Here is a 141,246-nt window from a genome sequence, read left to right as displayed (position 1 = left end):
GAAGATGCCCCAGTGGGAGCCTGGCCTCGCCTGGTGCTGAAGGCACAGCACGGATGCTGCAAGCAGGAATCTCCCCATGGGCTTTTCCTTCCCCACTCTGCAGAGGGGATGGAGATTTGGGAAGAAAAACCTCACGCTCTGTGGGGTGGGCAATGCCTCGTGGGAGGATGTGGAGAGACACAAGTTTTGGGCTGGGGAGCCGGGGAGAATTCCAGCCCCAAATTCCAGCCCGCGCTCCTCATTTGGAAGCAATTGCCCCGTGCAATCCATCAGGAGGGGCCACAGCAGACAGCTTTGTGAAGTGGAAAAAAACGAGTTCTTAATTTATATATGACAATTAAACCAAATTGCATTGATTTCTTCTTCTTTTTTTTTTTTTTTCTTTTCTTTTTTTTTGGGGGGGGAGACTTTAAAATGAACCGTAAGTCAGAAGATCTGCCAAGGCTCCCTTCCCTAATTAAACACATAACTGGGATTAAAAACCTTTTTAATCCAGCTGCTGAGAGCCTGTGAAATTTGTGGAGATGTATAGTTTGTGGGAAACATTGTGTTCCTTCTCGGATTCTTCAGCTTTCAGAAAAGACAGCATGTGAAAACTTTCCATAAATACAAACTGGGGTTTCCAATTAAACTACTGTCACTTCTATAAAATAAGCGAGAAGCCGAATGAAAGCTTAGGCAAATATTTTTAAAGTTAAAGTAACCAGCTTCAAATGAAATACACGACTTCTCACGGCAGCCATACCTTTAGTAACCCAAGCAACACTTTTTTTAAAATAAGTAATAAAATATTCCCGGTTTAGACACGGCATTGCCACCAAGAGATTGCAAAACACCAAGGGTGTTGGTAATAAAAGTGATAAAGCTGAACTACAGAAGGAAATTCCTTCTCTAACTCAGAGTTCAGAGCAAGGAATGGACGTTTCCGACCAAAAAACTCCTTTTTGCCCTCCAATTTAGGGGTTTATTTATCAGCGTTGATTATTAGAGAAGTGACAGGGCGAGAGTTTGATCTTGAACTCCCTCCATCCTACTGGGAGTGCGCGGTATGAAATATTCCATCCTTGCAGAAGGAACCGGAGCGTTCCCTGGGCAGCGTTTCCCGGTTTATTGCTCTCACATCGGCTCTGCCAGAGCGCAGCTCCGCAGGTATTACAGCTCAAAGCTCTCCAGCTTGGAAAAACAGAACCACCGAGAAATATCAAAGGCCTAATCCTGTGGAAACAGCTCTGTCTTTGAAAAACCCAAGCGTTTCCAGGCCTGAAGTGGCCAATTTAGGGTACATTTGTCAGGCCCCGCTGGGGTCAGGCTGACTCGCACTTACATCACCTCATTCCCAGGCAGGCTCCGTCAAACTTCTCCTTTGGAATCGGGCCCGACCCACCGAATGCCTGGCGCAGAAAATCCTTCCTACCTGCTCGGGATCATTTTAAATTCATGGATCGGGAAGCCAAGGGCTCCTGCGGTCCCCCAGCGAACCCATTTCTCCCTTTCACCCCAACTCTACATCAAATGCTAAAACGCATAATTGAATTGTTGCAGCTCCAGGAGCTCGGTTGGAAGCCGGGAGGATCCTGTGTCCCGATGTGGGGTGTCCTGGCCGTCCATCACCCGGGCAGCGACACTCCGGGGGTTTCCTTGTTCCACATCCCCCCAACTCACAGGGAATGACGGGTCTTTAGCAGGGGATTCTGGCATTCCCTGATGTGGATCCGGGTGTCTGCCGTTGACCCGGGGTTATCCAAAGGGTTCTCAGCGCTTTTCCATCCCCCGTGGTGCTGCGCTGCTCACACCTGTGCAAAGGAGCGAGGCGCTAAGGGGAAATGGGCTCTTCGTTCCCGTTAACACCTCCTGCCTTTGTCATGGAATCCCGCAGCACCCGGGAATTCCCAAAGCCACGGAACGAGGGGCTGTGAGTAGCTCCAGGGAACACTGGCCTCCGGAGCCCTGACCCGCTCCCGGGATCACAGCTAAGGAATTTATATGACATTTCTGATTTCAGCACGAAATTCCCCCAAACCGCCTCCCAGCTCCTCTTCCCTGCCCAGGAGCTGGGGAGATCCTTCCCGTTTTTCCACACTTGACACGACGCGAAGCCTTCACCGGAGCAGATTCCCTATGGAACCCTCACAGTCCCAAAGGGATGCGGCAAAGGCTACTGGAAATCCCTGGAACCACTCTGCAAACCTCAATATTTGTTTGAAAGGCGTCTCCCGAGCTGACAAATGGCTGCACTTCATTGTTAAAAGACAACGTCGCAGGCAGTTAATCTCCAGCATTTATTTTAGATCATCCAAACCAAAATATTGATACATCTGGACAAACTCAGTGCGAGGAAAGAGCACATTCCCAAAGCATCCGTGAACACAAGCAGCAGATCATAAATTGTAACTATCCAGAGCTGACCCCAATTACGGGATCTGCCCGGGGAGGGGGCTGGCAGCCACTCGGGCTGGGTTCATTCAGCACGTCCAGAGAAATTCAAAAGGTTAAATTAAAAATATCATCAGCTTGTTGGATTGGCCTCTCCTGAGTCCCAGAGTTAAGACAGTCTAAGCTACAATAAACCTACCATCCCCCCCAAGGGTAGGTCAAATATTTATTCAATTGTTGTGCCCAAGAGATTCCCACAAACTGGGGAAAAGCCACTGAAATGTTTCACTCAGGCTGAGCTCAGGATTGCACATTCCTCAGAGGCTCCTGCTGGGATTCAGTGGCAGGGAAATTCAGGATGAGTCCATCCAGGAGCTCAGCTTGAGTTCCTCCAACACTTTGCTGCTCGTGGTGAAAAGGTGAGTTCTGCCAATCCTTCCTGAAGGAAATCTGTGCTACGAGGCCCAGAACTGCCAGCTGTGCACTGGGAGTCATGTAAAATTATTAACTCTTGTTTTAAACCCAGAAATATTTGAAAGATAGTGAAAAAAAAAATCCCAACAACAAAACGCAGAAATATTTTTTAAAAAATCCTCCAACACCTCCGAATTTTTCTCTCCTGTACATTAAAAAAAAAAAAATCAAGTTGATGGCTGTGAGATTCCTGACTCTGAAAGTGGGATCACCCAGTTCAAGACAATGAACATCAGCAGTATTTCAAAACATCAGAGAGAAAGAAAAAGAAATTTCTAGACAGAAACTTCCAGCTGAGCTGAAATGTCTCCTGCGTGGCAAAGACAAGCACACAAGTAACACGGCATTTGAGTTTATCCTCTCTGCACCTCTCAATTACATTAATGGAAACCATGACCTTGACATTTCCATTGCAGTGCTCTTTTAAGAGCCAACACAAAAGCAGGGATTCATCTGGTTTATTTTTAGGAAAATGCTTCTTTGCCATCAGTAATAAGATCTCGCCACTGTCTGACCTCAAAGGGAACCTAAACAATGATTTCTGCACCATTGTGCAAATCATAAAAAAAAAAATCTAGTAGCATTCCTTCCCATCGTGTCTTATTTTCCACTAAAGAGGTACTTTCCTGGCATCAAAACAAAAACCCCTCCTCAATATTTAACATTCCCTTTAAAATATCTCCAGCAAGTCACTCAACCTGAACATAAAAGTTGGGCATTAAGTGACTTCAGCCATCTTCATTTCTCTGAATATAAATGTAAAGAAACAACCTCTGAGTGAGGAAAAGCCCATGCAGCTGAACATGGCAAATTCAGATTTTGTGACTGCTGGCTCACACAAAGCTGTGAGTGTTACACACAGCCCTTATCTGTAATTAATATCTGGATTCTAATTAATAGCTCTGGATTGGGTTCAGCTTATTGACACCAACAGCCTCCAAGCAAACCAGAGGTAATGGTTAATAATTAAATACAAGCATCTGCAACAACGAATTGATAGGACAAAATCACATCATTATGCATTGAAAACCCAATTTGAATAATGTAAGGAAAAATTCTCTATCTGAAAGCATCAAATGAGTTTATGCTGAGAGGCATGTCCAAGTCATTCCGTGGATTTCATCATTCTTAAATTTACTTCATTGAAAAAAAAAAACTAGGAAAAGCCCAGGTAGTAACCCTACTACCCACTTTAGTACTATTTGTAGTAGTATTAGGGTGAAATGTTCAAAACAATGTCGTTCCTTTCATTGGAAGCACCATTTTAAAAAGGTGCCTTTAAGAACTTTCAGATTATTTTTTCCCATTGACACAACATCAGCAAAAGCCACAGTGCGTGACATTTAATATCATTCAATTTAATATCATTTAACTTAATATCATTTATCTACATCTTCATATAGACAAGCTGGGAACTACAGCTTTTCTATCCCTTAGAAATTCCCAGTTCAAATCCTTTGGAAAAAGTACTGGGAGCATCCCTGAAGAGGCACTTGGTTTGATTTTTTTTGGAAAGCCATTTGAATTCCACGTGCTTTGCACAGCCCTGTGCTGCTGACAGAACAGATCAGCTCAATGAGCTCCTGGGGAATGAATCGAGTTGTGGATCAAGTGACAAACAACGAGTGTCCCCCCGGTGCTTCACAGATTTTATCACAGGAAAATAATGTCTGGAATGTGCCTCATCCCAGAGCCGGGCAGTGCAGCCCCTCCTGGCTCCCTCCGAGTCACCCTGTGGATTTCATCATCCTTAAATTTACTTAATTGAAAAAAAACAACTAGGAAAAGCACAGGTAGTAACCCTACTACCCACTTTAGTACTATTTGTAGTAATATTACGGTAAAAGGTTCAAAACAATGCCATTCCTTTCACTGGAATTAATTAACGGACTAATCGTTAATTAATTCATTATTTTGTCCTATCAATTTCTTGTTCCAGATGCTTGTATTTAATGATTCACCATTACCTCTGGTTTGCTTGGAGGCTGTGCCAATAAGCAGAACCCAATCCAGAGCTGATATTAATTAATAAAGCCCAGGCAGAGCTGCACAGGCAAACTGGGCTTTGGGTTGGGCACTCACTTGGATAAAATCAGATTTATTTCTCAGCAATTAGCGGAGCCACTCGCAGCTTTCAGGCAGCAAATAAAGGAAAGCAAAGCCATAGGCTGCTGGAGTGAGACTAATGACGATCTGTGCCCGACACTGGCAGTGCCAAAACCGGGTTTGTTGTGAAATCCTGCCCCGGGCCGGAGTCTGGGCACTGCCCCTGCAGCCAGGAGCCTCCGCTCGCTGCAGCTGCTGCTCACAAGGATTTCTTTTGTCGCCCGGATTTTGTTGTTTGGCCAAGTCCTTGCTCAGCTTCTGCTGTGGAGAGAAGAGGCCAATACTCAGCCACCATTCAGAGGTCGAGTGGCTTCAATTTCTGTTTGCAAGAGGCTTTAAAAACTGCAACCTCACCAGGCAAGCCCTTGGATTTATTGCTCTGACACCAGCACTGCAGTCAGGCAATGGCAGAAGAAAAAAAAAAAACACATTCCAGGGCTATGACATTTTGCCCAACTTCCCTGACAAAAGCACAGCAAAGAAAAAAAAAAGAAAAAAAACCAAAACAAAACAAAATCTTTAAAAATCAGTGCTGATGTTGTTCATGTTCTTGTTGGGTCATCCAGAATATCCACTGCTTTCTTCTGGAAAATAAACAGCAGAGGAAAAAGCCTGTGGTGGGAAGATGTTGTGACAAATTCTGCTGCACAGTTTGGAGGATCACTTCAGTGAGCAGGCAGAGAAATGAGTCTGCAGCTGAGTGATTTCCCACTCCAAGCAGAGAAAAACCACAGTTATCCCTCAGATACAGACTCCAACAGGAGATCCAACAAAAAATGAGCAGGACAACCATGGAGAAGAGAATCCTTATATTTTTGCTACCTACCTGAATTACAAATTATATATGTTTTTCTTGATCAAATTGCAATTATTTAAAAATATTTAACTTAAACTAAAAGCAGCTCACCCCAGAAGCTCAGCAGTGAGCAGTTCATCCAGCAGATCTTGGGAGAGGAAGCGTGGAATCTCAGAGCTGCTGGATACCTGGGATACACATTCAGTGGCATCCAGATCTCCCCTCTCATGGATTTACAGCTGTGCAGTGTGTGGATACCAGGCCAGATTCCACATGTTTCAAACACATTTAGAAGGTAAAATGCCATGTAAGCCAGCAAAAACAACCCACAAGAAAACAGCTTCTTATTTGCTCCTTTTAACACCAACTCGAAGGAATTGCAGTTTTTACAGGAAGCAGCTGGAGGGAAACAGAACAAAGTGCAGATTTTCTCACAAAAAACCCCAAAGGTTTCCACCATGGGTGGAGGTGAGGTGTGTTATCAGAGAACAGGCTGAGCTGGAAGGGACCCATCAGCATCAGAGTCCAGCTCCTGGCCCCAGGAATCCCACCCTGAGCAGAGAACACGCCAAATTACAGCACAGAGGAATCACGGCTAGAAACCCCAGGTCTGCATTAAGGCATTGCCCAAATTAAACATGTAATAATTTTTTTTTTTAAAAAAGGGGGAAAGGGAATCACAACCGAGGGCTGAGCCAATCCACTCTGCAGAGGCCGCTGGAATTTGTGTCCAGTCCCTGAGGTGAAAGGGGGGACAGTACAGTGAGCACTCGGTCACACAACACTCCAAGAGTTTGATTTTTATTGCTCCTTTCCAATCCCAACGCAGAGAGCTGGGTACAAAAGCCGCCACCTCCAACCCCTTCCCTGGCAAACACTTTTCCTCTTCCCGCATTCTCTCCTCTCCATTCCTCCCCCAGCAGGTGAAGGGACAGTGACCCCAACACCATCCCGCGGCCAGCAGCGATCGGGGGCAAAACTGCAGCTCCAACTGGTGAAATTACAAGACAAAAAAAAAAAAAAAAAAAAAAAGAAAAAAAGCCCACCAGCGACAGAAGCACCGCGTTAAAGCCACGCTCTGCTCCCTCCCCGAGCAGCCCCAACAATGGTGCCATTGTTCCGCGGCCTCATCTCTGCCCAGGGCCACCCACATCTTCCCCACTCCGGGGAGAAGTCAGGATCTTCCAGCTCAATAGACAGCCGGGGAGAGGAGAAAAGCATCTTTTACAAGGCTTGTTCATTTTTCTTGGATGAGAGGAGAGCTCAGCCTGTTGCCTCCAAGCCAAAGCCTCGGAAAGGAAGAGAACGGGTTGGAAGTTTTGAGGATGGACAAGCCTCCCGACACGCAGAAAATTCTGCATCGCACAAAGATTGATTTCCTCCAAGTACAAGAGGCCTCGGGTGAAAACGATCCTTCACAGCCCCGTGGCCGGGAGCCAGCAGGAGGCTCAAACACAAAGGAGGCGTCGTGCTTGCCTCCAGACGTCAGGAGCTTTTTGATAAATTCAAATCCATTCTGGTAAATGAAAAAAAAAAAAAAAAAAATCCTGGGATCTTTCCTTCATGTTAACATGCGCAGTAATATTTCAAATTTATATAAATTATACACACGCACAAAAAAAAAACCCAAACAGTTAAAAAAAACGAGTCAGTCCTTTCCTCTTTTTTTTTTTTTTTTAAAGTTTAAAATGGTCTATTTCCTTTTACCAGGCCTGCTATAAGAAAGGAAAACCAAATGCAACCAGCCCGAAAAGTGCTGGAGAGGAAAACAACAGAAATAATGTGTCGTGGCAGATGAAGTCCAAAACCTGGGTACACAGCACCAAATATCTGCTGTGAGCAGGGGAATGGAGAAGATCCTGGGAAGGTTTCAAAGCCTTTTCAGGATTCACCTACAGACCAAAAGAGGCTGTGGAAATAAGATTTGCCAGATGTGCCAATATAAATCAGGATTTTTAATATTCCTCCTGACGTCCCGTTAACCTCACCGAGATTTCCACACATGCCATGTGGCAAACTTGTCATAAAACTCAGGCACACGTGGGCAGAGGAGGACAAGGGAGAAACTCAATTCAGCTCCTTCGGTTTTCCATGCCTGGATGAGAGGCAGGAGAACAAGGAGACAAAGAAAACCAGGTTGGATGTAAAATAAAGGCAGGAAGAGTGAATGCAGCCCAGATGGGCAAGGTAGCACAGATCCTGCAGGTTTTTGTTCCAGGAGAAAAGCTCAGGACTCAGAGCTTGTCTAGAGAGGAAAGGGGGGCGGGGGGGGGGGGAAAGGATATTCTTTTATCATGCTCACTTCAAGATAAACTTTCTGCAGCCTAAAATAAGCCCTCCTGCTGAAGTGCACTCAAACACACACAAATCAATGTTGTGATGGTGTCATGTGGAAGGGACACAGGCTTGTCCTGGATGTAAGGTCACTGCTAGCCAACAAATTAGCTTCTCCTTACACCAAAAACCATAACCCGCTAATCTGTGAGCACTCGGCCCTCACAAGAAAGCTTTTTCTTTTCTTTCTTCTTTTCCTTTCTAAATGGGAATATTTACAACAGGTAATAGGGAAACTTAATCGGCCCTTGGAAAGTATTTAGGTATAAAAGGTGCACAGTCAGCGCTCTCTCCAGTCCCCAGCAGAAATGGGATATTTCTGCAGAGCTGAAAGGGATAGAGTTTATCATGTCCACTGAACACCTGCCTCCACTTAACCCTTTGGGGACTTTCTGCCTCAGCTGCTTTTTTCAATGGCCTGAGTAGATCAACAGGGCTCTAAATTCTTCAGGAACTGTCTTCCCCCTGCCTCTTTTCAACAATATCTTACCAGACAGTCTTTCAACACGGGGTCTCCATCCTTATGGTTTTCCAAAAGCCTCCAACTGAGGGATCATGGAAAGTCAGGACAAGGCAGTTTTGTTCCTGCCAAGTGTTTGAGCTCAGATCCCCCCGCCCTGTTCATTGTGTCAATCACTTCTCTGGGCTGGCTCAGGAGTTATTCCCAGATCCAGATGCAATCCAGGTTTTTGCAGTGACTGTCTCCCTGTCCTGCTCCTGAGCCTCCATGCTCCACACACTGCTCTGTGTCCAGGCACAGATGGGCGAAATTCTTCCAATACATAAAGCTGTGCAAGCGTATTACCAATATCCATTCAATTCATCCTCATCTCTGTGTGTATGTAAAATTTACAGCAGATTTCTTTGGGGTATTTTTGTTTAAAAAAAAAAATGTTCAAAAGCAAAGGGTTTACTGAGAAGAAAAAAAATAGGGGAAACAGCACGAAGGAAAATGAGCGTGGGGCTTCATTAATACGAAAGCCAAATATTTTGTGTTTTATTGGGAGATTCCTGTAAAATACTTGAAGTATTTTTTAAAAAATCAGGTCCTCTGCCTTTGCTGTTTGCACAGAGCACCACAACGCCAGAAGTGCTTTAAAGAGAGATAAAAATGACACTCACCCCAATCAAAAGTTCCCTTCTGAAGAAGAGAAGATTACCTCAGCACACAAGTGTAAGCGTGCCCTATTTATTTACACACTCGATTCTGAAACTTATTGAATGTTCTTAGTTGCAAGCAGCCAAGCTCCTTTCCCCCCAGCCTTGTTTAAATAAAACCAGTATTGTTACAGATTATTTTGATTTTTTTTTAAGCTTAAATGCAGGATGGTTGGAATTGGGAGGATATTTGTCTTTTGGAGCCCAGCGCTACAGAGATCTGGCATCAAAAGTACAATAGGAAACAGAGTTTGGTGGGAAGTTCAGCTGCTTCACTACTCTGCTCTGAATAGAGCAGAAAACTTCTATTAATTCCCTGCTGTTCCAGCCAGGGCAGGTCAATTCCCTCACCACCAGCCTGGAGACTCTTCCAGCAGGGTTGGAATTAACCCTGTTCGTGCTGCTCACAAAGTCCCCAGGCAGCACTGCCAGGGAGCAACGTGGCTTTCCAAAGCTAAACTCCAAACTCTGCAATATGGACAGGCCAATGATTCCAAAATCTGGGCTAATCTGCAGCTTTCTCAGGCTCTGAAATCTGGCCGTTATCAGTGCAGTTACAGGGGCAAAGTTGGGGGAGTTTCGTCATAAAAACACAACCTGGATTTCCACTCTGTGCTGGCAGAGCAGCTGAAAACTCCTTGGAAAAATTCATTGCAGAACAAGGCATGTAGAGTGCTCAAATTGCTCAAAAGTGCTCAAAACGGGGACATTTAACCCAAAACACATGAAAAAACTGCTGCAAGCACACCCCACAGAAAATTGTTTGATAGACACCAACTCAGGTGTTTATAACATTTTTTGCCATGTCAGATTTAACAGCTGAATCACAAACCTGGCACTTTAATTAAACAGGGCTGAAAATACTGCAGAAAATCTGTTGCTGGGAATTCAAGGTTTGCAACTAAAATTAGATTTATTAATGGTAAAAAGAAGGCAATAACTAAGCAAGTGAATGAGGATTTCCTAACAAGAGTTTGGAGCCAACCCAGAAGGGAATGGGGCCGAGCTCCTTGTATCTTGCAGGGTTTGGAGTAAGGGGAGAGCAGGAGGAAGAAGTTTGACCTAGAGGCAAAATTTCTTTCATCCACCACTGCCCAAGCTGGAAAACCTCTGCTCATTGCTGAGTTGAAGGTGTGAGCACACACAGAGTTCTTTCACCTGCCTGCCTAAGGAAAATTATGTCAAGGATCATGAGGTTTTGGGGTGATGAGAACTGTGAGGAGCAGAAAATAGGAGAAGATGGTGCTTTAGCCAAAAATCAGTCTGGAAGCCACTCCACAGTGCTTTGAAGTAAAGCTCAGCAGCAATATTTAATAAATAAAATGGGTACTAAACCAACTTCATCCCTCCTTGTGGTGCCAGCAATCAAATACCTGCACAAAGAGAGAGACCTGCCCCTAAACAAAGCTCCCTTTCTGGGCTGAAACTCTGAACAAGCCCTCGTTTGGCTCAATTTGAGTAAAATTGTGGCAGCCCAGTGCTCAGAGATGCAGAGCTTTGGGCTTCCCCAGGTGCCAGCCAGGGGGATGCACACAGAACCTCAGGAAAATGTGCAGCGAGTCTGCTGTGTGCCCAGCTAAAAATCCTTTCTCCCTCTCCTTTCTCCTCAGTGAAGATGACACTCCAAGCACATGTTTAATATCCAAATGCGTCTTTCCAATGGAAAAAAACTCAAAAAAACAAAAAAAACTCACATTTAGAAATGCTTAACTGGCTGTGGGAAAGAATTCATGTTCAGGAGAGGATCCAAAAGGGTGGCCACAAATGTGCCCTGTGGATTTTGGGCAAGGCAGAAAGAAGAAGGGTCCAGGCTGTCTCCTTCTCTGTGCAGCTGCCCCGTGCTGTGCAAGGACTGAAAAAAAAATCTCTTCCCACTCTACCACAGAAAAGTAGGGAAAAGTCAACGTTGCCAAAGCTCAGAGGATACAAAAAAACCAACAAAACCAAAAGAAGAACAAAAAAGAAAAAATCAGTTGCTATTTTCCCCAAACAATCCTAGGAACACAAATCTGGTTTTATAGATTTAAGTAACTTTTTCTTAATGAAAAAAAACAAAACCAAAAGAGAGCTGTAATACCGAAAAGTTATATCAGCTCCAACAAAAGCTGGTTATTTAACTACCTAAGGACAGGAATTTTATGCCAAGGAGTGGCAGAAGGAATTCATGGATCCAGGAGGAACTTGCTCCATCAGTTTAAGCAACTGATTTGCTAAGATACGGGCACTGGAAAAGCCAAAGGGCCTGAAACTTCCCTCCAGTGTGGTGGCTGCATCCCGGCACAGGCATCCCACCCACTCTTACTCTATTGACTACAGATGGCAGGGAAACGAGGGAGGAAAAACACAATATGCCACAGCTCTTTTCCCACAGAGACTGAGCACTGTCAGGGGATCACAGTGTGTTATTTAAATCTGAGAGACTAAAAATACAGCTCTTTCTTGCTCTGGAACGCGAAGCCTAAGAGCGGTTCCACCATGTGAGGTAACAAACGTAAAGAAGTCCCCCAGCTCCTCCCCGGGCCCTGGGTTTGGTGTGCATTATGTCACTGCAGACCTTTTCCCCTTAGTAAAACAAACAAACAAACAGGCGAGCACATGCTACTAATTTTATTTACATTGCACATTATCGACCAAATCTAGATTTGGGGTTCTTTCCAGACCACCAAGGCTCTCGTTACGGGGACTTTGCACTAAGCAGAGAAACAAAAAAAACCTCAGAAAAAAATCTTGTCATTTCAGTATTAATGAAATAAATGCAGGTTAAGAATTTGTTTATGAAAATCCAGGGTGGAGGGAAGACACGCTCCCATCCCAAAAGGGGAATGTCTATTATCCATACATTAAAAAATACTAATGCAGCAGACTCAGATCATTTGGTCCTACCACTCATCCCCTCCTCCAGCTGAGGAAACCTGGAAATCTGCACATTTAAACCCAGAAACAGCAGAGACATCTTCAGCCAGCAAAGGCTGATCCAGGGCGAGCTCAAAGCCTCCCATTGACTTCCCAAGGGCTGGACCAACCTGTGCATCCAACCCAGTGCCAAGCAGGAGCTGCTGCCAGGAATATAATCCCCCCTAGCTCTGCCCTGTCCAATTTAAACATCTCCAGCTTCAATAACCTCCCTTGCACGATTATTCACTCCCCGAGATTTCACTCGTAGGAAACTCTGGAATTTAGCTGAGGTTTCCTTGTCTGCATTGGCTCCCTCCTTTTTACAGCCATGCCTTGCTCTAAATAACACCCCTGTCCCTGCTGGTGGCACAAAGCATCAGCCCCTTCTCTGTAACAGGTCTTCATTTCCCCAAAATAAAAACCCAGGATTGATTTTGAACTTTTTCCTCCAGGGCTTCAGCCCAATTTGTTGAAAGCTTTTGTAGGATATTAAAGGTGTGCTCCCAGGGCAGGGCAGGGACAGCCCCTGACCTTGCTGCTCCTGTGTCCCTTCATCTTCATGTTCCTTTCAGCCAAACAGCAGAAATCAGGTTTGGGGGATGTTTTTACGAACAAACATCTATTTATTGCTGCCTAAATCCCTTTTCCTTCCTTTGTGACAGAACCACAGAGAAGGGAAAACAGGCAGAGGTTGGAACAAGTGACCCCCAAGTTCCCTGGAGCAGCATTACAAAGATTCCACGATTTCTAAAATTCAGGCGTTCTGCATCCTGGAAAACAGCGGGATTCTGGCACCATTACACAGGACACAAAACCTCCGTACCTAAAGTCTGATTAATAAATATTAAAAGGCTGAGTTTGATCTCTCCAGAACAGCAGCAGACTTCATAAACAGGGTGATGTCAGATGGAGATTACTGGGGGGGGGGGGGGGGGGGGGGGGGGAAACCCAACCCAAAAAACCCCAAAAAAACCTGCTGGGGTTTGTAATGGAAGGAGGAAAAGCTAAACAGAGCATCAGACTCCTGAGATTACAGGTCAGCCCATTTGAATAAAAAATTGAGTATTAAAAGAAGGGGTGGGCTGTATTTGTCTCCTTGTATTTTGGGGGGGAAGGAGGAAGGAGAAAGGGGAAAGTAATACTCGTTATTTGAGCAGGGCATGCTTTTTTTTTCTTGGCAATCTCTGCCTTCTCTTTTCAACAGACACATCCTTTGGGGCCTGAATTGTGAGTTAGACACATGTCCAGAGAGAAACGGGCCTCTGTTTTCTGTAGAACAACAGGCTACTTATTTTTCAGTACAGACAACCCCTCCTATCTGGTATTTAACTTAGATGTAAACTAGTCCCAGCAGAGCTACCCCTCTTAATGGCTCACACAACCCTGGAAAATAGATTTTTTTTTTTTTTTCTGCTCTTGGACTGGACTCATCGCTGATGCATTAACTCAAATCGACAGTGAGCCCAAGTCTATTCAGTTTTGTGGGCTGGTGTCGAGTGATGAGGCTTCTTGGCAGACTGGGACTACTTGGGAAGGCAGAAGTGAATCAAAGGCCATTACCCAGATACAGCAAAAACATCAGAGAGATCCTGACATGCTCAATCCTTGCACAGTGTTTGATGTTCTGCTGTACTCCAGTGACTCGTGTGATTAATAAAGTAGATATATTTGTCATCTCCTTGGACAGAACTAGAAATGTGCTTTGCTAGGAGCAAAAACAAGTAGGCTTGGAGAGAAACACCGCAGGTGAATGAATCCCACCCACAGCAGCAGCTGGAACTCCCTTTTTTATGGGAAATCCCAGGAGCAAGGACACCAGGAGGTTTTTAGGATCACGGAATAGAGTTCAGCTCTGAATCATGTTTGTTTTCTCTGAGTGTTCATATCAAAAAGCATTTTATACTCCATCAGGTCTGACAGGAGAAAAAAACTTAGGTATGATACCATTCTTGCTTTAATTAATTTGTAAAGGTCTGAATAAAGAGGTGAGGGAAATATTTACTAAATGGAAGCTTTGGTTTCTCTATGATCCCTTTGGAGTCACCAAGATAACCAGGGTAAAAGAGATGGGGCAGAGTCCTCTGGCCGTGCCCAAACTGTCTCCTAACAGATGTAAATCTAATTTCTTGTTAAAACACAGCCCTCACAGCCTCCCAAGACTATGAAAGGCTTTATTCTCCTCACCCCGGCAAGTTTCCTCTTTCATATCTAAATTAAGCCTATTCTGCTTTAAATTAAATCCGATACTTTTCGTCTTAGCAATCACTGCCATTGGGAATAAGCTGTTCTCTTCTTCCTCGTAACAGCTGATGTAGTATCAACTCACAATATAATATATACTTTTTCTCCTCCTTTTTGGTGGTGCAATCAAAGCTCCTCCACCCTTATCAGCGAGGTTTTCCATTGTCACAGTTCTCCAGCCGGTTCCTGCCTCTCCCCAGCTCCCCTTCCCGAAGCCAGTTCTCCTGCTGCTGAGGTCTGTCCCACGCCGAGCGGAGGGACAGAGATTTCTCGTGCCCCGCTGCTCGCGCTGCTGCCTGCACGGCCAAACACAACGTTTGCCTTCCCCTGCCACGACAGCTCCCAAATCCTGCCCCGAGAGCTGCAGCCCAGCCAGCTCCTGCTCTGCCATTTCCACACGTGCCTTCTCCTTCAGGAGTTTCATAGGTTGCACTTATTCCATCATCATGTTTCTTCCATTTCTCCAGTTTAGCGAGGTTGCTTCAAGCTTGCCTCCCGTTCCTCCCACCCAGCGTCCTCCAGCGGTTTCCCACAAACTGGGAAAGCTGCTCCCAATTCCCAGTTTGCTCCCAGAAGAACCAAACCAGCAGGCTTTCCAGATATGTAGAGGTTCTCTGTTTTCCCTGCATGGAAATGACTCCAGGCCTGCCTTTACAGAGTTTCACTCAGCCCCAGTGTCTGTCCCTGCCATCAGGAGTTTGCACCAACTCCAGACACGTCACCGTGTCCCCCACAGGGCTTGGGAAGCTGCTCTGAGGGGAAAGGAGGCTGGTGTGACAGGATCTGGCCCTGACAAAACCATTTTAGCTCGCTATCTATCTCCTTGTTATCTCCCAGCTGCTTGCAAATGCTTTATCTGCTGTGAAGCACATTGATGTCGAAATCCTCACACTCGTTTTTTCGCTTCCTTCCCAATTTTTTAGGTTTCCCCCCATCGGCACACAGGGTCTCTCACTCCTCAGCCTGACCCGGGCTGAGCAACTTCCTCAAGAGGTTGAAGAAGTGACAGGAGAAACCCTAAAGCATCTAATTTATCCAGATATTCCCAAAGAGTTTTTTTTCTCATTCCAGACTGAGATTGCAGTGCTGATGTCTTTGCATTCCTGGTGTCTGCTGGGTTTTTCAGGGCAGGGTCAAAAACAGTGCAAAAAAAAAAAAAAAAAAAGGGAGCATTGAGGATTTCAGCCTTTGGTTTTGCTCTCCAGAACATTTCCTGTGCACAGAGTCACAAGTCAGCATTTTCTCCTGGCTTTTTCTTTTCCTGCTCCTCTCATTATCACTTGGAGCTTCAATCCCCTTCAGTGCCTCAGCTTTTCTGACTTTGTTGTTGTGTTTATCACAAACTTTTGTACTGATCTCTGGCAATTTCGTTCACAGATTTTAAACACCTCCTCTCTCTCTCTTTAATTCCCACCCAGCATTCCCAAATCAAAAGTAATGTTCTCCATCAGTAACTACAGAATCCCTTAAATACTTTGTCTCTTCTGATTTGCTTCCCGTAAGATATGACCTTTAGTCTAACAAATCACAGTATTTTTATATCATCCCTATTTCCTAAGGAATTTGAACTCCATCGTCCAAAATTGTTCATTAAAATGCTTCCCAAAGTCACAACAGCAGATTTACGAGCACTTTGTCATTCTATAACTGAGAAAAGAGCATTTCAACCCCACAAAATTTCAAGAAATTTCACAGAAATGCCACAAAACGCATTCTTTTTATGAAGGTACCAAGCTTTGAAATAACAAAACTTGAAATAAAGCAAACTGATAATGGTTTCTCCCTGTCAACATCCCACTCCCCTCTCCAAATCCACCAGAACCTGGGCAGCTGGGAATGGCAGGAGGCTTTTGCAAGGTTGGGAAGGACATGGAGAGGAGGCAGTGGTTGAGAAGTTTGGGCACAGAAATAAGGATTAATGTGTGTGAGGTGGCTCCACATGGCACACCTAGATAGGTCCCACACTCCTTTCAAATAAAGAAATAAATTAAAATGCTTTGATCTTGGAATTTCGGTGAAAGAGGCATGTGGAAGAGCAGATTCCCAGCTTTTATTCCCAGACCTGCTATGGGGTTTTTTTGGGGGGGAGCTCATACAAGATTTAACCTGTACTCCTCTACAAGCATCTAAAAGGAAAAAAAAAAATACATAACCCACGGCAAGCCACAGTGAAAAATTCAAATTTGTTTGTAAACAGTTCTGAGCATCCTTGACCAAAATTTAAAAAAAACACTAACTTCTGGATACTCTCACCAGAGAAATAAAAACTGAGTGCACAAGATTTCTTTTCGATGGAACATTGAGAAGATTTGCTTTTTTTTTCTGAGGCCTGCCAAGCTGCAATAAGAACCATATTTGCTGCATGAAATTTAACACCCAGAAGAAACTGTAAAGGACCAGAGGGTCTCCTGTCCCTCTACACTTTATTGCTGCTGTGAGCACATGGAAAGAACACTCTCTGGGTTGCCTGGAGATGATGTAAATACAGATAAGTGCATTCATCTGGTTGAAAATGAATAAAAAGAAAACCTCCAGATCTTATTAAAGAAGTTATCACAAAAATATGAAAGTACATCTTTGCGGTGCATCAGTCCAGGCACATCATTTTTTCACATGTTTTATGTGTTTTGGGTTTGTGTGCCTTTTCCTTTAGCTGCACTTTATGTTTCTCAGGACTCAGGGAAAAAAAAACAAAAAAACAAAAAAACAAAAACCAAACAAACAAACAAAAAAACAACCTAATATTCTGACACACAAAAATTTTAGGGGTACTTCCCATCCAGACTCAACACATATCAATGGCCTATTACCAACCCCAAGGACACCATTCAAAAAACAACACCAAAGGATGACAGGTGGTCAAAACCTCCTTTTTATCCTTTTTTTCCTGCTTTCCATCATCCAGCTCTTCCTACTCCAGCTCCCCCTAAGCCAGGCAAAGTGAGTGCAAATATTAACTCCAATACAGAAATTGTGCACGTTTCTCCACTGCTCCTCTTCCATCCTCGCATCCCTGAGAAAAAGCAGCTGCCCCAGCCCAGAGCAGGGGAAATCCAAAGAGATTACACTCAAGTGCTGCTTTCTGGGAGATTTAGGAGAGACCACAATAATCCTAAATCTGATCCCCTGCAGGACACATGCCACAGTTCCCTAGATCCAGTGGTACTGCACACATCCCACTGCGGCTGGGAGCACATTGTTCCCCAAGTCAGCCCTGATTTAAAGGCTCCCCATTGATGAAGAGCCTCCCACATCATCTGACCGTTTGTTTTCCACAAATAGCTCCTCTCCAAGTGAAAAAACTCGTGGAAGAAAATATGAAGTTGGCTCCCTGGAGTTCGAGCTGGAGATTTAGGAGTTTGTCCCCGCTGCAAACCGCAGTGAAATGGAGAATTCCAGGAGCAAAGCTGGGAAGCAGAAATGGGGCACCAGAAGGTCCACGTGGGGAAAGGGCCTCGCCTGAAGCATCACCAAGTACAGAGAGCCTGTGCCAGACACCCAAAATAAATGATGTGTCTCCACAGCAAAGCAGTCTGATTCATTTCTGCTGCCTCAAGTCGGGGTATTTAAAACAAACTCCGAACAAAAATGCTTTTTTTGTTTACAGGACTTTGCTCTCCAAATGGTTGTGTCTAAAGATGGCATTTTCCAGGCAGCTCAGGCCTCTGCATGCTGAGGGATCTTTGGGAAGGCACCTGGGTGGCTTCAGGACTTGGAGTGGTGTCACTGTCACCATCAGAGACCCAACCCTCGGCATCCAGCCTTGCCCAGCGGCTGTGCCAGGGGTCCCAAGGAAGATAACTGCACAGGGAATGGGTTTGTACTCAGAGCCAGCTCCAGGATTAGCCCTCAGCCTTCACTCTGAGGTGCTTTAGTGGAAAAACTACACAGCAAGATGAAATCTGCAGCAAAACGAGGATTAGTCCAGGCCAAGGGTAGGTAAGGAAGGACAAAAGCCGTCCTCACATCACAGAGAACATCCTGTCAGCCTCTTCTCCCTGATCTCCCTGCCTGCCTTTACGATGTTCCATCAAAAATTCTATTTTGTTATAGCCCAGTCTTAAAAGTTTGGATGAAACCAAAAGAAATCTCCACTGGGCTGCAGCCTGTTAATGATACCGTGCTCTCCTCTGGCTCCCTGCCAGAGAGTGAACAGTGCCAACATTTGCAGACTTCCAACAGGAAATTAAATAACTGCCCTGTTGGAAATATAAACCCATTTACAGTGGTCAGGCTTGCATTTTCCAAAACAACGATACAGTTTGTGCACGTAAAGCTCGAGGAAAATTTGTCAGAAGATTCAGCCAAGCCAATATGAAACAAAGCCTTGTGGAAAGGTGTTTCACACAGCTCTCCAAATTAGAGCTTTGTCAGGTGTATTTCCTGCCCTGAGGCTTCTGGAGGAACAATTCTGGGCCCTTTAGTGAGGGCTGCACGCACACAGCCCCCGTGGCTGAAGATCAACAGAGATCCTGCTTATTTCATAATTTTCTATATTCTTTAATTTACTTCTCAAGAATTGTTTTGGGGAGTGTATATGAAGTGCTGCTGCGGGCTTGGGAGAGTCTGAGCTTTATTTTTAACCTGTTTTGTGACTTTTGGTCAGATCTCTGCTCCAGGCTACCCTTCCTCCTCGCACACTTCATCACACAGAATCACGGAATGCTGGGATGGTTTGGGTTGGGAGGGACCTTAAAGCCCATCCTGTTTCAACCCTTACACCTTCCACTGTCCCAGGCTGCTCCAACCTGCCCTTGGACACGTCCAGGGATCCAGGGGCAGCCACAGCTTCTCTGGGCACCTGTGCCAGGGCCTGCCCACCCTCACAGCCAAGAATTTATTCCGACTATCCAACCCAAACCTCCCGGCTTTCGGTTTGAAGCCGTTCCCCCTTGTCCAGTCACTAAATGTCCTTGTAAGGAGTTTCCCTCCATCTTTCCTGAATATCCATTGACAGGAGAGGCCAACTCCTGTCTTAGTCTCCGGAGTTTCGGCGCTGCCATCACCAGCACCGAGAGCTGCAGTGTGGAAGCTCCAGGGAAAGAAGCCTGTTCCTTGCCAGGGGTTTGTGCAGCCCGGACTGTGCCATCAACCTTTTCCAGGCCCCACAGGGACAACACACAAGAAATATTAGGTTCTGGGAGCATTCTTGATTAGCAAATTTGACTCTCATCTTCACTCCTCTTCATCATCCAACTGCTGAAACCTTTTTTCCTCTGCCACCTCCCCTTCACCTCCCTGCTGCTGACATTTAGTCAGAAATCACACGGACACACAGTCCAGGAGAGGAAGTGGCAAGCAGAATATTTAATATCTATATTCAATAACAGGAATATTCAGCAGGAACAGCAGCAGTAGAATTTCCACACTTAAAGGCTTAGAAAACCATCCTTCACAATTTCCCAGCACTAAGATAGCGACGACTGTAGCGTTGTTCTCTGATATAATTTCTTCATTGTTCTTTAATATTATTTCTTTGCACCCTGCATGAGTGCAAATCTCACCTTTTCATTAATGAAACCTTCCCTGCGTTCACTGTAAATAGTCTGAAGTTGCAGGTACAGAATGGCCCCCTCCCCCCAATAGTGCTACCTTGTATTTTTGCACACTGGGGCCTTTCATTCAAGGATCTGAACTTGTATTACGCAGGTGGGTAAACATTATTATCCAGCTTCAGTTGGATTGTTGCAAGTCCGCGGCAAACCTGCAGCAGAGTCATTCCCTGGAAGGCAGATTTCCCCGGAGCCAGCACTCAGCCCTCTGGAGTGAAGACAACTTGCAAAAGAAAGAGTTTGTGGGATCAACTCACTAAGAAAGTTCCTCCCCATTTATCAAAGTCATAGGGAAAGAATTGCTTGAAGAAAAATCCCATTTCCTTAAGGAACTCCTATAAAATGGATTGAAGAGTCACAAAGAGAGTTTATCTGCATTTGTATTTTCAAGCCTCACCTCGAGTTTGATGTGTATGTACATAAGACTGAGAACTGTGCATGTATTTCATGCCAGTAAAGCAGAAAGACACCTCTACATCACTGCTTTTATTGCTCCTTCCCTTCCTGCTCTTCCACCACACCAGCCCTTGGAAAAGGTGACCAGTGACAGCACTCCCCTGGCACACAATGAATGATTTGCACCTTCCAGATTCCCATTCTGCTGAAGCCATGGGGCTCGGGAGCAGGAAAACAAGCGAGGGAAAAGCAGCAGCAGCAGGGGTAGAGGCCTCAAAAGCCTCAGCGAGCTCTTGGATGCCCCAGGACACCACTAAGCAGCAGTCAGGGCTCACTTTCAAGCCTCACTCGTGGCAATGAAAAACAACTCCGAGTCTCACTCACTTAGGCTTAGCTCCAGGAAGGCACTCAGGCGGGACCTAACGCTAAACACAAAACCGGGCCCGGTTAAATCAACTGCACTGTTTACACTTCCAATCTAGGGGTAAGTGCTCTGCTGGACCGGGGCCTTGAGCTGTGATTGTTATTTAACGCTTTCTTTTAGGTTATCCTGCCAGTTCCTGGTGCCTCAGCAAACTTCATCTCTTCCCCATCCGCTGCATCCCCTGTTGCTCCTTGAACAAACACAGATGGCCCCGGGTTGAGCGCTGAGGTTCTGCCACCGCAGCCGTCGAGGAACCAGCGGATCCCAAACGCAAAGGGGAGTTGTTACTGTTTCCAAGGATTTCCTCAAGACGAGAATAAATTAGCACCATTCACTGGCAACAGAAGAAAAAAAAAAAAAAAAAAAGGCAAATGGAAGCAGTGGGGCAAAGGGAGCTGAGAGAGGAAAGGGGAAATCAACGCAGCCCCGAGGAGGAGGCAACAGCCAGAGGTGTTTTCCCTCCCCACAGCCACTGCCTGGGGAAGAGGAGCAGCGGGAGGAGTTCTCACTGCTTGCTGTGGCTGATAAAAGACCCTGCCGCAGGGTTTGCCTGCTGGGAAGCACCAGAGCCAGCAGCAGCAGCGCCCTTTTCCAGCTTTTCCAGCACCGGTTTGCCCAGAACAGCCTCCCACCAGTGTCTCCTTGCTAAGACTCTGTCACAGCCTGGGGACAGCCCCGGGATCCCAAGGACATCCCAGCTGGATGAGGCATCACCAGAGTAGATGGACAAAGAAGCAGCAGCAGCTCTTTGGCCTCTTCCCCATCTCCGCCACCACAAAGACACCAAGAGACAGCGGAGGAATGATTCCAGTAATCAAAGGGAACAACTTCTTTTAAATCAGAGCTGCAGAAAGTGCTTAAACAGACCTCGGAACAGTCAGCAGGGGATCCATTTGAAAAAACAAGACTCCCAAGGACCGTGAAGAAGAAAAACCACACTGGAGAGCAGAGATTAGAAAAGAGGAAAGAAACAGCATGAGGAGGAAGGAGTATCATGTGCTCTGCTAACTGCACCTCTTAATTAAAAGAACACAAGCGTGGCTCAGTGAAACAATGTCCCTGCACATCCCTGCTACAACACACATTTATAAAAGGGATATATTCCTGTTCTTCCAAAGGCTGAAGGGTTTCCATTCATCTGGCTGCAGCGTGTTCCAGAACTGCATTACAGCAAGATAATCTCTAGAAAGCCTGGGCTGTTATTCATATATTGAAACATCAGTACAATATTATTGCTTTGGAAGCTGTCAGGACACTTCTCTGTGTGCTGCCACAGAAGTCAGAACCAGACATTCTTCAGCCCCTACCCAAGGCTTCCATTGGACACTGGAAAAATCAAAAGACCAGAAATCCTTTGGGGTGTTTATGTTATTTTCTAAACGAAATGATCACCAGCATAGTTCCCGTTCACATAAAACTAATTTTATTTGAGATATAAAGCTTCTAATATAAACAAAGTTTCTGAAAGAAATAACAGGTCAGTCATTGGAGCTGCCATGGTAAATAATATTGCAGATTTTTCATTTGTTAATACTCCAACAGGGTCTGGGCAAGTGAACATCTGTAATCCTGCTCCCCAGTACCTTCTCCCCTGAAAATTAAAGTGGTACAGACAGATTTTTTTTTTTTTTAATAACCCCAGTCAGTAAAAAAATGGAAAATAAGAAGAAATCATTAAAAACTGCACTGTTATTGGTGTGCCTGTGTTGTATTAGCCCAGACATGTCTGTGCTCGGAAACAAATTGATTGCATCTCTTGGTAAATCAGCCCCTCTGTGGAGAATGCACCGACCTCTCCCCAGATTAAAGCAGCAGCATCTGTTTATAAACACAAACCAACTGAGGAGCTGGCACCGCTGCAGGACTTACTGCATGGCTTGTGTTTCTCCGCTGTTCAGCATGTGCATGTAAGGGCTGAACTGCGGCACATCTCTAACACCACATCAGGGGCTTCAGGTAAACCTCTAACTGCTCCGTGTGTACAAAAGAAAAAGCATTTAAACTGAATTTTTTAAAAATAAAATGCACGCAAAGTATGTGATGGAGCATTTATCAGGGACTCTTTAACAATTCATTACCGGCATCGGGTACAGGATGCATTTAAATCTGAATTTAGTGGAGTGTAAGGAAGAACAGGTTTGGTCAAATATATCCTCCTGAGGCTTTAAAGATCCAATTAAGCAAAGCACGTTCCCCAAAATGAAAGGGATGTTAATAGAAAACATCGAAGCAGTTGTTGGCTGACACAGGAATCCACTGAAACCCAAACAACCCGCCAGGACCGTGAATTGCCAATGGAAACGATCCATCAGAGCAGCTCAAAGGCACAGTCCCGAGTGTGCTCTGCTCCTCCCAAGGAATGTGAGTGAAAAAGCAGCTGCGCTGTGGGATGGTGCCTTCAAACCTCCCAGCAGCTCTGAACAAGGCACAGCAAATCCCAAAGTTCGGTGCACGACGTTTTGCCTCCAGAGGTCCAACAGCTCGGTTCCACAGAGGACAGGTTTGTCATTAAAACACACAAAAAAAACCCCCCAAAAAATAACCAAATAATCCACCCTGGCAAGCAGGCACTGAAAGTGAATTTCCAAATATTTAGTGCTTGTGCTCTGCAGAGCTGACCCTCCTGCACCTTCAGACTTCCCAGTGTCCAGAAATGAGATGGAAAGCCCAGAAATAACTTGGATTAAAACTGGCCCAGGGCAGAAGGTGTCGGTGCAGGCCAGAAAAGGGCTGCCAGAACCTCCCCTGCCAGGTGCACCCCTTTCCCAGCACATTTTCACCTGGGCTGATGTCCAAAATAAACCACCGGAGCCCCAAATCCCAAACATCAAAGATGAATGAGCACAAAGTATCTAAAATGTTTCCTAGTTTGGCTGGAACTGGGAAATTCTGCAGAACTCCAGAAAGGATCAAGCTCCGTGCAACAGGAAAGAGACACTTGAAGCTGCCTCCCCTTTCACTTCATCTGAGCAAATGTTTGATAGATTCAGGCAAAACGGAAAAGTCCCGAAGATTATAAAATCCTTTCTCTACATACACAAAAATCACTCACTTCAGAACTCTGTGCAGTGATGAGAAAAGTAATAAAAGCCAAAAAAGCCACATAAGAGACTGGAACACGGGTTGCTTCCCAGTCCAAATTCAAACACACAGCATCACAGAGTTCCTTTTTTATCTTTCTACTCTTCCAAAATGTGAAAAGCTCTTGCACTGAGAACTATTGCTCTGCTTGAACCACACAAGAAGTTATTAAATATAGGTTCCAAGAACAAATACTGTCTCAGGTTGCAACAGCTTTCACCAAGCACTGCAAATGCTTTTCTGACGCACAAATGGAGTTAAAATTTGGAAATTATTTCAAGTCCCACGTTCAGTCTGAGAAATATTCCTCACAGAAACGGTGTCCTTTCATTAGGATTTAACTGAACTCTGTATTATTTATTAGTAGGCAAATGAGAAGCCTTTTGTGCACGTTTTTGGAGGGAAAATTGGGATATTATGGTGAAGAGAGAGCATGAGAACACATATGGAACAAAGTGCAACCATTTGCATTTGGCTGCTCATTTGAACCCCATGAATATTTTTGGACAATATTTTATTTGGAGAAATCCAAACCCCCCTCCTTGAGCAGCTTTTTCTCCTGGCTTTGTCCTTCCCTGGGCCAGCCATGGCAGAGCAGCCCCTGTCAGGGGTGGAAGTGACACTCGTCTTTCATCCCTGCAGGCTGAGCCAGCCCCACATCACACAGAGATCAAAACCAGCCCCTCTCCCCTGGCATTTGGGGCAGGAAGCAAAGGGAACACTGGATCCCAAGTGTTCAAGTTTCACACGTTCCGCACCGGGTATTTCCCAGCTCTGGGAAAGGGGCACAGGCAGAACCCCAGGGCAAAAAAAAAAACCCCACAGGGGGGGAAAAAAAAAAAAAAAAAAAAAAAAAAAAAAAAAAAAAAAAAAAAAAAAAAAAAAAAAAAAAAACACAGGGCAAAAAAACCCACAGGGCAAAAACCATCCCGGTGGTACCAGGGTCCATTGGGACAGCAGAGAGGTTGGGGAACACTCAGGAGTTTAATGGAGCAAAACCAAAATGTTTCTCCCATTTCTTTAAGCAGCACGTGAACTTTTGAGTCCATCAAAGACCGTGAGGGGAACGGCACTTCCCTGGTTTTCAGGATAAAGTATTCCAGGACACTCTACATTTGTTCACTGCTGGATGGAGCTTGTCTAGAAACAAGCCAGCAAAAGCATTTTCTAGGGGGGAAAAAAGAAAAAGGATTTGACTCTAAAAATAAGGAAAATATATCAAAATAAATTTTCAGTGAACTTCCTTTGTGTACTGGTAACAAGCACCGTCATTAGCAGGACCCAGTTCATTCTTTGGAGTCCTTTTGAGACAATAACATCCCACACCAGGGGTGGGCACATCGTGACATTCACGTGGAAAGCCTCTCTTCCTTTACACAGGAAATATTTCAGCTGGCTGAAAGCAACTGCCCACTAAAGTTACTAAAAGATTCATTACAGGCATCCTCTTAAAGGCTTCTGGCAGAAAACCTTGTCAGGCTCTGCTGCTCGGATTGACTGTCTTAATCAGCACTGCTGAATGACATAACCAGGAGCTTTAGGATCTCGTAGGATGTTTCAGGCAGCAAAGCAAGCAGAGATCAGAAATTATTTCCTTGCTGCACCTCTGTCATCTTCAGTGTAATCCCCAACATCTCTGGTGTCAGTAATTCCCTGTAAGAACAGAGCAACAAACAGCAGGATAATATCAAGCCTTGATACCTGCTGAAATGAAAGCTGAATTAACACAATAATCCTTCAAGAGCATAACTGCCTTCTCAAGGAGCCTGACACCAGCTTAAAAAAAAAAAAAAAAAAAAAAAGCCCATAAAATTCACTTCAGCGGGATAATGCAACAAAAGCTGAAGAAAGCTGAGCCTCCTATCACCACACATCTATCCCTTGCAACATTTCAAATGATTTTACAGTTCTCCTGACAGATCTGCACATAGACACCTCTCAGCAAATTACACGGAATATACACACACCTAATCCCTCCTTGCACTGCCTGAGACAGAATTCTTCCCCTCGGGCCTTGTCAGTTATTACAATTAGTCCAGGTGAAGTTACCCTTGATAATCTCAGCAGATAATAACTGGCAGGAGGACTGGGATAACAGAACATCCGACAATTACAGGGTTGGGGTAGGGGATTTCTGCAGAGCTGACAACAAAATAAACAGCACCTCGCTCACAGAGCTGTGCAGAACTCTGATTTTCCCAAAGCAAAGGCAGGGCCAGCCCTGCTGTCCCTGCTGTGACCCTGCTGGATGGGCTGTGAAGCCTGAGGCCACAGCTTCACTCCTTTACTGACAGAGAGAACAAGCCCAGTTAAGATTTTGCTGCTGCATTCTGTCAAAACTTTCTGAAAAAGGGCATTGCTCTTAGAGCTACCCCTTGGATTTTTGGAGTCGGATGTACCAAAGGCTCTCCACAATAAATACAAGAGACAAAAAAATTCACCCAGTGCTTCAGAGCTCTGAGACTTCAGAATGGCCTTGAGTGAGAGAATAGAACAGGACTGAGTCTTCTCTCTCGGATGAGAGAGCTGAACACGCCCCATGAATGACAACGGAGCAACCTTAAACGTTCAGATCCCCAAAAATCCTTGTAAAGGTGTCGTGCCCACAGGAGTCCCTTCATCCAAGAGATATTGTTACCCTACAAAGGCCTCATGGCCAGGAAAAGCTGCCAGTTTGCAGGTGGCCTCTCCTTCTTTATTGCACAAATTCCCTGGAAATTCACTGTACCTCCCATCGAGCACCTTTTCCTCTTTCCCCCAGTACCACCTCTCAACTTTTGAAGTTTTCAAGACAGATCAAAGAACTCCCCCAGAACCATCAGGACCTACAGAAACGTTGAAAGCAGAGCCACGAGTGTGATCAATGTCAAATGTGGCTCCCCAGTGAAACCAGTTCAGGAAGGAAGGAATGGCCCGGTTCACTTAATGCCCAGCCTAATCTGTCTCACCCTGAGCAGCTCAACCAACAAAATATTGATATTGACATTCCCCGGAGCTTTTCAGCCTGAAATGAGAGGGGCTGGTCACACAGCTCCTCAGATCAGGACCATTTTTGCTGCTGGGAAAAGCAGGAGATCACGGATTTTAAGAGAAAACTGTCTAAGTTCTGCACATAAAATATTCTCGAGTTTGTGAACATTTTACTGCTGCTCCGGGGTTGCTACACAGAAATATTCATTAGGATTTTCAAAAAGATCATTCACAAACAGAGGATGCAAGAACATAAATCACATCCTACAAACAGGCTCTCAGAAGGAAAAGGGCAAATCAGGTATCATCTCTCCCCTATATAACACAAGAAAAGCAGGTCAGTATTTTCTGTTAATCCCTGCTGAAACAGAATTTTGCTAATAAGATTCCCCTACAGTGAGAGGATGCCTTTACAGCCTCTTCCCTCGCCTGGGCCTCTTTTTGGAGAATTTATGTAGCAGAGGGGACTGAAAGGAGCAAAAAAACCCTTTAAGGGTTTTTACCAAGGTGTCCCAAGGCCTTCCTAAAGTTCTTTGCTGTATTAAGAATTCAGTTTATACACAGATAAAATGCTTCTGTTCCTAATACACTGAAGAACATTTTTTTTTTTTTTTCAACACAGAGCAACAAATCCTGAGCAGAAAAGATAATGACAACATTCAGCTCATGGGAATGACCCAAAACTCAGGAGAAAAGGGGTCTGGAGCTCCAGTGGTGCTCCACTGCTGCATCCACTAGAATTCATTCTGTTATCCCACAGCAGGTTTCAATTATTTATCTCTTAATCAACTTCAGATTGACTTATTTAAAAGGATGCAATGTTAACAATAAATCTCATGGACAGCGTTAATTAAAAGCTAAATCCTGCCCTGAGCTGGGTGCCCAAGGTCTATGAGAACGTTCACAGCCCATTTATTTACTGCAGCATTGTGTCAGTTCTTGAATTACACTAAATTAAAAACACAGCGACAGAGCAATAGCAGAAATAAGCGAGGCTTGTTGCATCTCACTTCCAAAGGTTGCCAGACTTGGGCTCTGTCAGGCTGCCAAGAAAAGTGAATGCAAAAGTCAGGGGCCCTCAGTTGAGAAACATCCTCTGGCGAGCATGAAGTGTTTCAGCCTCCTCAGAGATGCCAGCAGGCAGAAGCAAAGGTCCACCACGAGCTCTTCCCTTGGCCTCCTGAAAGCATTTCATGATATAAATCCATCTTCCTGACAATCAGCTGGGAATTCAACGACCTCTTGTCACTGTAGGTGAAACTCACTGAAAGCAGAGCTCAACGTGCTGCTCTCTCCACTCAGCACGTTCTGGAGAAAAAAAAGAGATGTCTCCATCCTGCTACGGCTTTTCATTAAATTCACAGAGAGATAACGTGTTTTATAAAGGAAAATCCAAACATATGGAAGGAATAATTAACGTGCACAAAAAAGAATTCAAAATGAAAACGCGCAGAACGCTTGTTACTTATACAGCACATCAAGTACTTCAGAGTAAACAAAACAATTATAAAGACACTTCCTTTCATTTGAAGCCAAGTTAATTTTGGAGAGGAGATGCTCACCCGTGATAACTGACCCCTTACAGGAAAAACTGGGAGAGGCAAGGGCTGTTGTAAATCCAGTGCAGACTGCACGGGGCTCAGATAGACATTAACTCCATAAAGGTGTCACAGGTGAGATATTCCCTGCACAACGAGGATGGTTCCTCTCCATGAGGAGAAAGGTTGACAGAGGTTTTGCAAAGAGGACCTCACTTGAGGAAAACCAGATCTAATCTCAGTTCTAACACTGGTTTTATTGTTTTTTATCATCCGACCAAGCTTCCGTCTTCTAGAGACCTCTGTGTGTTCACAGTCACACTTATCTTTGAGGACAGAACGACTGAAACTGAATTCAGAGAGAGAACAAACCCCCTCTGCACGTTAAACGTCCCACAGGAGCGGATGTCAACGTGGGAAGAGCTAAAGGCCCTCAAGAATTTTGAAATTAAGGCCACTCAGATTCCAATCCCTCCTTCTCCAGCACACGTTCTCACTCTGCAGGAGTAGCCATGGTGTTCTGTATGGAGCAGCCGCACCACGGACAGCCTCAGGCAGCTTTACACCCTCCATCCTTTAAAGCTCAGCATCTTCAGGGGGGGACTGGGCCACCAGGGCAGCTTTGCAGAGGAGTGTTCACACTGTGACTGTGGAAGTGCTCATCTTTCCAGAGCCAGTCTGCAGTTCCCAGGGCAGGAAAAGCATCCCCAGCTCCATTCCCAGTCTCTGGAGGGAACATGCACATCCTTCCAGAGCCAGTCTCCAGTTCCCAGGGCAGGAAAAGCACCCCCAGCTCCATTCCCAGTCTCTGGAGGGAACATGCACATCCTTCCAGAGCCAGTCTCCAGTTCCCAGGGTAGGAAAAGCATCCCCTGCTCAATTCCCAGTCTCTGGAGGGAACATGCACATCCTTCCAGAGCCAGTCTCCAGTTCCCAGGGTAGGAAAAGCATCCCCAGCTCCATTCCCAGTCTCTGGAGGGAATGTGTGAGGAGGTTACAAAGCTGCTGAGCGTTTTTTTCCCTTGCTTATCTCTGATCTCTCCATTTCCCATGGCCTGCTGCTGTGCTCTGGCTCCCGGCTCCACCATTGCAGCTCCTTCCAGGATCTGCCTGGAGCAGATGATGTTCAGAGCTGTGCAGACAGACAGACAGAGCATCTGGGAACGGGACAGGGAGACACACCAGGGACAGCCCTGGGAGGGAAGGAGCAGAAGGTCACAGGAAGCCCTTGTGCTGTATCAGTTTCAGCATATGACCTGAGCAGCTTGAAAAAAAAGCTTTTAATGAAATCCAGGCTTCCCCCAGAGCCTGCAAGAACTTTTCTCAAGAACTCACCCAGTGATGAAACTTTTCCCAGTGCATATTGGGATGGCAAAGGCCTGACTTAAAGCTAGCCCCAAATATCTGTGAGTGAGAGTGGAAGCACATCTCTGCAGAGCCCAGAGCATCAGCAGGGCTTGCAGACACCACGGAACATCTGCACAAAGTTCCCAGCACTTCAGGACAGTGGCTGCCTGTGCACACAGGCACTTGCCTTATTTGCTATTTTTTTTAGCTTTCCCTGACTCCAAAAGCAGACAGATTTTCTTTGCCTTCAACATTCCCAAGGCACAATAAATAAGGCCAGGATTCCTGTCTCCAATGTGACATCATAGGATCAGAGAAGCCTGAGCTGGAAGGGACCCCCAAGGATCATCCAGCCCAAGTGCTGGCCCTGCACAGACACCCCAACAATCCCCCCTGCCCCTGAGGGCGTTGTCCAAATGCTCCCGGAGCTCTGGCAGCCTTGGGGCCGTGACCATTCCCTGGAGAGGCTGTGTAGTGCCCAAATACCCTCTGGGGGAAGAACCTTTTTCCTGATATCCAGCCTAAACCTCCCCTGACCCAGCCTCAGCCATTTCCCAGAGTCACTGGTAACAAGAGCAGAGAGATCAGAAAACCTCAGCAGGGCCCAGGTGGGTTAAGCCTGCACCAGCACCTCCAAATTGGCACATTCCAGCCCCCAGCAACACCGGTGATCCACGACATGTCCTGCAAGACACTTTTTGCTGTTCTTCACCCTCTGGGATCAACCAGACTCCACACAGCTCTCCAAAGGGGTTTGTTAGAACAGGACATCAAACACAAAAACCCCACGGAACTCGGTGAAGCAACAGAGCAGCCTTGACCTGAGCTTTCTCCTGCTGCTGCCTTGGTGTGAACTCATTTGAGAAACACCAGGGAAAGGACAGCTCTGTCCCCACAGCCCACCCATCCCTGTCAGTCCCTCCTCCATGGCAGAGCCGGGCCTCCTGCTCCTCTTGGTGACCACTCTGCTGCACTTTGTCAGGGATCCTGCCTGACAGCCATCCTCCAAACCTGTGTCCATCCCAGCCACACCAACCACGGCATTCCTCCCACGAGCCAGCAGGAACTCCCTTTCCTCTGCTGCCCTGCAGACTGACTTGGAAGCAGTGGCACTGCAGAGCCTCCAGTGCAGGAGGAGATCCTGGAAAGCAATCTTCCTCACACTAGGGTGCTGGCACGGAGGACAGCTGAGGAGCCTGGCTTTTTGCTTTCCTCACTCAAGGGTTCCTTTCTCCAGCTACTTCTTTTCCCCAAGCTGCCTGACTTTGGCAGAGCACCGTTTGCAATATCACATTGCATTAGAGTCCAAATATAGGCAAGTTCTTTTATTTTACATTATTATATTCCCTGGGGGGCTCCAAAGAACTTTACTGTTGAATAATGGTAATATTTAGAGCTTTATCATTACATCACACACTAGTGATACGTATATTTAAGCTGAAATTATTCACTTTTTCCACCTTGGCAAAGTTCACAGCCCCCCCGACTATCCTGTCGTTCCAGCCCAATTAAATGACATTAAACATATCCAAGCCTCTGACATGCCACACTCCTGGCAAGGACAGCAGTCACCCTGCTTGTAAACAGACAAAAAAAAATTATAAAAATTGGAACTTCCTCTGCAGCACCTGACCAAATGAAACTTTACACCAAAAGTAGAATTTCAGGAATTTCACTTCATCATAAAGGATGCAAAAGTGCAACCACCATCCCCGCAGAAGCATCCTCCAGCTAACACCAGCATTTTGTTGTTATTTACAAGAAATCACTGACAACAGCTCTCATTTATTCATTTCACTGCTGCTCCATTCATAAATGTGCAGATTCATTGACTTTCAATATCTCCTTGATTACAATGAAAAAGAAACAAGAAAAGCCCAACAAAGTCACTTCATCATTCAGCTGTTTGGTGCTGCCCCAGCCCCAAACCACCCAGAATTTCTTTGAGCTCAGCTCTAGGGAGTTGATTTCAAGACACAGCACGGGGTTTGCTAATTTTTAAAGGCAGGAACCTGGATGAAAGACGGCGTCTTAACAGTAAAATAACTGGATTTGCTACTTGTTTTGACAGGGAGGAGTCTGCCTGGGTGATCACCGTCACACCTCCACCTCTGGCCGGCCGGGTGTGAGACTCTCCAGCTGTGCCAGGGAAGGATTTCCCCCGGGAAGCAGCAGCACCATCACCGGGATACCCACCGGGATGGCCAGGGCGAGGGGACATCACACCACAAAACACCTCCGGCAGGCAGATTCCTAACAACTCCTTCTGGACACACAACACTTCACACGACAACCCTGCACACAACAACATCCAATTTGCAGCTGAGGATGACTGAGGGGTTTTTTGAGGGGGGTTTTTTTCGGGGAAGGAAAGGTTTACACTTTTTCTTTTGTCTGAGTTAACTTTCTACACGTTTCCGGCTTGCAAGACAATCGCTGTGTGCAAAGCAGCTGCACTTAGTTAGAGATTTTTTTAAAAGTTTTCGACTCCGAGGTGCTCTTTGGAGTCCCAGCAGACCGCTGGATTTCTACATCTGTTTCCAAAGAGCGGGATCCAGTGTCGCACCTCAGGGAAACTCTTTTTTTCCTCTCTCTTTGCCTGCTTAAATCCATACACACGAGCTTTAAAATACTCCCCTGCCTAACTCTCATTTGCAACCCTTTAAATCCCCGCGAGGACGTAATTAACACAGCAGTTTCAGCAGAAGTTAATTATGGAAACAAAGAAACGATGTCCCGAAGATAATTTGCTGCTACTTCAAGCCACTTTTGTCGAGAAATACAAGGCTACAACCTCAAACAGTGACATCTACCCTCATCCTCTTAGAGGCTTAAGGCAACAAAAGCATCTTGTTTGTTTTAAAACTCATTCCCGGATTGTGGCTGAAGCAGCAGCCCGTGACCCAGGGATGAAACAATTAACCACAGGGATTAATCAAGAGCTGGGGAACTTTATCTCACGACTTTCAAGGAAATCAGCAGCACCCCTACAATCTAAAAACACAATCTAGAGATCTGTGGGTTTGCCCCACGCTTTTAAAATGTTTTTCTGTCATTCACACTTCTTGCACTGTGACTCCTCACAAAGTTCCATGGTCTGGAAGAACAATAATCGAGCTGAGTTGGGAATATCCAGAGCCACACACTGAAAAAAAAAAAAAATCCAAGCTGGAGAGTTGCTGTTCCTTAAATTGACATTAACTTTGTGCTTTTATTTGGAACGCTCGGGCCAGCCCGTGAGCAGCCTTGGGAAGAGCACAAGTTAATGTACAAAGCTTTTTGGGGTTGTTCTGTTCCCTGCAAGGAAAGGTCACGGACAAAAAGGCAGCAGCAGGAGACAGTGGTCCACATTCTCTCCCTGAAAATGGCAGGGTTAAAGGGTAGGGACCGAAGGTTCTGTCTGGGCTGGGTTTCTGGTAGAGCAAATTCTATTTACCCAACCACTACAGCCACCTTAAAGAAATCCGTAAAACTTTTTTAGAACAGGATTTTCCTTTGTTTGGTTTTTTTTTTTTTTTTTTAATTGGTGTTGGGTGTTCAGGTTCCCATATTCTTCCACAAAACCTGGTATGTGGTTGGACATGTGGCAGATGTCTATCCATAAAAAAATAAATAAATCACTCGACCTGGCCATGAATCCACGCTGTAAGCATTTGCCAAAGATATTATTTAAAATACAGGAAATGTTTCATTGTGAAAAGTAACTGTGCATAATCACAGACCACAGTCCAGGCTGGAACATCACCTGGTCCAGCCTTTTGTGGGAAAGGGAGCGTGCCTGAGATTATCCAGCCTCATCTTGGAAACCTCCAGTCTTGGGGATTCCACCATATCCCTGGGGTGGTAATTCCGGTGAATTATTGTTCTCACTATTAAAAAAACCCTGCTTTCTTCTACTGAGCTGAAACCCCTCTTGGTGTAACTTGTACTAATGGCCTGTAATGACTACATTAATACTTAATGACTAATAATGACTATATTAATACATTCATGTACAGATGAATCCATGCTCTGACAGTTACTTCCCGGCAGAAATGGTCAGTTTCAGACCCGATGTGATCAGTTGTTTTATGTTAATGAAGTTTTGTTTTTCCCTTCCAGGCTCTTTGAAACATGCAAAAAAACCCAAAAAAACCTGGTATTGCCCTAAAGCTTTGAAATTATCTGAAAAAACAGGGGATAAATCGCCTTTTTGCCCCTTAAAAAAAAAATACAGCTATTTGTTAAGCATACACAGCATTCCCTTGAGACATTAGAAAACAACTTCTGAAATTTTTCCCATTGAGATGTCATGAAGAATTCCGACCTCAAGCTAGAACTCATCCAGCCATTGAATCTGCACCACGAGACTCCTGGGACACGGGGAATTCATTCCAACAGATCCGCTCCCCCACACACAGCCCCGGGAACAGCATCCTCAGGTGGAACACCGGCAGAAATCCAGGCACAGGGATATGACAAGAGAGTTACATCTGTCAGCCACAAGCAAATTTTTAAAGGCAGTTATCCCGCGGTATTTAAAAGTTGGGTTAAAATTTGGCTTTTTCGCCAACTCTCTCTCTTTAGCGTTCGCTTCCCCCCCCCCCCCCCCGCTTTTTATGTGAATATTATAAATTGCAATATCATTGAATAAATTATAAAATGTTAAAGGCAGGCACACGATCAACCAGCACTTCTCAGGGGTGGGTTGTGATTGAAGTACCCACCACAGAACGCTGTGGAGGAGCCGGAGCTCGCGTACATCCAACTCTCAGCGAAACTCTCGAGCAGGGCGCCCAAAAACACTGCTCACTTTTTACTGACTTGGCCTGAAGGAATCAGTCCTTGCCCGATTCCAGCCTCCCCAACTCCAAGGTCCCTTTATGCCTGGGCTGCGCGGTGTTTCACGCATAAACCCCTCGCGAAAAGGCTGGGATCAGAACCCTTGATGAAGCAGAAGGATCGCGGGATAAATACCGCTCAATAAAAGCAAAACGGCGACGCTTTCTTTCGGTTGAAAAGAAATAAATAGATAGATGAATAAACAAACATTTTTGAGGGATACGGGGGGGGGGGGGGGGGGGGAGATGGCAAAGCACGCCCCGAGAGCCAGATCCAAGGGACAAGTCCCGTGTGCGATAACACACCTCGGGCACCATCAATCACGGACCGCAAAGCGGGACCGCCTGGCAGTGCTTACGCTGGGAACGCTCACTGGCCGGCCCCAACACTTGGAAAGAGCTTTATTTATTTTTTTTTTAAACGAAGCAATTAAACACAGACCGAGCATCAAACCCAGAGCTGGTTAACGGGGGGCTCCCCTCGGTGCCGGCCCGGCTGCTCTCACCCCAGCCGGGACCGTCCGCCCTTACCTTGCGTGGCGTCCCCGGGCTCGGCGCGGCTGCCCGCCCGCAGCAGCAGCAGCAGCGGGAGCAGCAGCGGGAGGCTCCCGTCCGCGCCGCCCGGCTGCTGCATTCCTGAGCCGGCGCTGCTCCCGCATCCACCGCGGGGCCGCCGCTGCTCCGTCCCGCGCTGTGCCGGCGGGCGGGCGGGCGGGGAAGGCGGCGCGGGCGGGCGGGCGGGGAGGGAGCGGGGCCGGCACCGCCGCCCTCAGCCCTCGGCCCTCAGCCCTCAGCCCTCAGCCCTGCCCGCGCTGCCCGGCCCCGCAGCGCCCCCGCGCGGCCGCGGAAACCGCCCGCCGCCGCCATTTTGTCCCCGCGCCGCGGAGCCGCCCTCAGAGCCGGCCCGGGCCGGGACGGGACGGGAGCCGCTCTCAGGGCAGCGCTGGGGGCCGATCGCTGCCCTTCCCCGGGGTCGGTCCCTGTGGGGGATCGCTTCTCTTCCCCAGGGTCGGTCCCTGTGGGGGATCGCTTCTCTTCCCCAGGGTCGGTCCCTGTGGGGGATCGCGTCCCGTCCCCAGGGTTGGTCTCTGTGGGGGATCGCGTCCCGTCCCCAGGGTCGGTCCCTGTGGGGGATCGCGTCCCGTCCCCAGGGTTGGTCTCTGTGGGGGATCGCGTCCCGTCCCCAGGGTTGGTCTCTGTGGGGGATCGCGTCCCGTCCCCCGGATCAGTCCTTGCGAGGGATCCCCTTCCCTTCCCGAGGGTCTATCCCTGCGGGGGGATCCCCTTCCCTTCCCGAGGGTCTATCCCTGCGGGGGGATCCCCTTCCCGAGGGTCTATCCCTGCGGGGGGATCCCCTTCCCGAGGGTCGGTCCCTGCGGGGGGATCCCCTTCCCTTCCCGAGGGTCTATCCCTGCGGGGGATCCCCTTCCCTTCCCGAGGGTCGGTCCCTGCGGGACTGTCGCACTTTCCACAGAATCGCCCTGCGGGATTATCGAGTGCAGCCCGTGAGCGGACTCAGAGTCACAGAATGGAGTTGGAAGGGAGCACTGCGGGTGATCTGGTCCAGCCTTCCCTTCTCCAACAGCCCGGAGCACATGGCATGGGATTGTGTCCAGAGGGTTCTGGAATATCTCTAGTGAGGGAGACTCCACACTCTTCTCTGGACAATCCGTTCCTGTGCATGGTCATCCACACTGGAAGGGTTTCCATCCCTTCCCGAGGCTCTGCCCCACATCCAGTGCCCGCAGTCTGGGATTGCTGCACTTGGAGGGGCACACTTTTCACAGAACCACAGAAATGTTGAGCTTGGAAAAGACCTCCAAGACCATCAAGTCCAACCTCTGATCGATCCCCACCTTGTCGAGCAGCCCAGACCCCAAATATGCTTTTCCCTCTCTCTGGTGCTTGGAAAACGAGATTTTGGGCAGGAGGGTTGGAGTTCCCTTTTTGCTGGATTTGGAGGACACTGCCAAAGCTGGTTGAAGCTCCTAGGAGTGATAACTATTTTCCATCCAGGAGAATGATCACATTCCTGGGATTCTTAGATTAGGTTTAGGATTTCAAAAGTCAGCAACTGTTTAATAAAAAGCTCATAAGCAGAGTGGAAACAAGGACAAGATTAAAGGAGTTTCCTCCTCACTTCCTGCTAGATCAGATCCCTTAGGCTTTTCTTCTGCCATATGAATCTTGTATTTCTTGTCAGACACTAATAGAGTTTCAAGAGGAGGAAGAAACCCAGATAAACATCTGGCAGCGTGTTAGGGAAGGAGTTTGAGATCTGGAACCACCTTCTCCTGACACATACAAACATGCACATGTACCTCCTCTCACCAGCCAGGAAAAGGATGAGAGGTTATCCGCTTCCAGGGAAAACTGACCGATAAACAAACATGGATGGAATGGACAAGGCGAGCCAAGCTTGACGTGGTTTGGGAGCTGGTGTGACACATGAAGGGGCTGTCAGCTGCTGGGACCTGAGCGCTCGTGTTTCTGCCACTTTAGGTCCTTGAAGTGATGTAAATAACGAACAGAAGCACCACCCCTAATCCAGGTGAACGGGCACAGCTCCAGCCAGGATCATCAGGCGAGTTCATGGTGGTGAGGCAGGTCTGAGACCAGGCTGAGAACCAGCAACAGCTCAGGGGCCCTTCCTCAGGAGCCGCTCCAGCAACTCGGGACGTTCTGGCCCTGGGACATGGGGCAGTGGCTGCCAGCAGGTCCGTAGGGATAAGACAGGTCTGAGGTGAGGCAGGGAACGGACAGGGATGAGGTGAAGCCGGGAATGGGGCAGGTCTCAGGTGAAGCCGGGAATGGGGCAGGTCTGAGGGCCAGCAGGGAAGTCGGGCCGTGCACCAGCAGGCTCCATAGCCCTGCGCAGGATGCTGCGGGGACAGGCTCCAGGGACCAGGGCTGAGCTTACAGAGAGCCCCAGGCAGGTTGGGTGGGACTCATTGAGAGCGCTGAATGCCCCCAGGGGCCTGACGCTTCTCCCGGAGACAGGGAATACCGGGAATACCGGAGCTGTGCCAGCGGGAAGGTCAGGCCATGCAGCTGGGATTGCGGTGCTGCCACACCAGCCCAGGCTTGCCTGCCCTGACCCTCTGAAGTGACATTCCAGGTTACTTCTGACTGACCTAATACCTCTTGCGCTTCCTTGTGTTCCCCCAGGCAATTCCATTCGATGAACCCTCTGGTGAGAGGGAATGGGAGCGATGTTCCCCCGGATCAGCAGCTGGGAGCGGTTCCCCACAGCTGCCAGAGTGCTGGGTGCAGCAAAGGTGAGGGGAGCCCTTCTGCAGGGTCTCCACTGAACCACTGCTCTTGGCAGCAACTGCTGCTACACCTCTTCAGCTGCAACACAAAAGGGTTTCCTTCATCTCTCTGAAGCAACATGTCCATGAGATCCAGATTCCCCTGAGCTGGGCACAGGGATAACGCACTAAAGATACAAAAAAAATCCGTGGCAGATGCAGAAACTAAATGCAGATTCTCCAAGTTCCCGTTTAGCTTCGAAGTTTCAGCTCCATGCAGCGTGAGAGGATAAATCATTTATAATTAAAAAACAAACCGCTTATTTTTAGCTGCAAATCTACCAAAGTGCATGCAATTAGCAGATATAAATCACTTCCTGGCTCGCAGGCTGCTCAGCACAGCACAGCACATAAATGAAAGTTAAAACATACGTTTGGGGAATACGTGGTACATCTGCTCTCAATCTGCAGCATTTGGAAATCAATACAAATATTCTCCCTGCTTTAACATGCTGCAGTCTGTCATCCCACAGTGGAAGGGCTAAAAATACATTAAACAAAGGAACTGGAGTGGACACGGCCCTAAAGAGCCCAAAATGGATGGCACAGGGTATCCACAGTGAGCTGGTGGCGAAAAGAATTCCAGGTAGGGACAAGCACTGCCTTGGGAGGACAAATGGGAGTTTCTCCTCCGTGGTCTCAGGATATTTGGGAGATGAAGTGCACACATAAAGCTTCAGAAGGCGACTCTGGGGAGCAGAACCAACCATTTGATCCATGGCCACATATTTTAAAACAACGACAGGCTTGTAGTCAATATCTTTGTGGAATTAGGTCCCGCAGGGAAAATGTATTATCCACAAAACTTTTTATTCGTCTTTTCTATTTCTTTTTTTCCTTTTTTTTTTTTTTTTTAATGAAAAGATAGCAAAGAAGCTGTCTGGGAATGATTTGTAAGTACAATAAACCTCACAAGAGGATGATAAGCAAAGCATTGTAAGAGAATCGTGTCAGAAGTACAGCAAAATAAAAGAGAAACATTACACATTTGTAGTTACTGACAATGTGTGTTCTTAAGTATCATGTCACATTAGAAAAGAATCCTTGTTTTCCTTTCCAGCTCTCACTAATATTCCTATTAATCTGTACCAGATTTTTTGATTCCACCATTTGAGGCCACATCAATCATCCTTTGCCCCCTTGAAATTCAACTGGAATTACACCAGCGTGTTCAGACTTCCAGAGTGGAAGTGAGGGTGCAACTCTCCTGGAAAGACCCAGTGTAAATCTGATTTCACCATGGGTTTTCAAATCATAAGGTAGAAAACAGCAATTGCTGTTACATTTAAAGGTGGAAGATTTAGACAAAACTTACACCGAGTTCTTTAGGAAAAGAATTCTGTCCAACTCAGGTGAGAACATTGTGCCAGCTTTATTTCCCAGTGGAGTTTCAGGAGCAAGTACAGCATAAATAACGTGTTTCTTTAAAAGGGGCAGGAGAGACGAGAATAAATCGTTTCATCCTGAAGGCAGCGGGTCAGGAGGTGCATTTGTGCCAGTCTTTGCAACAGCTCCGTCTCCTCAGGTGGGATTTTTCCTTTCTTTTGAGAGGAAAGCAAAGGCTCAGCAGCCATAGGGAGCGTGGCAGGGAACCGTGTGGGGTCAGGGAGCACTGTGGGGACAGGGGTGGCCCAGGGGAATGGCCCAGGGAGCATCAGGAGCTGCAGGCCAGCCTGGCTCAGATAATTTCCTTCAGTCTGTGCTCTGGGAGCACTTTGAAAATTGGCGGAAAGCTACGGAAAAGATGAAAGGGAAAGCCTTGAAATAGACCACAATTCTTTCATGTGTGGATTACACTGGAATTTTATATATATAAAAATAAATATACATATATTTATGTCTCAGGAAGACTCTGTTCTTTACATCCCTGAATTCCATAGGGATCTCTCACACATAATGTCACCCTTGTGGTAAAGGGAGGGTGACAATGGGACACAAACACCAGCAACTATTTAATAACATATGCAAATATCGGCACGCTTATTACACGTTAGTTTTGTTGTTGTTATGACTTTGTTCTTTGAACTGGCAGCCCAGCCTTTCATGACAGTTGACATCCATTGTGCTGGGCACTTTGGAATCGTTCGTTGAAGGCGCAGTCAGTGGGAGAAGTTTGTGACAGCAGCAATTCCAAACCCTCACCCAAGCTGGGCATTCACACTTCAGGTGCTGAGCTTTGTAGTTATCCTTAAAGGAAATTACAATTATTGTATGTCTTTCTCATTAGCTCCTGGGAAAGAAGGACGTGGATTTACAGCTCAGTTTGGACAGGACCAAGTTGTCCTTTTGCAAAACGTCTCGGGTAATTTCAGGTGAAATTGCCCCTTAACTTCCAAGTTCCTCACGCAGAGTTTGTTTGCTTCTTCCAAAAGGAATCAACCAACCCAATCCTCAAAAAATGATTCAAAGAGAAGGTTTTTAGGGCAATACTTTGGAGAACTGAACCAATATTACACCCAAATGTCACAATCCATCACTTCCCACCACTTCCCAGCCCTTCCTGCCAGGAAGGACCCCACAGCATCTTTAGAGGGAACAAGGAGAGTTCATCACCTTCCTAAACATTCTCATCTTTGTGGCCAGGCACATGAGGCAGTAAAACAATCACAAGAGGAAGGAGAACATCACCATTTTTTCAGGAGAAAAAGAGATTCCGGGGCTGGTGGTTTGACAGGTTAATAAGAAGGCCCCTAGTCAGCCTTTACAATTTATTTACTTACAAGTCTACACAGGGATTTGGCATCTTAAACAGGTTTTTATTCCGTCAGCATTTCATTTCACCTCTAAGGCCTCCAGTGAGGACAGACATGGGGATCCACAGGTGGAATTTGCATGGAAGTTAGCTGGGGGTTGGCAAAGCCCTGATAGCAGGGTTTAGCTATCAGCTTTATAGGCTTGTACTGTCCTATCTAACATCTCGTATTTTCCACTCATTTTGCATGTAAAACTTTTATTGCTCTCAGCAGGAGTTTAGCCCAGCACTAACCCAGAGATGTGCCCCAACACGAGCTGAGGTGCCCCGTTCACTTGGAACGATTTGGCTGCTCTAAATCTTCCTTGGCCAATGTTTGGTTTAGTTCCCCCATAAACCTCGTCTGCTGCTGGATTTATATATTTTGGCTCCTTTTATTTTGTCTCTGGTGGCTGAATTTGCCGTGGGCTGAAGTGACTGCGGTCCCACTCCCAGCAGCAGAGCTGCAGCACAGTGGGGATTTCTCCTTGTGTAAATACAGGAGTTTGTCTGGCTGAGGGCACCGACCTGGTGGGGTTTCAGTGAGATCCCCGAGGGTTCAGCACCTCCAGGGAGAAATTCCAGCCCCAAGAGTGGCTGTGGTCCCCTCTCTATGGCCCTTTGTCCCAGTCTCAGCACACAGTGCAGCTGCTTATCTCCTTGGGAATCACAAACGCTAAAATGCTTGTTTTCCTGTGTTATGAAAGCTCACTTCTATCTGCAACAATGAATTATGTCAATTGTGAGGATGATGAAGATGTTTTCTGCCTCTAAAGCTCTGTGAAATTTATCTTTCTCTCACATGGGTGTGGGGGTTTTAAATAAAGTAGTATTTCAATAATGGCTTCAGTGGGGGTTTTTAAAATTATTTTTCCTCTATTTAGAGTTGATTTTTTTTTTTTTAATCCATTTCAATTCCAGTGAAAATGGCTCTGATCTGATAAAGGAGATGAAGTCACTGCACAGGCTTACTATTTTATTTCCATAAGGTTTGAAAGTTTTGTTCCCTGCAGTGTTTTGGAGCCCAGGAGTATTCATCTGTTTTGTAAAAGGAAAGTTCTACGGAACAACATTTGGTCACTGTTGTCTGAATTTCATTATTCCGCTCTCCAGACTAGCAGAGGGGAAAAGTGCAAGTTAGCTGGGTCACAGTCTGAAATGTGAGAGCAGTCAACTTTTTCTGAAGTTTATGGGAATGAAAGGAAATCTAATACTGTTCAAAAGAAAGATTTAAAGTTGCATCATGTGCAAACAATCGGAGAAGTTTAATCCCGAGGTCTCGGGTTATTTGGTAACTTACACGACCATTTGTCAGCCTGCAAAAAGATGAAGTTGGCTTTGCCTCTGTTAACAGTTGGCCTCTGTTTTGGCGCGGGTTTTTGCAGTGCCAAAGGAACAAACAGGAGCTGTAGTGGGTTTATAGAGCTCTGCTCGTTCTATTCTTCTGCAGCCTTTCAGCTGCTGCCGCTCTGCTCGGCTCCTCGGGCTCTCCCCCTGCTCGGGGAACACGTGCTGACAAGCCTTTCATGGCACAGGGGCTGCAGGGCCTGACAGCTTCTCAGACTCCTCAAAAGTCTGAATACATATCCATAATTTAACCTTTACCTCTCAGCCCGCTCCAGGCCTCATCCATCTCTTTGTGTGTGGAATAAAAGCCCTGGGACCCCGGGATGTGACTGAATACATGGTGTTTTGTGATGTTTCCAGTGTATCATTTATGCTAAAAAGATGTTGATTGAAACGTTCTTTACGTTTAGATCAGTTTCTGTGGAGCAAATTGAAGTGAAAAATCTACAGAGCTTTGAATGCATAAAAATTAGGGGAACTTTTTCCGGAGCGTCCCAGCACAAATTCCATCAAATAACTCTTAGCAAAGCCTCTTGCTGTTAGGAAAATTCTCAGGAAATGCAGCCTGAGCCTCCCTGTATCATCTCCATCTCCCTGGATTTGGCAACTGCGCCTTCTGTGTTTGGCCACCACTCTACAGACACTTAAAATAACGGGAATCTTTATTAAAGGGGAGGGAAAATGGTGTCAAAACAAAGACAGCTTGGTTTTGAAGGACATTTGAAATATTGTTTTGAGGGAGTAACTTTTAAGAAGATCTTTGGGGTGTGTCCATGCCATGGAACTGGACAAGCTGAGGTTTAATCATTTACCTCAGGATAGAGCCTCTTTCCCTGCATTTCTCAATACATTTCAGTTATAAGTTGCCTTTACCAGCTCTGAAAAGAGGGGTTGATGTGGTTTCTTTTTCGCCTGACCATTCAGTAACTCCTCAGACATCCATGCTGGAGCTTGTGAAGCCTTGTGTTCCCACACAGAACTGCAGGAAAGAAACGAAATCTAGAGAGGAGAAATGCTGTGCATGGAGAAGGTGGCAATGTGGAAAATGGTGAAGGAGGCCAAAAAGGAGGAGAGGCCGGAAGCAAAGAAGGGGAAAAGGAGAGGAGAAGAAACTGTGAATAGAAGATGAAAATCCAGTGTGCAAGCACGGAGTTAAAACTGTTGTGCACAACTGGGAGGAATTAGTGCGCAGTGACAGGAATCTGCTGCACTTCCCTGGATGTAAAAAGCAATTCCTGTGAAACCCCAGTGGTGTTTGCTGTTTCCATCAGCCCAGTTGTCAGTCAGCAGGAGCTGAGGTGCGCTCTGAGCCTCCTTCCACACACAATGAACTTCACAGACATCCCTGAGCACATTCAGTTACTTGGTGGCTCTTCAATCCCTCTATCTAAAACTGAGCAATGCAGCTCAGCTGCTTTTTATAAGACATTTATAACAGTCACTTCAAACATACAGCAACATACAAGAGCTGCTTAAAAACTGCCTTTGATTCCCTTGATAGAGAGTTCACCAGGGCAGCCAGGGAGCTGAAACCACAAATGGCTAGTTTCACTTTTGCTGCTGTTTCATTTAATTTGATCTATCCCATCTTCCTCTCTTTTTTTAAAAAATTTTTTTTTTGAGAAAGCAGCAAAATGCCTTACCTTGCTCATTCTGCCATAAATATTCTCAGTGATAAATGCCTGAAATGCTGCCAGGAGCTGCCCTGTCCCACCTGCTGCTGGGAGGGAGACACTAATTAACAGTCCTGTACGTGTTGCACATTTTTGCTTGGCAATAAATTAAAAAAAAAAAATAAATTGCTTCATTTTACATTCGATTTTTTTTTCTATTCTCCATACAACCTGAATATTCAACTTATGCAATAGCAACAATTTAATCAGGAGGACACTGAAAGCTGAAAACCAGCGACCTCTTGAAACTGGAGGGAGCTCAGGTACTCCTGAAAAGGGCCCTGAACTGCCTTTTAGCATTCCAATAAAGTCCCATTTAGCAATTTAAATAACACCTACATCCTAATTAACTTCTTCAGCCTTAGCTGCACATTACTGAGGCTGTCATTTTGCTTTGGAAAAGGCTGTGCTTCACCCTGAACGTCGTAGGTAACTGAAACTAGGCAGGACCATCATTTAAATTCATATTTATGTATTTTTTTCCTCTGTCATCCGAGTGGTCAAAGTCTCAAACAGAGACAGAGGAACTTCTTACGAAGGGAGAGACACCTCTAAACTGCCGCTGAGTCAAATTAACCCCCAGCACTGTTCAAAAATCGCATTATTCCCTTTTGGAGGAGCTGAGCAGCCCATTAATGCCCTCATAAAGCGTCTCCTTTGAGGCTGAGTGTAATTACAGAGTGTTGTAGCACTTTTATCTCTGGGCTGCACTGGCACAGGGCGGATTTGTAGTGTCTGTGTCAGGTTTTTTTACCCAGACAGGTGACCCTGGAGGAGAAGGCAAAGTGCTGAGCCTCGGTGCTGCCAGGACCAACCATCCCAGTGCTCCCTGTTCCCATTCCCGAGGCTCTCCCAGCACGGAGAGGTTCGTGGTGTGGTGGAGGCACACACATGACCGGGGATTTCGGGATTTCAGGCCAGAAACAACAGCAGCACTCTGCTTGTGAACTTCCTCCGCTCCTCCACTTCCCCGCAGCTGCCCCCGGAGTCTCCCAGGAGCGCTGGATAAACACGGAGTCAATGACTCAAAGCTCTGCACACTCACTCGCTCTGACACGGGGCTTGCTTGGCCTTTTATTCCTTCCAAAACTCACCTTTTTTTCCCCCTTCCTTTGTGCTCTGGATGCGAGGAGGGATGAGAAATAGCAGAGGAGGGACTGTGGGGAACTGTGGGGACACCCGAGAGTCACCGTGGGGCACCTGGAGGGAGCAGGGCATGGAATGTCCTTCCAGGTGGCTGTCACAGAGGAGGGGAGGGAGCTGGATGGACCTGAATTGATGCAAAGTCTTTCTAAGCCATGAAGTGCAGCCAGACTCCTCCAGTGCTCAGCTCGTCCTGGCTGCTTCCAGGAAGGTCAAAATTATGGCAAACAGAATGTGCCACAGGCAGGACTTTTCACCAGCCTTTGCCTTGCTGTGGTAAAAGGGCCTTGAAGCTCATCCATTTCCACGGGCAGGGACCCTTTCCACTATTCCAGGGTGCTCCACACCCCATCCAGCCTGGCTCTGGATATTTCCAGGGATCCAGGGGCAGCCACAGTTTCTCTGAGCACCCTGTGCCGGGGCCTGCCCACCCTGCCAGGGAACAATTCCTGCCCAAGATCCCGTCTAAATCTCCCCATTTCTATCTTAAAGCCATTCCCTGTGTCCTGTCCCTCCATCCCTTGTCCCCAGTCCCTGTGCAGCTCTCCTGGAGTCCCTTCAGGCCCTGCCAGGGGCTCGGAGCTCTCCCTGGAGCCTTCCCTTCTCCAGGTGAGCATTCCCAGCTCTGTCAGGGCTGAGGGCAGCAGCCCTGGGAGCATCTGATCCCCATCATCATTCACATCCATCCCAGCAGCTGCGGCCTTGGCCGCTCTCACACGGCATCACACGAGGAGCCTGGATGCATTTCAGACCTGGGCTGTTGCTCCTCACCAGGATTCCTCATCCTAATTAAAAGTTAATTAGTTCCCTGCAATCAAGCTGTACGTGTGGAGCTGAGCGTTGAGCCCAGAGGAGAGTTCACAGGTGCGGGTGGGGTGCTGGGAGCAGCAGGGTCAGCACTGACCTGTTTCCACTTCCCAGAATGGGGAATAGGGCTCTTATCCCTGTGGATCCTGGCTCATAGTCACAGCCTGTGAAAACAAAGGCAGTGAAACCAAATCCTTCAAATCCTTCTCTGGTCTGGAGCTTTTATCCTTTCCACTCTCCATGTATTCCACCCCTCTGCTCCACATCCTGATCCTGTCCCATTCTTACCACTCCTCCCTGACCTGGTCCTTCACCTTCAGCCTTTGGCCCCAGCCCGGCCCTGATTTTTTCTGGTCCCAGAATTTCTGGGATCTTCCCGGAGACTCTCGCATCTGGGGAATGTGAGGGAACACCAAGGGAAGGGATGACACAAACTCTTCTGGTGGTGGTGAAGAAGCAGAGACACTGGAATGTGCTGATGGCCCCACATCCCTGCTCAGTGTCTGAGAACTGGGGGAACAAATGGGATTTGATTTCATTCAATAATTGCTTTAGTTCATCTGCTGCCACTTTCTCCACCTGAGCCTGGGCACAGCTGTCAGTGCTGTGATGGGAACATGCCAAAGAACTCTGCTTTTTCAGTGGTACCTGGAAGTTTGGCCCAAAACTCTACGTGCTGGAGATCTGGGGATTAGATTTTGGATTTTATCACGTGGAATTACCCCATCAATAACAGCACTGGGCAGAGTTTTCCTGAACTGTTTCAGGTAGTCTCAAACCTGTGGTTTGTGCCAATATTTCTGCGTGGGAGCCCATCCTCAGGGAGCAGCTGGGCAGGCTGTGCACTCACCAAGGCTTCAGGAACACAGGAATTGTGACTGAATCCCAGGATTATTGATGAGGTGTGGCAAGACCCTGCCTTGGCTGGAGGTGACCCAGAGACTCTTTACCAATGCTGCCATCTAGAGAGAAACACTCCATCTCCAGAGTGGGAAATCCTCCAGAAAACCAGGATTTCAGGGCTTTAGTGCCTCGAGCACAGGGGTTCAACCATCCCCCTTGTGCTGGCAGTCACCCTGGACTCAGCCAGCTCAACTCCTGGCCATGGCACCTCTGCACAGCCAGCCAGGCTGGGACAAGGGATTCCGGAGCACAGTTTGGGGCTGGGCTGAGCTCTGCTCTGGGCTGGGCTGTGGCTGCTCTTCCCTGGAAGCTCCTGGGATGTGTTTCCATCTCTGTGCAAACTGCGCCCAGAAATGAGATCCTGCCTTACGTAAAGGTTACAACTGAGACATCTGGATCTCATCGGGCTCCTCCGGGACAGGAGTCCTGAGCTTTGGCCTGGAGAGAGGCAGAGAAAGAGCAGGAGTCATTTTTCATGCAAATCTCCATCTGCAGAGGGGCTGGGTCTCTGCAAACCCCTCCTTTGGCAAAGGCAGCTCATCCAGTGCTGCATGGACTGACCGTGCTCCCCTGTTCTTGCACTGTCCCTGCCCTGGAAGGGATCCACTAGGATCCAGCCCAGGGGTGAAAGTGGATTTCCTGAGAAAATCAGGACTGTCTGAACCTCGGGAGTCTCCTGTACCTGGAGCTGCAGCAGCTGTCCTGAACTCTCCCTGCGTGTGCCGTGCAGTCAGGGCTGCTGCCAAGAGCTGCATCCTGCTCAGTGACCCAGGCAAATCCACCCACAGGGATCTCTGGCCAGCAGCCACAGCATCACACAATCATTGAGGCTGGAAAAGCCCTCCCAGACCACGGAGTCTGGCTGTTCCCCAGCACTGCAAATCCCACCACTAAACCATGTCCCCAAGTGCCACATCCAGGTGGCTTTTAAACCTTTCCAGGGATGGGGACTCAGCACTGCCCTGGGCAGCTGTGCCAGGGCTGGACAGCCCTTTTGGGGAAGAAATTTTCAGAAATCTTCCCAAATATCCAACCTAAACCTCCCATGGTGCAACTTCCTCATGTTGAGCTGCTGGGGTTGGAGAGGAGCCCAATCCCCGGCTGGTTCCAGGGTCCTGTCAGGGAGCTGTGAGAACATTTCCCCATGGCACAAATGGCACAAAGCTCCAAATGCCGTGAGCCAGAGAGGCAAGGGCTGCACAGGCACAAATCGTCACAGGGGGAACAGTTTGGGCTCTGCTTTGCAGCTCCTGTAGCTGTGGTGGGAAGGAGCAGCTGGAGGAACTGAGCTCAGATAAAGCCATGAGAGCACAGGAAATTTGGCCTCTCATTCTGAAGGTGCCGAAAGAAGTTGGGAGCCCCAGGAGGGGAAAGCTGTGTGTCAGCAGCGAGCTGTTAGCACCAGTCAGCACCAGGATGGGCAGAGAGCAGCTTTTAGCACAGCTTGACTGAAAAACACTCCCAGTTCCATTAGGAGGAACCCAGCGCTGACCTGCTTTAACAAGAGGCCAACCATAAACTCCGGGGTCACTTGTTCACACAATGCAGCCGGATTGGTTTTCCCCCACTAATCCCAGCTTCCTGGTGTAGTGCTCTGCAGCCAGCAGTGAGGGAAACCTCTGGAACAATCCTGCCAAGGGAAGCACTGGGCAGGCACAGGACCACAGGAGAACACAGCTCTGCCAGCCTCCCTCTGCTTTTATTTGCATCTGCATTTTGAGGGGTTTTATCCGCCCCACAGCAGAGCAACTCCCCCAGCAGAACTGTCAGTGCAGATGGAGCAGCAGAGACCCCTCACCTGTGCACAGGTGAGATTAAAAAACCCCTTTTGTGAGCACATCCAGTCTCCCTTGGAAGTGGTGCTGGCAGGTCTGGAGGAGGATGGGATGTTCCACATTCCTGGATAATGGAGCTGCTCCCTCAGGCCTGCCCAGGGGCACAGCCCAAGTTTCTGCCCTGGGAAGAAGGTGAGATGGGGCACGGGGATTGCAGGATTTAGGTGACAAAGACAAGCAAACCAAGAGGGGACAGGATCTAAACTCATGCAACTAATGTGAATGTTTCCAGGAAAAGGGCAGGAAGGTGCAGCTGTACAGCTCTAACATCAAACCAAGCTACAGCTGTCTCCAAAGTGACCCTCTCTGTGCCCTTGGATAAGATATTGCACATTAATGCCTGCAAATCTGATTATTCCAAGGCTCTTAGTGTCCACATCCAACCAAACAAGCTCATCCAAACTGAGATAAAGTATTTGTGCTTCTTTCCCAGGAAAGTTTCCAAGACAGTAAAAAAAAGCCTGTGAATTATTGAAGAATTTAGTGTCTCTGTTATTCCTAGAGCCTTTTTTTTTAGTTTAAGGAAAAGCCAGGAGTGCACATGCTGCCCCAAAGGTTGTGTAAAGGAACACCACACCCCCAACCCCAGGGCAGGTCTAGGGACAAAGAGAGGCAGCGAAGAGGACAAGGGATGCTGAGGACTGGGGTTTATTGGCTATCCTTAGCAGCAAAACAGTGTTCTTAAATACAGGGAGTAAAATCAGTATTCCTCTTTCAGTGACAATTTGGCAGGGGCAGGGGCTGGGCTGGCCCAGTGCACGCTCCAGCTCTATGTGATGACGGTGGGCCCCGAGCGACCGGTCCTTTCGTGGAGCTGGGAAAGTTTCAGTGCAATGGAAATGAGAGGTGCCAACATCACCTGCAGGGAGGAAAGAGAGGGCTCAGAACTGCTCAGAGAAAAGCCCAAGCTCCAGTGGTGCTGCTGCCATCTCCCTGTGCTGCATCCCAAACTCCACATCAGCACGGGATTTAGGAAAATCCTAAGTTTTCCCCCTCTCTGTCAGAATTGGGGATTTTCAGTCTTTTTGCCAATTATGGCACAGTAAGTTAGGCACAAAGAGCCCACAGAGGGTTTGCTGGGGAATGCAGAATCAGAGAATATCCTGAGCTGGAATGATCCCCAAAGGATCATGGAGTCCAACCTCTGGCCCTGCAGAGACGCCCCAAGTGTCCCACCCTGTCCCTGGGAGTGTCCAAACACTCCTGGAGCTCTGGCTTGGGGCTGTGCCCATTCCCTGGGGAGCCTGGGCAGCGTCCAGCCATCCTCTGGGTGAAAAACTCTTTGCTGATATCCAGGCTAAAACTAAATCTGAGGGGAGGATTCTTTTCCTCCTCCAGTGCCTACAAGAGCTCAGCAGCATTTGTCAATGACGTTGCAGAACATTTACTGCACTCAGTACAGAACAGAGCAGTCTCACCTTAGGTGCAGCTGCATCCTGTGATCCCACGGATATTTTTTAAAGCAGGCACAGGGGTAACACAGACAGCAAAACTGTGCTGTGGCAGAGGCAGCTGCGAGGGGATTCCCATTAATACTTGCTCCACACTGACCATTTTCTTTTTAAATAATCCTATTTATACTGGCGTGAAAGACGCCAAACCTCCAGCTCCCGAAATTGCTGGCACACGCACTGGGCTGCGGGCAAAGCAGGGCTAGGAGAGGGCTGAGCTGTGCCAGGGCAGTGTCGGCACCCACCTGCGGGTCTTGGTTTATCTTCTGGGCGTCCTTCTCGTAGCTGTCGATGTAGAGACGCACGGTGGCGCCCGCGCTGCCCGTGCCGCTCAGCCGGAAGATGATGCGGGAGCCGTCCGAGAAGATGAGCCGCAAGCCCTGTGGTGGGGGATAGCACGGGGTCAAAACGCTTCTAAAAATCGTGGGAATTGCATGCAAGACGTTCAGGGGTGGTGGAAAGAAAGGTTGGGCCTGGATAGGCCTGGGAAAGGGAACCAGGGCTATGTAGGCTCTGCGAACAAAAGGTTGGGCTTTGTCTTTACTAGAGCGTGTGAAACTGCACCTGCATAATCGTCATGTGATCAGTGATATGATTGTTAAATGTAATGATTGTTTGGTGATTGGATGCGGTGGTTGTTTAAGAATCATGAGAAACGATGTTTGGGGGGCCTGGTGAAAACTACAAGAATTCATACAATAGAACAAGAATTCATACCATAGAACAAGAATTCATACAATAGAACAATACGGGTTTAATAATTAGTATGTAGTCATATAACAAAGGGGTATAAAAACATGTCCATCCCGAATCCATGTGGGAGTCAGATTTGGGTTTGTCCCCTGTACCCCTGATTCCCAGAGCTCTTCAATAACAGCACCTGCATATCATCATTCTGTGACTATGTGTTTTGACGCTAACATGGGGACACGGGAGGGAAAGGCCTCTCAGCTCTGTGCTCGTGGCTAGCCAAGGTGTTTTCCACGATTCCCAGCCTGATCTGCACCATCCCTCCTCTTCAGGGAGCCACAGAAGGCTGCTGTGTTACCCTCTCCTCGCTCCCAGAGGGATTGATGTCCACGATAACCCACACTGGAGGAGTTGGAACAAGACCCAGCATTCCCAACTGTAGCAATGTGTCTGCATAACAGGCCATTCTGATGCACCAGCTAGATTGGTTGTGAGTAATATTATCAAAGCACTTGGCAGTTCTGTTGTTAGAGCTCTCAGGAATTCATCGAGGTCACTGAGAAAACAACTGGATCAAAAATTAGAAGAGAGCTTGAGAAAATGTCTGCAAAAAATGTAAACCCTGGATAGGGAAAGCACAACGTGTCAATTGGATGTCCTGAAGGATGTGTGCCTGCCCCATGGAGAAGCAGCTCGGCCAACCCAGAGATGCCCACGTGGACAGCAGACCTAGAATCTCTATCTGCCATGAAACGTAAAGAATGAACCCCCGATTCTGTTGGAATCATATTGATTGGGTTATTCGTGGCCCATTTCCCCCCTGCTCTCCATGGAGACGGGACATGGAGGGAACCCTGTGCCCACCTGGTTCCTGGAGACGCTGCCGTCCACGGGGTCGTTGTACTCGAAGTTGTCGGCTTTCTCCACCGTGTAGACTTTGTCCCCGGCCGACAGCTGCTTCCCCACGAAGGAGCGGTCGAACATCAGCGCCTCCAAATCCTTCATCATCTTGTTGGCAGCGTCTGCGTCCACCTCCTCGTAGTCGTACCTGCAGCCAGCACCACGCACAGGGGTTAGGGGTGGGGGACGCAGCGGGTTGTGATGGGTTTGGGATGCACTTCTCGAGATCTGTGGGTGTTTTCTGCTCGCATCGTGGAGGGGAGGACAGGTGGAAAAGGCTCATAAACCACCAGAATACGTTGTCCAGAGAAGCTGTGCCTGGATCTCTGGAAGTGTCCGAGGCCAGGTTGGGCAGGGCTCGGAGCAGCCTGGGACAGTGGAAGGTGTCTCTGCCCACGGCAGGGGCGGCATTGGATGGGCTTTAAGGTCCCTCCCAGCCCAACCCAGTGTGAGATTCTATGAAAAGAGAGGAGGATCCATGTGCAGCACTACAGGCACATCCACACAGATCCTTGGGATACAGCTTTTCGCAGGCATTTGGTGCCAGGAGATGAAAGCACAAAGCGCTGTCTCACATGGAGTATCACAGACAGAGGGCCAGGGCCAAGATCCAACTGACTGCCAAGAATTTCCTGCAGTTCTGCCCACAGCACCCCACCAGCTCCCTCCTGGTTACTGTGAACACCCCCAGTGCATCCCCACAGCAAACTGCAGCTGTGACTGCCCCAGGAAAACATCCAGTGCCAGCTTTGATGTCCCTGCCCGGGTGGGAGAGGCAGCAGAGGGTGGCTGGAGCCCTCTCCAGGATCCCAGACTCCGTGTTCCTGCTGCCAGTGGGATTTGTGCCGCTCTGTTTGCCGCCTGCCCTGTGCTCTGCACACATACCTCCAGTGCTAAGAGGCTGCTTTTTTATCCTAGACTTTGGCATTTTTCCCCAGGTTTCCATGCCTCAGATGTGTGCTGGCTTTGTGGTCAGTGGGGGGGGGGGGGGGAAAGAAAAAAAAAAAACAAAGGAAAGGCAAGTTCTTTCACTTGGCAATTTGAGATGGAATTTTCACGTAAATCTTCCAAGCCGAAAGATTTCTGCCTAATGCTTTCACAGTGTTCCCACTTCTGCTTGTGTGCAGGCTGGTTCTCATTCCTTCCCTTGCCATCTGCCATGTCTGCTGCAGATTAAATTTGAGTATTTGGGGACTGGACAGGAACTCAGCCAGGTAAAGAACAGCCATGGGGCTGGGCATCCATTCTATGAGATGCTGCTGTCACTGAAGATAACATCACAAATTAACTTGTGAGGTGGGGTCTCAAGAATATTGATGCCATGGCAAAAAAATTACTTTTGAAGGAAAAAAATCTCAATTAAAAGGAAAAAAAAAGGGTGCTTTGCACATATAAAATGCTCAGACTTTGGTACCAGATTTATGTCTGGAGTAACAGCCCAAAGCTGGACACTATGAAGGCTTATGGTGAATCCCCATTTAGTGGCAGGAATGCCTGGGGAGTTTTAAATTCCCGCAGGACAAGCAGCAATGGAGTGACACAGGAACAGCCCCACGGTGCTGCCATCAGGGCTCTGCTCTGACACAGCACAGGGAATGAGAGGGGTCAGGAGCGCTCTCCCCACCTGGTGAAGAAGTTCCTGCCATACTTCTGCCAGTGGTCCTTCATGATGTCCTCCACGCTCTGCTTGCGGGCGGCCAGGATGGAGAGCCAGGCCAGCACTGCCCACAGCCCGTCCTTCTCTCGGATGTGGTCGGAGCCTGTGGGGAGCCACAGCACTGACACAGCTCCCACTCCTCCCACACCGCAGTCCCCACCTCGCCTCCTCTCCCCCATCCCCCTGGCAGCTGCTCACAAGTGGGAAGCATTTCCAGAGCTCCATCCCTGCAGCGTCGTTAAAATGGGTCAGGATCTCATCAGCTCCAGCTCCAGCCCAAAATAAAACACTGGGTGTCTTTTAACACAGACACACTCATTGTTCACACATCCTTAACTCAGTTCCCAAGGAAATAATGGGGAATGCACAGTGGAAAAGGCATCAAATGAAAAACCAAAAGCAAATGCAAAGGGAGCAGCTTGGGAAGGAGAGCATCAACAAGGAGAACATCAACGAGAACATCAACATGAACATCAACAAGGGGACCATAACAAGGAGAACATCAAGGAGAACATCAACTCCTCAGCAGCTGTCATGTCCTGTCTGCCAAGGAGCACCCTGGGATCTTCTCCTGGCCCAGCACCAAGGGGAATGTCAGCCCTCCTGAGGAACAGAACCCCAACAACCCCAAAGTGACCCCAGAACGGGGAGAGGAGCAGCAGGGCAGGGAGCACCAGCCATGGGGCTGGCAACAGCAGGGCGAGGAGAGGCCCCATCCACCTGCAGAGAGCAGGAGAACCTCCAGCCTGCTCTCCCTGGGGGCTGGAAAAGCTCCTCTCATGGCTAAAGGAGCGTTCACAGAATGCCAGAATGGGTCAAGTTGGAAGGGACCACAGTGGGGCATCTGGTCCAGCCTCCCTGCTCCAGCAGGGCCAGCCCTGGGCCTGGGATTGCATCCAGATTTTTGACTGTCTCCAGTGAGGGAGACTCCACACCTCTCTGGGACATCTGTAAGGGAGTTTTTTCTCACGTTCAGCTGGAATTTCCTGGGCCTTGGTTTGTGCCCGTTGCCTCTCGCTGTGGATTCCCCCAAAGCTGGCACTGCAAGGAGAGCAGCAAGCAGCCAGAGGCAGCCCAGCCTTGCCCTGGAAGCACAGTGGGATCACACAGCACCGGCCCCTTGGGAAACCTGAGAGGTGCTGGACCGTACACAGCCCCCAAACGAAATGGGGTCGGGTGGCCCAGAACACACCCAGCCCACACTCGGTGCCTCTGGCACGTCAGTTTGACCCTCTGCCCCACAGCTGCAAAGTTTTCTTCTTCCCACTCTGGAAAACCTCCAAACAGGTATTAAAGAAATCCCAGGAGCACTGCAGAGCTGCCATGCCACCCTCTGAAGGAGTGCCAGAGTGGGAATCCTCTGGGAAAGGGCTGGGGGCGGGGCAGGGGTTACTTTGCAGAAATCCCACTGTTGTGGATGTGGCCGTAAATTATCCCCACAGCCCCTCACGGCAGAGAGAGCTGGGCAGAGGTGATGGAGAGGAATGCTAAATAAACACCAGTCCCATGTGATGTATCAGCTTTTTGCTGGAATGAAATACCCAAGGAAGCACGCAGGAATTCTGTCATGTCCCATTACTCTAATTGCCGCTGGACTCCAATCCCGCTGTCTCACAGTTTGTTTCAATTTTTACTGGGTCTTTTGGCTGCTCCTTCACCTCTCTCCCCTTCAACACTCCCACTCTGTCCAGCTCCAAACAACTCCTCATTAATTTCCTATCAACCAACTCTCCTCACCCCTTGTCATTCCTGAAATCATTCAGGGCAAAACTCCAGAATCTTTTTTACTCGTTGTTTACTTCAAGATTTCCTTACAGAGATACCAAGTTCTCTGAAATTCACCTTTCCTTCCAACCCACAGCCAAATCCCAGTCCCACGAATCAGAGTAAAATCTGGCTGCAAAAATATTGCCCCTGGAGGCTCTCAGCCCCACGGCAGCCTGCTCTCCCCCGGAGCTGTGATCCCATTTCCTCAGCCTCAGCAAAGCTGGGTAATCCTTTCCTGTCAAGCTGTGCATCCCAGCTCCACAAAGCACTTCACTCCAGGTTTTGGGGGCTTTAAGGCACCCACACACAAGTGAAAAGGCTTTTCTGGGGTGGTGGAATGAAAACACACAAGGTTTGAGTGAGAAATTCCCTCAGGATCTTGTGCTTTGCATATCCCACCAGAGATCCTTAGAGAACAGGAAAAAAACATCATCTCAGGGAGAATTCAGACCAGATAAAACTCAGCCTTTGTGCAGGAACCAGGTGCTGATTCGGGGCCCAGGAAAGGTCCCATTTCCACAGGCAGGACACAAAACCACAGGGGAGACGCCAGAGAGAGCTCAGGGAGTGCAGAGACCTCCTGGGAATCCTGCCTGTCCTGAGCACCCTGCTCTGACCCGCAGCAAATCCTGCTCCCGTCAACTTCCCTGCACACCCCCAGTAAATTCCTTGTGATGTTCACTTTGTTTCTCTGTTACTCAGTAACTCACTTAGGCTGTTCAAAGGCAAGTGTTAATTTAAACTTTATAAATCATGCCTTGTTTTCAGAACAGGAAAATGAGGGCCCTACTAAGCTCAGAGATTTAATAGTGACCTGAAACCTTCCCTAATAAAACTCCGTGCTCCAAACCGTATTTCTTTCCAGAAATGAAAACACTGAGAAGGTTTTCCTGGCCACCAAGAGTTGAAAAATACATTTAGCGTTGCATTTAATCCCCACAGACTCAGTGACCAGGCTCCTAAAGAGGCCCCCAAACTTCCTGCCTATCTCCACGTGCCTTCCTGGAGAACTGGAGGAGAAGGAGCTCCTTCCTCAAAACCTTTGTCTTCATTTCCACTCTAATTCCTCCAAGCCATTTTGATATTTCAATATTTTACAAGTATTAACAACTGCAGATGAATGATAAATCCCAAGCCCTAAAGAATAAACAACTAAGAGGAGGAGCAACACCATCATGGGTGATATTGGGGGTGCTGACTTACCAGTCCCAAAACTTTCCTCTCCACACAGAGACAGTTTGTTTGCATCCATCAAGTTTCCAAAGAACTTCCAGCCCGTTGGAGTCTCGTACAAAGCAATCTTTGTAGCTTGGGCCACCCTGCCGAGGTAAGAAGGCCAAGTCACATCCCTGGATTCTCGGTGCTCCCAGGGGAAATGGGATCAGCTGCTCCCCTGGGGTGTCACTGAAGGCAGGGAATGGCACTGCTTTGGTACAACCCCTCCATTTCACCCCGGTGAGATATCTGGGAGATGGGCGGGATGTGCATTTACAGGACAGCTACAAACACGCAGCTCTTCAAAGCAACTTTAAGTTGCGGATCTCAAAGCATTTCACCAAGAAAGCTATCAAATTTGTCACTGATATTTGATATTTGTCACTATCAAATTTAAGGAAAAGAAGGGCAGGGAGAGTCATTTGTTTGGGCTTATCTGTAGGGAAGAGAAAGAACCGAAGTCTGCCATGTCCCCAGGCAGGTTTTAATCCATTAAACCTCACTGCTGCCCTGGCACTGCTGCACTCCTCACCAGACCAAACACATGGGACGGATCCCATGAAAGGGTGAAATCCCAGAAAGGGATTTGCCCCTCAGTTTAGGAAGGACATTGAGTGCTGTGTGCAGCTCTGGGTGTCTCAGTTTAGGAAGGACATTGAGACCCTTGAGCACGTCCAGAGGAGGCAACGAGGCTGGTGAGCGGCTTGGAACACAAACCCTGTGAGGAAGGGCTGAGGGAGCTGGGGCTGTTTATTCTGGAGAAAAGGAGACTCAGAGGTGACCTGATCACTCTCTACAACTCCCTGAAAAGGGGTTGTAGCCAGGTTGGGGTCGGTCTCTTTCTCCAGGCAGCCACTGACAGAAGGAGAAGACACAGTCTCAAGCTGCGCCAAGGGAATTATAGGTTGGATATCAGGGCAAAGCTTTTTATGGAAAGAGTGATGAAGTACTGGAATGGTCTGCCCGGGGAGGTGGTGGAGTCCCCATCCCTGGGTGTGTTCAAACAAAGCCTGGATGCGGCACTCGGTGCCGTGGTTTAGTCGAGGTGTCGGGGCTGGGTTGGACTCCGTGATCTTGGAGATCTCTCTCAAGCTGGTGACTCTGTTCCAGGGGCTTGGCCTGCCCTGGGGGGGTTATTACCTGTCCAGGGCCCCGCTGGTGGGCATGCTGCGGGCCAGCCCGCGCACCCCGGTCTGCTGGAAGTACGGGATGCTGAAGATGTTGGCGGCGATGACGGCCACCGAGTCCGAGGGGTTGACGAAGAAGCCGTGCTTGCCCAAAATCATGTTACGGTCCTGGGGGAGACAGCACAGGCACAGCTCAGCTCCCTCAGCCCAGCCCATCAACCCAGCAATTCCTCCCAGGGGTTTTCTGAGATAAACACGGAGCTTTGAGGAAGTTACTCAGCAGCAGCTCCAGAGTGTTTCACCTTCCTGCTGATTTTTCACGGCTTTAAAGATATTTAAATCCAGTTTGGGCTTATTGAACACAGTACGCAGCTATTTCTGTGAGTGGTTCACTTCACTCACGATTCCAGAGGAGAGAAAAGGGAAAGGTGCACCTCAGTGCCCAGAGCTGGTTAGAGGGAAAGAAGGGGAATTCTGAGCAGCTCCTTTACCCCATCTCCATCAAAGGCAGCTCCAAAGTCGTACTCTCCTGTCTTCATGGTCTGCACCAGGTCGGCAGCGTAGGTCAGGTTGGGGTCAGGGTGGTGGCCCCCAAAGTCCTCCAGGGGGGTGCAGTTCACAGCTGAATTTGCTGGGGCTCCCAGCTCCTCACACAGGATCTTCTTCACGTAAGGGCCCACAACTGTGTCAGCAAAACAGAGAGGGGGGAGTTGGCCCAGCCACGGCACCACCCACCTCAGGCTGCTCAGTTTGGGTCACTTTGTGGTTTAGGAGCTCACATCAAAATCCACCCCATCCCTGCAAGTGTCCCTGGCCAAGCCGGACAGGGCTTGGAGCAACCTGGGCTAGTGGAAGGTTGGGTGGCTAGTTCCACCCATGGCAGGGGTGGGACTGGATGAGTTTTAAGGTCCCTCCCAACCAAAACCATTCCAGGATTGCATGAAACATTTCACTGAATCCTAGAATGGTTTGGCTTGGAAGGGACCCTAAAGATCAGCCCATTCCAACCCCCAAAACGCAACACTCGATAAAAGAAAGTAACACAAGACATAAAAAGTTTGCTCCCGAAAAGAAAAATCCAGTTTGCTACAAACCAACCCCCAAACTTGCAATATAAATTCCAGAGAAAATCTTCCTGTGACAAATCCCCAAGGACACTTTGGGGTGACCCTGGCCCAGCCCCTTTTACCCCCGTGCATGGCATCGATGCGGATCTTGAGCTGGTTCTTCCCTGACAGCAGCTCCTTCAGGGCATTGAAGTCAAAGATGTTCCTCAGCATGCTGGCATAGGCTTCCACAGAGTCCACAATTTCCACTGGGAAGGAGAGAAGGAGAGAAGGAGACAGGGATCAACCCTCACAGCCTGGAGCTGTGATGACCAAGTCCTGTTGCTGTGCTGAGGGTCCCCAGAGCCAAGGGCCAGGGGTGAGCACAAAGCCCTTGAACGTGGCAGAGAATCAGAATAGGGACAGGAATGATGGGGCTAAATCAGGGATTTAATTACAGGCTCTCACTGCTAATCAGGTCACGAGTGGACAAAAAAAATCCTTAAGGCAAACTCTGTTCCCAGTTAAGGCTCCCTGGACTTCCTTCGAGAGGGTTGAATCCCACCCTCCTTAAATTTAAAAATGTGTATATAAAATCTGATCTTTAATTTCCACCGAAGCCAATGGGAAGTGTGAACTTAATAGTTCAAAAAGTTTCACCTTTGCAGCCAACATAAAAACAAAATACAACATAAAATTCCCACTACGAAGAAATGGGGACTGAGAGAAATACCAGCTTTTATTATCTTTTCACTTATTTCTTTGTTAAATACAAGCACCAGGAGATGGTAAAAAAAAGTATTTTTTAAAAGTCTTTTTAAAATGTATTTTCATATTTCACTGCTGACTGAAAAAAGTCACGTGTGAAATGTAACAACTTTCCCACTCACAGGGATAACTTTTATGTGTGAAACCATGGAAAAAAATCAGTTGAAATGTTAAACTCTGGAATTTTTAATTAGGAAAATGCACTTTAACTGCATTCTTCTGTTCTCAAGTACAAATTTGCCTTGCAGAAAAAACAGCCTTTGATTTTTAGGGAAGTTTGACAGATCAAGGTTTTGCTACCAAAGCAGAAACTTCTGTAGGACAGAAAATTATATAAATCAAAATCAACAAATTAATAAACACCGGGAGCAATGTCCTCACTGGGATTATGCAACAGACGAGAAGAGAGCTCAGAATGGCCACAGAAACACCACAACTCCTCACCCTTGCCAAGAGGGAGAACATTTCTTTACCTGTAAATGGCTTAAATTTGTTCTCCAGGTCAAACTGCTGCTTCCCAATGGTGCCCAAATCCACCTGGAGATCTGGGCAGATTGCATATTCCTCGATTTTCTTGCTGATTTGGAAGATTTTATCCGTGATGGCTTCAGGAGCAGGACCTGCAAAATGAAACGGGCAAAGGGGAAGATGTTAAAGGATCCAACTGCATGAGGAGTGAACTTCAGGAAAACAGCAAAGACCTGGGCTGGGAATACCCTGCTGGGAGAGGAACACCAGGAATGAGGGGAGCACAGCATCACCTGCTCTGACGCCTTGGGAAGGCTGACCTGGAGCAGAGATTGCTCAGAGCTAAGAGAATAAAATAGAGATTTATTGAAAGGCCTTTAGGATACACTTTGGGCAGGAAAAGAGCCTGGGCAGGGCTACACCCAGGGTGGACCCAAAATGGGCACAAAATGATCACAAAATGGTCACAAAAAGGACCCAAAAATTGTTACAAAATGGACACAAAATTGACCAAAATGATCACAAAATGGACACAAAATGGACAACTGGTCACGAGGTCTCACATTTTTCTAAGTTTTGTTCCATTTGCACGTTGGGGTTGAATTGTCCAGTCCCAGCTCCAGGCTGTGAGGTCCCATCCTTCGTGTCCCTCCCTCCAGCCCACCCTTGTTTGTGCTGTTGGGGCTGAGAGTTGTCCTCGGTGTGCAGCAGGAGAAGGATTTGTTTTGTGTCCCTGCTGTGTGCAGAGCTGAGTGACACTGACTGTGAGCTCAGAGCTGCACCCCTGGGCACCACAGAACCCCAAACACACGACAGCTCAAACTTAAGGCATCAGCCCCCTTAGGGAAACTATTGCTCAGGGCACTGATTCCTGGACTATGAACAGAAATTTGGATTCTCGGGTGGACACAATAAATAAATAATAATAATAACACTTAGAAGTTAAGGTTTTAGTATATAGTAATATATATGAGGCAATATGGAGTATTTAAGGTGTTGTCTAAGTCCTTCTTCTTCACCTTCTTCTTCACAAATGTAAGTAGTTTCCTCTAGTTAAATAAAAGAGGTCTGCATTGCGATCCTCGCGCAGTCATTATTAAGTCAAAAAAGTAAATAACATGAGTGTCACTTTAGAATTGAGTAATTATCTCTTTAATAGCCTCAGTAAAAGTTAAAAGCACTCTGTTTTGTGTCCTCTCTCTAACTGGCAAATGCTTTGTGAGACACAACAAACAACCAAAACTCAACTCGGCTTTCCCCCTCCGGTGCCTTTCACCCTGACCTGAGCCAAAACGAAGCACACAGAACTGTAAGAAGGGAGTTAGGAGCCCTGACCTCCGTTGGCAATGTTGAATTTGATGCCGAAGTCGCCGTTGGGGCCGCCGGGGTTGTGGCTGGCCGTCAGGATGATGCCGCCGATGGCTTTGATCTTGCGGATGATGCAGGACACGGCGGGCGTGGACAGGATCCCGTTCTGCCCGATCACCAGGCGCCCGATCTGGGAGGGCAGGAGCACAGCAAAGCTCCGTCAGGGCAAATCCCAACCCCAGCCTAAATCCCCGAACTCTGCCAACAGGTAAAGCACAGCCCTGTTCCTGCCAGAGCTCCCTGCACTGCATCCGACCCTTCTCTGCTGTAGCATTTTCCTCCATGAGTGCTTCTAGTGGTTTCACGTTCTCCAATTCCTGATTCCCAAGATTAGTGTAGTGGTTTGAATGTCTCCTAGAATTATTTACTCTTTTTCTGCTGTGAGGTAGGACTAAGAGAGAAGCAAAGCAGGCTCCAAACTTAAAAGGTATAAAGAGAGGTTTATGAACAAAAGTACAAGAAAGAAAAAATAATCAGAATAAAACCTCCAAAAAACTTCCCTCTCCCCCAAGAGCTTCTTTTCCCTGCCCACAGCAACATATAGAGACAAAGCTTGGAATTCTTGGTCAGGTTACCACCTATAAAATAGTCTTTCATCAGTTCATTTTGAGAGGGAAGTCTCTTTTAGTTTGCCATGGAATTCCCCACAAGAAAAAAGCCAGACCCATGACAATGCTGCACATGGATGCACTGAAGGGCTGAGCTCTCCACAGGCATTAAACACCACAAAAAATCAGCATTCCCTCTGGCTCTGGTCTCGAAATTTGCCTTCAAAACACACAAAGGGGCAGAGAGAAGCCAAAAGAACACAGAACTTGAACATCCTGGGAGCAGCTGCAGATTGTTGCTCGCAGCGGGCAGCACACCTCCTTCCCATAAATTCAGGGATATCACTGAGATTGGAACCAGAGCAATGTGCTGAGCAATACACCAGCATCAGAATCCAGGCAATAAAGCAGGAGGTGCAGAATTCCCTGGAAGAACAGACTCCTTGGCACAGCCCCCAGATGAGGTGACAGGATTTAAACCACACCAGACTCCTCTGCACCGACCGAGGGGGTCAGACCCAGAACAGACTGGGGGAAGGAGGAGGGATTTCATTCAACCGCAAGCTGAGGCAGGAATCAAGAGCTTGATTCCCAGGCTGTGGTGGGTGCTGAGCCAAGGGCATGGGATGGCTGTGATTCCTGTCCCCTGGCACTGCCAGGTGCTAAGCCCCAGCCTCGCTGCCCATCACTTATTGCCTGCTCCAGCTGTCACAGCCCAGCTCTGGCAGAGCTGCACCTCGAGCAAAGGACAGCAGAAATGGGAAAAAAGCTCTTTACAAACCCAAAGTGAGGGCTCTGTCTCCTGCTGCCCACACCAGCTCATACTGGAGCCCTGACTGTGCCCACACACCGATCACTCATTTATTGCACCCCACGTTTCATTTGAAGCAGCCCAACCTCCACGGGGTTTGCTTTTCCCCCGTTCTCACACACACCCTGTCCTGTGCTTTATTCCAGCCCCCAAACCTTGCTCCTTTCCAGTTTCCCTGAGAATTCACCTCCAGGAAGCTCCTCTCCTAAACTTCCCCTCCTGCTCCCCAGTTTCCCTCTGAGGGTCACGTTCTGCAGCATCAGAGCCCCAGGAATGCTGCAGAGGAAGGGAGAACAAGGGATTTCCCCTGCCAGAGCAGGCAGCAGCTGCAGGAGAGCTGGATAAACACATCAAATCCCCTGTCCTTGCCCTCCCTGCACACCTGAGCTGCAGCTTTTCCCCACAGCGAGGAAGGAAAGGAAGAAACACTCATCTCCACGTGGGCTGCTCTGTGATTTGGGTCCTCCCTGGCTTCCAGAGGTTTCCAGCTGCCCACCCCTCCAATGCTAAATCCTTTGTGGTAAGCACTGGGGAAGGTTGCTCAGTGTAACAACGATTTACACTTAATCCTTTTCGAGTCTGTGGAATTTCTTAGGAGGAAAACGTCAGGCAGCAAATGATGGAGAAACACCTTTCATGGAATTCTCGAAACAGACAGACCCACTTTGTGCAGCAAGTCTGGGTTACAGCACTTCAAAACCATCCAGGTAATAATTCCAGCCTGCTTTTACTGAAAGGCCCATTAGGATGCACACAGGGACCTCCTGCAGCCCCTCCAGCCCTCCAGGAACATTGGGAACAGCTTTCCCAGGCCGTGGAGGTCGGTGTGATGCAGCTCCATGGTGTCCCCAGCCCACCCCTGCAGCCCTTTCTGTGCAGGAGATGCAGCCCAAGGCACCAGTCCCACACCCTGAGCACCACTGAGGAGAAAAATCCGTGGAAAATACCCCAAACACCCCCTAAATCCCATTATTTAGGCAGACCTGGGCCCGGTGCTGGAGAGAAAAGTCTGAGCTGGTGAAGATGAGCCTGATCTCCCCCTCACCAGCGGGTCTGTCCTGGTGTCAGGCACTCCAAGCCTGGCTCTGAGCACATTTTCCAGCTCTTCTGCTCAGCCCATACACTGATTTCAAAGGAAGACATTCATTTGCAATGCCTGAAGATTTATTTTTGCTCCCCCCTAAGATGGAAAATAGGTCGATCTTAAAATTAAATGAATAAAATTCTCTCCTCTTATTTTCCCACTTATTATTGATTACATTGTCCAAGTCAGGTTTTTTTTGTCAAACAAATCCCTAAAATCCAGGTCCCTTTGCACAAAGTTTGCTCTTCACATAGAGATCCAGGGCAGACAGCAGAACTTTTTCTTCTTAAAAAGCAGAAGGAAGCAAAGATAAAAGCCCATCGCATGAACCATGATCTACCACAAACACACAAGCCTCTTGCTCTGCTTCCAAAACACAGAATTCCAGCACAACTGAGCTCCCTGTAAAGGCTGTCACTCACTTGCTGACTCTCAGATCAATTTTCAAAGGCTCCCTGAGCATTTATCCCACAGCCACAACTTACACCTGGTGAGAAAGGCAGAACATGGTTGTTCCTTTTCCTGCTGGCTGTCCCTGTTACTTCATTTCTGAACAGTGCCAGGGGTTTATATTCTCGTGGAAAGAGTGGAAAATCCACAGGTGCCCACAGCTTGGGGCATGTCAAAGCACCAAACCAGAACACACAAACCCCAGGCAGAATTTATTTTCCTTTCTGCACGTGTATTCTCTGCCCAACTGCAACACTTAGAGCGAAAAAAACAGTAATTTCTGCACTCCCCAACTGATCTGGCATTAAAAACGTCACTGTTAGCAGTTGAATAAAGCCTTTGGGGAAATTAAAATAATTTCTGATGGATTCCTGCATTTCTCAGCCACACCCCACAGGAATTCATTCAACATTTACCGACCCCGTTGGCAGCAGCCATTTGGACAATCAGTTCCACTGCAGACTTATTGAGGTACCTCCCATCACCTCCAACCACCAGAGAGGCTCCTTGGCGATCCCTTAGGTCTATGGAAAAGAAAATGCTCTGGATAAAATTCTGCAAATAGTTCAGCTTGGATTCAAAGTAAAAAGTCTTCCTCCTTAGGCCGCTGGTTCCCGGTTTCTGGTCGCTGTAAGGAGCCGTTGGCACCGTCAGCAGAGGCAGGGGAGCGTCTTCCATGTCCTTTTCTCGCACAGATGCATTTAAAAAGTCAAATATGCCAAAAATGAGCCCCCAAGCTTGGCACAGCAATGGCCCACCTACGAGGCAGGAGTTGAGGGGAGCTGTTGAACACCCAGAAATAGCTCCCTGCACCTCCTGTAACCGAAGCCGTGTCCTCGCACTTGCGGCGGGGGATCAATGTCAGGGAGAACGCACAATCCCACGCTGCTCTCCCTCACTGCAAGGCTGGGAAAGGATTCCTGCCTTCTCTGTCACCTCCTGGTTGCCACAGGCGCTGCTCCCTGCCATGCCGTGGAGCCCAGCAGTGCCAATCCGTGTGGATCTCCCTGGGGCAGGGAGGTGGGAGCAGCCCAGCCCCACTGGGATGCGTCGCTCCCGGCGTTTCCCCAGATCCACAAGGCAGTGCCAGGTCCAGCCACATGCTGGGGCTCTGGAGGCAAACTTCCAGCAGGATCCTGCTGGAGCTATTTTGCAAAGTCTGGTGAGTTAAAGGTCACTCTTAAAATGGAAGGGAACAGATCCGTTACCTCCCGTTTGCTCATGCGACTCCCGCCCTGACAACCTGACTTCCCACGGCTCCCTTGGACTCAGGGAGAATTTCCAGCAGGGGCAGCGGGTCAGCCGTTGGCTGGAAAGCCTCAGGAGCCTCAGCTGAACACCCCCAGCAAGTCTCACCCAGGTTCAAACCACAAAAAACTATCAAATGCTTGGGAAAAGTGCGTCCTGTTCATTGTGGGACAGCCTAAACACAAACAGAAGAGACTCAGATATGGAGAAACTGCTGAGAAGCCTCATCTTCCCAAGCATGGGGAAGGTCAATGAAGGAAGGGAAGGTTGTGGACTCCCCATCCCTGGAAGTGTCCGAGGCCAGGTTGGACAGGGCTTGGAGCAGCCTGGGATAGTGGGAGGTGTCCCTGTCCATGGCAGGGGGTGGAATAGGGTGGACTTTAGGGTCCCTTCCCACCCAAACCATTCCATGATTCTAAAATCAGCCTTTCCTCCAAGCCTCTTTAACAGCACCCAGAGTCCTCTGCCCGAGCTGCTGGAAATAATTTATGGGTATTACTGGAGCAATTAAAGAACAGACACTTGGTAATGGCTCTGTTTGTCCCACTATTAAAAGCAGGGAAAAGGAGATGTGTGTACACACAGCTAAATTGTGACAGGTCTGAAGGTGCCCAGGGACTCCTTCCTGCGGTGCTGATTCTGTCATTGCTCCAATAATTGATATGTTTTCTTCCCGAGGAGATCACAGAACCATAAAGGTTGGAAAAGCCCTCAGAGATAATCCAGATAAACCCCCAACCCTGCCAAGGCCCCCACTGCCCACGTCCCCAAGATCCTGATTTATCCATCAGCACATTTAAATGGGGTTGGATAATTTGTGTGAACCAACACATCTTTCACCCCATCAGTGAGACTGCCTGTGATACACAGCAAAACTGCTTTGTGTTTTCTCCACCCACACCATTCCAGCACCTCGCAGCTCTTTATTCCCATGCAAAGGCCCAGGTTTCCCTCTAGTGGCACAGAAGCCAAAATCCAGCTCCTAAAATTACACCTGGCAGGAAAAGGCCTAAGCAAGCTTTGCCCTTTCTTGCTGCCCTGGGAAATGTCGTGGCATTAAGTGACAGGAGGAGGGCACAGGACAACCAGCAGCTCCTGTGATTTACTGGCAGGGAAAAGCCTGTGGAGGGTTGGAATTTGTGTGTGATTCGGTGCATGCGGAGCAGACAGAGGAATTAAATTGAATTAAGCAGGGGAGGAGGATCATTCATGCAATGTTTGTGTACATAAAGTGAAGCACATCCTATTAATGAAATACAAAATAATGCATAAAAGGCACAGGGACAAGGACAGCCACACCAAGCCCACACTCTTGGGGTGCTCACCTGGGGAAGCCCCAGGGTTTTCCTGTGACATCTGCACCACGTCTGGGACAAACTCAATGACCAGTTCCTGGCCAGCCAGGACTGCTCAGGGCTTGGGGATCACCCCAGCCAGGATCAGCTGGGGTTGGCTGCCAGAGGACTCAGAGGTGCAAAATGTCACCAAAGGTGGGTGCTGAGCACCTTTGCACTGGGGCGGGGCCTGGGGAAAGGTCGTTTGATAAGGGAGGCTTTGCTGGGGTGACTGATCATTACAAACCCCTCAGGCCATCTGCTCCCTCCCCACAACTGGATAACGACACCCAGGTCTCCTCCTGGAAGTTGACTGAACTTATTTTTTGGAATCTTTTTTGGAATTTTTTTTTTTTCTCCAGGTAAGCCCTTCCAGTGCAAAATTAACCCTGTAGCTGGAAGTGCTTCCCTACAACCTGTTGGGTATGTCCCTCGTTGGCACAGCAAACAAAGAGATCATCATCCTCTTCCTGGCAACTGCTCACTATAAAATCCTTTGGCGTTAGGCTGGGAGTGCCCTCTCTGCTACAGCAAACAGCCCCAATCCTCTGAGCTTTTCCCTGTGGTCCTGTTTCCTGGATCTCTTATTCCCCATGGCAGGTGAGGGAATCTCCCTCTCCCAGCAGCCAGCCTGGCACAGACAGGGATATTTCCTACCCCAGATCTCCTTTTACCGTCCTGCACTTCACACACACAAGAACAGAGTTAAAACTATTCATTAACTGTTGACTTTAATGAGAGAAAGACAAGCTGTTGCGTGCTGAGAGGGCTTAAATTCATTAAACATTGCAGAGCCACAGCTCTTCTCTTGGCTTAATTCCATGGTCCCTGAGTGATCCCCTCAATTCCTCCCCCTGAGTGAGCTGTGCCATCTTTTTTGGGAGGTGGAGCCTTCTTCACCTGGAGTCTTCCCCCAGCCTGGGACCAGGGGGAGGGCTAGAGCCGGACTCTCCCAGCCCCTCACTGACACAAACCCAGCCTTCCTCCAAGCTGCAATTTTACATTTAGGCATTCAGGCAAGAAAAATAATTGTGGGGGGAACCCACCATGGAAAGGCCAAACTGAACAGTAATTCCCCGTTCCCATGCCCTGCTCCACCCCTGGGTCAGGCTTCTCCAAGGTCCAGGTGTCCTCTCCTCCTCTTCTCCTTTCCTTCCCTTTCCTCTCCCAGGCCTTTGTCCCCATTCAGAGGGCAGATAAAGCCAATGTCCCCTCTGTGGGGCTGCGTTTAGCTGCGAGCTTCCTTTTCCAGCTTTGCAGGAATTTGTGACTGCGAGCAGCTGGTGACAGTCATCTCCTTCTGCTCCTTCTCTGTGCTCAGTCAGGAAGACACTCAGCCGGAAATCCCGGGCAAGAAATGGAGTAAAACCACTTTACACTTCATCTGTGACTCTCCTTTATAAGGCAGAAAACCATTCCCTTAATTCTTGCCCTCGGGAAAGCTCCAGGGTGCTGTCCCTGCACATCGGCCATCAGAGGGTGCCAAGAGCCCTGGAAAACCCCACTGAGCAGCTGCCAAAACCTGGCTCTTTCTGCCGAGGATGACTCCGGTGCAGGCAGCCACTGCTGTGTGACATTTGGTAACGCCAGGACAAATGGAGCCCAAGAAAAATAAACAGACTCCGAGTGTGTTGTTGGGCATACAAGGAGTGTTGCTCCCACTGCAAAACGCTTTGTTTGTATTAGGAATTAATTAAAAATCTGAGTTTGGATGTTGCTGTAGAGATTGCAGAGGGAAAGAAAGATATTTGGCACCATCTCAGCAGCACAAGTGCACTCCCATATGAATCACTCCAGAATGAAGGGACTGCTCTGTTCCTACCAGGGCTGAAAAGAAAAGCTGGGTGGCACAGAGAGGGGCTGGCAGGGCTGGGAATGAATCCCCATCTCCAGGTTTGTCCCACTGGCAGGGGCTGAGCCTTCCTTTCCAGGGAAAATCACACCAGCCACCAGGATTGGGAAATTTCTGTTCCAAGGTCAGACCCTCAAAGCATGCTCAAATCTGTATTTTATCTTTGATCTCCTGCCTTTGCACCAGGGTGCATTCCCAAATCTGCATTTTATCTCTGCTCTCCTGCCCTTGCACCAGGGAAAAGGGGAGGGATTCCAGCAGGATTGCCTTCAACGCTCCAGGATTTCTGCCCTCAGACTCTGAGATTGAGCTTCTGGCCCTTGGTGCTCTTGGAAATCTGCACCTGAACCCAAAAAACACATTTTGCTATCCCAGGCTGCTCCAAGCTCTGTCCAACCTGACCTTGGACACTCCCAGGGGTCCAGGGACAGCCACAGCTTCCCTGGAAAACCTGTGCCAGGGCCTCGGCAGCCTCACAGGGAGGAATCCCTTCCCTACAGAATGACCTCAGCCATCCCCACAGGAAACCTCCCACACCCAGACCAGATCCTCTCTGAGGGCTGGTGCCCCAGCTCAGGCTTAATTTCCTGATTTTCACTTAGAACAAACTCATTTTAAAATCCAGAAATGATGTTTTTCTGGAGAACTGGATGTGTTTGCCCTCTACCCATCACATCTGCTGTTTGTTTGGTTACTCTGTAACTTCTACTATGAACATGTGCTATAAGTGTACACATTACATTTTTATTACTTCAGAATTCTTTGAACTTCTTACTGATATCTAAGAAATCTCTGTTTCTAAAATACGTTTCAGCTCCTCATCTGAAGCATTAATCAATATTTTGCCCAGCTCAGGATCATGACAGGATGCATTTCTCAATCCTGGTGAGCTCAGATTTGGAATAACACGTGGAGAGCAGCTCTCCAGCCCAGCTCCCTACCCCAAACTTTGCCCTGGCAAAGGGCAGGGGGCATTTCTGCCCTGCCAGCCCAGCCCCAGCTGAGGTGTCTGCTCATGCACAGTCATTGTCCCAGGAGATTACAGCTAAATAAACCCCTGGTAGGATGAATTTCAACTCTGCCTGCTGGATTTGCAGAGATTAACTGCAAAGCACCTTAGCTCTTGCTCTGAGCTGGAGCTTCATGGGTGCAGAGTTTAAAATTCCAAAGGGGCACTGAAACTGGACAACCTGACCACTTAATCACCTTCCACTGTAAACTGACATAAGCCAATTAACTTTACAGGCAAAAAAGAGCCTAAGGTGGTGGAAAAAGAGGCTGTGAGAGCTGCTGCAGCTGCTGTCTTCTAAAATCCACTTCATCTGCAGCCAGGAAATAGCTACAAGTGGTATTGATTTCCTCACTTTAGATACCACATCTCAATTTCCCCTTCTGCCTCTGAGGAAAACAGCAACATAAGGAAGTCAGAAACTGAGGGTTTTCCTACTGGCCTGGAGGATCCAGCATCACCACATCTAACCCTGGTTGCTTTTTTTTTGGAAGAACTTTCTTTAGGAGCACTTTATTTTGGTGATTTTAATCCCAGGAGCTTTTACTCAAAGGGAAGATCTCAGTGGGAACTGGTCTGGGAGCTGTGGCAGAACAGCACAAATGAAAAAGGAGCTGCCAAAGGAGAGCAGTGACAAATAGATGCAACAGGTTTGAACACTTGGTTTCCTTCAGTAACTGAGGGAGGAGAAAGGTTAAAGCAGCCAAGGCAGGAACCCAAACTTCCTGGGGGAGAGAGCAGCATTTCTAATAAAAGCCCTGTTTGTCCTGCAGCTATAAAACAAAAGCAGGCACTATTTAACATGCAAGGCACAGCCTGGCACTCCAAACACCTTCCAGCAACGTGCCTGAGTGTGGCAACTTGGAGAAGTGTTCAGTTAGGAAGGAGCCAAGGGCGCAGTAAATTTGGGGAACAGCAGGTGACAATGTCACTGGATCAGCCTGCTGCTGCTTCTGTGATCACACCTGGATTTACAGTTTCTGTCATTTTTGACAGAATATCATTGCACAGCCACAGTTCTGCTGACCAGAGATGCTCCAACAGGGCCTGTGAAGATCTGATTTGTGTAATTAAAGAGCCAGACTCACCATGTGGGAATAAGATCAAGGAAAGCTGGCACACAGACCAAAACAAAGCTGGTAGCCTACACTGGATGCCAGCTGGGAGTGGCAAACAATCTGAAATTCAGTTTACTTACAGAAGTGCAAACTTTAAAATAAGATAAACACCCCTTAACCTCATGACTACAAACTGAGTAGCTGCTACTTGAAAATAAATACTTAGTTCCATATTAACCATTCCAGGTGGGGACAAAATTCAAGCTAATTTTAGCATCCTTTCCTTTTTATGTTGTGAAACTAAAGATCATCAGTGGTGGTGCTCGGGTCTCTCCTGTGCCTGGAGAACCCAAAAAACACCACATGATTTTAAAGCATTCATCAACCACCTCTTAATCCAGAAATTCACTTTTCCAACAGTTTGTTCGGTATTACTCAGCTTTTCTCAGCATGAGGCCCCTGAGATTTCCCCCCAGAGCTGGCTGCTGGAATCAGGGGATGTTTGAGTCCCAGCACTTGGACAAACCCACAGCTGCAGGAATAAGTTTCCGTGTGCTGCTCCCTGTTCTGCAGGGCACTTTCTTACCATGAATGAAGTTGTCCATCCTTCTCTTTGAAGGGCAGGGAACCTCCAGTCACTTCATATTTACTATGAAGAAAGAGGATTTTCAGAGACTGTTACTTAACTGCTCTATGGTAACCACCAGGGAACTGATATTTGCAATTACAGAGAAACCCCACAAACCAAGCATCCCTCAAGCACTCCAAAACAAGGCAAACACATCAAAATTTATTTCAAACCAGTGTTTTGCGTATGCTAAAGGAACCCTCTGGTTTTAGCCACCTCATGTCTTGGGGCCAGAGTTTTGCTGCTCTCGAGTTTGGCAATGCGGTTCCTGCACGGCCTTATTTAGGCCAGAGCTGCTAAAAAGTAGCAAATGTCTGTAACCAAGTTTCCAGTGGCTGTGCCCTCTGCAGCTCACCCCACTGCGCCTCTGGTTATTTATCCAGGCTTTACCTGCTGCTCATTTATTAACCTACATATTCTTCCACACGTTTCTTTCCTCCACCTCCCGTTCTTCCCTGCCTTTTCCTGAACACTTTCTGACTTTAGGGCCTATTCTGTCCCAGCACTTGGAATTCACGTGGACAAAGTGCTCCGAGGCAAATTCCTGCCGGCAAGGGCAGCCCTTGGGGAGCGTCTAGACGCTGCAGCTCTGGCAGCTCTGCACGTACGTGAGTGACTGCACGATGCAGGGGAGGATCCGAGACATTCCCGGCTCTCCACGCTTCCCAAAACACCTCCTGAGACCCCAGCAGGGCTCTACCCCAGGCCTCTGCTTTCTGGGATGGAGCTGGAGTGTAAATGATGGAGAAGTCGGGGCCTGGAATGCTGCCACATCCCACCAGGCACCCGGTGCACATCCAAGAACCTGCACAAAGTCACATTGCATCCCAGGGAACGAGTTTCCCACTCTGCTGATTCCCAGGGATGTCTGTGTGTGCACTCAGGCAGGAGCGCTGCATATTCCAGCTCCAACCCCCTCCCAGAGGAAATAAATAAACCTGCTGCTTTTCCATCAGGGAAGGCTGCTCTGTCCATCACTTCCAGAGGTGCACACAGCATCCGGGGATGCTGGGTTATGGAATAGCAGTTGAGCAGCCGCCACACATCACAAAAGATAAATTTCTACATGGTTTAAAAAGAATCCAAGCCAGTTATTTGCTTCTTTGTGCCCTAAGAAGGCAGCAATTCCAAATTATCATTTTTCCCCTAAGAAGTCAGATATTTACAAGCATTGGGGCACCTGGGAATTCGAAACAGATAACTCTGAGGTTCTCCCCTAAGCACCAACACCCTCAGCCCCGTCTCCTTTGCGGTCCATGAGGAAGAATGTTTTCTGCTGGTGTTGGTGTCCCAGAAGAATGGGATCGTTTTCCTTTGGAGAAGAGTAAATGTAGGGAAAAGCTTCCCCTTTGCTTGACTTCAGCACCTTTCCCCACCAACATCACATTCCCCGCTGGGATTCCCTTGGGCCGCCGAGTGACAGGAGCGGGACGAACCCACGGAGGAATCCCCCAGGAGGCAGTGAGATGTATTCCAGCGCTGTGGGAGGGAACGCTGCTCCCTCCCAACACCTCACCGTGCCGCTGCTTCGTGTTTTAGCAGGAAAACCCAACCACAGCCAGAATGAAGGAGGAGGAATTAGAGCAAAGTCGTGTTTGCTTCCATACCTCCGCCCCGGCCAATGTCCGCTGGCTCCGGCAGGCAGGGAGAGGCTGCCGGGGGGGTTTTCCTGCCAGGACAGCGAGCTGTCCCGCGGTCAGCTCATGTCACTCCACGCCGCGGACACGCCGAGCGCCAGCGATTTCCGCCGCGCTGAGGGCGGGCGGGCCGGGAGCGCATCCCGGAGCCTGCGCTCGGTGCTTACCCCGTTGGCGGCGGCGATGCGGACGATCAGCTGGATGGCGTCTCTCATGTAGAAGCGGCCGTCACCCCCCACCACCAGCGTGGCGTCCTGGCGCTCGGCTGGCGGCACGGTGGCCAGAATGCTCTGGATGAAATTCTCGGTGTAGTTGGCATTGCTTTGGAATACCGTGACCCGTTTGCGCAGCCCGCTGGTGCCCGGCTTCTGGTCGCCGTAAGGCTTGGTCTGCACGCTCACGATCCGCACCATGGCCGGCTCCGGGAGAGTTCCGGGAGCCGGGGGGGGACCGCGGCCGCCCCGGCCCCGCCGCCGCCACCGCCCCGCGTCCGCCCCTTAAAGGCACCGCCCGCTTCCCCGCCACGCACGCACCAGCGCACAGGCGACAGCATCCGTGTGCTGGCCTGTCCTCTCTTGTCCTGTCCTGTTCTGTCATGTCCTCTCCTGTCCTGCACTCTCTTGTCCTGTCCTGTCCTCTCTTGTCCTGCCGAGCGCCTCCGTGTCCCGGGGCTCTGCTCCATCCCAGCCGCTGTCACGGAATCATGATAAACTTTAGGTTTATGAAAGAGCTTTAAAGATTTTCAAGTCCAGCCGTTCCCCAGGTCAGTGCTTTAAGCCATGCCCCCAATTGTCACATCCACACGGATTTTAAATCCATGCAGGGATGGGGACTCCACCAGAGCGCCTGGCAGCTGTACCAGGACTGGATATTTTCCATCAAAAATTTTTCCTTGAGATCCAGTCTAAAGCTTCCCTGGCACAAACTGAAGCCCTTTTTCCTCCTCCTGTCCCTATTCTCTGGGAGCAGATCCCAAATCCCGCCGGCTGTCCCCTCCTGTCAGGGGGTTGTGCAGAGCCACAGGGTCCCCCCTGAGCCTCCTTTTCTCCAGGTGACCTCCCCCAGCTGTCCCAGGTGACCCTTCCTGTCCCTGTGGCCAGCACCAGGATGTCCCCACAGACCTTACAGACAGGTCCTGGCCTCAAGTGACCACCCCACAGAAGCAGGGGCCCCCCCAGAGCCCCAGAAGCAGGGGCAGGGAAGGTCAGCATTAGGAAAACCTTGAAGAAGCTGAATTTTGTTATAGCTCTAGCTCTCAAAAGAAAGGCAACATTCCTGAAATTGAAATTCATCTTACAGAGATTTTTTTTTTTCTCCTAAATGTCTCCCCTCAAAGAAAATAAGCTGGTACCTGTGTTCAACCTTAAAAAGAGAAGCTGGGATTTTTCTGTCTTGGTGGTACCTGGATTTGGAGCAAAGTGAAAAAGGCTCTGCAGATAGAACCAAGATCTCTAATCTCACCTGCTCCAGGGCAGGAGAGGCAGAACCTGCCATGGAGAGTTTGCCTATGTCCCCACTTTAAAAACTGGATAATTGAACCCTTCTAGCAGCAGGAGGATGAGAAAATAAACGAGGTTCCCTGTGCTGTGCCATGTTTTTTACCTGCAGCAAACCCAACTCTTCCCACGTGCAGTGATTCCTCAGCTAAGCCCTTCTTTCAGCTTTAACCTTTCCTTTCCTAAAATGCAGAGAGAGTTGCAGATGAATTCCTGCCACATCTAAACAGGCTGATTTTGCAAACAAAAGGAATGTAAATAATGGACTGCTCACTTTGTAATGTCTATTCCACACAGTGTCTCATTATTTCCCAACTCCTTTTCAGACAAGGAGCTGGGAATTTCTGCATTACCCACACCTTGCCTGAGGCAGCATTTGCAGAGCTCAGCCAGAGCTAAAAAAATCACCCAATATTTTTGGGGCCTCAACTTCTTTTAGGCAGATCTGAAAATGGAAACGATACCTGTGGCACTTGCTAAGGAAAAAAAAAACATGGAAAACTCAAAGTTCACCAGGAATCCTGCCTGGGTGTGTAAATCAGAGCCCAGCTCTCATTTTGTCACTGACATTTACTTGCCCAGTGTAAGATTACAGCAGAGTAACAGCAGAGAGCAGGAGTTGGGGCAGATAAAAATAACTTTGCAACACTGCCTAGCTGCCCTCACACATGAGGTCACAAACATTTAATGGCTATTTTAAACTCCAACACTTTTTATACATCCAGCGGCCAGGGTCATCTTTTTTCTCTTCCAACATTAACAGATATTTAGAGGAAGCAGAAAAATAGAATAAGGTGAATGTTTTTAGTACCTCAAAGGTGGTTTTTATTTGCAACCTAAACTTAGTGCACTAGTGAATAAGTCTTCTTATTTCAGCTGCCCTGGGAATAATTAATTGCTGTGAACAGTCAAGAGCCCCAGAAAAATCTTCATTTTTCTCAAATGATGTTATTTCCTTATTGCATATGGAAAGGCAGATTTATTTCATATAAAAGAGTATAAAATCAGGCAGAAATTACAGAACAAGGGTAAGATGAGGATTGTCAGCAAATGACAAAAAAAAAAAAAAAAGGGAAAGAAACAAATCCTTTATCAAATGACAAAATGAAATGAGCCTCATCCCTTTATACTTCTCACATCAAAACCACAGGAATGTTTAATTAGGAACCCATTACACCAAGTGTTTCCTCAGTGAAGCAGCTCCAGCCTGTGATGGAATTACAATCCACGGTATGGAAAATAAGAACATATTCAGGGAAACAATCCTTTATAATACACAATTGTATTACAACTGGCAGCTGGATTACTGGACAGCACTAATTTTTACTGTGCCTCAGTGTTTTCCTGCCCAAATCATCAAGAAATATAAATGCACGCCAGCTTTTTGAGAAGGACAAGAAGTATAAATTGTCTCAAAGCTGCCCAAAGCTAATCGTGGTTCAGTGTAGCTGCTCCCAGCCCTGGCACTGGGAGGTTTAACACACAAGGGAGTGCACACAGCTGTGAATCCACTCTTCCTGCTCATTCAGGGCCATCACATGCTGGGAGACCTGGCAGGAGAGAAAGCAGAGGTGAAAGAAAGTTCTCTGTGTTGGAGAACTGCTCCCCAATGTGCTGTGTGAGCGAAATGTTCAGTACTTGTGTCATTAAAGGATGAATATTCATCATCCACACTGACAGATACACAAAAATTGCACCTGAATTTAACAGCAAAATACCCATAAGGACTGAGCCTACAGTTTACACTGAATGAAACCTAAATTCAAATTAAAAATCACTTTACAGGGTGAGGCAATGGATATCTAAAGCGTCAGCAGCAATTTAAATGACCCTGCCAGTGTCATGGGACTGCTCTGTTCACAACAGGCTTGAATGAATCCACCCTGGAAAGCTGGGAGATATGAAACAGCTTGGATGTCTCTGCTTTTAAACAAAGAGGGTGTGCTTTTAGAAAAATAAAACCAGGGGGTTATTCAGAAATAAATGAAGAAAATCGTAATCTGCATTTGTAGTGCATTTTCCACCACATTCCATCCCTCAGGACCCTCATTTGGAATTGTCACTAAATTCTGCAGCAGGGCTCAGCAATCAAATTGTCTCATGGTTAAACGTGAGCCCTAAATCAAGTTTAACAAAACTTAACCACGAGCAAATCACAGTGTGCACAAGGACTGCAATACATTTATTTCCCTTTCTGATTACTGCATGCTTGGTCTGTTCTCACAGGCATCAAATCGTGGGATTAAAAACTGCTAAGTGGAAAAAATAAAAAAAATAAAATGCAGCTTTAGAAAATATTGGTGAATGGTGCATGTATAGAATGGACAAGTGAAACAGGCCCAGGTATGAAAAACTGAACTATGGATTTTTACAGCAAACTGCACAAGAAAACAGGGATGCATCAAGTGCATGATCAGCTTTGAAATAACAAACAGTGCATCTGATCTGTTCTGGCCAGAAGATGCCACTGTCCACATGCTCTTTATGATGATAAAAGCCCTACAAAAGGAAAATATAAAGATGTCACCTGATTTTCTCTAGAGTAGGCTAAGCAATAAAAAACCCCCTTACCATCATGGATTTTGGAGCCACTTCCACAGCAAAAACCTTCAGTCCCCTGTTGTTTAGACAGTTCTTACTCTGCTCATTGTTGACATGAATTATCACTTTGTTTTCAGACTGCAGGTGAAAAAACATGAAGATTTTACTGGTTAAGCATCTGTTCCTTGTGTAACAACTGCACAACTCCTTGGACTTCTTTGACCTTGCTGCTTTAGGGATGGAAATACTTTATGGATACTTCGAAGAGTAACACAGACTCTTTGAAGAGTAACATACTCTGAAGAGTAACAGTTTCAGATGTACCTTAGCACAGCAGCCACGGTCAAAATCATGGGAGAGTCTTTGTAACAACACAAAGGTTGTGAAGATACGAGGTGGCCTTGCTGGAGCTCACAGCACCGGCCTCAGCCTGGCCAGATCCTGGAGCTTCCAGCATTCCCACCCAGCTTGGTGAGATCTGCAAACCAAAAGCCAAGTGGTGTAAACAGAGTGGGCAGAGAGAAACTGGAGCAGAGAGCATCCAGTTGTCTCAGTGCAGCCCTGATCTCCTTCTCTGACATATCCCCAAACATATAAATAACTCTGGAATATCCACCCTAAAGGGCGAAGTGCAAAGCCAAATCCAGAGTTCCAGGAGCCTCAGCATCCAGTCCTAATATTAGTCCCCCAAGCCACCCCCTTTTGCATGGCTGGGCATTTAAAAATACATTTCTTGCTGTGATCTTTAAGATTTAAAGCTTCTGAAGTTTAATATCTTACTGTGCTGTGTTTATTCACTCAATTCCTGGTATAAAGGGAACTGAGAACATTCATTGTGATCTATGGAAAAAGGTTTAAAATCTCACCAATCACTTCTACTTGAATTTACAACTTTCAGCTTGAAATACTAATAAAGCACACCTGGAAGAAACATCAGGTAAAAACTCATTCATAACACACTCCTCAGAATCACTGCTCTTTGACTTTCTTATGGACACTGGAAATATTCAGTAGTGTAAATGCTGTGATCTTTGCTCCTGCTTTAACTGCATTTCCTGCTGTTAGGGTTTGTTTGCTCATATGATGATGAGATTTTGTCAAAAGACTGAAAAACTGGGCTGTGAGCACAAAAATACTCAGTTTCTGTTTGGTAGTTAAGAGCTGCTTGCCTCACCATAACAATCTGCCCCTTCCAAGAACACTGACCCAGGCTCTTCTGAAGTCACAAAGAGCACATCAGGCAGTGTTTTTTTTAATGAAAAAGCCACAAAAACCTGATTGATGAAAAAGCAATTCTCAAATCTGACCGAAGGGAAGAGGAGGAACAACAACAGACATTAACACAAAGCACAAAATGGAAGTGTCAGGCCATACCTTGTTTTCAATCGCAGAGGTGATCCTGCTGCCTGATCTGTGGGTGTAGATGAAGATGTTCTCAGAGCCCTCCAGCAGTTTGGCCTCTCCTTTATTAAGCACAGAAGTGCAGACAGCCCTGCTGAGCTGGGAGCCCCCTGCCTCCAGAGAAATGGCTTTAATCCTGGGTTTGCACCTCTCTGCACACACGGCAATGACAAAGGGGCAGGCCTGCAGGGAAAATGAGCTTTAGCATCACTCAAGCTGTTGTTTTCCCCTCAGATTTTCACCCACAGCTCCAAATTATTTTCATATTTGAACTGGAATGACCCAGATGTAAATATTTCCCCAAATATTTCCCCAAATATTAAATACTATAAACTCTGAGCTGTGGCAATTTTTTACACCAAATAAAAACCCAGTACAAGTGGCTTTTTTCATGCCTTTCCCAGTACACCTGACATAGTTAAACACAGCAAAGCCTTTCTTGGACAGCAGAATGTCCAGGAATGAAGATGAAATCTGAATGTGTTTAAAATAAACCTGTCACACTGTTGCTGTTTGTGCCACTGCAGACAGATTTAACACCTCTGCACTGTTGCATTTTTGAGCACTCTGGGAGTATCTTGGCTACATTTTACTGCTGGTGTAACAACCAGGGGTTTGTATTTCCTTAGATTGGGTCACAGCACCTCAGTTCCTTTCTAAAGGCTGTTGGAATCCACCAGGATCTCTCAGGTTCTGCCTCAGTGCTCCCAAAACATCAATCTTCAATTGTTTGAAATCAAAGAATTGAAGAGGTGAGAGACACGAGTTTACAGCTGGAGATTTTTAGAATAATTACTGAAGAATTTGAGAGCTGCGCTGTCCTTTGCAAAGCAAAGGCTGGAGCCAGAAACCACAGCTGGAACGAGGCACAAAACACCTTCCTGAAATTCCTAACTGGAGAAAAAAAAAGCTCCCTAAAATGCTCTTTCTTGGAGGAGGGCTCTCTCTTGTGGCTGAAATGCAGAAAACCAGCCTTGCAGGAGCTCTGCCAGCCAAAAATCAGAGGAAAAGCAGCTGCTGATTCTTAAATCCCTCAGCACCATCCCCAAATTTTCACTGAGAGACAACTGATACCTCTCATACTGACTATTTTTAGGTCTTTATATATTTAATATACTGACTATTTTGACCTGTTTAACAGAGTTAAAGAATATTATCAGACTGTGATCCTAAAAAATCTCCTTTTCCTGGGAACTAAATGATTTAATTATCTGTATATTTAATGCTTTGATTTTTCATCATTTTTTCTCATCCTCATTCTTTAGAAAGAATTATTCACATCAGAAATATATATATATTTCAGAGCATAAAAAGGAATAAATAATAAAATCTGTAAGTGCACAGAAACATCAGAGAAATAATCCCTGGTCCTGCAGAGTAGACAATGTGTGATCCAAACCCAAAAATTTTAATGAAGCATTAAAATTTTATGTTGAACCTTTTCAGACACTGCTGTGAAAGGCAACAGTAGTCATGTCTGGAAACTAGGAACTCTGAATCATGTGAGAAAAAAATTCTATTGTGGTTTGGGCCAAAAAATTGACTTTTTTAAGGAGAAAAACTCCTGTTTTCTCTAAATTTGCTGACAGGTCACAGTTTACCATCCTTATCTTCCTATCACTCCCCACCAACAGATTGCATAGATCCTTTTGAGAGATCCAATCCAAAATTCCCTCCTCTATAACACAATGATTCCCTAGCTTTCTCTAAAGCCAAGGAAAAGTTCTTTTTCCAAAGCTCCAAGTGCCACCCTAAGGATCAGGACAATGCCAGTGGCAGGGGAAGGCCTGGAGGGTGGCAGAGGGTCCCTGCCCTCCTGCAATCACTTTGTGGCAGACACAAAGCTTGCAGCAGTTCCACGGGCAGTGGCTTTTGCTCTCCTGTCCTCTCTCCCTACCTCTGTCATTTCTAAGGCTTTGTTGTAGCCCAGGGACAACAAAGTGACCCAAAGGTCCCAAGGATCCCCATCCTGGTCGTTGGCTTCCATGAGATTCAAATCCAGAAATCCTTGTCTGGTTAGTTCGTTCTTCTTCATCTCAAAATTTTCTGTTTGAGAGGAATAAAAACAGCACTTAAAAATCTGTTCTCTCTCTCTGCAAGCACCTTTATCCTTCCAAAGCCAAAATCTCCCCTCCTGTTAACAAGGTTGAAAAGATGTCAAAGCCAAATTAGAGCCTCAGGATCTCCAAACTAGTCGAGAAAGGATGTCCTTGACCAGGTGCTGTTTGCAGGATTTCGGATAATGCCTACAAACCCAAAAAAAGGAGGAGATTTCAAAACAAAAAATGAGTTCATACTGATTTTTTTTCCCCCCTAAAAGTTTGTGGTGGAGCTTTGCAGAATGGGATATTTTAGGAAAGGGAAATGAAAGCCAGCTGGAGGCAGCACCTTGAAATGCTTCAGGTCCTTGATACAGAAATGATTTAGTGAGTTCCTAAAAAGCAATAAAATTGCAGTAATCCTAACACCCTCCTCTAGAGAGAATATCATAGATTCACCACTCTAATGTCAGCAAACACATAATTGAAATGTCCTCATGTCAGGGACTTTTAAAAATGGTTTTCTCATCTTCATAACAATGCTAAATCTTTACTATATATTATTAAAAAGGGATTACCAATTTAATAAATCCATCCAGGGGTACAGATGCTGTAATGAATGGCTTGAACTTTGGTGTCAAGATTGATGATATTTGTGTGAACCCTTCCACTGATTGATGACCTGGTGAAACATTCCCCGGCTTCTCCTCTTTCCTCTCTTATTTATTCACACATTTCCACCCCTCCTGCTTGTATCACCCTGACAAAGCCATCAAGTGTGGAAAAGCACATCCAGGGATGAAACAGAGGAGAAATTCAGCTCTAGAAATGCATTTTTGCCGGAGTTTTCCATCAGGGAGGAAAAATTCTGATACCTCAGAGTGTTTTGGGAAGAGATAATTAATAGGGTTTGCCAGATTGAAAGTATTTTGGCCAAAGTGCCACAGCCTCCAAAGGGATTCTGTCAAACATGACAGGGATATTTTAAAAGGAGACACTGGCAACCTACAAAAACCCTGGATGCCAATTTACAGCCTCAGCTCCACACTAATTAAATGTCCCTCTCCACCCCTTGCGAGATAAAAAAGCAGCACCAGCCCAATGTGCACAAAGGAGATGGATTAAACAAATACCTGTGACAGTTTTCCTTCCCCACATGATCCAGGATTACAAACCCTGTAGGTTTTGGCAGCTACAAAACAATTTGGAAGGGGAAGAATGCTCTCAGCAGAAGGTCAGTGGCACACACAGCAGAATGAAGCAAAGCAAAGGACAGGAGACTGGAAAAGAAGGAAAAGAAAGGAGAAAGAGAACAATATCTTGGAATAGGCGCAGAATACCCAGTTCTATCCAGCTTGGAGGTTAATTGATAGGCCTAATTAGCTGTTCAGTAATGAACTTACCCTTGCACACAGCCCAGGCTTCCTGATCACACTTCTCCCCACTCGTCCTCAGCTCAAAGAAGTTGTACTCCTCCAGACTCAGGAGGCCATTCCCATCCAAATCAATGGTTTCAAAAATATCCAACAAAGCAGCTCTGAGGGATGAAAAAGGCCAAACTATTTCCAAAGGCTTCCTTTTCATTTTATTGGCTCATTTTATTATATTTTTATTTAAAATTAATTTTGCTTTATTGCCAAGAACTGTTCAGTCTGAGATTATCCTGTGCAAAAAGTAGTTTGGGAAGATCCAGGTTTTAAAAAGCCACGTTGTAGGTGGGAAAAGAGAATTTTATTGCCATGTGTGGGAGTAAAACTCACCTGAATTCTTTGGTGAGAGCCAGCTCTCCCTCTTCATCCCTCCACAGCAGTTTGGCTTCTCCAGGAATTTGGGTTTTGACCTTCCTCAGCCTGCAGCCAGTTGTGAAAGGGAGCAGCCAGTAAAGCCCAGCTCCAAGCTCCCCTCTCCAGCCAAACATCTGCTCTTAAAGGAAGGCAGAAAAGTTTCTAAGAACTTCTCAAATGATGCCTTTCCTTGTTGCCAGTAATATTCATACAAAAGTGATTAATTACTTGAAAATACTGGGAACGCTGAGCTCTCTCCTTGAAATAAATTGGCTGTATGGTGCCACTTTAAAGATAAAAAAACCAGTGAATGTCTTAAAATAAAAGTGAGAAAAACAGACAGGAGAGAGATGGGGGAAGAAAGGGGAAAGAAGTTAATGCTCTCTCATTTCTGCCACAGGAAAAGAATATTCTGGGCACTATGAAGTTCAAATTTAAACAAATGTAGCCTTGCAAATTTTGTGTTTGAGGGTGCAGAAATACAACTGAGTTTTTACAGAGCAGCTGTAAATATACCCAGCAACTCAGCAATTCAGGGTACAGCTGGAATTCCTTCCAAACACATGGAATTCCCACTCGAAAATAACTATTAAAATAGGGATACACCAAAAATCTCTAACCTCTTCATTTTGGAGTTCAGTAAAGCTCACAAGCTGCAGATTCTCTGGGGTTTCACTTTCCTTCAGAATAAACAAAGCTGTATCCACTGACAACCAGTGACAGGATTTTCCTAAAAAGAAAAATATCCCCCCCAAAAAAATGCTTAATAATGGCCCCAAATAGTTTTTCTTTGCATCTCAAAATACATATTTCCCTGGGATTTATTGGTCCCTGCTGATGAAAAACGGGAAAAAAAATCAGATCTATGCTATTGGGATTTTCTTCCTGTTTAGGTCGAGCAGATAAATTGTTCCAAGCCTTGTGATTGTCTTACAGATAATTAATAATTCTATCATTAAGAAGTAGTGCTAAAATAGTTCTATCATTAAGGGTCAAGAATATCAAGGAATGGTTACACACCACACAAATCTGTTTAAAAAAAAAAAAAAAACACAACAACCCAGCCCAGGTGACTTTGGGGTCAAATTTGAAACGATTTTGGGGTTTAAAAGCTCCTGTTTTATGGGATTGAAAAGGGAATATTCTACTTTGGGGAAAAAAAAAAATTCCAATGCAGCAACTGGATGAAGCCCTGTGGTAAATCTCCAAGTCATCGTCTCTTTTTAAGAAGAAAATGAAATCTAAACACACACACCTCCTGCCTGGGGAATTTTGAAAGGTTTGATGGTGACACAAACTGCAGATCTCTGGGGTAAGTGCAGCCTGTACTTGTGACTGATGATTTCCCCATCTTCCTCCAGGTAGAAGCAGCCTTTGGATTGTGCCCATTGCCATTCCTGGGAACCAAGCAAATATCAAATAAAAATAAAATAAAAATAAAATCTTCATTTTGGAGGAAGATAAAAGTGCCTTATCTGAAATATTAATTGATTACATTATTTAATAAACCCTGTATAAAATATAAACAAGATACAGAATCAATATACTTTTATTTAAAAAATACAAATCCCAAATAATCCTTTTTGTGGATAATTTCTGCAAAGTAACATTGCTTCATTTGTGAAAAGCACAGAGATTACCCCAAGGCTCCTATAGTTAAAAATTAAATTTAAATTGCCACCAAGATTCTGCTAATTATCTTTGCAAACAGCTGACAGCATGGAGCAATTTAAATACAAATATTATACGCTTTGCAACTCCCTCTCTGCTGTTCTTTGGAGGTTTGGAAGTTTTTTTCAAAAATTAAGGTTTTGCTAAAGAAGTCCTAAAAGGCTTTCAAAGCAAATTGGCTGTGGAAAAGACAAAGGTTAATGAAGTCATTTAAAATAAAGTGGGATGTTCAATCCCTGGCAGGCACTGCTATCCATGTCCCTCTCCTCCTATGATTTCCCATAATCTTTTCACTGTGGCTGGAGAAGTTTTTAGGGATAATCCCTATGGAAGTGCAGATATTTCTGGACCATGGAGCCAGAGATCAACCCCTGGCCAATTTTTCTGGAGCAGAATAAACCTAATTAACAAATCCATCCAATAATTTTATACTCATCTTTATCCATGAAACCAGATTTGTAGTGACAGGACGAGGAAAAAGGGGACCAATCATAAAAAAATAATTAGGAAAAAAAGTGGTCAGAGACAAAATATTCTTGGGATTAAACGGATTAAATTGAATATGGAGCAACAGCTGGGGTTGTGTCAGTCAAAAAGTGGAGAATGGGAGGTGGGATTAACATAAATCAGTGACAGAATTCCAAGCTGGAGTTCAGCCTCTTGGATCATTACCACTGCTGCTCCTAAACTGTTTGTTCCAACACTTCCATGACTCCTGACTTCATCTAAAAGGAAATTTTAAAAATGGATTTTTTTTTTCTTAAAACTTGACACATCTGAAATAAGTGTTTATTTGCTCCAAGCTTGATACCTGCCAAAACTGTTGGACAAAAAACCTTATCCTTACCCTTTCCTTTTAGGAAATCAAATGCTGTTATTCTGGCAGAGGGCATGAGGTGGTGCTAGAAGTCCTTAATTATCAAATTCCAAACAGGTATGTAAAGTTGGGAAGCTAAAAGAGGATTTTCTGATTGGATTTTCCTCTGTCACTTCAAAGCAGAGCAGAAGTTGTTAAATAAGAGCTGAAGTGGGAAGTGGTAGTGTTAGAAATGTTGATTGGAAAGAAATGTGAGGCACGACCTGCTGCTGGCCACAGCTACTGAAATTTAAGTTAATATTGAAAATATCCACACGTGGATGTATAATTCCTAATAGAAAGCAATGATTGAGAGGAATTTTCTAAGAGTTTTTAATTTAACACCTTTCATCGTGTTCTGACTTTCAGTTTTCCTCTGTCAGAAATGTAAAGTCGGTGTTGCTCCAACATCCTGAGGGCAATATTTTCTTACTTACACAAAAAGACCGGTGAACAGCAAAAAGAAAAAATAAAATTCTTGGATAGAAGATGAATAAAAAGAATTTTTGGCTGGTGGATTCTGAGTCCCAGCACAAATAAATCCCTGGGTTTAATCAATTCATTGATTCTGGCAGAGTTTGCATTGTGCAAAATGAAGTTTAAGAAAAATAACAGTCCTACTTACTTCCACCTTTCCATGTTTACTGATTGATTTCAGTTTTTGGAGGATGCCAAGCAATACTAATCAATATCTTTTTTTTTTCTTTTCAGTCAGTTTTTTTGCAGGTTAAATTGCAGGGAAGTCCAGCTACCTAAACAGACTGCACCAAACCCCTGGGAGAGGATGGTTTGAAATTTTAATATAGAACAAATGTCACTGCACAGCAATGGGGAAGACAGAAAGCACTTCAGGGTTCAATAACAAATCCAGAGTTGTTATTTGAAACAAAAATGCAGCTCCTGAGGACAATCAGTTCCCTTTTCCAGCAGCAGTTACACTGTGTGGTCAGAACCATATTTTCCCTTTTACACAGAAGTCTCCAGGTGAACATTTTTAATGTATCCCAGCAGTTCACAGTTAATGTTTTATGTTTTTACAGCCATTATTTTCTGTTGAAAGGAAACTAGTAAAGGTTCAGTCAAGAAAGGGAAAACAAAGGGAAAACGATCAATATTAACACTCTACAAATATTGACTTAGCAAAGTGACTTTGTTGTCTCTCTCCCCCAGGAATTTATATTGAATGAGTGATTTATTTAAAAGAAACTACTGATAGGACATATTAGTCTAACTAAAAATCAATATTTTCAGGTTACAGCATCTATTTACCAAGCAATGCCCAAGAAACAGAATATGCTCACAGATCTGTTGTTATTTATTTCCAATTACCTTTCATGCAAAGGTTTATGATACACAATCTTTCAGACTACTTAAGCATTTAAAGTTCTCACCAACCTAATAAATTATTCAATTTGAAATTCCTCAAGAAGTCATTAGCTGTTTTCTCCAACAGTGGTTTCATTTATAAAAAAAAACACATTTGGTTCTATTAAACCTTCACACCTGAAAAATTATTTCCAATAACTTGCTGTCAGCAAAACCAACAGTATATAAAAATGTTCATGATAACAGGTATCAAGTAAGCTCTCAGTCGTTTACGGCTGCCCTTGACAAACTGTTAATAAAACATAAGACACCATTTTTTCTCTGATTTTGAGCTTCTTTACAATGCAATAACCCAGGTGCCTTAGAGGAAAACACCATCATTCCAGTGTGATACCTTCATTGTGTCAGGCTCAATAATTAGCTTGGTGCTCCTGCTGCTGCTGGCACCCACAGTGACAGTGGTGGAGGTGGAAGCTTTGCTGCTTTGAGCTGATGAAGGTCTTGAAGGAGCTCTGCTGTCACCTATAAACAGAGATATTTAATTACAGTTACATTATTTCTACCCTCTCCTAGTGCTGTTTAGCCTAAACCTTGCATTTAGGAGCACAAAGAAAACTGGATGACAAGAACGCCATCATTGAACTTCCCTCCATCACTGTTGGGTCATTTTTTTGCACCACTTTGATTTGAAGCAACTTGGAACAGCACAAAGTACACCCCATAATTTCATACTTGGTGCATCCGCAGTCTGTTCCCCGGGGAGTTTTTCCAGTTTGGGAATTTGTAACTTCAGGAATGACATTAAACTGTCCACAGCTTATTAATTGTGCTTGAAAAGCTGCCTCAAGAATTGAAACAAACACACAGCTTATTGAGAAATGTTTAGGGTTTCTTCTCTGATCTTGGAAGGAAAGAAATAATTTGCCTATATTGCAACACCTGAGCATTCATTTTTTCTCTTCCCTCTGGACTGTGTCACATGAAAATCAACAAAACTCACCCTTAGGGATTTGAGAGTTTCACATTTGAACAGATTTTACTGACACAGTAGAAATTATATTCATCAATAAAACCTTTACTAATCTGTGAAAAATTAAAGAAAACCTCAACTGCTCATTGTGCCAGAGCTTCATCTCCAACAGAAAGAAAACCTAAAACATAAGAACTAGAACGACCTTTAGGCAGTTTGTGATCAGTTTTCCCGGAGCCCCTGGGGGATGGTTTGGACACTGGCAGTGTGATCCCTTCAGAGAAATTCCCAGTTTGGTTCCCAAAGTGCTGCTGCCTCAGGCGAGGGTCAGTGTCCAGCCTGGCCCTGGCAGCTTTGCAGCACTGCTCACTGGTGCTCAGGTACAGCTCACAGAACTGCAGGGAGAAAAAAAAAAAAGTATTTCACTTACCAAGTTACATTTCTCAAAAGGTTTTAAGGAGTAAAGTGTAGCACAGCTCAGCAGATGGAATGCATTTCCTCTTCAAGCCAAATATAAATTTAATTTTCATTAATCAGAACAACCACTCAAGTATCACAGTAAGATGCAGCCATGATTCAACAAGTCCAAATACTAAACAAAAATTAAGTGTGACTTTCAACTCTTCCTTTGTAGATATTGGAAGACTGATTTTTAACACAGGATTCTTACCAGTTTTCCTCCTGTGAAACCATATTTATATACAAATCTTCTTTTATTCAGTCCAAAATTCAGAATCCTGGGGTAAGGTCATCACTAATGCTCACATTGTCAATAACACAAGAACAAAAATCACTCTTGTCCATACCTTGTTGTAGTCAAGTTTGCCACTGCAGTTAAAATCAGCTTGGTTAGTAATGCTGGCCACTTCCTCACAGGTCATTTTATCACCCCTCTGCAAGAAAAAAACAGCTCAGTTTGGGTTCCTAATCCAGAATCCTGTTCACCTACAGCACGAATTCTATAAGCAGAGGAAGAGTCTTTTAATATTCTTTCAGAGAATCTTATCTTGCAATAGATTTCAACAGATTTTGATTTGAATCATGGAAACAGAGGTCAAAAATCATTAAAAATTATGTCTTTACAATGGTACTAAATATCAAAGAGATCAGTTGTATCAGTTTGTGTAATTCTGAGGGGTCTTCTGGAAACCCACCATGAAAACCTTCTATAAAACGGGGAACCCCAGCTCTCAGTACCACCTAATTTCCAAAATCTCTACTAATTAAAGATGGCCAATTAAGTTTCTAGTGATACTCACTGTTGTAAGAATTTTACAAAGTTCATCATGTAAAATATATCCATCTTTATCTGTGTCTATTTTCCCAAATGCCTCGAGCAGTTCATTCTTTGTAGCTGGCTTTTCTTTCTTTAAAATAGCACAAAAATCATCAAAATTCAGTGAAGTTGTTTGTGAAGTCCAGTATTTGTTAATGGTCCTCTGAGAAGGATTTCTTCCAGCCTGTTGAAGTACTGAACAATAAAACACAAAATTAAATATATATTTCAACTGTTAGAAAAGGAGTTTTCTCCAAACATCTTTGAGACACTTTGCATGTTCAGATTTTTTTTTAAAGCCAAACCACTCCAAGAGGAAAATGGGTCTGAAGGACAGTTTTGGTTATGATCTAAATCAAAATATCCATGAACTCAAAGACAATCTCAAGGGTAAAATTCAGCCTATATGCTGTGTCTTAATATCAAGAACATATTATTTTTAAGTCTGCACATTATTAGATCCTATTTCTACTAAAACCAACATCATCTTTGCACTTCCTTTGCCAAGAACTGAGATCTGGAGCAGGATTTATCTAAGACAATGTTTTATGTCACATCTGTACATCTGAATGTCTCAATTCAAATTATACAACATGAATTTGAAAGGAAAAATGATAACCACACATGCAACCAGTGCCACGGGTGTTACACCTTGGGCATTCTCCAAAATGAATTTGCTGCATCTCTTTGCCTCTTCAAGGCCTTTAGTGAAAACATCCTTCCAGTTTACAGCGTGATGAAGGTATTACATTAAATAGAAATTAAATTCAAATGCACAGTCTATCTGTAATGAGAGGGATGCTTTTATACCTTCCCAAATAATCTTGGAGGGAAGCACAGGAGATCCTCCACCTCTACCTGGGCTGGCTTTTGATTTTGAGCCAGCTGAGCAGTGCCCAAGCTGTGCTGGGAGCTGCTGAGGAGCAGCTGTGAAATGAGGTGGTGGCACGGTGACAATGCTCAGTGGGACTTGTGCCCCCAGCAAACCAAACAAACCAACAAACAAATAAACAACAACAACAAAAAAAACCCAAAGCAGGCACCTCTGCTGTTAACCCCTAAAGCACTAAATAAAGATTTGTGCCTTGCCACCTCTGCTGGAGGAGGCAGAACTCACAGGGCTCACATCTTTCCCCAGCCCCAGAGCAATGGTTCGGGGATTTCAGTGTCAAGGGCAGCCAGGGAAGGAAGGGCAGGGACTCCGTGGGTTTGTGTCCATGGAGAGGAGAGTTCCCTGCTGCACATTATTGTATTTGACAGATACCCTTCAAATATACAATCCTGCATTTTATATCTCCAGGGAGATCAGCACTTGCCATTCCCTACATGCCTCCCAATTTGTATCTGTAAGTTCAATCAGACTGCACCTTTTATTTCTATTTCTTTGTGGTCTAAATCACTCCAGTAATATTACAACAGACAAGAAATGAAGTTACTATCTGGGGATAAGTAAAGCTCCTACAAATAAAATTTCACAGGGCCAATCTCTCAGCGAGCGCTTTAGTTTGGAATATCAGCCAAACTTCATGAAGCAGGAGATGCTTGAAAATTGGCACCACCCGTTTGAGAAATGCCAAAATTGACTTAAGATGAAATATAAGTCTTTAACTCTCAATGCTTACAAATTCTAAAATAAATTCCTAAATATCTGTGAAAGGATTGAGAGTGAAAACAACCAACTGCCCTCTCTAAGCTGACCTTGAAAGCAAAATGCCCAAACACTTGCAGTGTAGCCAAGTGGCATATGGATAGAGCTGAAAGCCAAAGCATTTATTAGTGAGATGGACATTTGTTCACACCAGCCCTCTGTTAAAATCCACATTATCCCAAACTATCATGAGGATGTCATAAAGGTCCTTTTATTGCAGCTGGGAAAGCCTGGAGAGCACCAAGTCACAAGCTGTGGGAATGTTAATATGTGGAATTTCATGTTCTGAAAGAAGCTACAAATCAGTGCACTCAGCTTTTACAGTGGTGGTTTCCACGAAAAACCTTTAAAAAAAGAACAAAAATGCTCTAAGAAAAAAAAATCACCACCCAAACAGAGCACACAATCCTACAACTCCAAAGTCGCAAAGTTGGAATTGTATTTGCTTGAGAGATTTTATCTGGTGTAGTGAAACCTCCTTCAAAACTGAGGTTATTTATTACTCAGCCTTACCTTACTCTGTCCTCATCTCACCTGGTCACTAAGACACATCATTAAGAAACCAACTTCCATTTTTCAGGTAAATTTTTCTCACTTCCCTTTGAACTTCCTCAAGTTTTCAAAACAAAGCCCCACAGCTTTCAGTTTCTACCAAGAGCCTTATTTAGTGCAGCTGAAGCAGTCAGAGAGTTCTGGGGTTTTTTTCTGTTGTACTGCTAACAACTCCACCACCACTTATACACAAATATAGTCTGGATTAAAAAAAATGATACCTTGAGATTCCAGCCTATGAAAATGTAACTCAGGAGGAATTGAGGTAAGGAGTAAGAATTCTTATGGAACACAATTATGGTGGTTTTCTGTAGCAGGACAATGGCCCACTCTAAACTGAACCGAGACTTTTCCTCCTGGTGATTTACAAATTAAATCTATAATAAAAACTTCAATTCCTTAAAGCAGTTACTGAGTTAAGGCCCACTGCAATCACCCTGCGTAAGAGTTAGAGGGGAAAAAGATCCAATCATTACCTAAACCAAGCTGCTCCTTGGATTTAATATTTTCTAAGCTGCTTTTTAAGACAGTCAGATAAGCTGCTCTGCAGTTCATGTAAAAAATGGCTTCTTCTGCATGCTGGGACTTCTTCCCTTGGGGATTTTCTGAGTGTGTGGCTTTCTGGTTCCCAGGAGTGCTGGCCATCCTGTGAGGGATGAAATTGCAGTTAGAATTTGTAACTGTGTTAAAGAATGCCTCTGGTTGTCCTCTGAAACACAGACAAGCCCCAGTTATCCAAACATCCAGGTCACATCCTTCATTTTCTCTAAATCTGAGATGGGAGTAGTTACCTACACTTGGAGGTAAGCACCATGACATCCACAAACAGAGTTTGTGCTCTACTTATTATTCACAGTTCGTCCTTCACTGGCAGTAAAAAGCTTAATTTCACTGTATTTTTATATAGTTTCAGGCATTTGATATTACAAGTATTACATAAATATTATGTAGTCTTGATTTTTGAAAGCACAAAAACACATTTTCATGTTATCTGTGAAGCAAGGCTTTGCCATCCATGCTCTCTCTTTTTGCTCTTACAACTCAACAAAACATATGGATAACAATAAAATTGCTCCAAATTGGAACCCTTAATCTCAAAAAAAAAAATGCCAGGTCAAGCCTAGAATTCTATTTCTTAGACTTACCTAAATATAAATAATGGAAATAAACATGTGTAAAGCTTTGAGCAACTCAGGCCTTTTAAGTCCAAGACCCATACAATTATAAATAAATGGAAAAAAAACAGAAACACTTTTTTTTTTTTTTCTCAATTATTAAAACAACTCAGAGCAGTAACTAATGCTGTTTGCTCAGCAGTGGTCAGCACACTCTGACAGCAGCTTTGTGCTTCCACCAGGGGTGATTAAGGTTTTTAGAAGGCCATCACAGAGGGCCACTAAATCCTGTTGTGCTGTTGCTTTAACAGCCTCTTGTATTATTTTACCCAACGCTGACTCCAGGAAATACATTCCAGCGCAATAAATGGAATATCTCAAGTTCAGCAACAAGACAACACCGTCCCAGGCTCCCCTTCAGGACTCGTTGGATTTTTCCTCAGGAGGCTTCAATCACCGGCACCTTGTTGAGTTATACAGGTCTTTTACACTTGGGAAAGGCAGATAATCATCTCTTATCAAGGATGGAGTGGCCAATTTGTAACACCCTGACACTTTTCATTTTACACAGGCACCAGAAGAACCCCACAGGGATCCCCTGGCACAGCCTGGCTCCTGCAAACGGGTGTCACTATAATTAAGCACCACTGTTCCACACTGGGGCGGGGGGGGAAAGGCAAGCAGGAGAAGAAGAATAAATGTTAATTTTCCAGCAACCAGTTTAGAAAATGTGAACCCTTGTTTGTGCTCCTTGGACTTGCCATTACTGAGATATTTCTTGTGTGGGTCGGGAAGTGCTGCCAATCCATCGCTGGGAAATCCAGTGAGCAATGGCTTAGTGGCAGCACTGCCAGCAGCCCCATGGCTTAGGCTGGGACATTTTTACTGGATAAATGACACTTCAGAAAAATAGACAGAGGGGAGCAATCCAGCCCAGGCTTCCAAACAGGGAGAGAGTAGGTTTAGAGCAGAGATTGGGAAGGAATTCCTTCCTGTGAGGGTGGAGAGGCCCTGGCACAGGGTGCCCAGAGAAGCTGTGGATGCTCCTGGATCCCTGGAAGTGTCCAAGGCCAGGCTGAACGGGACAGGCTGGGACAGTGGGAGGTGTCCTTGCCCACGGGTGGAACTGGATGAGTTTTCAGGCCCCTTCCAACCCAAACCAGTGTTGTATTCTCAGCCCAGAGCACTGTGTGCCATGTCCAGTCCTTCCCTGGACACCTCCAGGGATGGGAACTCCACCCCTCCCTAGGCAGCCCCTTCCAATACCTAATCACCCTTTTTGTGAAGAAATTCCTCCTGATGGCCAAAGCCAGACCAGACCCTCCATGGCAACACTGACCTTCATGTCCGAGGCTCATCCACACGGCGCCCACATTCGCACAGGGAAGCTCTGCCCCGCTCCGGCCTCGTCCACCTGAAAAGAGGAAACTTTTCCCGCATGGATCTCCGTCACCTCCCTCCCTCGTGGGCACAGGGGGCTTCAAGGGCTAAATTTGCCACCCACCGTAATAAAAACAAATAAATAGATAAATTGCAATGCCCTTTTCTCCAGCCCTGAGGGGAATCAGCCCTGCTCGGCGACCCCTGAGGGACTCCTGAGGCGCCTTTGGCCGCCGCGAACCCGCCGCCCGAACATCACCGGCCCCGGCCCGGCTCCTACCGCGCACAGCGGGACCCGGCGAGCCCACACCGGCACCGGGCCCGAGCTCGGCCCCGGGGCTCTCGGTCTCGGTCCCGGGGGTCTCGGTGGCAGTTCCGGAGGTCTCGGTCTCGGCCCCGGGGCTCTCGGTGATCTCGGTCTCGGTGATCTCGGCCCCGGGGCTCTCGGTGATCTCGGCCCCGGGGCTCTCGGTGATCTCGGTCTCGGTGATCTCGGTCTCGGTGATCTCGGCCCCGGGGCTCTCGGTGATCTCGGTCTCGGTGATCTCGGTCTCGGTGATCTCGGTCTCGGTGATCTCGGTCCCGGGGCTCTCGGTGATCTCGGTCTCAGTGATCTCGGTCTCGGTGATCTCGGTCTCGGTGATCTCGGTCTCGGTGATCTCGGCCCCGGGGCTCTCGGTGATCTCGGTCTCGGTGATCTCGGTCTCGGTGATCTCGGTCTCGGTGATCTCGGTCTCGGTGATCTCGGCCCCGGGGCTCTCGGTGATCTCGGTCCCGGGGCTCTCGGTGATCTCGGTCTCGGTGATCTCGGCCCCGGGGCTCTCGGTGATCTCGGTCCCGGGGCTCTCGGTGATCTCGGTCTCGGTGATCTCGGCCCCGGGGCTCTCGGTGATCTCGGTCCCGGGGCTCTCGGTGATCTCGGTCTCGGTGATCTCGGCCCCGGGGCTCTCGGTGATCTCGGTCTCAGTGATCTCGGCCCCGGGGTCCGGCCGCCGGCCGCACAGCCCAGCCGGGCTCCTGGCCCCGCCCCGGCCCGGCCCGCCCTCAGCACCGTTTCCAGCCGGCGGCGTTTGGCGGCGGCACGGCGGGAGCTCCGAAGGGCAGGCGGCGGGAACGGCTCCGGGATGTCGTACGTGTCTGGGGAGCGGGACAGCGCTGCTCTCCCTCTCCTCTGCTCTCCCTCTCCTTTCTTCTTCCTCTCCTTTCTCCTCCCTCTCCTTTCTTCTCCCTCGGCGTCCGCTCTCTTCCCACTTCCTCTTCTCCCTCCCTCCTTTCTCTTCCTCCTCTCCTTCCCCCCGTTCTCTTCTCTCTCTCTCCTCTCCCTCCCCTCACGGCAGCGGGTGGGTTCCCGTGAGGGGAGCGCTTCTCCCGGCGGGCTGCGGCTCCCGAGCGCCTTCCGTGAGGGGAACAGTGCGCTCAGAGTGGGCCCGGGGAGAGGAGGAGCGGCTGGCGAGGGGCGGGATTTGTTTCCCGATGAAAACAGAGGCCGGGAAATGCTGGCGGTGGAGGTTCCGCGGTTCCCGGGGCAGCGCTGCGGGCGGTGATGCTGTGGGTGATATTCTCTGTATTCTCCTTTTCTGAGGGGTCGGGGGCGGCTCTGGTCAGAGGTGCCCAGCGACAGGACCAGGAGAAATGACCATAAACTAAAACACAACGAGATCCACCTCGACATCAAGAACAATCCCTGTACACTGAGGGTGGCAGAGCCCTGGAACAGCTGTCCCGGTGATGGGTGCCTTGGGAAGGTTTACCTGGAACAGAGACTGGGCAGAGCTAAGAGAATAAAGTAGATATTTAGTGAAAGGTCTTAAAGGATGCGCTTTGGGCAGTGTATCCTAAGAGCCTGGCCGGGGCTACACCCAAGACGGACTTTAAATGGTCACAAAATGGACAAAGGGTCACGAGGTCTCACACTTTGATAAGTTTTGGTCCATTTGCCTCTTGGGGTTTAATTGTCCAATTACAGCTTCAGATTATGAAGTCCCATCCTTGTTTTCTCTCTCAAGCCCGCCCTTGTTTGTGCTTTTGGGGCTGAAACTTGTCCTTGGTATGCAGCAGGAGAAGGATTTGTTTTGTGTCCCTGCTGTGTGCAGAGCTGAGTGACACTGACTGTGAGCTCAGAGCTGCACCCCTGGGCACCACAGAACCCGAAATACATGGAAGATAAAACTTAAGGCATCATTTCCCCCCTCCCTCTCCGGAGACATTCCAGAGCCCGTGTCACCTCCTCTTGGCCAAGGGGGTTTGGACTGGCTGATCTCCAGAGAACCCTTCCAGTCCCAGTGGCTGTAATTCTCTCTACATACCATGGATAACACCCGTGGGGCTGTGTGGGAGAGAGAGGCAAGAAGGAGGATCACAAGCTGGTTCAGCTTGGAAGGGACCACAGTGGGTCATCCAGTCCAGCATTCTGAAGCAGAGCCATGCCCTGCGCATGGAATATCCCCAGTGAGGGACACGCCACACTCTCTCTGGACAATCTGTACTCAGTCACTGCAGAGAAAAGAAGTTCTTCCTCATATGCAGGTGGAACGTCCTCATTTTCTGCCCATTGCATCTTGTCCCGTCACTGGGCACCACCAGGTCCATCCTCTGACCCCTCCCTTGGCCACCACCGAAGGGATTGGCAAAAAAAAAAAAAAAAGCAGGTTTTTGTATGAATTTGTGAAAGTGTGGCTCCAACAGAGTTTGATGGCGAGGTTCACTCTACTGCTGGATACACAGCTAAAGCATGCACAGGAAAATGGGATTATAATCAATTTAGAATGATTTGCACAGAGACCAGGGATGCAGAAGGGTCACGGGGACAAGGATATGGATACAAAAAGATACAGGTGCAAAAGAGTTTAGCAGCACTTAGTCACTGACTGATTTAATATTTATAAAGTGATTGAACAGGATTTACTGCAATTACAGCAGTGACTAAATTATAGATTCACACACACACTCAGGTGCAGAGATGTGGGAAGGAATTGCAGGCCTGTGGAGATCAGGCCATGACACCCCCCATGCCCATTTTCCATCAAGCTGTATCTCTTCATTTTGTCTCCAGTGGGAATAAATCCTGCTCATTTTTTTCTCCTGTATTTTGCAATTTATCAAGCAGTAAGTAATTAAGCAAGTCCTGTAAGTGCTGCTCATCGTGGGCTTCTGGAGATCGATAAAGTTCTTTAAGCTGATAAATATTAGGCACAAAATAATCACTGCAGGTTGTAGAGCTGACTGTAAACATGTGCCATCATACTCTGCATGGTTAAGAAAATAAATTCAGCCTTGTCAGGCTAATTCAGGGGCAGGAAACTCAGGTGAAATACTCTCACCACATGTGCCTCACCTTTCTGTCTCCTTTTCTTGTTCTACTCTGACATTTGGTTTTACACCATAGCCAAAATGAGCCATATAAAAAAAAAAATAAACCAAATAAGAGCGGTGCTCTTCATGTTGTTTCCTAAAATCCTTTTCTTTGCACATATTGTTTTTTTCACCACATTCTTCTTTTGGAAGATCTCGGAGAGGGCAGTTCAGCCATCGGGGTTTTCACGTGAGATGTCGGGATGAATTTGGTTTCAGGGGTCTGTGTGTAGAGTTGGAGCACAGATTTTCAATAATTCTGATTTAGCTTCTCTCATGATGGAGCTGAAAAGATAATCAGTAAAAACAAGCTCTGAAACAAGCCAGGCTGTTGGGTGACACGAGGCAAGGTTGACCTCCCAAAGCTAAAATTCTGTTTCCAATACAATTTTCCAACGTGGAGGAGCTTGGGATGAGGCTCCATCTCTGCTCCCACAGCTCAGGGTGCTTGCAGAGAGAAATCTGAGCTCTGTGCTGCTCTCTTGCTGTCCACAATATTTGACAGACTTCCAAGAACGTGGCTTTGACCAGTGCACAACTTTCCCCCCTAAGAAACGTTCTCAGCGTTTATAACCTAGCAGGATTTTCATGTGGTTTCTCATTTATTTCATCCTCCAGCTGTGATCCTGATCCTGATTTCCTTTGGCTTCCGGCTTCTTTTGACACCTGTCATAAAAACTTCCATCAGAACATGCCTCAGTGGAACATGCAAATGCATTGGCCCCCAGAGCATCCTTGCAGTGCGGCTGCATTAATAAATGGAATATTTCTCTGCTGCCACGAGCTGGAAGCTGTAATGGAGTCGGGATTCCTTGAGCTATATGGGATTCTCTTTAAAAAAAGAAATACATTGTAAAGAATTCCATCAAACTGTTACAGCTTGGGCTGCCCTTTGGCCAGAATTTCAGAGGCTTTTTTTAAATTTAAATGTTACCTGTTTACTTGGCTTTTTTAAGGTAGGAAATTTCTTTTCCCCTTTTTGTAATAGAGAGAGCTGTAAAACAGTTTTCGTGTAAGACCCTTGCCTGAGTTCCATATCAAAGATGTGCTTCCATTCTATTTTCCCAACCCTTTAATTTACAGTTTTGGAACAGCAACATAAATTTGAAAAGGATATGTTTGGAATGAGGTCATCTAAATTCCTTACAAGGCAAAAACATTCTTTTTCTAAGATGAGAACTGAACTAAGTTCTTGAAATATGATGTATATTCCAAACCTTGTTTAATTCAATGTAATATATACATTCCTTGGGAACTGTTCTTCCAAAGATTTTTTTTTTCCTCCTCGTTTTACATCATGCTTTAAACTATTGTTAAGATTTAGGAACGTGCTTTCAAAAGTTTCAGTTGTCTCTGGGAAAAATAGTCTTAATTTATGTTGACCTTTCTTTCCTTGGAGCATTTCGCCTGCATTCAATAAAATTTTGATGACTGCTCTTTAGCAGACAGCTGTACCATATAAAGTATTATAAATATTCAGCTTTCCTCTTCCAGTGTTGCCATTAACAGCTGGGCATCCAGTTCAGAGGAGCAGATTTTGCAGAGAGAGCTTTGGCATGTTCCTGAATCAGGAGAGGGAAGGAGGGAAGCAAACGGTTTCTTATGGTTTGGGGACCTGTAAAGACATAGAGCATCTGTTCCCCAGTTAAGTCATAGTCTGGTAGCACTGAATCATGTTAAGAGCTAAAATGATGGGAAAAACTACTTTTTTCACCTTGCCTGTACCTGTGCCTTAAATGTCTTAAACGTTTTTTCGACTCTCACGGTAAAATAATTCCAGAATTTCAGAAGGTACGTAAATGGAAACGTTTTTGTGCGGGGTGTTTTGTTGTTTATAGCCTTGGAGAAAAGATAAATTCTCAGCATGATTTCACTTCAGTGCCTTGATTTTATCTCTGGTGTAAAATGCAGAATCAGATTTTCTTAGGCAAACATTTTATCCTTCTAAACAAGCAATATTCTTGGTACAGGGAATGGATTTGCTTTGGATGCCCTCAGTAAATGTGAAACCAGAGAAGGAAACTGTCTTTAACATTTTCAGTTCTAGACCTTACTAACAGAAGTCTTTGTGTCTACATGACCATAAAACCTGTCCATGTTTTTCTCTTGCAGGGTTAAGAGAGCATTAAAATTGGACAGTTTGAAAAAAGATGATGTAAGTATTTTTTTGGTGTCTGGAGCCATCTGGGCTGTATAAATATATATGTATATATATATATATATCTCTGTGTGCAAAAATAAATGTGGATATAAACAATCCATTTCATTTTAGCTGCCTTTATGTTGTTACAGATTGGATGTTGTCTGGGCAAATCTTAAAGCACAAAATTACTGCTGCAAATATTAGTGTAAAATTGATTGTATTTCATTTGTCACAGAACTGCCTGGCGTTAAGTAATGTACATCTGCATGAATCGCTTGAAAAATGTGCATATTGTTATTGCCATCACTATTTACCCAAGAGCTGAATGAGTTAAGATCCTTGGTGAAATCATTTATTAGAAATTAGCTCCATTATCCTGGGGAGCAAACGTTCTGCCATGTTAATTGTACATGTGACAATATGGAATTATGACAACGCCGTAATCTGCATATTAGAAACTGCAAAAACCGAAATGAAAACATTAAAGGCATTCTCGTGGCAGGGGCTGTAATTACCTCCCTCAGCTAACCTGGCATAATGAAACAATAAACTCCTAACGCTGCCATCAATTTCACCACAGTTATCACAAGAAAAAATAAAAACTGTACTGGTGCCGTTATTGGGTGGAAATGCAGCTCCAGCCACCAGCGTGTCGTGACATATGTCACTTTATTATCTCCCACAGTGGCTCCTGCTGCAGCCAGCAGTGCACAGGAGCTGGGGAGGTGGAAAGGAAGGAGAATTTTGGAAAAGTACAGAGAGAAGGAGCTGGTCAATAAATAAATCAAACCAATAAATCTCCAAGCCTGTGTTGTCTGGAAGAGGTTTTTGGAGGCCTTGCTGGTATATTGAGCAAGGTAGAAATTGGCTATTTAAAAAAAATTTCTAGGTATTTATCTTTTGAAAATTTCAACAGAGGTGGGAAAATACCTCAGTGGCACTAAAAAAAAAAAATCATTAGCCGTATAATTAGCAGCTTAGTGTAGCATTACCCAACTTGTTCTGCTCAGAATGCAGCTGTGTCTGTGATTTTGCTTCTGTTTCTGGGGCTGAAATAACAGAGTGGTCCAGCTGAAATTCCATGGAATGCTTTTCCTGCCCCAAAGCCATCCCTCCCCATGAGATAAAAAGTGTTACTCCATGCTTACCTGCAGTCAGGTTCTCGTGCAGCAAAAAAGCTGAAGAAATTTTCTTTCTGCCATCTGAATGACAGAAACTTTTAATGGAGGCTCAGTGATGTGGCTTTACACTGATTTTTAGTTCACACCACGTCTCTAATAGATGCAGGCCAAAAGATTTAAATGAAATAAATTACTTTATAGAAAGAAAGAAGGTACAGAAAGTAGTAATCTCATGGTTTGGGTGAAATAGATGTTTAATCTTTGCTGTTTCTGTCATTCCTTCCCTGGTTTTATCAAGAGTTCCTCATTCCATGGATCAAAATATTCATGAACTAACCAAATCAGGAATGAGTGGTTTTAGATTTTTGGAATCTTAGCATGGTACTGTTAAAAAAATGCATAACTGGAGTAAAATTCTTCTTCCTGGAAGAGAAAATTTACTGACAAATAAAAACTGTCCTTTCAAGTGCTGCAGGAATTTTGTTTAAAATAACCTTATCCACATCCAGAAATGGGTGAGGTGCAGAAAAAACACTCTGAAATGTTTGGAGATTCTCCCTGTAGAAAAGGAGATTTGATGAGATGTTAATTGGCATTGATACTTCAATGAATATTTCACTGAAAGATGATTGGAAACATTTCTTTAACCTGCTTAAATATGGCAAGACAGGGTGAGGATTTCCATCAGGTGGAGTTTAAATGCTGCTGGACTTCCATGAGAGTATAAATGAGAGGTGTGAATTTATTTAAGGTGTTTGAGACTAAAACAAGGCAGAGGCAAGTGGGCAGCAAATTAAATCTTTTAAAATCTGCTGCGAGTCCCACTACTGGTGATCAGCACTTGTGGGTTGTAAAGTAAGAGTTTGGGTTGGTTTATTTTTTCTTTGTTTATTTCTGTACATGAAATATGCAGAAAATCCCAGTTTCTCATCCTTGCAGTTCAGCATCCGTGCTAGAGCATGTCCCAGATAATCCCAGTTTGTATTCCAGCCCTGCAGACTTGCTCTTCTGAAAACTTCTCTGCACAACTCCTTTAACATCATTAAATAATTCCTCTTCCAGCATTAGACATAATGAAACCCTGAACCGCTGACAAAATTTTGGATTTGAGGGACTCACTTTGGATTTTTTTCAATTTAAAAAAAAATTACTAGAAATAACTTTTGATACAATTAAAATCCCAAAAAATATTTGTGTCCTAAATTCTCATTACTGAAGAAAAATAATGACTTGGTTTTAAAAAACCCTAACTATCAAGGTGATCAAGCCAGAGTACCTAAATCCCTGGAAAACACATATCTTTTCCTTATGGAACCTGGGAGACAAAGTGTTTGAAAGGATTTTTTTTTTAATCTTTTGGAACCAAATTAATCTTATTGAGGAGAGGGAGAGACAGAGAACCTTGATGAGCACAAAATCACCCCACCACAACATTTAACATGGCAATACATTTAAAAAAAGCCAGGAATTACTTAGGAAAACCTTAGGTAGGTCAATCCAGAGAGGTTTTGTCAACATTCCTCTGGATTTTTTTTGTATTTTTTGTATTTTTCTTCATTCCAGGCACCTGATGGAAGCTCCCAGAGGGCCAAGATGTGCAATCTGAACTCGTACTCCCCCACCACGGGCACTCGCCAGATCAGCCCCTTCTCCTCTCCCAGCAGCCACAGGGCAGAAAATCCCAGCAAAGCCCCAGCACAGGGTGAGCTTTCTTACTACAACATTTCCCTGCTTTTTAGCTGGATTTAGGGACTTCTATCTATATTTGATTTCTTTTTCCTCTCAAAGGATCTCTGGAAAAGCCAGTGTTGGGTCTTAAAGCTTGGATTTTTTTTCAGTGTGAATCTTTGGGGGTGTTTGTAAAACAACTGAGTGAGGCAATTTTTCATCAGCATAACCCTGAATGTCATCAGCTCTCAGAAAATGCACCTTTGGAAGATTATAATTGTATAATTATATCATTATAATTGTATCATTATAATCCAATTCACTTCAGGATGAATGTTCATTTAGTTACACAGTCACAGCTTTTGACTCGGACTCCTCAAAAAGCAGATTTTTAGTGACTGAGCTGCTTTTATGGCTGTATAAAAAATATTGTGGTTGTGGCCTCTTTAAGTGTTGAGGAACCCTCAGGTCACCTGGTGTAACTTTTTTAATTTTAAAAAGAAGAATACAGAGGGACCTTTTGTCATCTTTCCCTATAGAGCTTGGATTTCCTTGCAGTACAACTCTAGAACAAGGTGGTTTAAGTAATATTAATAATAATAATAATAATTGTAATAAATGCATCACTTCCCTTGTTAGCAAATTCCTTGTTTGATTATCATTAAGAAGAAAATCCCTTCTCTGATTTTGAATTTGGCTTTAATTTTCAGCCACTGGTTCTTGTTGGGTTGCAGGATTTTTGATGCCCCAGAGGTTTTGAAATTGATGTCAATAATTGAGGCCTCACCAACATTCATGGATTATGATGAGTAAAAATAATCCAAGCAAAGTGGAACAAGCACTGTTGGAAATTTCTCTGTGTGCTGCAAATTTTAGCTATTGCACCATGTCCTCTCCTGATGGATCTGCAAAAGTGGAGCTTCCCTCCAGGATTTGATATTTTATCCCAATTCTTTATCCTGCTGCCAGTCCGTTTTTATTTCCTGTGTTCATATAGCTACAAAATGGTGGTGGGTAATTATTAAATCCCAGGTTGTGTAATTATTAAAACCCACAATTTCTGCTCTCCTTCTAAAAATCCACACAGCTGGTCTAAAAGTGTGACCTGTTTGATGATTTATGACTGATTTAAGTCCAAGCTCTATTGACTACTTAGATTTAAAATTAAATCTTTGAGGGTCTGAACTTTTAGCTTCTGTATTAAAGCTTAAACTTTTATAGCACTTTGTCATTCTGAAGTGTTTCTAAATGTTTTACAAAATATTAAAATTAAAAGTTAATTTATCCTTGAGAGCTGTGTGTAATAATTTAGATCTAACAAGGAAGAAATCAAAGTGTTTAATGCTGAGTGTGGTCTCTTTTTTTCAGTCTGATGGCAGGAAGGAGATTTATTACAGTGAAATGTGGAGGGCTCCTCATTCCACAGGGTCTGGCTGGGATCTGTACATTTGTTAAGCCCATGGTAAATTCCAAATCCTTCACTTAAAGGTGAATTTACTAAATCCCCACGTTCTGTGATGCCTCCAACTTCAGCCACAATTAAATCGTTCCTGATAGTCAGATGTGACTTTTTTATTGCTGGCACGAGTATTGATAGACAAGCTGAAATTTTAATCTGGTTTTGTTCTGATCTGATTCCTGTGGGAATTGGATAAGTCATGTAAATTCAGGAAGTCTTTTGTGGTCAGAGGTCACATTTCTCCTGCCCCATCCATCATAAGCCAGGCTGGAATATTATATTGTCAGTAGAGCACATTTGGAGCCTTTGGAAGCAATTCTCAGTATCTTCGTGGTTGTTTAGAAAATGGGCTTGGGGCCGGGCAGTTTTTATAAAGGGAAATGGGAATTTCATAGCTCAGTCATTGGGATATTTGCACCATAATGCTCTGTGTTAATCTGCTGTTAATAGGATAAAAAGCTGGAAGAACACAGTAAATATCTGCCAGGATGATTCAAACTTCCAGATATTAATGCTGTAATCCCCAGGTTTCCAGAAGCTGAGCAGAGGTCAAATTCCAAAGGTGTAAATCAGAAATAATTTAACGTGGTTCGTTCCAAGTCCTGCTTTCCAAGTGAGCTCTGAGGTTTTTCCTCCTCCCAAAAGATCTTTCAGCGCTCCGGGTTCACACCAACACCTTCTTCAGGTGCTTCACCTACTCCACATCTGATTTTTATCTTTCTTGTGTCTCTTGTGACCCTCGGAGGAGGAGACGGGAACGAGCAGAGCGATCCCGAGAGCGGATTATCCAGGAGAGGGCAGCCTCAAACAGAGCACGACGTGTAAGTGGATTCACTTTGGAGTTTCTTAGGGCTGTGACTGCATCTCTTTTTCACCAGCAGACACTAATTGTGACGTTTATTCACCTAAATATTATGTTTGAAGTCGTAGCTCTTCCTTTTCGTTCTTGCACTTGAACTCACAATTTGTTTTTTACTCTGTTGGATGTTCTCCTTCATCATTAGGCTGAAATTCCTTCAGTGTAGGATGGTGTCTTCCAAGTGATAGAGCTTGACAGAATTGTTTGGATGACGTTTAAGCAGTGGAAAATAAAATATTAACATTATACGGGTGTAAAACTGTAAATTGATTAATTGGGGTGGGGTTTTTTTTTGTGATTCAGTCAATCCCCTTGGTCAGCACATGCAGCCTCATTTCTTAGTGACAGGAACCCGGAATTACAGAACAATTGGAGTACTTAGAGGCCTCATTGACATGGAAATGTTTGCATTCAATAATTCAGAATGTTTTTAAAAGGTTTGCAGGAGACCAGCAGTGACATTCAAATAAAAACGTGTCTAAACCAACACCTACACTTCATATTCATGTGAACCTCCATACATTTAATTTTACAGGTGGAAAAATGCATTGTCCAGTACACTGATATAAATCCTCACAGCTGAACTGGGTCCATCCCCATTCCAATGAGGAAAAACTCTGGGAAACATTGCAAAACTGGATTTTCAGTGAGTGGGCATGTGGATAATTGGAGTTGATTTACCTTTTTTTACACAGGTTCCTGCAACTGCAGTCCCAAGTGAGAAATTCCTTGCCCAGGATTCTGAAACTAAGAGAAAATCTGACAAGCCTGAAGGTCTGGTTTACACTGATTTGTCTTTTAAACTACTTCTAATATTGGGTTTGAAAGCAAAATTAGGATTTTTATATGCAACGTTTGAGTTTGAAGGAATAGGGAAATAAATAAGAGACTTGAAACCAGGCAAGTTGGACTGGGAAATCCAGAAAATGCAAAAAAAAATCAAAACTTGTTGGATTTTTTTAAACTAGAAGAGTAGTATTTCCATGTCCTCCGTTTTTAATTTGTACACAAATAAAACCAATATGAAATAGTTCTCAATTATTATTTACGGCTCGAAATATGAATTAACTGCATAGATTTTTATGTCTTTGAAGATTAAAGGTCTTTTTGTGTTGAAGTGATTGTACCATTTAATTTATCACTGAAGTATCATTATTTAATAGTCCAATACGTGTTAAAATGCAAATCACTGCTCTCTTTTATCCCCATTTTGTTTCCTGACTGAATTTAGCACAAGGTTCGTTGCTGTGCATCAATAGCTGAGAAATAATTCTGTGTACTCAGAGGACTGTGTTGATTTATTTCATGTGGACAGGTTTTATTTAAAAAAAAAATAATTATACTAATTGAAAATATTTTAATTGCAATGTTTATTTAGAAAAGGAAGAATTTACGGCTTAATGAACAATTTCCAAATGGGTTTTGGTGTGTTGGAGACATGGAGTAGATATTGGGAATGGGATTGAGCAATGACTTTGTTATTTTCCAGGCTTTGGAGGGCAGTAGAGAGCTGGAAAATATCCTCGGAGTCTCACACTCGTCCTGTGTCCTGAGTGCTGAGCTGCAGAAAACGCAGGAGCTGGGTGAGGAGAGGGTCCAGCACATTTATTTCTCTTATTTACCGGGGGTCACTGCAGATGTTCCCTCTGGTGCTCCCCAGGACTCAGGAAAAACGCACCTCAAGTGCATCCAAGCTGGGACATAAAAGCCAGGCGGGCTGGGGAGGGCAAACCTGGAAAAGCAACACCTTTTCCTATGGAAATGGTCAGTAAATAGTTAGATACTTAGTGGGTACTTCGGTGGGGATTAGGATAAACGTTTGCACTTGGATTGCTGGGCCTTTCTTCTCCGCTTTCCGAGGAAGTTGGTTTGTTTGTTTGTTTGCCTGGCAGCGGGATTAGGCTGAATATAAATTCCCAGGCTTTAAAAATCGCTATTCATGTGTCTTGGGAATGATGGCCGTTCCAGATGCTTGTTGTGTTGGGATGAGGGCACTTCACAGCTGGCACAGCTGGAATACTTTTCCAAAGGAACCCAAAAACAAACCTGGAGTGCTGGACTGCTGCTTTTTGCAGCTGGGAACAGGTGGACAGTAAAGCCACAGGTACCAGAGAAATTTTCTTCCCAAGCAGTGGAATTGATGCCTCACAAGCTGGTGTTTAAATTATCATTTCCTCCCTGACTTGTATTCCAAAACTCATCCCATTTCCCTTCTGCAGTGCTCTGTTCCCGCTGGAATTCCAGATCCTTTCTGAGGCAGGATGGAGTTACCTGGGAACAGCCTGGCTTTCCATGGGGTGGGACAGACAGACAGACAGACAGCCCAAAGGACAGCTCAGACCTCTTGCTGTCACTCCTGTGTCCACTCTTTCCCTCAGCTCCTTGGGAAAGAAACATCTTTCCCCCATTTCTGAATTAGGAGCCACCTCAGCACTAGAAGAAAGAAAAAATGGGAATAAAATGTGGGATGAGGCTTGGAAGCACAACCTGATAGAATTCTCTGAGTTTGGCAAATTCTTGTTAATTTTTTTTTTTTTTTTGAGCACAGTTACATAGGCAAGAGGGTTTTTTTTTTCCTTTGAAATGCTGTGAAAGTGAAGGAGGCAGCAGAGGTATTATTTTCTTTGAAAGCTCTGGGGCAACATTTGTTGATTTTGGATTTATTTCTTCACTAGTGAGTCAAGCAGAAAAACTGCAGCTGTTGAAAGCAAACCATGGCAAAGTCCCTGCCCGAGGTAAGAAACTCTTCATAACTCCTGGGTAACGGATGTTTTGATTCCTTTTGCTTGATTTCTTTTCAGTTCTTTTCACTTGAAATAAGTTGGGTAACCTTTAGGATATGAAAACCATTGTAATCAAATCTGTTTCTTCTGAATAGTCTGCAAATGTAAATTGAATATTCGCTGCTGTTTCCATTGGATTGGGTATTTTTCCATGAGAGTGTGCAAGGAGAAGGAATCATTCCTGGCCTTGCACTTGTGGCATGGTCCAGAAACCTTTCTGTATATCCCAATTATCCTTGTTCTTCCTCATCCTCCTCCCTCCCACTGTGTTTTCAGAATCACAATCTCACAGCAAAGCCTTTTTTTTCACTCTGTATTTTGTGGGCTATTTCACCCCCTCCAGGGGGCTGTGAAATCCCAGCTCTGAGGTTGTTCATAACCAGTGCTCTGAAAATATTTGAAGCTGGTTTCATCCCCAGCTGCTTCAGTGCCTTGGCAGGAAGGAGGGGGGGACACACAGAGGACAGTTTAATTCCCTCACACTCAGTTAAAATCAACAACCATCCCCCCAGGGATGTTCTGATATTTCTGTTATCTTCACCCTTTCTATCTGAGGGCAGAGCAAACCCCAAAATCAGGAGCAGTGGTGGCACCTCTGCTGTGGGGAATTCTCTTAAAGGACAGAAAATTGATCAAGCTGAGATTTGCTGGGCTGCAGCAGATTAGCTGCAAATGAAAAGGAGTTGACAGCACTTTGGGAGGAATTGTTCTGATTTGTGCAGTGTGCAGGTGGTGATTTACAGCTCCCTGTGTCCTGAGCTGCAGCTCCTGCCCGGCAGGGCTGGGAAAGCTGGGCTGGCGCAGGGAAACCCTCCCTGCTCACCACACACACGCTGAGAGTCCCACCTCTGCTCCCCCAGCCCCAAACACACAGCCAGGCTGCTCAGGTGGGAGCTGTTTTGTGAAGGCAGAGTGGAAAAGAGAATTCTGAGTTGAAGCTGACCGATTTTGATGAAGTCCCAGTGTCAGCTTCGCTTTCACAAAGAATAAATTCAGTTTTTGCAGTGTTGAAAATGCGGTAGCAGGGGAGGCAGAGAAGTTTGTGATCAAAGAGAAGCGTCTGGAGATGTTTTCCTTTGCCTTTTAGTTTCAGATGTGGGTTTTCCATAATTATTTTTAATTAGTTATGGCAAGGCTTAAAACTTATGACTGTTCTGTGCCTTGGTCCAGATGGAATGTCACATTATCATCACATGGTGAGGCATGAAATTTATTTACTTTACACAAACAAGCTCCTCTTCAAACAACTTCATACAAAACGTTCCCGCCTCAATGGGCAGCGTTGTGCAGAGCCCAGTTTATCATTTTGGGTGACTAGCATGGTGAAAGGGCATCATTGTTTGCCCATGACTTGAATTTACAGTAAACAAAATGTTTTTGAATAGAAAGTAAGCAAATTGTGAAAACAACTGCCAAGAGATGAATCGAGGCGGTGTCTGGGAGTCCCAAATGTGCTGAGAAGGGAGGTGTGGGTTGGGATGTGCACATTTAGAGGAAGATTTCAGTGGTTTGGAGATTCCAGGAGTGAAGTTCTAAAAGGGGAAGCTGCTCCAGCTGGTTGTGACAAAGGACAGGGACACTTTGCTTCCCCAAAACCCTGACACAAACTGTTCCGACTGCCCATGAGAGTGTTCCAGAGATCAAATACTTGCAGGGATGAGGAAAACTCTCTCCAGGCTGTGATGAAATTAAAAAAAACACTTCCTTTCCTCTGGGGCTGTTCATCCCGCCAAGCCCAGGGGCAAATCTGATCCTCTCTGAGTTCTGAACATTCCCAGCTTTCATGGTGGGGTGAGTACAAGTGCCTGAGGTTTGTGCTCTTGGGACAGCAGTGGTGGCTTTCCAAGGGACTGGATCAGGGTCAACTGGATGGGTTTTATCCCATCCCACCTGAAATCCTGAGGAAAGCAAAGCTGGAGAGATTAGAGACCAAAACTCCTCTGAGTTTCCACCTGCCAGTCCAGTTTTGAAAACTGCATTTATGGTGAAACATAAATCCCATTTCACACTCACTGCAAAATGCAAACACCTCCTTAATAATCAGAGCTCCTCCTCACCCCAGATAACAAGGTAAAAATACAGAACTCCGCCATTTAGCCCCTTTTGTGTCAGTTTGTGTTTGGAATTTGGGTGTCTCAAGAGAAAACCACTTGGCCCTGGTGGTTGCTGGGGGTTTATTTTCACATCATTCTCAAATAAAGTGTAACAAATTTATTGACTTTTAGATGTACTTGGATGTCTGCCCCACCTTTCCTTCCTCCTCCTTGGAGCTCTTCTGAGGAAAAAGGGGAATACAGCAGTGGATTTTTCCAGCTGTAACACCCTGACCTGAAAACCACATTTATTTTCCTCAGCCCGATTTTGTATTTACTTGCAGGGAAGAAATCCCATTATCCCTTTGCTGGGAAAAGCACAAATTGTAACGCTGGAGGGATGTGGGCTTGTTCATCTGCCCTTCCCTGCGGAGGAATATCCCTGACTGTGCTCCTGAGGCTTTCCTGCCATCCCACCTGGGGCTGATCTCAGCTCCTCACTGAGTGGGGATTGCCCAGTTTGTGTCCTGGCAGGAAAAGCTGCTCTTGCTCAGGCTAAATTTGAATTCGTGTCTCCTCATTCTGTTGGTTTGCGACCACGGGAGTCTCTCCCAGAGGAGGAGAGGGAGCAGATCCCACCGAGCCCAGCACCCAGAGCTGCATTCCCAGCACAGTGAGGAATCCTGAGGAATTTGGGCTGTTGGCTTGTACAAAAATTCACACCTGAATTTTCCAACTTTTCCAAACAGCCTCAGGCTGGAGGAGCCTGGGGTCTGGCTGCAGCAGCACGAGGAGTTTTGGGATGGAAGGAAGGAAGGAAGGAAGGAAGGAAGGAAGGAGAAGGGGCAGCTCCAAGGCTCTGCAGTGATGGAACACCCTGGGCTATGCAGATGAAATATTAAGCCATTAGCTGCAGTGGCAGATACAGAAATGCACATGAGACGTATGACTGGAGGCCCCAGCCGAGTACACAGAGAACTGTCACCCTGCATTTTAGATTTAGGTGTCAGCCTCATTTATTCCCAGGTTTCACCCTTGTTTTTACACTCTATTTTCCTACGGGCCTTTTTAGAGATGCAACAGCAATGAATTTTTAATTCTGCTGGATCTAGTTTAGAGTATTAAGCCCGATGAAAAATTCAAAAGAATTGTAGTTCTTCCAACATGTAGCAACTCCTACATGAGAATAAATACTGCTTTCTCCCATGAATATAATTATTTTAAATAAAAAAAGAAAAGAAACATTAGTTTGGACTCACTTAGTAGCAATTATATGTTTAAGAGGTGTAAATAACTTGCTATCCAGACATTACAAATATCCAGGTGCTCTGTATGTGCTGATGACAACAAAATTGAAAAGAAAGACTGTAATAATTCTGACTGGTTTTCTCTGCAGAAGATATTGATTATTTGTGTGTGGTGAGAGATTTGGAAAATTCAATTAAAGGAGTTGTGCAAAGGTTTCATAAATTTCCCCGGTACAGCGTGTACACAGACATTGCTGCGTATTAAATCAATGCAGCACTTCACAATATATTTTCTTTGAAACATAAAAATAAATAACATTTAAACAGTTCTGCTTACTACAGAAACAAATTTTATTTTCTGTGAAGCATTTAGTCATGTGCTATCACTGACTCATACACATTTGCCAGCTGTAACAAATTTTATAGACGTTTTCTCCAGAGACATAGCTCATATACTATGAATTTTTAAATGAGCAAATGGTGAAGAAGGGATGTCAGCAATATAAAAATTGATCAGTTAAAAGATAAAAGCATAAGTAAAGAGATTTGTATGGTAGTCTTAATAGGTTTTATTAAATAAAAATACTATAAAAAGACAGTAATGAATAGACTGAAGGTTTTAACTGTGGTTGAGGTGGAGAAAAATTATTCTGGCACATTTAGTAGAAGATTGGTTTTATATCACCCGACAGGTGAACATTTTTTTCCCCTCTGCTTTTTAGATCTGTCCATGTTTTAGAGCAGTCAGAGTTGGGAGAGGATGGTGGGGGAACTTGGAGGGGGAAGGAAACTTGGGAGGATTGAGCCCTTTCAGTGCCTGTGTGGGGCAGGGCAGGGGTGGCTCTGCCAATGCTCTGGAGCAGCTCTGGGGGACTCCAGCCTCTGCTGACCCTGGGAACCCTAAAATTGGAGCTGAGGAGAGGAACAGGCTGGGCCTGCAGTGGCCAGCCCCCCTGCACCTCCTGGTCCCCTCCCTGAGCGCTTTTCCAGCTGCTCCGTTCACTGCCAGCCTCGCCCAGGAGTTCCTCAAGGTTCTCTTGGGTTTGGTGGAGCTGAACTTACTCAGGAGCTCTGCGTGGAAAAATCCCGAGGGAGAGAGGAGGGTTGTTGGGGCTTTTAAAAACATCTCACTTAGAGGTGAGGGAGGGCTGGATGGGAGATTGGGCAGGAATTGTTCCCTGGGAGGGTGCGCAGGCCCTGAACAGAATTCCCAGATTTGCTGTGGCTGCCCCTGGATCCCTGGCAGTGCCCAAGGCCAGGCTGGACGGGGCTTGGAGCAGCCTGGGACACTGGAAGTTGTCCCTGTCGTGACAGAGGTGGGACTGGGTGGGCTTTAAGGTCCCCTCCAACCCAAACCACGCCAGGATCCTTTGTTTGGAAAACAAAGCTGAGTCTGTGGTATTTTTTTGTGGATCTGGGCAGCTTCTGTTTTTCAGGAGGGCTCAGAGTGCCGGGCAGAGCTCAGCATCGTGTCTTGGCAGGTTTGGCTCTTGACTCACCTTACAGTCCAACGCTGCACTCTGTGGTTAAAGGGAAATCAGCCCTTTCCTTTGTGGAATTGCATTTAGCACAAGTAAACCAGCTTTAATTGAATCATTTTCCTGTTACTTGCCATGCAAGATTGGACAGTTTCCTGTTGTGAGCAATTGTGGGGGTTTTGTTGTTGTTAATTTGTGTAAACAAATGATGTTTATCAGGGATGAAGTGGTACCTGAGGCCAGGTTGGGTTGGATTCATTTTTTTGTGAGTCCTGGCTTAGGACAGAGCCTGGGGTTGGTCAGGCCCAGCTCCAGGTAAGGCTGTCAGCCCAGGGGCAGGTGCTGGTGTGGAGTCACTCCTGGCAGAGTGAGATCCCTGTGGGATCACTGTGTGCCAGCCGGGGAGAGCCGAGCAGGCCCTGCCCCAGCAGCCCCGTGGGCTTTCGTGTGTTTGTGTGCAGCTGAGGGGCTCCAGCTGCTGGAAATCCCCCTTTGCATGTCCAAGGTCATTCCGAATTCTCCCTTCAGCCCTGCCTGGTGGGCAAATCAAACTCCCCAGAGCCACCAGGCCTGGGGCCGCTCCAGCAGAGCTGCTCATGTGCTGCAGGGACGTTTGGCAGCCTTGGCACTCACGGGCACCTGCTCCCAGAGCCTGCCCCACAGCTCCCATTCCCCGAGTTCCTGCCTGCCCTTGCACACTTTGCCTTGCCTTGGCCCAGCCAGCTGCTCATCGTCACCTGCCCAGCTGAGGGCTCAGGTGTGGGGGACTCTGGGCTGTGGGTGATTGGGGTGGCTGTGGGTGACTCTGGGGTGGCTGTGGGTGATCCAGGGATGGCTGTGAGTGATCCAGGGATGGCTGTGGATGATCCAAGGATGGCTGTGGGTGATCCAGAAGTGGCTGTGAGTGATCCAGGAATGGCTGTGGGTGATCCAAGGATGGCTGTGGGTGATCCAGGGATGGCTGTGAGTGATCCAGGAATGGCTGTGGATGATCCAAGGATGGCTGTGGGTGATCCAGAAGTGGCTGTGAGTGATCCAGGAATGGCTGTGGGTGATCCAGGGATGGCTGTGGGTGACTCTGGGGTGGCTGTGGGTGATTGGGACGTCTGTGGGTCACTCTGGTGTGGCTATGGGTGACTCTGGGGTGGCTGTGGGTGATCCAGGAATGGCTGTGGGTGACTCTGGGATGGCTGTGGGTGATCCAGGGATGGCTGTGGGTGACTCTGGGGTGGCTGTGGGTGATCCAGGAATGGCTGTGGGTGACTCTGGGATGGCTGTGGGTGATCCAGGGATGGCTGTGGGTGACTCTGGGGTGGCTGTGGGTGATCCAGGAATGGCTGTGGGTGACTCTGGGGTGGCTGTGGATGATCCAGGAATGGCTGTGGGTGATCCAGAAGTGGCTGCGAGTGATCCAGGGATGGCTGTTTCTCTGCTGCAATCCCTGACTGGGCTCTGCTGGCACAGCCCTTAGGGATTATTTATCCTTTTATTATTGATAGCAAAAAGCAGCAGCAGCTTCTCATCCTGGTAGCACATTCTGTTCTGCTTTGCCGTCACTGCCAGTGATGTAACACAGGTGCAGGACCAGCTCTGAAATCCCTGCTGAGATTGTGTGTGAAGGAAAAGGGGAGCTGGGTTCTTTAGCCACCACAGCAACTTACTGAACTCGCGTTTGAGGCAGGATTTGCACAAATTCTGCCATCACAGCACTCCTGTTTATCACACACCATGTTTCTGTGTCTTCCTTGTCCACAGGGCTCATCCAGGCTGCCAGCAGTGCTGAATTCCTGGCCTCACTCCTGGACAGGATGAAGGAGCCCCAGGGGCTGCTCCGGGCCTTGCCCAGCACTGAGGCACGGCCACAGTGACCAGGACCTGGGTAAAGGGTGTGCAGAGAGCTCCGGGATGTCCTGCAAGGGCCTGAGGGCAATCAGCTCTTTCTCTGCACGTGGGATTTGGTCCTGGTTTGTTGAGCACCGGGACAAAGAAACTCTAGAACTCTGCTCCCCCACTAAAACATCCTGTGCTGTTTCTCCTCATCTGGTTGCTGCTTGGGCTGCTTGTCCTTGTTGCAGCATTTCTCCTCACCAGTTCGTTCCTCCTTTGGTTACTTGTCCTTGTTCCTTCAAACATCCCAGGATGTCCCTGCAGCTCTGGGCAGAGGGGCTGCTGCCCTGCCCTGCCCTGCCCTGCCCTGCCCGAGGCTCTGTGTGTGTTTGACTGCACATCACACCCAGAGCTCCAAACAGATCCCATGAGCGATGCTGCTGCTGCTGCTGCTGCTGTCTAATTGCTATTTATTTTAGTCATTCCTCATCTCCCCACAGGCATTATGTGAAAAATGCATTCCACATCAACCCAAACTTCTCCATCTGCTGGACTGGACTTAAAAGGAGCGAAGAACTGAGTGTAAACCAATCTCCCCAGCAAATCCCAGCTGGGGAGAGCTTGCTGTGCCGGGCAGGTGCACGTCCAGATAACATTTCTGGCATCTATTTCAACTTAACAATGTGCACAAGCAGATAATCTCAATGTAAATAATCCACCCTGGGTGCTGTGGGGTTGGTGCTGTGTGGAAATAAATGTGGGTTCTGGAGGGATTCTCCAGCACTGCCTGGGCTCCAAGGCTGCAGGGAGCTCTGCAGTGCCAGGAATTAATTATTCCAGGCCCGGATGTGTTTTAGTTTGTTGCAAACACTTTCCCTGGTGCTGCTGCCAGGGTTGGGGACAGGTTTGTCATCCACATGAGGGTTCCTCTAAAGTCAACCCCAGCCCCAGGACAGAAAGGCCTCAGCATTGACACACAGGGCTCTGGTAACATTTGCTTTTAGGTCAACATTTGAGTTTAGTTTTGGCATTCAGTGCTGTAGGAGCAACTTTTTAAATAAACCAGTTGCTTTCCTCTTTCCTTCTCAGCCTCACCCCTCTGGCTGAGTGAATCCCCTGCATCTCAAATCCTTGCAATTAGGCTGACAAAGTGCAGTAAAATGATTTGTTCTTATCAAAGTCCAGCATAAACACAAACACCTGAAATGTCCTTTCTGCCACTGCAAAGTCTCATCCTCAAATAAACTGATTTTTGCAACTAAAATTCTGAGCAGCAGCATGATAAACGTGTTCAGGGTGTTCAGCTCAAGCTTTGGGAGGCTTCAATTAATAAAAATGGTTTTGCCCTTCAGTGCCTGTGCAGTCAGACTGGGGAGAAGGTTGGGAAGCGTTTGAGGGGATTGTGTCAGTGTTCATCTCGCCCTGCTCTGTCAGGCTCTCAGCTGGGGGTTGGTGTGGGTGAGGTGCCCCATTTAGGGGCAGGGAGTTGCTCATGGAGCTGCTCAGCCCCCGCCTTGGAGCACTCCCCGCTGTACCAGGCTGTTGCCTCTGAAGCAGCTGGGGCTGTTAAGAACCATTTCCAGTTCCACACAAGGTGGATCGGGTGACTGTCACTTTATCACCCCCCGAGGCCACCTCAAGGACAAAGGAAACACCCAAAACTAATGTTTGGGTATGGGGGCACTGGTGAGACCCTGGGCTCCCCCGGCTTCCATCCACCCTCGTTCTCCTGCCCCCATTGCAGCCCTTCCTCAGGCTGCACCAGGCAGCCGTTCCTGGGGAACCGCGGTGGCTTTGGGATTTCACAGCCTTGGAGACAAAGATTCCCATCGTGCGTCCCAACACCCTCAGTGCTCTCAGCCCACGCTTGGAGAAAGGCTGAGCTGTGGGCAGAGCTCTGGCGTGCCACAGCTGAGAGTCAGAGCTGCAGAAAATCCTAAATCCTTGTGAAAAGATGGAAGTTCTGTTGTTTTGTGGGGAACTGTTACAATGTAGGGAAACGGAGCTGTGCTCACCCCCAATATCCTTCTGGTTCCTACTGCAGAGCCCCTTTTCCATCCTCTCTGAGCTGCCAGGGGGGCAGTGTTGCCTGGGGGTATTTTTTCCACAACAAACAAGCCTGGAAAAAAGTGCACAACTACACACTGAGCTTGTGGGAGTGCAGTGGCAGGGCTCAGAGCTGGCCCAGCTGGAAGTTCCCACAACAGCTGATTCACACACTGAGGCTGAGGGCAGTGACAGCCTGGAATGTGACAGGGGAAGCCTTTAAACAAGGAGGGGGCTGCTTTTATATTTATATATAGATACAGAAAAAAAAAAAAAAGGGTAAGACTGACTCCTAATTAAACTATACGACCCTAAATTGCTTTATGATTTATTTTCTCCCTCCATGCTTTGTTATGTTTATAATTACTCAATCAATTTGTATTCTCTGAATTATTGGCTTTGGAGGCTGAGCTGTGCCCGGGGAGAAATTGCAGAGTTGAGTTCAGTTTACATCTGCAAATTGCTGTGCAATTTCACAAGGGGTTCGGGTATTTTCAAACTGCACTGCAGCACCTCAGCTTTTGTTGCAGTAGAACTCAAAGTTTTGGCTTTTCAAGAGAATTGCAGCAGTTCTAGAGCTGCTGACCCCCAGCAAAGAGGGACACTGACTGATGCCACAAACCAGGTTTGTGCCCTAAGGCAATCCAGCACAACCTCAGTGCTGCCAGGCACGAGTTTAAACTTTACCTGCACTACTTCCTTGTGCTTTTTATGCTGGGAAAGGAGAAAACTTCATGCTGCTTTTGCTAGTAGAGTATTTTAGCATTAATTCAAAATTTGGTCCTTTATTAGGCATTTTAGGTTTACAAATGGTAACAAAAGTATGACACTTCCAAAGAAAATAAATCCAATCCCATTCCCAATGCTCTTCAAAATATTTCTCCTTTAAAACAGTCTTTGATTGTTTCGTGTTTAAGTAAGCCAGAGGCTTTTCCTGGCTTTCCTCGAGTTGTGTCCATCACACACAGGCTCCTCTGCAGTGCTGGCACCTCTCACTGAGCACTCAGTCCTGCAGCTTCAGCTTCATTAACTGATTTTCTTCTGCCCTCTATTCTTGGAGTCCCAGAGTATCAGAACATTGAAGTAGAGCAGGAAGAGCAGGAAGTGAAGGCAGGAAACAACAGCCACGGCCACGGGGAACAGATCAGGGAGGCGCTGGGGAGGAGGTGCCGCAGCACTGAGCACTGACAGGATCCCCATCAGGGACAGGGACAGCAGGAACTGCAAGGCAAGGAATGAGCAACACCTCAGCCAGCTCAGCTGCCCCTGCACTGCTGGCTGCTCTGAACGCTTCCACGTGGCACAAAAAAAGCCACAGCACCCCCTCACTGCTGGGACTTCAGAGCTGGGAAAAGCTGCAGGTAAGAGGTAAAGGGACAAACTTTGCTTACCAGGCTCCTGACAATCCTGGGAAAGGACTTAAAGCAGGACGTGTAACCCTTGAGGGACAGGGAAAAGGCCTTGAGGTGGAGGTCCTCTGCCGAGGTCTTGTCCAGGATGGAGAAGGAGGCCAGGCACACGGCCAGGAAGGCGGGCGTGGTCACGGCGTAGGGCAGCAGCAGCCCGTCCTTCAGCAGCAGCGGCAGCAGGCTGGGGCGGGGCCACACGATCAGGAGGGGAGGGAAAAGCAGAGAACCTCTTTATCCTCACTCAAACTGGGCCGGAACAGAGTTCTCATGGAATCACAGATGGGTCTGGGTTGGAAGAGACCTTAAAGCTCCTCGTTTCAACCCGGACACTTTGCACTATCCCAGAGTGCTCCAGCCTGGCCCTGGGCACTGCCAGGGATCCCGGGGCAGCCACAGCTGCTCTGGGCACCCTGTGCCCACCCCCCAGGGAACAATTCCTGCCCAAGATCCCATCCAGTCCTGCCCTCTGGCAGTGGGAACCATTCCCTGTGTCCTGTCCCTCCAGCCCTTGTCCCCAGTCCCTCTCCAGCTCTGTTAACAGGAGAACTGGGAGCTCTGATTTCTAAGAGCATTGAAAGAGATTTGAATTCTCTGTTTCCAACTCACCTGAAAGTTGACACGAGTAGAAACCACGTGGCCATAAAGGGGATTTCATTTATGACTAAGCAGACTGGGCTAGAATAATAAGAATAAAAAGAGATATCAGCTATTCCCTGTTCAACCAGCACTCCCAGTCCATGTGGGATATCCCCATGGAACAGCAGTGCAGGTGACTGAAAGGGCAGAGCAGCCTGGCTGTGCTTGCACACCTTCATTCACAGGAGATTTAGAAAAGCAAATGTGCAGAGCTGTTAAAATCAGATATATTTGCAAGTGAAAGCAGCATGCAATAAGAAGACAAGGAAAAGATAAAATGATTTACTTACACTGACACGAGAAGAATAGACTTTTCATGGACTTGAAAGGAGAACAGGAAGAATGACAAGGCACAGCTGACCTTAGGAGAGAGAGCAGAGATGTGTCAGCCTGTGACTGCAGAGCTAAGAGGTGCTTTGGGGTCTGCAGGTGTGGGCAGCACCCAACCAGCTGAGTTTTCTCATTCCCTGCTGCCTTTCGTCCAGTGCAAACCCCAGGCACCCAGAGCAGCTCCTGGGAGCACCCTCACCTACCAAAACCACCTTGTTTGGAAGTTTATCCAGAATTAGTCACAAAGTCCTTCAGGTAGAGCCTCACTCTTGCTCAGCTTCCCTGACAAGAGCAAGGAATCACAATATTCCCACACACAGGGACTGGCAAATCCCACTCCTGGGAAGAATTACCCCCAGTTCTGACATAAAGTTTTGCTTCTCATCATGACCAGCGAAGAGAAAAAGTAAACAAATTGTCTTTTTATTACTTCACCAAATAAAAACGTGTAAAACCAACCAGTTCTTAGGATAACTGTTAGTTTTAGTTGTGATAAAATTAAAAAGAGGAATTATCTTGTAACTCTGAAACTTAGGACCCAGCTCCATCTAATTTTGATTTCAAGGAGAACTCAGTTTTTGCACGGGAGTCATGGCAATGTGCTTCAATTCAATGATGTGCCTGAGAGAAGGCAAACATTTTGGAAAATAGGATGATTTTATTTTCAAACCACTCATGAGCTCACAACGTCCATTTGGGGAATTTTTAATGGAATTTTGCAGCCAGCGAAGGAAGAAACACTGGCACTTTGGAAGCCAAACAAAAAGAGAAATCCCAATTCTGTATGAGGTTTGAACGTGTGTGGAATCTTCCAAAAGCTCTTCAGGGGAAGATAATAAAAATACAGAGTTAAATAAACAAAACTGAGCTTAAGGAACAAGTCTGGGTTTAAAGGACAGGTCAGAGCCCTGGATTTGAGGAAGTAAATCACTTTTTAACCAATCCCTTCAGCATTTGATGGCTCCCGCCCCCTGTGCCCTGCACAAGTGCTGGTCGCCCTCCATCCAGTGCTTGTGGTGGGTCCAAAACAAGGAGCAGTGACAAGCAAACACTCACCAAGGCAAACTTAAACCCTCGCAGGGAAGGCTGGACAGTGAGCTTGATACAGGCAGGGAGCAGGCTCAGGAATGTTACCGCAAAACTAAAGGATTGGGGAAGAAAAACAGTTTTAATACAGGAGTGACTGCAGCCATTAACACTTCACTCTGCAGAGCCACACCTGAATTCTTCACTGAGTCAAGGAGAACTGGGAGCTCTAAGTGCATTGAAAGATATTTGAATTATTCGCATTTGCAAATTTTAACTCAGTTTTAACCAAGCAGTTTAAATCACTACATAAACAAGCAGGGAGTTTTTCAGTCATAAATATTCCCTATATTTCTCCCTCATGACTTGGCAGAAAAAAACACAGTATAGGAAAGAACACAATTTGAGAAAATTTACTCCTCTGGCAAAAAATATTGCAGATAAACAACTACCTAAGGCACTGCAGTTATGTCTTACCTGAGTTTTAGCTGAGTTCGAGGAGATATTACATTCTTTATCTTTATAAGGACACTTAGACTGCACCAAATATTGGCTACTTTATCCTGGAAGGAAATAAAAAGGTAATCAGTGATAATTACAGAGAATTACACTCATGTTTGTTTGAACAATGGGGCTTGGGAGGTGGGGATTGTTGGGTTTCTACCATGAGAGTGCAAATAGCACATCACATTCTCAGATGTACTGGGGACGATTCTGCTCTTCAAAAACGGAAAGTTTCAAGAGTCCAAATTAAAACATGCTCCATAATAAGTGAGAAATAGTTCTTCAGCACAAGAAACAACACCTGAACCCATGAGGGCAGACGATTTGTGGAGTTAGGGCCGTGAAAGTGTCCCTGAGTAAACCCTGCTCCATGTGAATCCTTCCTCTGTGCTGCACATTTCCCCCTGTACCTGCTCGCTGCTCTCTAGCACTGACACAGTTAACCCCCAATAAATCAAGAAGTCTAAAGACATTAGCACTTGTGCTAGGATCACTTTCAAAATTAAATTTGTAACTGCAGCAGCTCTCCTGCTGGTGAAACTCATCCCCAGACAGCTGCTGGAGGCACAGCTGTGTAGACACAACTCCCAGCAGCAACTGAGCCGGGAATCTGCCGGGGATTCCGGGCAACACGGCCCTGGCAGCAGCAGCCACCTCCTCCTCCTCCTCCTCACAGCCAGGCTGATTTTCCAGCCACCAGCAAGTGTTCCCAGGCTGCAAATGGGAACTGGCACACAAATGGGAGCTGCACACAACCTGTCACACCCCAGGCTAAGTTACTGAGCGCTGCTTACGTGGACAAATTCTCGTTTTATCTCCATCAGCATCCAGCAAGTCAGTGCCCTGAGCTGCTCAGAAAATATTTGGGCTAATATTAGACTAAAATCCTCCAGCTCTTTCAGACTCATTGGTTATTGTCATTTCAAGCTTGGTACTGAATAAAAGTTGTGGTGAGCAAAAGGATTCCTTTATAAATTCCAAATAATTCTCAAGGAAAAGGGTCATTGGTGGTTTTTTTGGGGGGGTGTCTTTTTTGGACAGGTTATTTGGTGTTTGTTGGGGTTTTTTAAATAAGCTAGCAGAAAATACACCAAGAACACCTCCACTGCCTTTGGTATATCAGCACTAACTTTTGGGGGAAAAACACGCCAGCTGTGATATTATTTACATCTAAAAAATATTTAGAGAATAATTAAGATTAATCAAACTACGTGAGAATTTGCTTTAATCCCTGTGACAAGCTGGAAATTCAAAGCTTCATTTTCTGGGTTAAGCCTTAAGAAATTGAGAATCTGCTGTAAAAAGTGGAATACTGACTCGTGCCTCAATTAAAACAGCAGCAACTCCCTGTGACCTGGGACATGAGAACCCTTTCCTTTAGCCCAAATTCCTGTGGCATTGCCATTGGGTAAATGAGGAAACGAGTGACTGGATCAAGGCTCAGCACCTTCAGCATGGGCATGTCCACAGCCTGAGCAAAACCAAAAGCAGAAGTGGCCAAAAACTTTCAGAAAATATTATGGAAACTGCCCAAGGCGAGTCAAAAAGGAAGTTCTAGGCTGTATCTAAAACACCATTTAAAAATTATTTTAAAGAAATAATGAATCCCATTGAAAAGAGGGGAGCAGAACCCAAGAGGCTGAAGCCGTTGACTTTCAAGGTTACATCTTGTGACACTGTCAATTACTATGGAATCTATTTCAATGGAAAAATGTATGGATTGAAGTATGGGTTTGATGATGGGATAAGTGTTGTCTCCTGGTAGAATATCCTGGAAGATGCCAGCTGAGCTGGGGTTAAACTCTGGATTAAATAACTGGCAAGAAAGGACTGCTGAAGAAGCCGTCTCGAGTTACTCGCCCCGTGCTGTGTCTCCCCCATGAAATCCTAAAGGTCAGCCTGAAGGTTTCTCCAGGGATCTAAGAATACAGGACAGGGCAGTGGGTGGGAGAAGAAAACCATGCATGCCTCAAACAAGCCTCTGTCAATGGGAAAGAGTCTTCTGAGTACTTGCATGATTTGTTCCACGTCGGTGACGAACGGCAGCCAGCAGGCAGCGAAGGACAACAGCACTGTCCCTGCCAGTTTGGCCAAGAGCACCAACCTGCAACAGGACAGCACATCAGCACAGCAATGCAGCAGTGCAGGGCAGAGAGCTGCAGCACTGCTCACCCTGCAGGGCTGCGACACGCCACGATGCTCACCCTGCAGGGCTGTGACACGCCACACAGGTACCTCCCACAGAAACGAACCCAGCAATGCCCACCTGCACGTAAGGACAATGCCGTTCCCCGTGCCAGGCTGATTCCTGAGGAAGATAAAACACTTGAAACCCACTCACCCCTTTCCTTTCAGCCCCTTCTTGAAGCACTTTCCAAGTAAATAGCAAAAAAAGGGCAGGGAATGGTAGAGCTCCATTTGTTTGTAATTTAAGGCCAAGCAGAACGCCACGGAGCCCAGGAGGTCCCAGTCATGGGACAAACAAAGGACAGCCCACAAGGCCAAGCCAAGGCTCACTGAGTTGTATATGGTTTTTTATGTCAAGGACAAGATACACATCTCACTTGTGGAAGGCAGCAGTTAATGCCCTGAGGGAAAGCAGAAATAGCTTGTAAAATGAGTTTTGCCAAGTTAGTTTTAAGAACACGTTGCCAGTGGTGACTATGCTGCACCCAGAGATAAAAAAACAAAAAATTACTTCCATTGAAAGTGTCATTTTTATATTCCCAAAATTTGATTCAGAGCTTGCCCAGGCAAGTTCTGTGTGTTAATTACACATGTAATGTGTACTGAACCAACCCAGCTTTTGGTGGCAGTGACAGTTCTCTGCAACAAGCAACATTTTCTTGTTGGTATCTCCATGAGTAATGATAAAACTCTCACAAGCTTCCCCTTCCAGCTCCCACAGCACACCTGCAGAATATTCAAATACGTCAGTGTTTAGATTATGTACAATTTAGTTGAAGGACTTCTGCGGGGTTTGTGATTCTGTTCCACACACAGAATCATCCTCATCTATGAGCAGTTCCCTGAGCTGCTACCCCTGCTCAAACAGAGAGTAATAGTTGCTAAAAACAATGTTACTGCCTTGTGACTTTGTAAAGAGCTTCCCAGGCTCAGGAGATTTTGAAGAGATTAAGCTACACTTACTACTAAGCTGAAACAAAGTATTAACTTTGTTTTCTACAGAATGGCTTGGATTGGAAGGGACCTCAAAGCCCATCCAGTGCCACCCCTACCATGGCAGGGACACCTTCCACTGTCCCAGGGTGCTCCAACCTGGCCTTGGACATTTCCAGGGGTCCAGGGGCAGCCACAGCTCCTCTGGGCACCTGTGCCAGGGCCTTCCCACCCTCCCAGGAGGAATTTCTCACTAATATCCACTCCAAACCCACCCTCTGGCAGTGGGAAGCCATTCCCTCCTGTCCCGTCACTCCATCCCTTGTATTTCTTGTATTGTCAGAAATGTCACAATATTTTGTTTTCCCTCTGTCAGCCTAAGCAGCTGTGACAACACATCCAGCTTTGCCCACGGAGCCCTCAGCCCACTCCCATTTCCCACTCCACATCAGCAGGTGCATTTGACACCTCATTGATTTCACATCAGCAGACTCACACTGAGAGAGGCCCTGATGGCGCAGCAGCTCAGGGAAACAAATCTCTGCCTGGCTGGAGCTGCTCAGAGGGTGGCAGGGCTGGCACAGAAATCCGCAGGAAATCCCTCACAGCAGCTGCTGCACCTCCAGCACGGGGTGAAGAACTGACAGCATTGCCTGTTCCTGTACAAAACCAGTCCAAAACCAGGGTTGTTATTAACAGAAACCCCCTGTGAAGGTGTCCGGCAGCGCTGTGGAGCAGCCAGCCCTGAGCTGTGCGGCCGAGGCAGGAGGGGAGGTTTCACAGAGCTGAACATTTCACGCAGCTCCACCATCCCAGCAAGATCTAAGGGGATTCCCTGTGCACGCACAAATCACAGGAGCACAGCTCATCACTCTCCTCCCTGTCACAACCCCACTGACGCTGCCTGCACTGAAGTGACTGACAGGGAGATGAGCCGGAGGCACGGCAAGAATGATATTCATGTTGGGATTGATTTGTGCCAATATCAATAATTTTTATCTCCAGTATGTTTCAGACTTGCAGTTTGCTTTGATATCTCTGTTTTGAACCCCCCAGATGAGTTTGTACACAAAAGTCACCCCGTGCTCAGCTACCAAAGAGCTGCTATTCCACAAACAGGAATTCATTTCCACGCAGAACAAGGATACTGGAAGTGCCCATGGTCAATAAGGATGAGGCCTGGGTAAAGCAGGATGCAGAGAGCACTGGAAACCTGCCAAGAATGATCAAAAAAGAGAGGGGAAAAATGATGAGTCCAAAATGAGACATTAGACAGAGGAACTTCTCCTTCTCCAGTACAGAAATGTGCCCCTCCATGGTGCATCTTATATGTAGGAACCTTATTCTCTACAATTAATCATCTGTCAGGAATATTTTGTGGTTAAAAGAAAAAAAGGGGATAAAGATTTGCCATAAATGAGAAAATATTGACTATTGCCTGCCCTTAACAATAGCTCAAAGATCACCCAAACAAAATCTACTGTAAGGAGTGTTCAAGACAAAGCAGTTCCCAAATCCCCCCCGCCACACCACCAGTATTTTTTTTCTTTACTGCTCAAGTAATAAATTAATGGAAAATCTTGTTATTAAAAGCATTAACTTAATTGCTGTCGGATAAAATAAAGGCTTTTAAAGATGTTTTTCAGTGAAAAGCCTGTAAGATGAGCTATAGTGGTTGTCACCAGTTTTACACGGAACCCATCAGGGTGTTCTAGGTGTTAATTAACTCAGTGTTACATTTCTACTCTAATAGTGTTTTCTTTGTTTAATTTACACACACCAGGTACTTGCCTTTTTTTTAGCAGATGTTTCTTTCAAAGAAAAGCAATATAAAATAACTGCAGGGATATAAACCAGCGAATCAGCAACGAACACTGAAAAATAAAGATTAACTTCCCATTAGACTCCTGCCACAAGGAGGAGGCAAGGAAAAAAACCACAGGCAAATAAAAGATCAAAATATCAGAAATAAACTGGGCAGTTCCACTTCAAAGGACAAAAAGAAGCAGATCTACAGAATTTGATCTTGTTAATGTTTCTAAGGCTCATTTCTGATGTCCCAAAGCTGCTGTTCCACGTGTTCAGCTGTCCTGGCTGCTGGCACAGCCTCAGTCACTCTCTAGTTCCTGACATGCCACAGGCAAGGCAGGCATTTAGGAATGCCCCAAAGAAATCAGCCCTGCCTGCAGCCAGGTTGGGGGACAGGACAGAGACGTTGGGCCACACTGAAGGAATTCCAGATGATCCCACTCTCTGTGGGAATTAGCAGGGATGGGGAGAAAGAGGCTGAAAGCAGGGATTTGGCTTTGATCACCTGCCTACAGCAAGGATTTGTCAGAGGAAATCTCTGAAGGTTCCCCTGCCCAGGGTATGTCCAGCAGGTGAATTCTTCCTGAGTTGGCTTTAAAAAATCAAGGAAAACCTCAGATTTCCACCACACTTTCAGCAAATGTGCAGTGGCTGCAAGAGGGAAAGGAGATGTTGAAATATTTCAGTTACCCAGGGACGAATTGTTGGGCCAGCTTAAGTCACAACTAAATAAATATACCCAAGGTGTTAGCAAAACAAATACACTGATGCTTAAAATAAAGCTGCCATTGACCACCCTGAATTATCTTAATGCACTCTTCTAATGGCCCCTGTTAAAAAGTGTTTATCAGCTCTCCAGATCCATCAGTGTTGTGTCAAGTGAGTTGATTTCAAAATTAATAAAGACCATTTCAAGGGTAATTAAATACTAGTGATTTTTATTTTTTTTTCAATCCAATCAATTACCAGAGAGCAGACTGAGAGGTTTGTGAAGTACAGAAGAGCTATTGATGAACAACAAATTCTGCGCTTGCCATCAGAAAGCATTTTGTGCTAGAAAATGCTAAAGACGTTGCAAATGAAAGAAAACAGTACAAGAAACAGGAGTTCATTGGGTCATGGTTTGCGGTCCTGCTGCTGCAGCTACTGAATTATGGTACAAATTTCCTCCTGCTTTTGTTTGCACTTCAAAATAATCAAATGGTATAAGACAAATTGAGAATACAAATAGCAAAATAAATTTTTACTTTTTTGCTCACAGTAATAATAGCAAATATTTCTGCCTTTGAGATCAGCTCCTAATAAAGATCTCTGATACCTCCAGAGGTTAAGGCAGTAAATGCCAGGCTACATGTGAAATAATTTTACAATAAAAACCAAGTTAAGCTAAAACTAAAATCAGAATAGAAGGGAAAAGAAGAATATTTTCAAAGTTAAAAAGTGGATCTCTAAGGGTCTAAAGGTGGGCTACAAAGAGTAGTTGTTTTTTAGAGTTTTTAATTAATTAATTGGGTTGAAAACTTGTTTCTGTAATTTATATTTATCAGCCTCACAAATGATGGCAGGAGAGGACACAATGCAGGAATTTGGCTCAGAAATGGGCCTGGCAAAGCCACCCAATTAAAAACCTGAGAATAAAGCAGTAAAGACAGAGAAGCTGCATATGAAACATGCTGAATTAGTAAGCAAGACAAATGTGCAGGGGGATCCCAAGGAAATAAAATCTTCCTACCTGTTGTACGCATAAATAACTTATGGGGCTGACTCTCATAGCCCCGAGACGTGTGCAGAGCAACCCAATCAGGATTTATTAACTTTGCACTGTAAAACAAAGTACAGACACATCAAAATGCAGACAGTTCTCATTTCCCTTCACACTCCTTGCAGCAATAAAGATGACACACAGGAGCAGATTCCAAGCATTAAGATGAATGAGAAGGAATATTTCAGAGAGCAATAGTGATCAATGAAAGCTTTTCCTCACCACTAGATCAGTTTACACTATAGACTGGTTCACAATTAAAAAAAAAATAAAAATAACCTTTGGAAACAGTAAAAATGGAATACAATATTTATTAGGACAAGATAACCACCTCCAGTCTGGGTCCAGGGACTTTAAAAAAAAACAATTGTAAATACTTTTCATGCTTAAGTATTAAATATAAACCATTTACAGTTCACATAGATGCCCCACATAGCTGTGCCTGTGCACTTTAACCTACATTCTTATTCCATAAGTCTCATTCCAACAGCAGCAAAGCCCTTGTGGAAAAAGTATTCCAATAACAGAATTCTCTTTACATGATATCCACTCATCAAATGTCACTTGGGCTCTGCACACACAAGAGCTTTCCCAGGCAATGCCCCCTGTTCCTACAGCACTTTTCCCTGGGCATCCCACATCCAGCAGTGGCCTGTAAGGAAAGCTGAATATCCAGAAAGAAAAATGGATTTAAAACAGCATTTAAACTACTGAACTTACATGTAAGCACACACAAAACTGTGATAGGCAGTGAGAGGAGGATAATCGAGGCCCCAGTACAGCAGGTTGTTGTCACTTGTATTGAAGTACCTAGAAAAAAAAAATTTCAATTTTTTTTTCTTTTTAAAGACTGCATTTCCATCTTGGTTTTGACCTAAGGAAAGGCTGAATATTAAATGCATTCCAGATGAAAAATAGAAGGTGGCAACATCTACACCTGCTTCATTTTACTTCACATTAAATAAGTCTCAAGCAACAAAATAACAGCAGAAGTGATGCAGAGTTCTCACATTTGTGGTTGCAAAAAAAAAGCTGCTAAAGGTCACTACAGTGGAGAGGGAAACTCCTGGTTCTACCTGCAAACCCAGGTGGACCAGGTGAAAGGAAGGAAAAGGATTTTCCCATCTGGGGTTATGTTGTGTCAGGATTTCTATGGCAGGCATGAAAATGAAGTCACCTCCTCAAAATGAGATCAGAGGGGTTTGTGCAAGGAAAGGTGCAGCAATGAGGAGCAGCCCCTTCCCAACTCCAGTGAAACATCTCCCACTGCCACGGGGCAGGCTCCTGGCTTCTCCACTTCCTCTCTTCAAACGCAGCCCAGCTTTGACATTTATTAGAGTAAATTATATTTCTTGAATTCTTTATGAGCTGCCTGAAGTGTCTTCTGAACTGATGATAAATCATATTTCTTTGAGTTGCATCTCTGTCTCTTATCCTACAATTCAAGATTGCTCCTGCCAAGGCAGTGCAGATCCTTCATGCAGGATGTCACAGTTTGCAGCTTCCAGGGAACTTGCCAGTTTTGGGGGTTTATTTTTATATTTTACCTTCCATAAAGTTTTCAATAAAAAAAAGAAAAACAGCCCTTATGTATCCAGTAATATTTAGTAAGGAAGCTTTTAGAGTTTAAATTAGCAGCAGAATAAGAAAGGATGTTCCTAAAGCAGATTTTAGTAAATAGCGTCAAGACTTTATATTCCAATTTGAGCTGCAGCACCTATATGGCCTAAATTTCTACTCTAAAGAATATCAGGAATAATGCAAAAAACAAATAAAATATTTAGAATAATTCTCCTCCTGTTTTACATGATCTGTACAAATGAGGGATGCTATTCTTAAATCTAGAATCCAGAATTCCCAGTTTTAAAAATCTCATGGATCATGGGAGCAAACAATGAGCTCAGAGGTGTAAAATACAAGCAGAATTTCTTCCAGTCTCCTTTGTGAGCAGCACCTACCACTGCCAGATGGGTAAGTTGTAGGTGATTTCTTGCCAGTGCCTCTGAGCCTCGTAGTCTCCATACATGGGTGGTTTTCCTGCCCCTAAAAAGAGAGGACACAGCATTTTTTAGGACATCATTTGGTTTATAGATTGCTTTCCTCCAGTTATGTATTGCATATTAATTACTGATTTTATTCTCCTTCCCTCTATATTGCAAGCAAATAGAGATTTCACCATGCAGTCTAACAGAGAGAGAGAGAGAGAGAAAAAAAGAAGTTATGTGTTCTTTTGGCTTTCTGGAGATTTCTGCAATGAGCATTTATCAAGATACTCTGCTGTGAAGAACTGCTTCCTCATCTGACAAAAAAAATCATTTCCAAGTGCAGATGAAAAATGTGGTACTTTCCCTGAGCTAGGAAAATGCACATAATGGACATGTTACAGGGATTCTGTGGGAGCTGCTGCACTCCCCTGCTATGGGATAATTGTCAATATTCTCACTTCTGTTTCAGCCATGTCGTGGTACCTTATTATTAATATCATTATAATATTATTATTTGTCATTTTCATGGGAAAAAAAAGCATTATCAATGCCAATACTCCCCTCAATGGAAGGCTAACTGCGATAATGACAGCCTGCAAAGCATCTTCCCAGAGTTTATTTACTTCTATTAACCCGATCATTGAGAACAGAAACTGCACTGATTGTGCTCCCAGTGAAATATTGACATGAGCCAGACAGAGATTTAAGAGGTTCTTTAAAATATAGGAAAGCCATCTCTGGTTTTAGCCATGATCTATGTTTGTGGGAATCCCACTAGCTCAGCAATGTGCAATTTATTCCCACAAAGTGGAAAGGATCTCTTATCTCCGCTAATTTCTTCCTGGGTGGTGGAAAATTATCTCCACTCTCACACACTCAGCTTCAAGTTCCCCAAATAAGTCACTGGAGTTTCATCAGGGTCAATTCTGTAGCTGTAAGTCCAGTGGAACAAAGAATCTGTCACTGGATTATTGAAATAGAAAATAGATATTTAGCCAAATTTTAGAGTGTGTGTATCAATTTCTCAATCTCTAGAGGGGAAAAAAGGGATGAAAAAAATTAATTCGATACAGAATGATCAAAAGATCTTAATCCAAAGGTTTTTAATTATTTAAAAGCCAACTACTGATCCGTTAGTTTGATAATGCACATTTAGCTTCCATCTCCAGAAAGCACCAGGTACACAGACAAACTGATTTAAAAATTAATAGAAATGGAATATTTTATTTTAAAAGGCTCAAAAATACCTTAAAAGTGGTGATCTTATTCAGTTTTATCATCAGCCTGGGAACAGACTTTTTAAGGGTTTGAACACCTGTATTTAGCAGGGGTTGGCAATGCATTAAAAAATTTATGCACTAACCTATGAACCCAAATTTTTCCTCAATAATTCCGCAAGACCAGCTCATCACTAATTTTAACTTTTCAAAACCAGACATTAGTTTCTGCTTTTTCATTTAATTCCAGAGGCAGACCCAAAAGCAAGCTGATGGCCAGGAACAGGGAATGAGACAGAGATCCAAGGGTGTACAGAAAATGAGGGTGGAATTAAAAGTTTATCACATCTGCAGGAAGTCAAAGAGAAAAAAAAAATAATCCCAGTGGATTTATGTGTTTGACAGCTCTTTTTACAGCCAGCCAATGCTCGAAGTTAAGCTTTAATAATTTCCTGGACTGGATCAGATTCAGGTTTTCCTATTCCAACAGCAGTTATAGCAGCACTGTGGAGGAAATAGGATTTTAAAGTTGTTATTTTAGCTCAGGCTTTATTTTAGACTCTCTTCCACAATCTTGATTGGTCAGAAATTAAACCAACTCACAAAAATCTAGTTAGCAACGGAATTCTAAATAAATCCTCTTGCACTGCAAGAGAAATTCAGTGGATGCCTGAAGACAGGGTGTTTCATGCCTACAGATGGGTAAAAACCTCAGTCACCTACAGATCTCTCAGAAATGGCATTTTGAAAAAGCAAACTCAAACCAAAACAATTGGAAATGCAGTTCAGCTTCAAGCAAATAAACCCCAGAATGAGCAGTTTAAAATCAGAATGCTCCTGAGCAGCTCCAGCTCCTCAGGGGATGAGGCTCCCCATTGCCTCAATAAACCAGGGTAGAATTTAACTTGTGATTCTTTGGGCTGATGAGGATTGAAAGTATTGGTTGATTTGTTATCTTTTTTGAACTTTGCAGAGAGCAAGCCTTGTGCAAGTTTATTCCAAGTGTGGGAATGGAAGTCGCTAATTCTTTGCAAGCTTTCTGCCACAGGAAGGAGAAAAACTCATCCATTAGCAGGATGTAGCTCTGGCTCCTGCTGTAAACAAGCTTAAGGAGGTACAGAGTCATTGTTCACTCCATGTCACCTCTGCACTGTCTTCATTAGCACCTGGATTAGCTAAATATATGCTAAATAAAAATATAAATAATAAGATTATATCTGCTAGAGAATTTCAAAGACAGTAGGAGGTAAATGTACGAGTGGATGCAATATTCTGCAAATAAAGGCACAGGGGAAAAGAGCCAGATATTGATCTCAAAATATTAATGATCATCTGATCATCAGCACCACACAAAAAAAAACCCCAAAATGACCCAAAAAAGACCCACAAAAAAACCAAAAACAAAAACCACCAACCAAACAAAAAACCCCAACAAACAAACAAAAAAAACGCACAACGAGTTATGGTGGTTTTTCCCAGTGCTTTTCTCCAAACTGTGATGTTAATCATGGCACACTTCAAAAAAACAAAAAAAGAAAGAAAAAGGAATTCTCGGGGAAGTCAGTAAGAACTAAAATACACCAACAGTTGAGATAACACACTGCTTCCTATTTATGACTTTACATAAACAACAATAAAACAAATAAGCAACAAATACCACTGATATTCATGTCTCCCTGTCCCTGAGGCTGTCCTTACCTGAGTAGGAGCCCAGGGACACGGCCCAGCGCACGGTGAGCGCCAGCAGCACCGTCAGTGTCATCAGGCTCCACTTCTCCATGGCTGGCCTTGAGGACACTGCAGCCACCTGGGGACACAGCAGCAGCATTGTCACAGCACCAGCCAGCCCGCTGTCCTCAGCCATGGCTGCTGAGCAATCCCTGCATTGATAACTCACTGTGTTATTAACAAGCACAGGGGTTTAAAGGTGACTCAATGTCCCAGCGTTCTTCCTTTCCTCAGGTGAGAGCACCACAGGTCGTGCAAAGTGCACGTCTGGTGTAGGCACCGCTGCTGGCTTCAACAGAATAAAAGTTATTTAAAAGTTAAACAGGGTCAGGAGACATTATTCTCCATCCTTCTACCCCCAAAAACAAACAGAGCTGATGTCCCACCTAGCTTATTTCACCACACTAAGATGTAAGAAATGTTGCCAGGCCTGTCAAATTGAAGGCTGTGTGCATTAAACTCAGAAATCAAGAAACAGGAAAATTATTACGTTATCCTGTGGAAAAAAAAAAATCTAAAAATTAAACCACTAACTATAAAATATGCAAACTTTGACCCAAAGAATCAAAAAAAATTAGTTTGAGCTAGGAAAAAAAGTGAGGAAGAAACTACTCCAGTCCTGAGGGGCACAACTGCCACAGACTTCCTTGCAGAAAAGGCCTCATTTGACTTAAGTGAGTTTAATACACTTGTTATTGACCAAAACAAAAAATCTCATACAGCAGAAGCATGGAGCTGCTGTTTCAGTAACAGACAAGCAACATCTAAGACATGCCTAGGTTATTCTTCTCCAACTCCACCCATATTTATTTACTATTCACATAAAGGTGTGACCCACCACCAAGGGGAAAAAAGAAGTTAATTTATAATATAAATCTGTGGCAGCAGATCTCCATCTATAGGTAGAAAGGTGAACACTGATGCTTGCATGTTTTCACCTGTGCCTAAGTCACAGGGGAGGCACTTTTACCTAAATAAAAGATACATCTGTCCTTCTTTTCTATATCCCCACAACACTAATTAATTATACTTTCCTAATTATTACATAGCACCAGCCTCACCTACAGAATCCCACATCTCTGTTCACTTTTGCCATTCCCTGCACTTGGAAAAACAATTGTTTTTTGGGATATTGAGTTTCTTTCTCTGCTCTCAAAAGTGGCTCTTAAAACATTCTTTTCTACTTATTTTTCACCTTTAATAATTATCCCATACTACCCATAGCAAAAAGCCATGCTGTTATTAGATTCTAAAGCACAGAACTCTTAATTCTTGGTATCCTGTGGGTAACAATGTCAGACAAGGAATGATTCTTAGGCGATGATAAAGCCAGTTTGGCCAGTCCCAAACTTTTCACCTTCCTCTGGATGTACAACACCTGAGGGTCTCTCATGATCCCACCTGTAAGCATGAGGTGAAAATCACAGCTAAAAAAACACCCCCAAAAATGCTATCCTTCCACACTGCCTACGATGAAGGCTCAGATAAACAACACCAATACAAACCACCCACTCCTGGCCCAAGGAAGCTGACAGAACTCAGCCACAGACGCACGGCCCTGAATAGAACTTGCTTTATAAGAGGTGTCAGCGCACATTTCAGCAGCTGAAAAACGCACGCACCGAATGAAGAGTTTAACCTGTTGCAGCAATACCTGTCTACAACCCTACTGTTTCCCTAATCCTTGTCAGGAGGCGCCTTTATCCCTCACCTCACCCTCCCCTTCTCACACCTCGCTCTGCCCCGGCCTCCTCAGAGCCCCCAGGGCGGGCTGGAGCTGCGGGGCGAGCACCGGGGCCGAGCTGCGAGCCCACCCCAGCGGACCCTGCTGCCCCTCGGCCCGCTAAATCTCCTCGACTGGCTCTCCCCTCTCAGCCCGCTCTCCCTCAGCTTTTCAGCCCCCTTAGCTCACTCTCCCTCAGCCTCTCAGCTCCCTCAGCCCGTTCTCCCTCAACCTTTCAGCTCCTCAGCCTCTCAGCCCCCTCAGCCCGCTCTCCCTCAGCCTTTCAGCCCCCTTAAGTCCTCAGCGCCCTCAGCCGGCTCACCCCACAGCGGGCTCACCCCACAGCGGGCTCACCCCACAGCGGGCTCACCCCACAGCCGGCTCACCCCACAGCCGGCTCACCCCACAGCCGGCTCACTCCACAGCCCCCACGCCGCCCTCATCCCGCTCACCTCCCGAAGCCGCTCAGCCGCCGCTCTCTCTCTCCCTCAGCCCCGCTCGGTGTCCCGGCTCCCTCAGCCCCGCTCGGTGTCTCGGTGTCCCGGTTCCCTGTTGTCCCGGCTCCCTCAGCCCCGCTCGGTGTCTCGGTGTCCCGGCTCCCTCAGCCCCGCTCGGTTCCCCGGTGTCTCGGTGTCCCGGCTCCCTCAGCCGGTACCGCCCGCGGTCTCTCCCTCACGGCGCTCGGGCCGGGCTCGCGCGCTTCCGCCCGCGCGGCGCCTTCCGGGCGCGCTGTGCGCGTGCGCGGGGCGGGAGGCGGGAGCCCCTCAGGGAGGCCCCGCCATGGCGGCGGCCGGGAACGGAGCGCGGCCCTCAGCTCCGGGAGGAGAGAACGCCCCGGGGGGATCTCAGAGCCCCGTCCGCAGCCTAACGGGAGAGCTGGAGAGGGACTCTGGATAATTGACAGGGGAAAGGGGGAATGGTTGCCACTGCTAGAGGGCAGGGCTAGATGGGATTTTGGGAAGGAATTCTTGGCCCCGGCGCAGGGTGCCCAGAGATGCTGTGGCTGCCCCTGGATCCTTAAAAGCGTCCCAGATCAAGCAACCTGGGATAGTGGAAGGTGTCCCTACCTATGGCAGGCGTGGCTCTGGATGGACTTAATCGTCCCTTCCAACCTAAACCAGTCTGGGATTCATGTTTTCCTACCATGCCAGCTAGCTGGGGAGCAGCTCCTCAGCCCTTACAGCTTGGAGACAATATCTGGGAACCAGTTGGTACGTAAAGCTCATAATAATAATATAATAGCACATATAATGATTCCAATAGCACAGAACCCCAGGCTGGGTCAGGCTGGAAGGGACCGCGGTGGGATTATGTGGTGCCACCTCCCTGCTCAGGCAGGGCCATCCCTGAGCACAGGGCTGTGTCCAGACAGATCCTTGAGGATCTCCAGCGAGGGAGACTCTGGAATCTCTCTGTGGTGCACCATAGGCCTCACTTTTAAACCCTTCAGTCTCACCCCTTTTCATTCTCTTGGAGGTCTTGACAAGGTACAGAGCATAACAGAAATCAGAGAATCACGGGATGGTCTGGGCTGAAAGAGACCTCAAGGATCATCTCATTCCGCCCCTTGCCAAGGGCAGGGACACCTTCCGCTACCCCAGGCTGCTCCAAACCCCATCCAGCCTGGTCTTCTCTTCTGGTTGTGTGTCTGACTGAGGTCAGGACATGAAACTGAAAAGAATACTGGTTATTCTTAAAAATAACACCACATACTGAGGGTTTCACGCCTGCCAGGTGAGCCAGCAGCAGTGCTCTCCTTGGACTGGAGTGCCAGGGCTGAAAGCTGGGGTGGATTTAAACACAGCTGCTACAAAAAGCAGATGTGGTCAAGAATTGTCTGATCCCTTAGAACAGAAATGTTAAAGTAAACAGAGATTACTGGAAAACAAAGTGATTTATAATAATTTTTTTTCGGATGTGCAGATTATTTTTAAAATATATAAGCGCTATAAATATAATATTGTGTCACACCAGAGATGGCTTTTCTTCCTTGATGTTTTTGCAGTGCAGGATGCTGATTTCCACTATCCCAACCATTTCTGAGTGCCAATTCTTTGGACATCCCGGTCCCTCTTACACCTGCCATGATTACAGCCACGTGTGGTGTTGCCTCATGTGGGGTGGTGTGAAGAGACTGAAAGCTGTTTTAAACAGATAAAGGTAAAAATCACACCTGTTTGCTGGCTTTCCAAGGTGTTTGGAGCCATAATCCTGTGGAAAATGGCAAATTATGACCATCAAACTTTACATAGTTTGCCTAATCTGATATACTCCATAATTTATATTCCCGCTGGGGAAAGCGCATCCGTTTCAGGATTTTGACAGGATGTCTGGAAACGACAAGCCTGTAAAATAAGGATAACCCTACAAATTCATCAGTTACAAACTAACTTTAGAGTTACACCTGCTGAACCCACAGCGGCTGGAGCTGCTTTATGGCACTGAGACACGCGATGCAAAGTGAATTCCCAGCCTGAACCCGGGGGACAATCACCAGGGCAGATTCCTTTTTTCAGTACCTCTCTCCTCTCCTTCTACTCTCCCTTCCAGGATTTTCCATGCCCGGAATTCCCCAGGCAGCAAGGCCGGGGAGCGCTGATAACTCAGCCACCCCCAAGTTCCTGCGCGTTGCCTGTGGGCTCCTACCTCAAAAAAAGAAAAAAAAAAAAAAAGGGGGGGGGGGGGGAAAAAGGAGTTTTTTGATTTTTCCTTAGAGATTATTGCCCATTCTTTGCCGGAGCTGCGATGGGCGAGCAGGAGCCCAGGGCCGCACATTTTCAAGTGCATTATTTCAATTAGCCGAGCGCTCTTTGTTGCAAGGTGAAATCATTCACTCCGCGGGAAAAAGCTTTTTTATTGAATGCTTTCTAAATACCCGCATCGGGCGCGTCGCCTGGAATTGAGTCTCTGTCACTTGTGTTTCTGCGGTGACTTTGAGCAGATCAATGACTGGAAAAGGCATTCAGGACGCGTTGATACCGCGGGGTAGGAGACGAGCCGGGCTTTGGTGCTCGGGAGTAAAGAGAAGCCGATAATGAGCAGATAAACGGCTTTGATTAACCCTTGGCGTTCTCGGGAGGCTTCGGAGCTCCGCTGCCTCCTCTCCTGCACCCCGGCTCTAAGGCTCGATGGCAGCCGAGCGGTGGCAAGGCAAAAATCCCGCGGGTATTCCGTAAATTTGAAGCGAAATGCGGCCAGAATAATGAGAAAGTCTTGCCTAGGGCGGGCGGGAGGGAGGGGGAAGAGCCTGCGGCCATAAAAAGTTCCAACTCCTCCAGGATTTCGTTTCTGAGCGGAGCCGTGGTGCCGGAGCGAGCGGGGGAACAAACTCTGGAGGCGTTTGCAATTGCGGATTCCCCAGTCTGCAGGTTCCCAGATTATCCCGAGCCCAGGATAAATCCCTCTGTGCCCGGGATTTAGCGGGCACAGAGCCAGGCGCTGCGAGCCCCGCTCTGAGCCCTCAGGAGCCTCGGCTCTTTCTCATCCACCTTTGGCGAGCAAAACCAGGTGTAAACGTGTCAGAAATCGCTACCTGAGCTCGCAGGGAGATGGATTTATTTTTATTTCCCCCCATGAAATATTGGCACTTTAGAAAGTAATTATAAATTACTGAGGGTTTGGGGTTTTCTCTTGAATCCTTGCGGTTCTCTGGGCGCTGGGGGACACGGGGTTTCCCTCGTGGATCCCAGCCCGGGGGATGCTCCGAGTCCTCGGTGAAGCGGAGCGGGACATCCCATCCTTTCCTGGAGAGGAGAGGTTGGGCCGTTTTCGTGTGTCCCGGCTTTTCCCATTCGGCTGAACCTCGAGAAAACCGGGATTTTATCGCACCTGGAGTTCCAGGGCGCTCCCTCTCACATTTTGCCGTCTTAATAAAGTCGCGCGGTTCCTGCTTCATCAGCTTGCTTACCAAATCCCGGATTAATAAAGTTTGCTTAGTTATTTAAATAGATTAAATGTCACATTTTAAACGGAAGGGGAAGGTTCTACCTTCCTGACCTATTTTTCATTTCTGATTTAGAAAAAGGCAAGATTAGCATGGATATTGCATTTTCAAGGACCTCGCCACTATTAAATAGACTGTTAAGTGCATTTTATGGCTGAAGAGTCTGTTCCCAGTTCAGTCTGGAAGACGTGCTAAGTTCATCTCTACCTGCTACATTGAACATTCACTGACTAAAATACTTCCTGTGGATGTAATACCTATGCTCTGTGTCTTCTAAGTACATAACGCTTAATGTTTTAGGACTGGTAGCACGTAATTCAGTAAAAGCCCCCGGAATGGAAGTGTTCCCTCTGGAGAAAACTGGATGGCGGGTGTTTGCCCGGTCGCGGCGCTCCCCTGCTCGGAGACGGATGGATGGCACGGCTGCTCCCGGCTGCGGGCGGAGGATGAAGCGCCTCAGTCGCCGCCCCGAGGGAAGCCCGAGCGCGGATTGTCCGCGGCCGCGGGGATGGGCAGCGTAATCTGAGCGTGGAGCTCGCTGTGATTCATCTCTCGCTGCCTTTTAACACCAATAAAGTGTCCCCGGGAATGGCCTGGCTGGTTTTCCGCCTCCCCGGAGCCGGCGGGGAAAGGCCCCGAGAGCACTTCGAACACGAAGGAGAGACCACAAAACTGCCCGAGGTGCCCCGAGAGACAAAATCCCATCGAATTCCCGCGTCCCCTGGGAACTGCCCCCTGACCCGCACCCGCAGGGTTGAGGGAAAATCCCCACTTCCCCTAAAGCAACCTTCGCTGTCTCTCCCAGAGTGGGAGACCCCCGAGGGCCCCGCGAAAGATGAGGGGAGGCTCATCCCAGAGAGAAATGTCTGCGCTCCTTCCTTTGTGCCCGGCCCCGGGCCGGCTCGGGCAGTGCTGGAGGCGCGGGCGGTGCGGGTTAAATCCCCCGGTACCGCCGGCGCCGACCCCAGCCCGGAACCCCCGAGGAAGCCGGAGCGTGTCCCGAAGGTGGCTGATGTCGCCGCTGGATGATTTCCCCCGGCCGCCTCTCGGTGCCACAGACCGAGAAGGAAAGGTCTCCGCTGGACATCGCTCCCCGCGCCCCCCGGCGCGCTCCCGGCGCTGTCCCCTCCGGCAAACCCGGCCTCAGTTCTGCCCTCCCGCAGTCTCCCATCGCTTCCCCCCTCCGGGGACACTGCTGGGGGCTCGGCTGGGGCAGGCGGCGGGGACACCCCGAACGCTGGGGCTGTTACTGAGATAAAAACCACACGCGCGATAAATACGCGTTTATAAACAACCGCAAAAGGGCTGCTCCTGCCTTTTCCAACGCTCGCCGGAGCCTTTCAACACCCATTAGCCCGAAACTTTCAGCCCCGCTCTGTGTCCGGGAGAGAGCAGGGATGCTATAAATAGGCGGCGTTGGCAGCGCGGACAGGGAGGAAAGGGGGGCGCAACTCCCGCGGCAGCGCAGCGAAAATCAGAGGGTTCCCCGAGAGCCCCGCACCGGCCGAGGAAATGGCCCTGACGAGCCTCATCTCGTCCCTTTTTCAACCAGCGTGATGGTTTAGAGGATTAGGGCCAGATCCTATCGCCAGATCCTATTATAAATTCCTTCCCCCGGCGGAGGGAGCGGCGGGGCCGTAATTGGAATAAATAAGGAGCGGGGTCGGGGAGGGTGCAGGGGGTGGTGGCGCTGGGTAAACTCTCGGGGCTGCGGGAGGGTCATTTTCCCGGTGTTTCGGATCTAGTTACTTCCAACACACCCCAGGGACCGACGTGACACGACTTATACTAATGGGCATCTGTCACCGGCCGTGTCAAGTTTTACCATATGCGGCGGACAAGTTCGTGGAAGGGAAAACAAGGGAAAGAGTTTCTGCTGTCTGGCTGTGGCCCGTGGCTGAGGGAGCTTGGCCGGGATGCGCTGCTCCCGGCTGTCCCCGGCCCGCCGCTCCCGCTCCGGCTGTGTGGGCTGCGGGAAAGCCGCTCCCGTCCCGGCTGCAAACCCTCCCCTGTTTGGGGACCGATTTTTGACCCCCCCTGGACGCCCGATCCCGGCCGGTAGCTGTGCGGGACCCGCCGGAACGCCCCGTCGTGACGCCCGCTGCAAGAACGCGCCCGGGTCGGTGTCGTCCCGATCCCTGGGAGTGCTCCCGATCCCCCGAATCGCTCCCGGATTCCCGGGCGACTCCCGGCTCCGGGGTTACTCCCAGCCCCGGGGGTGTTCCCGGCTCCGAGGGTGCTCCCGGCCCCGGGAGAGGAGATGCTCCGGACCCCGCGGGCCGTGAGGGCGATCCCGGTCCCCGCTCCGGAGGGTGTTCCCGAATCCGGGTGCGGCGGGGATGCTCCTGATCCCGGGGGTGCTCCCGGCCCCGGGGGGGCGCGCCCGTTCCCCGCGGGTGCAGCGGGAGCTGCCGCGCCCCCCGCAGGCCCCGGTGCGCCACTGCAGCCCCGCCGCCACCGGGGGCCTCCACCTGCCACCGCCCGGCCCCGCCGCCGCTCACGGCCCCGCGCCGCTCACGGCCCCGCGGCTGCGGCCAGCCGGCGGCTCCCGCGGGGAGGTGGCGGCACGATGGAGGGCTCATCCCGGGGTTCTCCCCGAGCCCCGCGCCTTCCCGGTGCTGCCCGGCCCCGGGAGCCGCCGCCGCCCGTTCCCCGGGAAAGGCTTTTCCTGCGGGCCGCTGCCCTGGGCGATGGAAGGGAAAGAGGGGCAGAGAAAAGAGAGGCCGGAGGTTACGGAAGGGAGAAGCGGTTCGCGGAGGGAGGCAGCGGGCAGGAAAGTTGCCGGTGCCGCCGCCGCCGGCGCGCAGATGCCGAGCCGAGGCATCGCTGCTATGTGGGGAAATATGAGCGAGTAATTTTATAAGTAACAAAGGCTGGGGAATGGAATGAGCCCCTGTTATCCGGTGTCCTCTGGAAGCCCTGGATCAGCAGCTTCTTGAGCCTCGCAGCGACTCCGGGCAGAGGCTCCCTTCTTTTTTCCCAGGGGATCGGCTAAATATAGAACCCCCCCTCGATCGCACGAATCACCCACCATTTGCTGTTTGTGCAAAACCGATTAGCCAGACACAACTGTGAAGCGGCCCGTCCCTCTGACACGGCCGCATTCCGCTCCGCGGGGTTCCGCGGGGCCGTGGGTGCCCGTGCGGGGCCCCGCGTGTCCCCGCTCCCTCCAGGTTCTCCCTGTCCCCGGCACATGATTAGCGAGTCCTTATTTATAAAGTTCAAACGATCTCATCACCGGGGCTGCTCGGTTTATTTTAGTCTATGTATGCGGAGGTATAAATATTTACTTAGGAAGAAATAATATTTACTGCTTACCAGGAAAGCAAGGACACTTTTATTTATATATTTATTTTAAATCCGCGGCTGCCGGAGGGTTGTTGGAGGGGGAATGAGCGCCTGGTTCAGCTCCTCCCGCAGCCGAGCCTGCTGCATCCCGCATCCCGCCTGCTTTTTACGCCGCCGATTTTCCTAACAAAGACAACGAATTATTTGAGCGGAAAAGAAAAAAAAAAATCCACGACGGTTTTCCAAGGGGACAAAAATTCGACTTTGTAAGAGGGAGATAATAAAGCACAAAACACTGTCAGCGCACAGGAGACACCGAGATCTCACCAGGCTCAACCCTCCGATGCGCCGCTTTAAATATTATAACGCTATATATTAATTTTTTTTTTCATTTTGACTGTCTCTTTTTGTTTTTTAGCTCCGAAAGCACACATATATATAAATATATGTATGTATATTATTTTGAATTTTCGCAGCTGCCATTAAAACTGAGTTATTGGTAATTAACTGGAAAAGGCCGATCTCTTCCTGCGGGAAGAGCCGCTGCTTTAACCCTGGATTATTTCCCTGATCTAAACGAAAGAGCCGAGCTCGGACACCGCACGGCCACGGCCTGAAAATATATATTTATATATTTATATTTTCCCCTCTAAAATAAATAGTAAATATTGATTAAATCGACCCGCCGTGTTTTATTTAAAATAATTTCCCTTATAATTAGCCCCGACCGCATACCCAAAGCGTACCTATTCCGGCCGGGAATGCCGCAGCGCCGGGATGTAGCGTCCAAGCCAGGCCGAGAAAAATTAATATATTTAGGGAAACACCACGGCGCGCTGGCGGGAGTCTCGGATGTGCCGGGGAAGGTTTGATTTAGAAGGAAACAGGGTGATGCCGGCTCTGCCGCGGCGGCCGCTCCGCGAACGAGCGGGCCCGGGCGCTGTCGCTGCGCGGCCGCGCATCCCGAACCGGGTGAAGGCATCGAGGGAAACCCGCCCGCACCGCGAGCGGCGGAACCCAAAACTCCGCGGCCCCGGAGAACGGGAGAGCTCCGCGGCCGCGCCCCGAGCGCGTCTCCGAGCTCCGCGGCCGCGCAGCCCCGTCCTGCGGGCGGGGGTCACAAAGACACCGCTCACACCGAGACGGGCAGAGCATTTTAAAAATTTATTTACAAAGTTGTGTACAACACGAAGGGATAACATTTAGAATACATATATTCATTCATATATAAACAGACTTCTATAATAGAATGACAGCGTTTTTCCTCCTTTTTTTTTTTCTCTCTCCAAAATTCTCTCTTTTTTTTTTTTTCCCTGTTCGTTCGTTTAATATTTAAAATTTCCCCCGCTTATTTCTTTCTTTTTTTTTTTTTTTTTAATACAATTTCTTTTCTCCTCGTTTGTTCGTTTATTTCGGATAAAACCGCTCGGGAGCGCCGGAACCTTCAAAAAAAGTGAAAGTTCGCAGCTCCTAATCGCGACCGTCATTTTCGCCTCTTTAGAAAAATAAAAACCCCGAAAGCAACGTCAGTGATTTTTGATACAAATATGTACAAGCGGCCGGCGCCCGCTGCTGCTCCGAGCCCGGGAGCCCCGAGGGGGCGGCCGGAGCTCCCCGAGGCTCTGCCCGGGGTTTATCTCCCGGGGCTACTGCGCCGGCCACTTGGCCTGCACGGCGGCGGCGGGGGCCGCGGGCTGCAGGAACTGCCCCGCGATGATGTTGGTAGGCACGCTGAGGATGGGGGCGATGGCCGCCGTGGTCCTGGCCAGCGCCAGCGGCTGGTGGGCCATGAGCGCCGACTGCACGGTGACCGGCGGCCGCAGGAAAGTCTGTGCGCTGGCGGCCGAGCTGGCGGCGGGGACGCCGATGATGTTCTCGATGCTGAAGGACGGGCGGCTGCTGGGCTCCGACTTGACGATGGAGCCGGCGGCGCCCAGGCTGTTGAGCTGCAGCTGGAGGCTGGGGCTGAGCTGGGAGTTGAAGGCTTTGCGGCTGAGCTCGCTGGACGGCAGCAGCGGCACGGCGGGCGGCAGCATGGGCCCCACCGGGGGGATGTAGGGGTACTGCAGCGCGGCCGCGGCCGCCGCGGGGTGCGTGTAGGCGCCCGGGTGCAGCCCGTAGGGGCGGCCGTAGGGTCCGGCCAGGCCGTAAGCGCCGAAGCCCTGCATCATCAGCGCCGTCTGGTCCCGCAGGTGCTCCTGCTGGTGCCGCTTGAAGCGCTTCCTGCGGCGGAGGAAGCTGCCGTTGTCGAACATGTCCTCGGACTGCGGGTCCAGCGTCCAGTAGTTGCCCTTGCCGGGGTTGCCGGGCTCCCGGGGGATCTTG

At 46.7% G+C, this 141,246-nt stretch overlaps 5 protein-coding genes across 10 annotated transcripts in view; 1 reads left to right on the top strand and 4 right to left on the bottom strand.

Moving 5' to 3' along the window:
* Positions 1 to 48,887: 48,887 nt before the first annotated feature.
* On the bottom strand, positions 48,888 to 72,831 carry PGM1 (phosphoglucomutase 1). 2 transcript variants are annotated; one of them, XM_066192974.1, is made up of 11 exons: positions 72,539 to 72,831; positions 60,680 to 60,842; positions 59,350 to 59,496; positions 58,252 to 58,377; positions 57,554 to 57,744; positions 57,076 to 57,230; positions 55,924 to 56,039; positions 52,921 to 53,056; positions 51,261 to 51,444; positions 49,952 to 50,086; positions 48,888 to 49,114 (listed from the first exon to the last, which is right to left on the bottom strand). In XM_066192974.1, the coding sequence occupies exons 1-11, from the start codon at positions 72,782 to 72,784 to the stop codon at positions 49,025 to 49,027; spliced, it is 1,689 nt and encodes a 562-aa protein (XP_066049071.1). In that variant the 5' UTR covers positions 72,785 to 72,831; the 3' UTR covers positions 48,888 to 49,024. The 2 variants fall into 2 exon arrangements, with proteins under 2 accessions (XP_066049071.1, XP_066049072.1); XM_066192975.1 differs by lacking the exon at positions 72,539 to 72,831 and adding an exon at positions 64,026 to 64,382.
* A 1,749-nt stretch (positions 72,832 to 74,580) lies between these two features.
* Positions 74,581 to 92,461, bottom strand: EFCAB7 (EF-hand calcium binding domain 7). Its single transcript, XM_066192973.1, has 14 exons — positions 92,386 to 92,461; positions 90,408 to 90,577; positions 87,715 to 87,926; positions 87,262 to 87,348; positions 86,661 to 86,850; positions 85,880 to 86,007; positions 82,888 to 83,029; positions 82,253 to 82,362; positions 81,609 to 81,766; positions 81,252 to 81,385; positions 79,707 to 79,855; positions 77,783 to 77,992; positions 76,439 to 76,546; positions 74,581 to 75,417 (listed from the first exon to the last, which is right to left on the bottom strand). The coding sequence occupies exons 2-14, from the start codon at positions 90,574 to 90,576 to the stop codon at positions 75,343 to 75,345; spliced, it is 1,872 nt and encodes a 623-aa protein (XP_066049070.1). The 5' UTR covers position 90,577; positions 92,386 to 92,461; the 3' UTR covers positions 74,581 to 75,342.
* A 1,022-nt stretch (positions 92,462 to 93,483) lies between these two features.
* ITGB3BP (integrin subunit beta 3 binding protein) lies at positions 93,484 to 113,735 on the top strand. 4 transcript variants are annotated; one of them, XM_066192978.1, is made up of 9 exons: positions 93,484 to 93,555; positions 97,890 to 97,932; positions 100,605 to 100,743; positions 102,914 to 102,989; positions 103,723 to 103,801; positions 104,517 to 104,610; positions 105,703 to 105,762; positions 112,324 to 112,447; positions 112,896 to 113,735. In XM_066192978.1, the coding sequence occupies exons 1-8, from the start codon at positions 93,551 to 93,553 to the stop codon at positions 112,434 to 112,436; spliced, it is 609 nt and encodes a 202-aa protein (XP_066049075.1). In that variant the 5' UTR covers positions 93,484 to 93,550; the 3' UTR covers positions 112,437 to 112,447; positions 112,896 to 113,735. The 4 variants fall into 4 exon arrangements, with proteins under 4 accessions (XP_066049075.1, XP_066049074.1, XP_066049073.1 ...); XM_066192977.1 differs by having other exon boundaries at positions 112,324 to 112,454; XM_066192976.1 differs by having other exon boundaries at positions 112,324 to 113,735.
* A 1,475-nt stretch (positions 113,736 to 115,210) lies between these two features.
* ALG6 (ALG6 alpha-1,3-glucosyltransferase) lies at positions 115,211 to 132,383 on the bottom strand. 2 transcript variants are annotated; one of them, XM_066192971.1, is made up of 16 exons: positions 132,143 to 132,383; positions 130,137 to 130,256; positions 129,938 to 130,046; positions 126,996 to 127,080; positions 125,758 to 125,847; positions 125,008 to 125,096; positions 123,258 to 123,340; positions 122,615 to 122,679; positions 120,688 to 120,873; positions 120,315 to 120,450; positions 118,320 to 118,405; positions 117,873 to 117,957; positions 116,777 to 116,847; positions 116,457 to 116,525; positions 115,833 to 116,031; positions 115,211 to 115,662 (listed from the first exon to the last, which is right to left on the bottom strand). In XM_066192971.1, the coding sequence occupies exons 3-16, from the start codon at positions 130,017 to 130,019 to the stop codon at positions 115,468 to 115,470; spliced, it is 1,521 nt and encodes a 506-aa protein (XP_066049068.1). In that variant the 5' UTR covers positions 130,020 to 130,046; positions 130,137 to 130,256; positions 132,143 to 132,383; the 3' UTR covers positions 115,211 to 115,467. The 2 variants fall into 2 exon arrangements, with proteins under 2 accessions (XP_066049068.1, XP_066049069.1); XM_066192972.1 differs by having other exon boundaries at positions 130,137 to 130,252.
* A 7,687-nt stretch (positions 132,384 to 140,070) lies between these two features.
* The window catches only part of FOXD3 (forkhead box D3), a 2,350-nt gene continuing 1,174 nt past the window's right edge, over positions 140,071 to 141,246 (bottom strand). Inside the window, exon 1 of the mRNA XM_066192970.1 lies at positions 140,071 to 141,246. This exon is cut by the window's right edge and continues 1,174 nt beyond it. Within this exon, the coding sequence (XP_066049067.1) occupies positions 140,568 to 141,246 (679 nt within the window). The 3' untranslated portion in view covers positions 140,071 to 140,567.

This window comes from Chamaea fasciata, unplaced genomic scaffold (genome assembly GCF_029207755.1).
Source record: "Chamaea fasciata isolate MVZ Bird 193981 ecotype frontalis unplaced genomic scaffold, bChaFas1.0.hap1 SCAF_10, whole genome shotgun sequence".
In the NCBI taxonomy this organism is placed as follows: domain Eukaryota; kingdom Metazoa; phylum Chordata; class Aves; order Passeriformes; family Sylviidae; genus Chamaea; species Chamaea fasciata.
The sequence above is the reverse complement of the archived record's forward strand: the minus strand, read 5'-3'. Positions and strand labels throughout refer to the sequence as shown.

Bases quoted from the DNA above. Each gene is read 5' to 3' on its own strand.
- ALG6 (XM_066192971.1), bottom strand. From the start codon at position 130,019: ATGGAGAAGTGGAGCCTGATGACACTGACGGTGCTGCTGGCGCTCACC. The intron at 125,097-125,757 runs GTAAGTTCAGTA...TTTGTTTTACAG, and splicing joins AGTTTTGTGTGTGCTTACAT to TGCAAAGTTAATAAATCCTG. The intron at 123,341-125,007 runs GTAGGAAGATTT...TTTATTTTTCAG, and splicing joins GTTATTTATGCGTACAACAG to TGTTCGTTGCTGATTCGCTG.
- ITGB3BP (XM_066192978.1), top strand. The intron at 100,744-102,913 runs GTGAGCTTTCTT...TGACCCTCGGAG, and splicing joins CAGCAAAGCCCCAGCACAGG to GAGGAGACGGGAACGAGCAG. The intron at 102,990-103,722 runs GTAAGTGGATTC...TTTTTTACACAG, and splicing joins CCTCAAACAGAGCACGACGT to GTTCCTGCAACTGCAGTCCC.
- PGM1 (XM_066192975.1), bottom strand. From the start codon at position 64,283: ATGGAAGACGCTCCCCTGCCTCTGCTGACGGTGCCAACGGCTCCTTAC. The intron at 59,497-60,679 runs GTCAGGGCTCCT...TTCATTTTGCAG, and splicing joins ATTCAACATTGCCAACGGAG to GTCCTGCTCCTGAAGCCATC. The intron at 58,378-59,349 runs GTAAAGAAATGT...TCTCCTTCCCAG, and splicing joins CAAATTTAAGCCATTTACAG to TGGAAATTGTGGACTCTGTG.
- EFCAB7 (XM_066192973.1), bottom strand. From the start codon at position 90,576: ATGGCCAGCACTCCTGGGAACCAGAAAGCCACACACTCAGAAAATCCC. The intron at 81,767-82,252 runs GTTAGAGATTTT...CTTTAAGAGCAG, and splicing joins CTGAACTCCAAAATGAAGAG to ATGTTTGGCTGGAGAGGGGA. The intron at 76,547-77,782 runs GTATGGCCTGAC...TTTCACCTGCAG, and splicing joins CCTCTGCGATTGAAAACAAG to TCTGAAAACAAAGTGATAAT.